Source organism: Cygnus atratus, chromosome 5 (genome assembly GCF_013377495.2).
Source record: "Cygnus atratus isolate AKBS03 ecotype Queensland, Australia chromosome 5, CAtr_DNAZoo_HiC_assembly, whole genome shotgun sequence".
Lineage (NCBI taxonomy): Eukaryota > Metazoa > Chordata > Aves > Anseriformes > Anatidae > Cygnus > Cygnus atratus.
Window position 1 is genome coordinate 54,494,728 of NC_066366.1, and position 141,604 is coordinate 54,636,331.

Consider the following 141,604-nt stretch of genomic DNA (forward strand, 5'->3'; position numbering starts at 1 on the left):
CAGCAAACCCTCACCTTCTCAGGTGCCGGCGTTTGCTTTGGCTCAGTAAATGCCAGCACGTCTCGATGGTGAGCAGTCACTCACCAAGCGCTCAGCTGTGAGCTGCACGCGCTTGCTTTGCCTGGACAAGCAGATAAAGCGTTACCTTTCTAGCTGCCGATGGGGTGATCAGAGCTCCTAAATTAGGTGTCCGGTGTGATTTTCCTTACGATTAGTTATTCTGAATTTCCTTCCGGGGAACGTTTGCTAGTGCTCATTTTAAGTGCTCCGTTCAGAGATCACTGTGCAGCGAGCTTGCTAGCTGGACCACTCATGGGAAGCTACCGCAAAGCAGCGCGCATTTGTGAACTGAGAATTTAAATTATTTCCTTTTTTTTCTCCACTATTTTCCAGATCTATAAGCATTATTTGTTTGTAGGTGTTAATGGTTTTAAATATGAGACCACGTGAATGGCTGTTGTCTGCTGCTTTTTAGGAATAACATTTGATTTCCTTCCTCCTCAGCGGCCCCTATTTTCTGCAGAGGGAACATACTGGCAATTTTTTGTCTTTTCCCCCCCACCCCCACCCCACGGGCATCCTGTGTCCTGGTCTGTGAATCAAGTATTTGTGGGTGGGAGGCTCTGCCCACGCACCCCTGCAGATGTGTGAATATTTGGAGAGAGAGCCTGTGCTCGATGGACACCAAAATCTGTGCAGAAGGTGCATTTGAGAACAAACCCATTGCTGGATAGCTTATGGAAGCTCCTGCTGCTCCTAGAGCCACCAGCAGAACAAGAGATGAGCAGGTTTGGAAGTGAGATTCAGATGAGCCCTCTGTGCTCATCTTTTGTGTGTAGTTCAGGATTTAAATGCACTGGGTCCTCTGGAGGAGGTTTCCGTCGGTGCACATTCAGAGGGAAGTTGCCTTGTGCCTGGGCTGGACCCTGCAGGTCCCTCCTGTCCCTGGCTCTGCACAAGTCTGGTGATGTATTTCACCCTGAATTTAAGCTATTTCTTACCCAAAACTGGCACACAACAGCATAATGTGAGCTCGTAAAGCCCTGAGGGACCCCCGTGGGGGCTGTTCTAGGGAGAGCTCATGGGGTTTACAAGCTTGGGGTTGCAGGCAGTGAGGGAGCTGGCACGAATGGTACAGCCACTCACCAGGTTCTTTGAGATGTGGACACATTTCTCTGATCATCACACCAGGTAATTTCACTCTTCACAACAGTTAAACGCAGCCTTATTTTTAACATCCTGTAAAATTATTAGAACTGCTACTGTTATTGTCAGCAAGGATGAAAAACCCTAAAAGGACGCCCCATACAAAATGGTGCTTGCAGGTTGCACCAGAGTATATGCTGTTAGGTTACATTTCTCCCCGTCCAGCATCCCTGCAGCCTGTTCGAGGCACTGTAAGTAAAACCTGAACTGCTGATAACCATTTTACATATGAAAACCTTGATTTTATTTGACAGCGTAAGACTTGAGGATAAAGTGGGGGGAAAAACACAAAAGAAAGTAGATTTTACTAGTGGAGTAAATGCGGCAGAGGCATTACAATTTCTGGGAGAGTGTAGGGAGCAGCATAAAAAGGCTGGGAGAGAAACAGCAGCTTAAATTTTGATTGTCTGTTTGGGGTGATAGTAAAGTCAAGAGTGCCGTTTCCAGCCTAAAATCCCTATATCCAATACTAAAGAGCATTAGAGCCTAAAAAAAAGGATTTGAATAAAAATGTCCGCAACTCCAGCTCATCACAAAATTAAAGGATCTGTTCCAGGAAACGCAGTATCTGCATGAAGAGACCCCCCTAGATCCATGCCTTTGAAGCTTAAGTTTTAATTCAGGATTTAAAAAAAAAAAAATGGTAAAAAGAAGTCGCAGGAGGCCCTGCTGCGGTCCAGCACGATGCCCTGGGCCGGATCCCGTGCTGCTCGCTGCCTGCAGGGCCCAGAGAGGGAAAGCTGCCCTGGTGGTGCTGTCGAGGCAGGAGGGATGCAGCTGTGCAAGAAAAGCGCTTACGGGGCACAGCTCACTCATTTAGGGCCCCCTAACATGGGACACAAGGAGAGAGCTGGTGGCTTTTACATCACACCATTACCTCCTAGCACAGACAGCAGCAGGGCTGCCTTCAGCTTTTGGTGAGGGGCTGCTGCTCGGCAGACCCAGGTTATGGTTTTTTCACCTTCATCCTCCCGTGCAGGATGTGTGTGCAGCCGCCGGATCGCTTCCATTGGCTCTGGAAAACATTTTGACGAAATTTCCCTTCAGATAAAGAACTCATTAAGTTCTCTGCTCCCCTGAGTCCCCGTGCTTCCCCATCCTCAGAGGCGCAACATTGAGCCTAATCACTGACTGGAACAACTGCGGCCTTTATTTTGGTGTAAAGCAACAAGCAAAAAGGGAAAAAAAAAAAAAAAAGGTCCCCTGTGTATGCAGCTGTAACGCTCGATTGTAGGAAAATGGAGGAGCCCACAACCGATTTCCAAACCTGCGTCTTCCTTTTTCCTGTAACCAGTGCGATATATAATTTACACAAGGCAAAAAAAACAAAAAACCAACAAACACACCTTACGAAGCTGAACGTTTTTTTCTTTCTGTTTAATTTGATTGCAAAAGGGCTGGAACTCCAGAAAGCCGAGATAAGAGCCCTGCCCATGCCTTGCTGCGGCGCGCACCGTACGGAGGATGGCGAGGCACGATAACGCTCGAGGTACGGCCACGAGGACTTGCTCGGGTCCCTCAAACAGTTATCGCCGAAGCTGTCTCGCCTCTTTCCTGTTTTGCAAAGGAAGAGCACGGCGAGGAGCCCCCGCCGCCACGGGGTGCAATCACAGCCTCAGTCACCGAGATACCTCCCCACACCCAGGGCTGCAGCAGCAAGCCAGCCGGTACTGTAAAAATTCCTGCCCGGGCGCTGTGGCGGCGTTGATTTTCGCGTCCCTGGAAGACACGCGGCGCGGTGACACGTCTCCTCTCTCAGCTGACTCACGGGCTGCTCCTCCGGGTCGGTCGCTGCGAGAGCTGGAAGCGCTCTGCCTCCGGGGGCTGAGACCTCTCGGCGTTACTTCTGGACTCGCCGCTCCCACCCTTTCTCCTCCGCAATCTCTGGAGGCTTCTCTTCTGCAATTTCTGGAGGCTTTGCCTCCACGGCGCTTATTAAAGAGCTTGTTCGTGGCAGGGAGGCTGGCGATGAAACTTGTATGTACAATTAAAAGCAAACTATCTTCTCTACTAATCCGGCCTTTAAGGCCCGAAGTAAACAACTGCATTTCAAGGGAACGCTGCTAAGGATGGAAAAGTCTGTCGGGTGTTAGTTTTGTTTTTTTTTTTAAGCACAAAACAAAATGTTTAACTGCCTAAAAGCTCTAAGCCCTGATTTGTTATGGGGAGATAACAGCTCCATTAATTAGATGATCAAAGATGACTTTATTAGTGAATTCTAGCATTGGACTGGCATGGCTCGTGCTTGTTTATGGGACAGGCGAACATCTTCTATTTGAGCATTTATACAGATTTTTTTCCGGTGAGTTATCTACCATAATTGCTGTAATTCCCTAATCCGGGTATTTGCATCAGTGCTATGTGCTGATTATGACCTGGTTCAGTGCATTTATCTGTGCTGATTTTCAGCAGCTCTTTGGGGAAAACAAAACAAAAAACAAACCCAAAGATGACATAAAACCAAGCAGGTCTCTTTCTAACGTGGACGTTCGCCACGTTTCAGACCTCCCTTCCCACCGCTGACCGGGGGCAGTCCACCTCCCGCTGCGCCTGCTTGCCCTGCTGTGAGCTGCCAGAGCTCACAGCCTAGGGATCGGAGAGAAACTAAAATCATTCCGTTCGTTCGCTGGGTTTCCAACACGCAGCGTGCGTGTTTATCTCAAGGCAGGTTAGACACCAATTAGCGCTGCTCACTAATGAGGGCATAATCAGCCAACCTTGCAACGCGGAGCGTGCAGAGCGACGTAGGAGCGGGAGGCTAAGTGCAGCTGACAGCTCATCGCTTCTCCTGGTGCTGCCCTGAACATCCTGCCAGCGCACGCCTTGCAGATAGCATTGCAAACGGCGAGGGGGGGCTCTTCAGAAGCGAGTTTTCTAGGAGGGACCCCGTGATGCTCAGGGTTGCAGCTTTTGGACCATTGACCACGTGCTGGCGGGCGTCAGCTGCTTCCCCCGCGAGACCTCCGCCGCTGGTTCCCCCCGACCTTGCCGCATTAGAAAATTGAATGTGAAACTTAAAAACGTTAAGAAAAGGGCTGAATGGACGTGTCTACGCCCACCCAACTGGCAGCTCGGGACTCGCAGAGCAGTGCCGGCCCGAAGTGGGGTGAGCGCTGGCTGGCTCGCCAGCGCTGCTCTGTCTGCGGGGACTGGATTTACTTGCTGTAAGGAGCCATCTAGTGAGGGTTTACTGCACATAAAATCAAAGGAATTTTTTTTTTTTTTTTTTTTTTTTTTACTGTTTCTAGGCAATACTGAAAGAAAATGTGAGTGAGCGGTGGTGGTTTCTTTTTCGCCCCCCCACTCTGTGGGCCTGCCCTCAGAACCGGGGAGAGCGAAAGCAAAGATGCGCGAGGCCTTGGCGTGGGTCCCTGTGGGGAACGGGGGGGGCACAGCAGGGGGCTGACCCCAGCACAGCGATAAAGGGGGCCATGTCCACGTGGTGTGCGCCTTTGTGCTCGTTTGGGGGGTTGTTCATTAAAGAGGAGTGAAGTTAAGCAGCTGAAAATGCTGGCTTAGAGCTGAGAGGGTCAGCGCACTGCAGAAATGGGAAGTTACTGCTCCCGGAGCATCAAAAGCACGGCTACGTTGCAAATCGACACTGTTGTGAATGCTGCAGCCTGCAGGGCATTGCAGAAGGCACTGGGCACACCGAGTTAGAGATGAAGCACTCAAGTTGCTCAGGAAGATGACAGCAGCTTTCCTACTGTTGGCAGCAAGGTTTGGCACTGGCCTCCAGCGAGCGTGCTGGCCCGCAGCATCCTCTGCACTGGGTGTACCAAAGTGGTCTCCAGGATGAAGAGGGGTCTCCCTGGGGGTGTGCGTGGGCTTTGTGCTGCAGTCTCCATCCTGACGCACACGGCAGAGCCTCCTCTTCCTCCTCCTCCCCCTCCTCCCCCTTCTCCTCCTCTTCCTCCTCCTTTTTCTCCTCCTCCTCCACCAGCCCCTTGCATCTTCTCAGGATGGCAGTTTCTGAGCCCGCAGGCAGTTCCACATCTGCTCTCCACAGGCGCATTTTTGGGTCCCTCGATGGCCCAGCTCGTGCCCTCCTGCCCCGGCTGCATGGAGAGAGGCGCTCGGTGCTGTAACACGCAACAAACAGGGCAGGGAGCGTTCATGGCTACGTTGCACATCGGGATAGGGAAACTAATCCGACTGCTATAAACAAGCCTTTACTCTACAAAACCCAGATGCCTTCGTGCACAAGAAAATGCTGTAAATTACGAATGTCTGTCATTTTACAGTAACTATTCCTTGCCTTTTCTTTTGGAAAATGCAAACAATGATTTTTTTACATATTTTTTTTTTTTACACCGAGAAAATCCCCATTTTTGGTAGGTGGAAAGTATTTGGCGATCTGAATGATTAACAGGTTTAATGTAATAGCTGAAACTGAAATGCAAAAAGCAAACAAGCCGAACAGAGAGAAATGGATTTGTTATAATGGTTTCATTACGGATTTTAAAAAGTTTGCTTTTTCTTGCAGTTTGTTGTCAGAAGGAATTGGCTGAATTCAGTCAAAATGGTTTGTTCTTTGTCTGTCTGTGGTCACCATAGCTACCATCTCAATCTGTTAACATATGTGGTATTATTTCGTTCCTTTCTCTTAAACCCCATTCACAGATGCTGTCAAGATTTCCCTTTGTACCTACGTGCCGGGGCCGTGCCGGGTTTGGCTCAGCGCCGCGTGAGGCACGGGGCTGGGCGCTGGGGTGGGAGCGGGCACGGGCCGGGGGCTGCGAGGAGCAGCGGGGCACGAGCTGCCAGCGGTGCTGCTGTTCCTGGAGAGGCTCTGCCGGGTCCTCAGCTGCCGTCGGTCGGCACAGACGCAGAAATTTTAGCAGAGCCGGTGTGCCGGCCGAGGGTCAGGGCCGGGGAAGTTGCTCGTCGCACGGGTGTTGGGTGAGGAGCCACGGGATGAAGGGAGGCACGGCTACGACGTTTAAACAAATAAACGATACGATTTTTTATGGAGTATGGATGTGTATCCGCTCTGCAACGTAAGTGATTGGAGTATTTAGCGAATATCAGATTATCCACGTTTCACGTTTTAATTGGCGCTGAATTGGGGGAAAAAAAAAAGTCAGTTTCCTCTATTGCTGAATGTGAAGATGACTGAGGCAGCTTCATTTTCTCTTCCAGCAGCCAAGCGGGCAGGTAAATGTAGTGATGTGAATTTGTATGTAGTACAGGTTATAGTGGGGCGGCCATAAGAGGAATTAGATAATCAGGAAAATACGTAATTTTCTTTCAAAGCTCTCACAGTAAGGAATAAAGTTAAGGTGAATCTGTCTTTTTTTTTTTTTTTTTTTTTTTTTTTTTTAGTATAAAAGCCTTTGTTTAAAGCTCTGTGGGTCTGATTTTTAGAGCACCCTGCCCTCTGGTTTCTTTTAGCTGGAGATTTGGGTGTTCAGCATTTCTCTGCAGCCACTAATGCCTGCAGAGTAGCTGGAGAAAGTGCGAGGGACATTATTGTAATGAGGGGATAATTCTGCTTCTCCTTCCTGCCTTTCAGCGCAGATGAAAGGGTGCCTGGGTGTCACGTTATGTGCACTGAAAAAGGGAATTCTGATTTCCTGGCCCTGGCTCCCCAGGGGCAGGGATGCTCTCCTACCCCAGCCCACAGCAGGCCACATCTGCGTTCCCAGTGTAAGGCCCGTTTTCCAGGACTCCTGGTTCAGCTGTAAAAATTCACTTATCATGCATGACTAGGAAACAAATTGTCAGAACAGACTATAACTGCTCTGAGAGGGCCATTAGTTCCTGGCGTATGAAAAACCCATTTTTAAAAAAAGTGAGTACTGTTCACATTTACACACCGGGCCGCGAGTGGGCCTTTGAAGACATGATAGCCTGCATGGAAACAGTCATGCCCGACATGGCTCTCGACACCACAGGCACTGTGACAGCAGGAACAGCTCCCTGTGCCTGGATATTAGCTCGGTATTAATCCAGAGCCATCCAGCACCCCCGAGCAGGTTTGGATCCACATATACTCCAGGTTTACACCGACGTAACTCAGAGGAGGAAGGCCGCAGGACAGAGGTTTGGCCCGGAGAGTGAGGGGTTGGTGCACCGCTTCTGGCGTCCCCAGAGAGGTGAGTCCCAGCAGGGCAGCTGCTGTGAGAGGCCACCGACAAGCTGTCCGTGGAGAAATGCCATCTGTCCCCTCAGCTGGGTGCCGGGATGGCGGCGGAGGCACAGCGCTCTTTGGTGCCTTCGGTGTTGGGTGAGGGAAACGCCTGGGGCAGATGGGATCGTGGCTCTTTTGTCTTCTTGTCATTTTAAGAGTACTAAGTCGTGGCATTTTCTAAAATTGTTTCTTTTAGTTGGTGATTAATCCCTCACTTGATGCCAAATTGAGGTTTCATTGATTTTTTTTTTTTCTTTTCCAGGTTTTCATGTGTTGAAGGTTTTCTTCAGACAAATAGCAGCGAGGAACCGACTTTGACTTCTTGCTCCTCCCCCTGAGATCACCAGCGTTTGAGATTACATGTGGATTAAGAGGAAGAGAAAGTATGAAATCAAAGGTTGGCACCGCAATCCCGATGGGTTGTGCTGTGCCGTAGGGGTGTGTTCGTGGAGACACCGGGCCTGAGACTTCTCATACTGGTTTCACAGCGAAGGGAATTTCCAGGAATTTTGGTGGAGTGATCCCTACGTACGTCAGAAGGATGTGAATAAGTTGATTTTCTCCACTCCCACATGCGTATGTGGACATACCAACCTCTAAGATTTTTCTCTCTCCTTTGTAAATTTGCTCGAACCTCTGACTACATGTTTGGAGACCAATTTCAGATGAATTTCTAACAGTTTCCTTTCCCGTGGGAATACCAGTGGTAAGAAACTGCTCCTGGGAAAAGCTTGTTCCATCACTCAAAAAAAAAAAAAAAGGGAAAAAAAAAAAGATTGATTTAAACACTGAAGTGCAAGGAATTGTGTTGTGAAACACTTTTAAAAATTAATATCTACTGTTAACCCCCTGGCTCTATTAACGTACAGCATCCAGTCTTTGTCCCATCAGGTCTTGTGACACAGAGCTCCCCAAATGGATTGTGTGGATTTCTTGTTCTAGATCTGTTAGAAAAACTGTTATTGTACTCCAGGTGACCCTGAAAACGATGGCAGCTGTCACCCACAACACTATCTCCCAGGGTTTAACCTGCACTGGCTGTTCTGCTGCTGAGATGACGGTGGAGAGAAATGAAAGAAATTTATAAAAAGAGAGTGAGCTCTTCCCAGACCAGCTTCGTGCTTGCTGCAATCATTCCTACGATAAAGCAGCTCCCAGATGGAAATCTTTTCCCCCTTGTTTTGCTAAGGAATGATGAATCTCTCCACAGCTTGCGTTTCCGTTCTGATATGGAAATTTTCTGCTTAGACACAGCACTGAGCGGGGCAGACCCACCAGCTATCCGGGGCTTTCTGCACCGATTTTGCTCCCTGATCCTCAGGGAGGGAAAGGAGGCCTGTCCTTCCATGGAATACAGGGCTTGCTTTCTGTGAGGAGGCACCAGCTATGTGTGTGTGTGTTAATGCTGCCGCAGCCTAACCCCTGTGTCACCCCCATCACTGCTGCCCCTTCCACTTTATCTTCTTCAGGCTGCTCAGGGGCGCAGGGTGGGGAGCGGAGAGGAGGTGCATTTCCAAAGCCTTAAGAAAATCAGCTTGCTTTTGGGCGTCGAGGGGGAGCAGGGCTGTGCAGCAGCCTGACATTTAATTAACGGAGAGATGCTCCCAGGGGAGCGGGGGGCAGCACAGGGTGGTGGGAAGGCCGTATGCCCCAGGAACCCGATCCCTGCTGGGGGGAAGCTCGCAGGGCACAGATGTGCGACTCCCGTTCCCTTGGTTTCGTAAGCTGTGAACCAGCTCTTAGTGCCGACACCGAAACAGGCTCGCGGGGGGTTGTGTTCACACCTCGCTGCGATGGACGGACGGACGGATGGACGGACAGACGGACGAAGGAAGGGGTGCTGTCTGCAGCTCTGCCCTCCACAACGCTGTGTGTTTGTCCTGGCCTCTGGCACTGCCAGTGCTCTGTGCAGGATTTCTCCCACCCTCTCCCTCCTCCCCAGTGCCGGCTCCTCGTGCCTTCTCTCTGGGGCCAGCCACTGCCAGCCCGGGACACCAGTCCTCTGCTGCGCCTCCCCCGCTCCCCAGACCCACCACGCAGCCCTTCTCCTGCCTCCCCCAGTGCCGCTGCCTCTCTGCACCCTCTCACTCCCACCACCGTCCTCCCCGCATTTTTTTCTGCTGGCCTCCCACTCGCTACAGGATATGAGCCATTCTCTCCAGTGGGGAATAAAAATTTGGATTATAATTTGCCTTTATTGCTCCTTCTCCAGAATCAGCTTTCAGGCTGCAAGGCTGCAAGGAAGAATTTTCAAGGGAGCGCAGGAGATTTAGGGACAGATTTTTAAGGTCTTTTAGTTACATTAAAATGAAATTAGATGCCCCTTGGGATTTTTCAACAGAAGTAGTTTTTTTTTGAAGTTTCCACATGATGTCTGTTTATGTCTTCAGGCATTTAAATGCCTCCAGAGATTTGGCTTTTGAACACCGAAGTCCCCTTGAAACCAAAGAGAGAGGGGCATGAACTCCTGTACATTTCTTCCAAATTCCAGCCAAAAATTGTCAAACTTGGAGCAAGAAGTTCTAGTGTAGGAGATTGTAAGCCTGATTTCTGCTCTGCTTTAGCACCGGGGAAAACAAACAAACGACCAACCCATAGCGTTGGCCGCATAAACATCTTGTTCAAAGGGTAATGTTTTCCTGATTAATAGCCTTTCAGTATTAAAAACTATCAGTCTCGAGGGTGATTAATTGTCCCTTCTGCTGTTAGTAACCAAATCTGTCTGTGTATACATACATATACAAACATCCATACTTACGGACACAGTCACGTAAGCACACATGCACACTCTCACGGGGGTAAGCATTTTCAGTGCCTCTCTTTTCAAGGAAAATACAACACGCAGGAGGTGAGAGCTGCTTTGTACAGCTCAGGCATGGGAACACATTTAGGTTTTGTAACCCTTTGTCGCAAGAACCGGCAGCGACATGGCTGTGCCGAGGGCAGTGCCGTCACGGCACAGACACCAGGCACTGAGCCGGGCAGGGCGGGCACGAAGAAAGAGGCAGCAGACACTGTGCTTTTCGCCTGGGGAGCGGTGCCTGCTCAGTTCTCAGGCATCCCCGCAGCATTGCCGCTTCAGCTCTACTGTACTTGTGGGACCGACAGGGTTAACAGCCACAAAAAAAAAATTCATTTAGAAGTTGGCAAGGAGAGAAACTTTCCCCTTGACAAAGATAACCAAATTTCGAGAAATTATTTAAAAAGACAGTCCTGCCTGTCCGACCTGTTCGGCTGCAGTAAACACACAGCAGCGACGCCGCCTTCAGAACGAAAAGACTTTTTTTTTCTCTCCCTTTTGCTTTGATATCTAAGCAGCTGGACGGATTAACCACTAAGTTACGGTTATGTCCAGAAGCCCCAGTCAAGCTCAGGGCCGAGGAAAAATGCCATTCTGGCGTTAGGTGACTCAGTCTGCGGCTGCTGGTACGTGAAACTCCTCCTCCCGATCCTACACGGCTTCATGAGCCTCGGCAGGACGCACGGTGCATGCAGTCACTTGCAGGAGCACGGCCTAAGGTATCTAAATGAAGTACCCGTGCAGGTCAACAAGACCCTGCGCCTACCAGGGTCTGTCTTAGCGCTCGGGGGGTTTCCTCCTCATCAGCCCCATCTTGCAGGACTTAAAAATAACAAAGTTTTAACATCAGATATCTCCGGAGCAAGTGGAGTGAGCTGGCGGAATTCACTTTGTTGCTTCAAACCTCGCTCTTTTGGCATTAGCAACGTTCAGGGGCTGCAAAAAGTGCATTCACTGTTGCTGCTGAAAAATAAAACACAATTCTGTATTTTGTGTACAGTCTCTGTGTACACGCTCGCCTACACTCAGTGCAGAGTTTTCTTTATGGCCAGAAAAGAATTTTTCAAAGTTTGCTTTCAGAACAACACTGAAATCTGCAACGCTGCCTTGGGACACTCGCTCGAAACTTTTCAGTTTTCAGGCTTTTAGACTAAGAAAGAAAACCAGCACCATTTTTAAGGAAGCAAAAACAAACACAAAAAGCTTTCTCAAGGCTTACGAACTAAAAGCTTGAGCAGCACCAGAGATGTTAAGTTCACAGCTCGTGTGTGTTTCTGCAGAAAGGTTTGAAAGAAGAAATAATATAAAATAAAATAAATGCCCTGCCAGGGCTGAAGACAGTGCTGGTGGCCTGGAACGATAGCTGTGACAGGTGCAAAGTAGCTGTGACGGTGACAGCCCCGAGACTTCCTGCTCTGGGGACATGCACATGCACACACACCTCTGCGCCCAAGCGAGAGGGGGCTTGTTCTGCCCTTCTCCTTCCTCGGCTGCTGCCGAGGAACAGGCAAGGCCCGGGCAGATCATGCCTCGTGGCCCAGCGATGGCTTTTGAGCAGGTGGCCTCTGTCACGGCGCTGCCGAGCAGAGGTGGGATGTGCAGAGTCCCCAGCACGCTGCCAGTGAGCGGCACGAGCAGGGCCAAAGCCTTAAGGAAGGCACACAGCATATGCACTGTTACTTGAACTGCTCAGAGGGCAGTGATATTACAAATGTTTCACGTGGCTGATTCGGATTTTAATCCTGAGGCCTCAGTGGTGAGAGCTATGAACAAAGGAGGAGGGAGAGGAAGTGAAGGAAAGCCAAAATTAGGCCCCGATTTGCAAAGCTGTGCGCACGTGTCTCGGTGCAAGGACAGCTGTGGTCGCAGGTTCAAGTTCAAGCTGAAGGCTCAGGTGTGCGCCAGCCTGGCTCTGGGGTGAGCTTTTTCCTCTCAGGGCCAGGACCGGGACAGCAAATTGAATACCCTTTTAACTCGAGCCCATTTTTAAATGAAAAGTTGGGTGTTACCTTCCTGCTGGGGAATTCTGGAGCAGAAATATCGGAGCACAGAGACTGGTAATGGATATTCTGCCGTGTTTGTGTTTTGGCCCATTATGAAAATGCATTCTGCACTAAGGAACCATTACGCTTCGCACTGGGAAACCTTTGCAGCTGTCAGGGCCGGGGTTTAAGAGCATCGCTAATCATTCTCCTGATCTGAAGTTGATACTTTTAGAGATTGTGCGGTCAAGAGATGCTGTCATAAAGTTTGGGTTTGCGTTGTGAGCTAGGAAAAGTTGCTTTCACGCAGTGTAAATCAACTTTTTTTTCGTATGAGGTGCAATAAACGCAGTGTAGATTTAACATTCACATACCCACGCAGGTGTACATGAAGGAAAGTGACCGTGTGTTTGTCGGTTTACGCGCACAACGCACGCTGAGCACAGAAGAGTAAGTAGATGCTGAGGTCGCTATACTTTAGGAAATTAACACATACTTTGGAAGGGACGGTGTACGGACTTGTTCTGTGGATGTCAACGGGGAGAATTAGCGAGGGCCCTCGGGTACCCCCGCCGAGGAGCAGCACGGCCGCCCTGAGGCAGGGGAAGGGGGCGGCGGGCCGGGAGCTCGGGCAGGGCGCTGCCCCCTGGCCCTGCGCGAACCGCGGGATTAAAATGGCAGAGGGAGGCGGGGAGGGGCCGGGACGGCCTGCCCGGCACGAGATAACCGCCGCTGCTCCAACTGCGGCTTTAGCTGCACTGACCAATAATAAATAAAGAAAGAAACAACCCCCCCACACCACTGCCCCCCCCCCCCCCCAGCAAGTTGGCCGGCCCCGGCACGGCGCCCGGCCCGCAGCCATCGGGCTTTGTTCTGCCCCCGGCCGGCCGGCCCCGAGCCCCCTGGCGGCTCTGCCCGCGGGGCAGCGCTCTCGCTTCCTCTTTTGTTCCGTTCCCTCGCGCAGGCTCCTTCCCCGGGTTTTATTTTTTTATTTTTTATTTTTTTTTTGTCAGCGCCGCCGCTCCACGTGGACGAGGCTCGGGGAGCGAGGCCTCCCTCAGGATCCCTCAGGACCCCGCCGGCCGCCCCCAGGCGAGCCCTCTACAGAAAAGTTGGCGCTGCCCGCCCTCGGGGCGCTCCCCCGGCCCCTCACAGGATTTCTCCCCGCCCCCGCGGAGCAGCGGCCGCCGCCGGCCGTCCGGAGGGGAGGGGAGCGCGGAGCACCCCGCTGCCCCCCCCTCACCGCCCGCCCGCCCAGTGCCCCTCAGCCCCGGGCAACGGGTGCTTTGTACCCGCTCCCATTCAAACCGCGCAGTAACCTTCCGCCGCGGGGGGGGGAGGGGGAAAAGTAGTCCCTGGCCACCCTCCCTCCCTCCCTCCCGGGGCTGAGTTCGCGGCCGGACCGCGGGAGAGGGAGCGGCGGGGCCGGGAGAGGGAGCGGCGGGGCCCCCTCCGCAACCGCCGCGAGGAGACGGAGAGCGAGAGGGGAGAGAGCCCCGCGAGCCCTCCGCCGCGGCGCTCCGCCTCCCCTCGGCTACCGACGGAAGCTCGAGGGGCCGGCCCCGCGATGGACGTGAGGCGGCGGCCAATGGGAGCGCGTCCCGCCCTCCCAAAATGCTGCCGCGGCCAATGGGAGCGCGGCGGGGGCGGGGCCGGGCGGCGGGGCCGAGCGGCGCAGGTTGAGCCGGGTCCCAGCGCAGGGCTGGGATGAGCAGCAAAGTTCGGGCAGAGCGCGCCGGGGGATGCAGCAGCGCCGCCGCCCGCCCCGGCCCCCGCCCGCCCGCCGCCGCCCGCCCCGCCCGCACCCCATCGGCGCCTCCGCGCCTCCCTCCGCCCCCCTCCCCCCCCCCGCTCAGTTTTTAAACTCCGCTCCGCGGCTCCCCCCCCCCCTCCCCTAAATGCCAGCCATGATCGAGAAGGGCCCGGAGGTGTCGGGGAAGCGGCGGGGCAGGGCTACCAACCCCGCTGCCGGCGGCGGCGGCGGCGGCGGCGGAGGGGGAGGCGGTAATAACGGGAATAACAAAAGTTTGGCCGCCGCCCCCAACGGGAACAGCAGCAGCAACTCCTGGGAGGAGGGCAGCTCGGGCTCCTCCAGCGATGAAGAGCACGGTGAGGCCGTGGGGGGGCGAGGGAGGGGGGGGGGGGAGCGGCGGGGGGGTGTCCCCCCCCCTCCCGGTAACGCTTCTCCCTCTGCCTCCCTCCCCAGCCGGCGGCGGCATGAGGGTCGGGCCGCAGTACCAGGCGGTGGTCCCCGACTTCGACCCCGGTGAGTCGTCGGGGCGAGGGGGAAGGCAGCTGGGGGCTTGCGGGGTGCTGCCTGGGGGGGGCTCGCTGGCCCCGCGGGGGCGGCGGCGTGCTCCGCTTCCTCCATTAATTAACACCTCCCCCCTCTCCGTGGTCTCTCTTTGCTAATGATGCCCCCCCCCCCCCCCCCCGAGTGCTTTAAGCCTTCCTCCGCCCCCCTCTCCGTCCTCAGGGCCAGCCTTAACCCCCCTTTCCCTTCCCCTTTCCCTTCCCCTTCCCCCCCCTTTCCCCCCCCCCCCCCCCCCCCCCCCCCCTCCGGAAAAAGCCCTAGCGCACACGGTGCATAAAGAAGTCTCGATGCTTTCCAGAGGGCGCTTTGCAGGCAGGAGGAACAGGGAAGCTGTGGGGCGAGAGGAGGCAGGAGATGGCAGTTGGCTCCTTTCTTTTTTTTTTTTTTTTCTCCCCCCCCCCCCCCCTTTTTTTTTCCCTCTCTTCTTCTTCTTCCCCTCCTCGTGCGTTCGTGGGCTCGGCCACCACGGGTGGGACTGGGGAAGATCAAGTTGTATAAATGCCTTTTTTTTAACCTATTTGAAAATGCCTCGGGTCTCTCTTTCTTTCTTTCTTTCTTTTCTTTTTTTTCTTTTTTTTTCTTTCTTCCTCCTCTTTTTCTCTCCGAGAAGCCGTTCGGCTTCCCCCCAAAATATTTCACATTCCAGCTATTCTGCTGCAGCTCTTTGTAAGCTAATTTAAAGTGGTATGGAAGCAAATTTTGAGCAAACAAAGGAATTGTGGCTGTACTGAAAGGCAGGTGCTCGAAGCACCGTGGTGTTGGTGTATCTCCGGGTATATCTGGGTACATAAAGACAGGCTGTTGACCTCCTTAGTTTGAAATGTAAGCGAATTTTTTGCATTGTTCCTTTGTAACTGTAGGTTAAGGCTAGCGAAAACCCTCCTCCTATCTGGAGATCTCGGCTTTTGGAGTTGTCTCTTGCCTAGCCCAAACTTAATTGAATTCTCTGTTCCTCTCTCTTAAAGAAAAAGAATGGTTTGGAGAGCCTCGGTGGCTCCTTATCGCATAACCCCGGCAGTAACTATTGTGTGGATTCAGGAGAAATGTTCCTCCTGGATCGTCCTCGTGCCTCGTGCTGCGTCCTAATACCGTGGGTGCCTCTTTATTATTATTTAACATACGTGTTTTTTTTTTTTAACTGTTACGGTCCCAGGAGGCGAACAGGATTTTTTTCTCTGAACTTCAATGTTAGTTGCGTTTATTCACCGAATGATTTTTCCCCACTCCTCCCTGCTCCCCCCCCCCCCCCCCCCCCCCCTTCACAAAACACGATACAAGGTCTTGGCACATGGGAGCTCCATTTCTTGGTGGACCAGGAGGAGGAGGAGGGGAGAAGGAAAAGTGTGGGGGAGCTCGTTTGTAGTTGGGAGCAGTTGACACTGTTTTTCAATCTGTAGGTCAAACGCAACGTGCCTGTAACGCACGGCGCGCATCGTGCTGGCTATTAGCCAGGTATCGCAACAATACTCGGGCTTTTCAGTCCCCCCTGTAAATTACACTCTTTTGTGCGATTCATTTCTCTAACATAATGGGGGGGGGGGGGGGGATACAGCGTGCCCTTTCCTCTCTATTATGTGCTCAGTTATACATTGTTCTGGTTTTAACTTATAGATGTACCGTGACCTATACAAAGGTTATTTCTTCATTCGCTATGTGTAGTGAAAGGGTGGGGGAAGTGCGTGATGTGGAGAAACAATTTTTTTTTTTTCTGAGTAATATATACCCTAACACAGCTCCAGCAGAGTGCACAGTGCAATAGCAAGCCTGCAAGTAGGTTCACTCGAAGTAACCGATCAGTTTTCTGATGACCTGAGTGGGCATTGGGTCTGTTCTTTGTATGTGTCCCTTTTAAAAAAATTTTCTTTTAAAGTATACTTCTTAGTTAGCAAGTTCACGGTGAACTTCTGTCTGCTCGTGTTGCTTTCCTGGCCTGTGGAATTAGCCAGGGATAATTTTGCAGTGCGACATTGTTCCCCAAAGGCAGTCCTAAAGTTAAATAACCATGGTGTGTTTATTTGGTGTGCCCCTTTTCTCTCCGCTTTTAGGAACGAAAACCCTAAATAGGTGTAATAGGCTGCACTGAGACCTTTTCAATGAAACTGTTAAGTTGTTTCATCCCACTGGTAATTTCAAAGTTAAATTGATGGAATAGTGTTAGCGGAGCGTGCAGACGCTGTATCTGGTTCTCAGTAGAAATTTTAGGGATTGTTTGACCAAAGGATCCTGAAGCGTGAAGGTTATTTGGTGTAGAGTCCGGGAGGCTTTCACCTTGAGATTAGGTGGCTGATAAAATGCAAAGGGCTCGTGCTGCTCTAGCTGTGTTTGAGGTGAAATATGGCATAGGCTAGGCCTTGTATGTTTTTTTTTTTAACTTAATGTTCAATTATAACTCTGGTTTGGCTGAGGTATATTTGTAATTGCTGACTCTTACATCAGCATTCTTACGTGGGTGTTCCTCCGTCCCCATACATGAGGGCAGAGAAAGCATTTAATTTTGTTTCACTTCTGAGCCACAAGCGAGCTGTAGCAAAGAGCAAGAAAACGAAGGAAGCTTTTCTCAAATCCGTGTCCATGAGACCAGGGGAGTAGGGAGAGGCAGAGTGGGATGCCAGTTTGGTCTCCACAAACATGTAAGCCAGACAGGAGCACAAAAGTAGGGGGCAGAAGGGCCTGCCAGCGGGCAGAGCTTCCTCAGCTCCCACCTAGGTGTGCGGAGGGCCGGGCCGGGCCTCTGGGAGCGTGGAGGAGGACAGGGAAGACGATCACGGGTTGCGTTTCTTTGTTGGGCCTAATTCCTAAAGCCCGAAAACGACAAGTTCCAGTTATGGGCTGAAGTATCTCGGGATGAGTTTCTGACACCCTTTGTGGCCAAAACCTGCTGTGGTGCGGTTCCTTGGGGGTGCTGCTGGCACTCACCCTCAGCGAACCCCTCGTGGCGGCAGGGCCGGAGCCGGCACCTATCCTTGCCACGGTCGGTGTGGCTGCCTCTCTTCTCTCCTGTCCCGATCCCCCTGCGTTCATCCCACTTCTGCTTTCTCTCAAAAGCGGTCACCCCTCTGCTGTCATCAGTGCGGGACTCACACCTCTGTTACTCTTGGTGTGGTCAGAGCAGTTGTACAGTGAAGACGAGGCTCGTGCAGAGGCAACGTTGTTATTTGACAAGCTGGTTTAACTAGGCAGGAGGCCAGGCAAACTTTGGGACAGAAAATCCTATTCCAGAGCTTGCTAGAATCGGTAAAACTTTCTCTTGAGCTGTGTTTCACTGTCTGGCCTTGATTTTGCAAACACATCGTGAACGTTTGCGATCACCTCTCCTGTGCCTTCCTCTCATTAGAGTTCAGAGTCAAGTGTTTGCCTGCCACCTGGATATCCTGTGCGTTAAACAAAGGCTCTTGTCACCAGGTCAGCGATTCTTGCTAGTTCTCTGAGACACTGGAGGTTTTGAGGAACTGAAAACTATTATGGTTCTTTTAATCCATACAAATGAAACCCACATGTCCTGTTAATGGAAAAACTCAGTGGCAGGAAACATTGCGTATCCTAAAGCTAAATAAAAAATCTTTCATATGGGGAAGCACTGGTATTTTACTTGACCATTTTACTTGTTGCTTATTAATTTATACTCCCTTACTGCTGGAATATTGAAAACTGGAGGAATAAAGCATTAATGAGCGCTCTCACGCAGTGAGTGAATTTAAATAAAGATTAAAGCATCCATAATTGTGAGGAGTGTTACGTCCCTCCCTGAAGGAAGTGATCTGTCCCAAATTGTGACATGCATTGGAAGGCAGATCAGCGCTTCTTTCTCCGTCACAGCACTACAGCTGTATATTCCCTCCTGCCCTGTGATGGCAGTTAAAATACAAGTCGCCTCCTGTACTTTTGGATATTGTTTATGTCAGTTATCTTCGGAAAGCAGCTTCTGGGGCTCTTTCCAGTGGAAACGTGACCGAAAGTGAGTTTCAGTTCAATAGTGTCCAGTTGTAGAGAGCCAAAGTTGAGCTGTGTGTAGGCTGACAGATGTCAGTGACTCGTTAGCAATGCTGATCTTGTCCCAGTTTTTTTATTAGTTGCCCTGTAACAGTCACAGTAAAAATGGTGGGAGGCGAGGCAATGCTCTGTAGTGCTTCCAGCTCTAGGAGCACAAAAGCTGACGGGAAGGTGCTCGCTGCCAGAACATCACCGACATCCTTGAGGATCTTGTTCTCTGGCCTCCGTTGTTAGCTGTGCTCGGTGTGCTCCTTGATATTTTCTGGCTTTCTTTCATGGCCAAGCCCGTGGTGGTGTCTCAGCGTTGCCAAAAATGGAAGCGGGAAAAAAAAAAGCCTCCGAACAAAAAAGCCACCTTTTCAACGTGGTCAGAAGCTGTCTGTGTATATGCTCGAGAAGGGCAGAGAAGCTCTCTGCTGCCTCTGGGCTGTAAGGCCTGGTGGGCAGGTGGGGGCTTTGCCTTGTGCCGTGGGAGGAGATGCCCGGGGGGAGCTGGGGTGTGCATCCATCCAGCTGCGGCTGTGAAAATGTGCCCACCGTCTGTCTGCTTAGGATCAAAGGTATGTAATGGACCAGCCCCGAGTGCCTGATGCCCTTGGAATAGCTGTGTTTCTTTGCTGGTTGTAAAGGCCGGATTTCGTTAGGTTGTGCCATCTTCAGCTACTTCTGGGGGTTCTCCAGAAAGGTGCAGCTGAGTGGTGGCTGCAGGAACAGCTATTGGCCCACACGATGGGGAGATGGGGACGGCGACTCTTCGACAAGGGGTTGTTAAAAGGCCCCTTACGACTTGCACTTGGCAAGCCCGACTCCCAGCCAGCTTGTTCTGTTTCTTTGCAAATAAAACTGTTAGTCCTGCTCCTAACAGTCTTGGTAGTTTGCAAATAGTCTGAGCACCCGGTGACTGGGAGAGAAAATGGTGTTTAGATAAGCGGGCTCATCAGAAAGAGAAGCAGGAAAAAAGTGTTCTCTTCAAGTGAGACGTTGGGATCTACGCCTGAGCAAGTGGATCTACACCTAAGCAAGTGGAAAAGTCACAGCCCAGCCCCTGTAACTGGAAATACTGGTATCCTGGAAGGCTATCTCATTTCCTCAAATGGCTTTGCCTTAAACACAGCAGGCAGGAACTCCCTTAGTGCAGCAGTGTGTTTGGGAAAGAAGGAAGAGCAATGAGGATGTTTGATCTAATCAGAAATACCAAACCATAATGTACTAATGCCCAATGTGTTTGGGCTGATAGAGGCCGCAGAGTTTCTTTATTAAACCTGTTGTGTCTTGGTCCTTTCACTGTCGTCTGCGGAGACTCGCTGTGTCCCCGGCAAGAGCGTTGTCCCACTTGGGTGCTGGGTGCATGCTTGGGAACGAGGTGTGGGGCTTTTGGAGGAGAGGGAGTGGGGAAAGAGGCATCGTCAATTCTAGAGAATGTGCTTAGGTTTTGGTCCATTTGGAGAAAAACGGGCGCGTGAAGTCCTCAAGTAGGAAGCTGTGCTTTTTTTTTTTGTTGTTGTTCTTAAGTCCAGCCTGGAGACAAAGGAGAAGAGGAGAAGAGAGCTCGAGTTGGAGAGTTTATTATCCCTATCCGTAGCACCCTAGCAGGAGCGCAGCTGCAGATTTGGTGCTGTACCTCTTACCTCTGAGCTGCTTGCCCGAGGGAGACAATTTTAAGCCTGCGTGGCTCTGTAGTTTGCTTTCACCCAGTCCTTGCTTGTCCTGTGGAAGGGATGCAGAGGCTGCTGGTGGTGAGCAGAGCTCCCGCTCTGCCTTATTCCAAGGTACGGTTTTGGAGCTTTCTTGTCATTCAAACAGGACGAGAAGGTCCTTCTCAAACCTGAATGCTGTAGTAAACAAACAAGTCTCTGGTGCAGCCAAAGCCTGTGGCTTCCTTCCCTGCCTGGCACACGCAGTGCTTGTGTGTGGAGGTAATAGCTGTCTCCTGCACTGACAAATGTATTAATGGCTGGACTGGAATTAATACTAGGTAGAGGGAACGCTTTGTTCTTCATAGCTGGTTCCTGCTGCTTAATGAGTTGCTCTTAAAACTCTTGTTTTCAGCCCTAGTTAGTTCTATGACTTGGCCAAGTGAAGGCTTAGAGCTCCCTGTGATTAGTCATTATAATTAGCTCGGAAATCTTTGCTTCTCTGATCAAGGTGCACTGTATAATGCGGCTTACAATGGGCTCTAGTCCTGCCACATACCTTCAGTGTGCTATAAATGACAATGCTTTGTTGGACATCCGCATGTATTTATTTAATTGTGTTGTAACATTAATAAACATCTTCAATAGGAGCTATAGGCAGGTAAATGTGAGCGATGTCTCCTCAGAAACTTGGTAGTTTGTGCTGGTGTCCGCTTCCCTCAGGTACAATTTCTGGTGGTGGCAAAGACTTGCCTTACCCCTTGCAAGTCTAAGGTAAGAGTGAGACTGGATTCCTGCAGTGACTCTAGAGACTGATCAGAGAAACAACTTTGTGGCAGCAGAAAGAGCCTGCTGCCTTCCTGGGAAGCTTGTACCTTTTTCTGCACTGGGTGACCTTGTCTTTAGAGGCTCTGGCGTGACTGTGTGACAGGATGAGCCATCTCTCGTTCTCAGTTGTTTAAGCTCAAAAGAACAGATTGAAATTCAGTTCTTGAAAATACCAAGTTGATTTGTAAACTAAGGATGATCTTAAATAATGCTTTTAAAAGGAATCTTAGATTAGGCTTCTCTCTCGAAGGTTCACAAGCTCTTAATTTAGAGCTCCACATGAAAGTTTGACTGCTCTGTACGTTTTGAAAGTGCAAGAGGATGCGCTACGTCCTAGCGAAGGCAGTGAAAGTGTTCCTCCAGCATGTTCTAGAACCAGGCTGCTTTTGTGCTCTTATTGCTATTTGTTTTGAAACGCACCAGGCTGATGTGACTGCTTTTAAGTATTGTAGGTCAAACTCGCTAAAATTGCTTCTCTTCAGGTTTTGAGACTAAACAAGCGTGTTTACCTTTCCAAGTATCTTCAGCAATCCGGCTCTGTGCAGCAGCTAGCTCTTTGAACTTCATAAAGGAAGTATCGGTAAATGTTGCCTCTCTGGGGGGAGGAGGCTGCAGCGGTGTGATAAAATTGCAAAAATCCCCTCTCAGGAGCAAAGCTTGCTCTATGCTTCCCCCTTCAGCCCCGGCTTTCTGCCGTGCAGGCCCCTCTGGGGGCACCAGCAGGGTTTCCCATGTGCTGTGTGCATGTGTGTAACCAGGTGTATTTCTAAAAAAAATGCTCCCCCTCCCCATCAGAGCAGGAAAAGCTTTTACGTCCTCAAAGTTATTTCAGCTTCCTTGCCATCTCCCTCATTTCTGTCCTCTTCACCTGGACGGATTTTGCAAATAAGAATAATTTGAGAGCGCCTACGGCTCGTAGCGTAGCTCTAATTAGAGGAGCCTGTCCGCACGGCTGTCCGTCACGGCTTTCCGGTGCTGCTGTCTGTAGGTATCTGTGATTGCCCATCACGGCGCCGTGTGCTCTTTTAGGCAGGTGTCTTGTCAGATTGGGCTGTGTCTTATACAGCGACTTTGATTTGAAAGTTGGGTATTGAAAATAATCGTCGGTGTGCGTGACCTTGGGTCGGTGTCCTTGCGGACTGGAAGCGCAACTTAACGAATGCGCAGTCCTGGCTTTGGCCTGGGGTCCAGAATGGCAACTACTACACGCAGACAGCCCTGACACAGGCATAATGCCCGGCCTCCCCCGTTAGCTGGTCCGTGGAGAGGACGCTGACACCTTTCAGCCCCGCGGAGGGACGGAGAATGGCTAGGGGCTGAGAAGAACCGCTGCGAAGTAGGAAACGGTCTCCCCTCTTGAACTGGAAAGCCAGGACTGGGAAAGTCTGCTTTATGTAACAGCATTGTTTTTGGAACAGCTCTTTGCTTACAGCTTGCACCGAAATAGGGAATTCTCTCTCTTCCCTGCGACTTTTCACCCTCTCTGGGGTTTAAGCTCGTCTGTTCTCGTTAATAGTGCCAGTTTGTGTTGGGGCAGGGCGAGGATGTTTCACTGTCCCCATTTTAATTGTTAAGCGCTATCTGTCCCATGTAGTAGACACCATTTACTAGTTGTATATTGTTCTGCAGTTGTGAGAAGCTAAAAGTGCCACATCTGTAACCCAAAGCTTTCTCGTGCTAAACACCACAAATAATGCGTGGATGCCACGTGCGGATTTCCTCCCTGGGCTGACGTCCCCCTGACCGCGGCAGGAGGCCGATCTTTGTGATTTTTTGGGGGGGAATAGCCAGGCAGGCGTGCCAGGTGTAGGGTTTGTGCTTTCTGGGTATTGTTTTCTGTCTGGGAATCTTCAAGATGTCCCTCGCGGGACCCTGCCGCTGCTCCCTGCAGCTGCCACGCGCCGCGCTCGGCAGTAGCCATGGGAACACAAGTGGGATGGCACAAGTTTAAAACTTCAACTTGTTGCTAGGCAGACCCGGCTCGATGTGGGGATTAAGTAGGCTTAGCAGCAACAAAAAACCCCTTCTGATATTCCACCTCGTGCACGGGGGGGGAGGCAGCTCGGCGCTCCCCAAATTGTGGGTCTTTGTCTTGAGGCGGGCAGAATGAAACCTGCGGTAAGGGTTCGCTGACAGCAGCCACCCTGGGGGCAACCCCTCCTGCACGGCTGAATAATGGCCACGGGGTTTGCTGAGGAAGAGGGAAGGGATCTGGAGTTCTAGCAGGTAGGTTTTAATCCACCCTTTCCTTAAGAAAACCAAAGCGCTGCAGAGGAAAGCAGCGTGCTCTCCGGTGCGGAGCTGCTGCACGGCTCACGGAGTCTAAAAGTTGGAGCCCGCGTTAAAATAGATCCCGCTGAAAGTGACATACGCTCTAAACAAAGGTCACGGGCTTAAAATATCACAAGGTCACTTCTAAACTCCGGCTGTAAAAACTTAAAATTACGACTGAGGCAAGGTAAACACCTCCCAAACCCGCAGCGCTGCTGCAGCCCGTGTTCTGCGCGGGACGGGCTGGCTCAGACCTTTCAGCTTGGGCAGCCTTGTGCTGATAACCCACCTTGTCCCAGGCTCGCGTTGTGGCGCTTCCTGTTCAGTAAACAAGGACAAGGCTGTTCCCTCGTCTTATTTGTGTAGCGGACGCCTGACAGGGGATGTACGGCAAATTGCAGGGTCCTGAAAGGAAGCAGAGAGCCGGGCTCGGAGGGGAGACGGGCCTCGTGTGCTCCTGCAGGGCCCAACTGCAGCGTGCCTTTGTCCCTGCAGCTCTTGGCTTCCTGCACCGCAGCAGTAGTCGGTTCTGCTCTGGCCGCTGGTTTAAATGGATCTTTTGGTTTTATAAACATTTGCTGTGCCGTGACTGTCGGTCCTGTTGGAATAAGGCCATTTACAGAGATGCTCCCAGTTACCACCTGCTCTTTTTCTTCCTTAGCAGAATCCACTCTTACCTAATTTAACCTCCCACAGCAACTGCTTTTAAGTCATTTTCTCTCATCGCACCGTGCCTCGCTGCTCTGCCTTTTCCCTCTGGCCACCCCCAACGCACTGCAGTCGTCCTTGCTCGTCCTTCCAGAAATTAGCTCCTTTTGGGGGGGGTGAAATCGGCTGCTTGGTTTGCCCCAAATATTTTTGTAGTCAGCTCTTGTGAAAGGTTTCTTTCCTTTAATATGCCCCAGCCTTTTTTTTCATTCCCGAGCTGCTGCTTGTGGTTCTCTCACTTTCCTTATAATTGATGTACAGCTTGTAGATCCTATCTGTCCACCTCGTTGTTAACCCAGCCCTGCTCCCTACTCCAATTTCTGCTCTCTGTGCTCCTAGGACCTCTTTCCCTGTGCTTCCTCAGTCCCACAGAGGCACCTTCTCTGTGCCTGAGCTGTTTCGTTGTTCTCTGAAGTTCCCTCTTGGGCTGGAAGAAAATGGTCATGATTTTTACTTTGTTGTAATTTTCCCCAGAAGAGCGGAAAATGCAGCAGGACTCCTCCCCTTAACAACCGATTTTACAACTCGCCTGCCTCTCTGGATGCGGTATCTGACTGCTTTTCAAGCATTTAAATAGTGGGGATACCTTTGCCTTTTGGGGCTCCTTTATCAAGGCTTTTTTTGTGTCCAAAGGATCCGTGCCGCAGCTTCTCCCCAGGGTGCTGCTCGAGCTTGTCGGCGCAAATGTTTCCCCGCCTTTAACCCGCACCCATCGTTTCGGTCAGTAGTTTCACTCCTTTTCTGAACTGCTGCTGCTGAGAAAATCTCAGGCAGGGCCAGGAGCCTCCAGCGGTCCCCGGGGCCGGGAGGCGGCGGTGCCCGAGCCGGCGGGGAGGAGACGGAGGGAGGGGAGGTCTCCTCGAGGTCTCCCCGGCTGGTCGGTGAGCAACGCTTGCCCTGGGGACGTGGGTGACCCCGTCCGAGAGCAGGGGGTTGTGGCACGGGACGGGCAAGTGCTCCGCAGTACTCCTTTCGTGACAGACTCGGTGTTGGGCTCCTCTTTGGGTGTTGCCGAGCTTGGTGCGGGGGGGGGAGAATACAGCTGGATCTCATCCGATGTTCTCAGTGCCTCCCCGCTCCTGCAAAGTTTTAGGCAAACATTGAATGACTTGGGGGAGAGGCTGGCTGGTGGGAGCTTGGTGGCGGAGGGAAGATTTTTCAGAGCTGTCCTCTGGCTTTCAGCCCGAGATCCGAGTTGCTTGGCAAATCGTTTCCTTCTGTGTGTGCTGGCTCTGGGGAGCGGGGCTGCGCTCCGGGAAACTGCTGCATTGTGCTCTAGCTCCTTCTGTGTTTCGGGGGGGTTTTTAGTCCTCGTGAGTCGGTTCTTAAGGTGTTTCCTCCTGCCACGGAGGAGAGGTGGTTTGGAGAGTGGGTGTATGGGATCAGTTCCCTTTTTTTGGGCAATTTCAGCTGAAGCTGTCCTGCACGCACGGATCCGACACCGTCCTTACAGCGCAAACAGGACAGGCACAAATCCAGCCATCCCGCCAACGTCCCGAAAACTGGCAAGGATATCTAGCTTGTAAAATCATGTATTTGGGTGAAAAACGACTTCTTCTGTTGGAGCAGAGGCGGTTGGAGCTGGTGCCGTGCTGTGTGTGCGCGCAGGTAGCGCGGGCGCAGCACCCGCGTGCTGCTCCGGGAGCAGGGGTGGGCAGCGCTGGCTCTGTCTGCCAACGCGAGGCTGGCTGCTGCTGGTTTGAGGGAACGGATGCGCGCCGAGAGCAGCTTTATAAATGTTGAAGCTGTTTAAAGCACGCGTGCAAGGAGTTACAGCAGGGAAATTGATGTCTTTTATTGTACTGCTCTTACTGTCCAGGTCTTAAGTCATTTTGGAGGATGGGGGAGAAACCAAGACAGCGCTTCTTGAACCCCTAATAAAAATATTTTCAGAGTTCATAAAAGTAAATAAATAAGGTGTCAGGGGAATTAGGCTTGGCAGCAGTCCTCGTTGCTCTGAAACTCGCTGGGAAGGGGACTGTTTCACATCATCTTACCTTGTGAAGAGGCTGTGGGGCCAGACGCTGGTCTCCTCTTGGAACCCAACGTCTCCATCCAGCTCAGGGGGTGGAATGCTGCCCTGCCTGGTTATCGCTCGCTCTGCGGTGGCTGCTGTAGTGCCCCGAGCAATACCTCCCGAGCGGAGCGAGTCCCTTTGTTGCAGCTCGAGACAAGGGAACTGCCGGCTGCAGTATGTTGCTTGCAAAATGATTTCGGTGTCTGCTGGGGAAGGGGGTAGAGGTAGGAGGAGATGTGATATGGGACCTCTGGGAAAGAGCTGGGTAGGAGAAAGCTTTCCGGCGACTATCTAGTGCCTGTATAAATAAAGGCAGCACATTTAATTCATGTTGCTAGAGCTTGGACAAAGCTTGGAGCAGGTGCTCACTCGGAGTTTGCTTAAGTTGGATAGACGCCTGCTGAAATGTTTATGAAACGTGAGAATAAAAGGAAAAAGGCTACATTTAACCTTTTTTTTTTTGATGATGCATTTTAAAAATAACTCGCGTTTCTAAAGCGAGAGCGGCATTTATAACCAGGGTTTGAAAAACTGACTTGGCACTTCGGAGCCACAGTGGGAGACACCTGCGCTGCTGCAGTGCACCCTGCAGCACGAAGGGATGAAATAAAATGGGTGGGTGCTGCTCGCGTACCGTGCTCTTGGTCGGCTGTTGCAGCGCGGTGCTCCTTGTGCGCTGGGTCTGCCGTAGCACTCGCTGCTGCTCAGTTCTTGCTCTTCCACCAGTAGAAACAAATCGGCTTGGTATCTGTATTTCGCTGCTGCTCAAGTGATTCTGAGCCTCCGGAGTAGGAAAGAACGAATCTAGTTTCTTAGCTGGGTTTTACCCACGTAGGACTGTGGCACGCGGTCGAGGCACCGGAGCTGCCTTCAGACTAAGGAAGACGCTGCTGCACTAACGTGCTAATTTTATACTCCAACTTGGCAGGTTGCCTTTGTAATCAAAGGGCTGGAAATTTTTCAGTTTGAACAAAATGTTCTAAGTAGCTGTTCTCTTGGTGGAAATGGATTTGATACGGGATGCTGCCTTCAGAAGAAATCCATCTTCCCGTATCTTTTTGGGCACGGCTATTCTAACTGGAATTCTCCTTCCTGACTAAGGGAGGCTAGAGTCGGGACCTGACTGAGACTTACCCTAAGTGAAGTTTCTTGAGCTGAGTCGTATCTCGTCAGTCTCTGCCCCTCTGATGGGAATGGAGAGGGGGATGTTTGCAGAAAGTACCTGGAAGTTTTAGGAACGATGGGTCTAATGAATTTAAACGGAATTATTCTATTCTGTTCTTTCCTCCCCGTTTGATTAGTAACTATTGTACAGCCTTGGTAGAGAGCAGCGTGGTCTTGTTTTAAGCGTTTGGTGTGTTCTGTCCCGGTGAGTTGTCCAGTACCTGGCACGTGGGGAATTATGCAGCTGGACTAAGTGTTTGCTTCTCATCAACAGTGTAAAAGCAATTAAAAACGTCTTTTGGTTCCCTTGGGGGTTTTGCCCTTTGTTTTAGAGAATCAATGAGCGTTGACTAGGGAACATATGTATCCAGGCTCTACTTTTTCACAAGCAAAATGTCCACGAGTGCAGAACAATCACAGAGCAATCACATTTTTAAAGTGGCTTGAAATGAAATGTTAACTCAAAGGCCATGTTATGTTACTAGAAAGCTTAAAACAAATGGCAGAATTGCTTTCAGGGTGTATGAAACTTTGGTCCTTCTGTTGCCTTTCTTTAAAGCAGCTTCCAGTGCTCCTGAATCTGTGTAGAATTTTAAATACACTATCTTTTAATAAGCCCAAAATTTCAACTTCTGTGAGACTATAATGAGAGCTGGCTGCTAAACTTTGCTGCTTTGAGTTCAAGATGAAACAAAACTCTGTGTGCCATATGTTAAAAGGACAAGCAGATTTGACAACAAGAATGTGTTTTATCTGCTTGCGTTTTGGCAAGGCTCTGTAGTCTTGGAGGGCAACTGTAAGGAGGGAGAAATGAGTGAAGGTGCGAGAAGGATGTGCGAGGTCAGCAGAGCTGGAAGCTGTGTCTTAAGAGGGGGCAAGAGGAAGAGAACCAGCAAAGAAGGGCTGAAAAGTGGCAGTGGAAAAACCTTCAAGATAAAAAAAAAAAAAAAAATCTCATGCTCTCAATGTCCTCTTCAAAAGGTATTTGGTGGTTGTTGTTGTTGTTTTATCATTTGATGGAATACATATGTAGTTGCCAGCTCAGGTGAATCCAAACCTGACATTCCTGCACTTCAGAGAATGTGGTCCTGAAATGAATTCCTGAGATCGGGAGAAATGAGCTGGGTGGTGCTGGAAGGGGAGCTGCGTTCAGCCCAGCATCTCGCTAGCCAGGGGCAGCTGTACCTGGAGGCCTCGCGCATCCGTGCCAAGCTGAGCTACCCCTTCTGTCTACAGCAGCTGTTCTCCCCTGTGTTAGGGGGTTAAGTACGTGGTTGGGTACCAACCATTTACTCTGCCTGCGTGCCTTCTGCCGGCCTGCAGCTCCTGGGGCCTCGAAGCCGAAACTCTTCCTGTAGCAGCTTCTCTTCTGCCTTGCCCAAGGGCAGCTTGTGGCAAGTCCTCAGCTGCGATTTCCTGTGGCCGTCAGCCAAGTGTGATGTCCTCGGAGTGTGCTGGTACTTGGTTTGGTGGAGCATGGTCAGCGCGGAGCTAACGCTGGCTTGCCATAAAGGTGGGGGGCATTGTTTTGAAGCCAGGCAGCCTAAATTCACCTCAGTGGATCTCCCCAGGTCTTGTCGCTTCTGCTCGGGCGAGTTGAACAGCACAGGTCCTGTTCTTCCATCTCTGCGCTTTTGTCCAGAGGAGTTCTTGGCCAACTATTTGTTTGGCTTACCGGATCCTTAGGGCTTTCTCCCCACCCCTAACCTCCCGTCTCTCCAGACTCCTTGCCTGTCCATACTTCGCAGCTGCTGCTTCATCCCCGAGCTGCACAAAGCTCCGTATCTCTTTCAGAGATGGAAATACCTCCGGGACCTGTGTGAGGCTGGGGTCAGGCCTTGCCTAACGGAGATCTCCCAGGTCATGCCAATTCCCGTGCCTTGTTCCATGCAGCAAATCAACCTCCTGCTCTGAAAACCAAGCGGCACAGCAGTCGCTTGTGTGCTGTGCCTGTGTGGTGCGTTCACTGCAGGACCCTCTGCTGCTCGGGGTTCTTGCTGACACTCAATTTGGCCAGCCGTGCCCAGGACGCTCCTCGTTAAGAGCAGGCACTTTGTGCTGGCATGTTGTGAGGCTCAAAATCCCTGTCCTCCGTGAAGCACGGTACAGTTGCAGGCTGTTATTTCACAGATGCATCCAGGTCACACAACGGTAGGGTGACAAAGATCTTGTTGTCAAAGCAGCTGTTTAAGTGGCTGTTTAGCTAGCGTTGTAGGGAACTATCTCCGTGCAACTGCAGCGGAGTGGGGTAGGAGCGCGGGCTCCCTTTGCAGGTGGTAGGAACGCTGCTCTGAACAGCATAAATGAAGCCTTTGGTTGCAGCCAAGCAGAGCTTGGTATGAAGTAATGGTCGTGGACAGACTCTGGAAAGAATCGGATCGGGGAAGCTGTCAGCACACCAGAAGTGGCCCTTCTGTGTGGGCGTCTGACTAACGGGCAGTGATGGGGGAGAGAGCGCGTAGGATGCTGGAGTTTCACGCTGGCGACTGAAGGGCTTGGGCATGTGTGACCACTGGAGGTGGCTTGTGAGGCTGGTTGATCGGTTCCTTCCAGTGCATAGAGATGTACTAAGGGGAGAAGGTGGGACGCTGGGTGTTTTGGGGAATCATTTGCTTCCCAGTTTTCAGTTGTTTGAGGCCTTGGACTATAAGAATATGAATTTGTGTTTGGATCAGGGAAAATGGACTCTCACCTGCGGCATTCATGGCTTTTGGTATTTCCATCATAGGGGAGCTTGGGATGTTCATGTGCCACAGGGAAGGAAGCCAGTGGTCATGTTTAGGGCAGGTCTTTTAGTGCCCAGTTAATCCAGGCACTAAGATGAGCAATTAGCACCTCTGCTCTGCGTGTGTGTTCTCCATAGCTAAGCCTTAATCAAGTTCGTGTGGTTCTCATTCTGTTAGCCCCCAGCTGGGTCAGCTCTCTTCAAGGCTTTGCAGGGTGTAGGCTGGACTTGAGTGAATGGCAAACCACTTGGGAGATGAACCTGCTTGATATGCAGGCGTGGTGGTATTTCTTTCCGTTGTGGTCCTTGTTCTGAAAAAGCACCTTCCAGTTGAATTTTGTTCTCCATACAGGGTAAAAGCAAGGCTTTTAAGAAGGGCAGGTAAGCTTGGGTTAGGTTACTTTGCCCTGTGGCGAAGCTCACTGACATCTGAAAGTAAGGCGGGGAGAGGAGAAAACTCTAAAAAGGGCCTGGTTTCATTAAGCAAAGTCACCTAAAATCTTGACATGTGAGAACCGTTTCCACTTGGCAGAGACTGTGACAGGTGTTTCACCATGGGAAACTCATTACTTGACTTCCAGCATGACCTTGGGCAGAAAGCTGAACCTTTTAGTTTGCTGTGCTTTATGTTAAAGCTAGCTGTGTTGTTCAGCATGGGGGCAAAAGTGGAGCGGGGAAGCGTGCGTCTATCTAGAAGCATTTTAGAGGAAACCAGCTAATGCTTTACGAGGCGGGGCTGGAATCCCCACCGTCTAATTTGGTGACGGGTACGTGGGGGGAGAGGAGACGGCAGGGTTTGTGGTCCGCCTTGTTAACGGGATCGATGTGCCTGAAGTCTCCTCCGACCACAGTGGATTCATTCACGTTCCGGAGGTAAAACGGGAAGAATTTTTCCATTGTAATCTATCTCGCATAAGTCAGAAGTGTTTCTGACTGCAGGATAACTAAGGAGCATTAGCTATTCCGCTGCGAATTCCTGCTGGAGACAGCGTGCCGTAGCCGCACTGCAAAGCGAAGCAGGTGCAGCTGGTGCTTGGCTTGCCTGGCCATCGCGGGGAGGAGCCTGCACGAGTGTGCTGGGAGCGGGGAAGGGAGAGATGTCTCTTCAGCAGGGAAGGCAGGAGCTAGATTTGCACTTTTCCCTTTCAGGCTGCTTGGAAGGAAGCAATATAGCAATATATAGCAGGTAATATAATAGCGTGTTGGGCTTGGACTGTGTCGTGCCAGACCTGTGCTGCGCCTTACCAGCAACGTTGACACGTCTCAGAGTTGAATCCCATCCCTCTGCTTGTAATGGAGCGATGAGGGACTGGAAAGCTTCCTAGTGTCCAGTGCGACTTGTGGAAGGGCACATTTCTCCAGGTTACCTCAGCTTCTAGTTCGTGGTGCTGCCTCTCTGCTTGCTCATGCATGAGAAACTGTTCCCCGGGGACCACTGAGGTAAGGAAGTCCTCCGCTCCGTGTCTGCTTTGTCCCGTGGTTCTGGAACGATGCTTCTGCGGGGGAAGCCTGGCGTGGTAGAGCAGCGGCAGCGCTGGAGCAGGGGGATTTTGCTGGCTTGGGATCCCTCTTCCACCTTAAACAGAGGGTTTGGAGGATGTGACTTGGCAGTTTCTCTTCCACACGTCTTTCTGCGACTGTTTCACCAGAGGGTTTCTGAGAATCTGGAGGCTTGTCCTCTGGAAATCGCGGAGGGGAACACAAAATATCTGAGAAAGTAAGGAAACTCTCGAGGTAGTGTGTTCTGGCGTGCGGGATTCAAGCACGTGCCTGAAGCCCAGAATTTCTCACCCTCAGAAGCCTCATCTACTGCTAAAGCTGCAGCAGCGAATGCCAAGCGATGCTGATCGGAGCGTGTTCGCTTCTCCTGGACTCCTCTCTAGCTGCCTGCCTAAGTAAACACCCTGTGCATCAGTCACACCGTGGTCTCATGCCTCTGAGCTAAACTGATTTTCCCCTGTGACGGTGTAAAACGAGGAAACGAATTCCAAACCTTTATTAAATGACAACTCTGGCAACGTCCCCTGCTGAGAGGTGCGAGGACAGCTGGTCTACGGAGACACCACAGCATTTGTCACTCTGCCACACGTAAGGGAGCCAGAGGGTGCCTGCAGCATCCATTGGAAGCCCTCGGTAACGGCAGCGTGTGGCTGATTCACTCCAGCCCCTCCGTGCAAGGTGTGTCCGTACTGTGTGCAGGTGCCCGCTGCTTGGAAATCCTAACAGACCTGTGCTCAGTCAGCTCTTGGAAGGGAGGGGGTAGAAGCAGGTCCTGAGTGTCTGCTGTGGTCTGTGGAAACCGCTGTCTGTCGGATGGTGGAATTATCCTCCTGTGCTCCGTTACAACAGAGCCTTAGGGCACCCTGAGGGGAACAGACTCTTTGGTTACTCTGACACAGAGGCAGAAGTTAGGGAGGCCTGTCTCAGGCATCCTGATGACCTGCTTTACCACGAAGAGATGCTATCTTGTGGGCTAGCAGAACGTGGTCCAGGGCTACGACCACGTATGTCTTCCTGTCGTTCACTGTGCACGTTAGGTAAGCGCACAAGTGAGCAGAGAGGAGGGTAGGAGGTCAGGGTAGCAGCAGGAACTTGTGCTGGGTCTCACCATTGAATTGCTGCTGTCCTAACGAGCATGCTGCGGGAAGGGCTTGCTGAGAGAAGGATAAAAACCAGCTCGGCACCCTGCTTGCTAGCCTGCACCCAGGTAACTTGGAAACATTTCGTTAAGGTGTGTTGCTAGCTGCACAGAAGAACCCATCTCTCAGGTGGATTGGTCTGTAGCGGTGCCTTGGTTATCCTAAGACTTTTTATAGGGTAAATCACACTAATATAAATCATCCAACTGCCATATCTAGGAACAAAAATCCACATTATTTTCTCCTGTAAACTTGCTGCTGACTGGTCACAATATGAACACCTTGGTGGGCTAAGAAGTAGGTGTGAGCCGTGTGGTGCTGGCTCGGCCTCTGCTCGGTGCCTGGCTGCCTGCAGCTTGGGTTGTCTCAGCACTGAAGTCTTGTGCTTTTAAGAGAATGATCTTTCTCAGTAATTGGTTCGGGGACTTGGAAGACAGAGGTGTGCAGCAGCACGTTGTGGCTGTAGTGCTGTGTGTAGGAGAGCAGAGCGATGTTACTGGTGTTCGGAGAGCAGTCCTCGAGGCCCATCATCAGGTACATCGTGACTTGCTCTGATCGAGGGCTTGCAGCATGGCTCTGCTGCTGGTTTGCAGAGCTCTTTCCTCGTGGCTTTATCAGTCATGGCTTTAGAAATAAATCTGGAATTTCTGCGTTGGCTGCGAACAGGCCTGTGATGTGCTGTTAGTTCAGCTTTGAGATGGAGGTGTGGGTCAGCTGCTGGCAGGCAGAGATCCCACGTGTGGCTACCGAAACCTGCCTTGCTACCAGCAAAACTTGCTGGGAGATGGTTTGCTTGAGCAGTACAAAGCACAGCTCTGCCAATAGAGCAGGGTACGTAGTGGGAACGCTCTGGGGATGGTTTTGTACTTAAGTGCTATGAAGTGAGTCTGTGAACTCCAGAGCATAACTGCCATGAACCAGAGCCCAGCTAGGTCAGTGGAACAAGACCCTTCAGGTCAGGGGACTGTAGGCTGGGCCTTACATTGCCACTTCTTTCTCTCCCAATTTCTCATGCGAAAGGATAGTGTTTTTCCCCCTCTCCCTTTTGTTTATATATAGCTGTGGGATTTAACCCACAGTTGTCTAATACTGTCACCTGTGATTCTCCAAAACTGTAAATTTGCAGCAGACTTGATTAAAGCTTAGCAATATGTTAAAATCTGCTTTCTCAGTAGTCCAGGACTTCTTATGATGAGAAGAATGAGATTTCTAGAATCTAAACGTCTTTGTTTAGATTTTCTTTTTAACAGCTATCTGTAGTGCTCTTTTTCAGGTGGCTCACCTGGTCCTGAGGTCAGACACATCTCAGAATCCCTTCTGCCAGGCTGCTTTGTAAGGCTCTGCCCTCGCTGTCCCCACTGCAGTGCCTGGTTGTAATAAACTGCTCTGGCACATGAAGGAAGGAGTAGGGAGGTAGGGGAGAAGCCTTGTATGCGAAAATGCAGAGGCATAGATAGCCTCCTGATTTGATGGCTAGTTGGTAACTATTTCTTAATTCACCAATTTCTTGCTTCATTTTTCTGTCTGTTAGTCTTTGAAATACATGTTCCTAGAAAAGCATAGGCATAGGTGCAGTTTCTTCTGATCTGAGGTCTAACAGAGATCGTTAGCTTCTCTAACTAACTTAGCCTCCTTTACTGCTTTTTGTTCCTGGGTTTTCCAGAAGATCTTGCTGACTTGCATCAAGACAGGAAGTCTGCAGTGCTGTAAATAACTGGGTGGTTCAGCTGGATTTTTTTTCATCCAACATTTTACCATCCACAGTTAAAATTCCTTTTAATGGCTTCACTTGTCCTGATCTAGGTCTAGACTGCCTCGTGACACGTCATAACCTATCAAATTGCGTTGCAGAGAAATATGTGGGATCCGAGGGAGGGCGGGATTGGTCCTGCCTTTCCTTTCTGCCGTGTTTTGGCAGTATTCCATGCAAAGGTGCCATATGTGGAGAAACTGCAGAATGTCAGAGCGTCCTTGTGCTCAGCCTGAAGGTTGCTGTCTGTCTTACCTGACTGAAGGAAAAGGCTTACTTAGTCTGGCAGCCTCAGAGGAGCAGCACACCAGATGGACACAGGATTTGGTGCTGGATTGACTCAGTCATACCAGTATAACCACAGAGCGGCCTCCTTCCACTGCGAGAGTGGACATAAAATGTGGTGTGACTGCCTTTCCCCCTGAGTAAGACAATTCAGTTTAACTTGCTCTCGTCTTCAATACCTGTACAGAGATTTGGATTACTTCATGACTGTCCCTGCTTGGGGTAGCAGCTGTAGGTAAGCTTACTGAGCTGCAGCGAAATCCCTGAGTGTAAGAACTTCAGGAACTCCTTCCTATAGCTCAGGTATCATCCCCTTGCCATGTCCTTTCAGTAGTTTGTTTTATGTTTAAGCTGTGTAGCGCAACTATAGCTACAGACCTGCAGAGGTGTAGAGTTCTCACTTGCTCTTTGTCTTTACTAAAAAGCTTTTCCTGTGTGACCTGAGCTAAGGTATGAATTTAATCTTCTGTACTTCAGGCTGTGTAACCATTATGGGGAAACTCCAGCCAGCTGTGAATGGCTTGCTTTCCCCCATCCTTTCTTCTCATTTCCCTGGGGTGTCCTATTTAGGAGGGGGTTTTGTGAAATCTTAACTGTTGTTTGGGAAGCTGTAGCCTTTCCTAGGTAGGCAAGGCATCTCATATACCACTAGAAACCTATCTGAGGCTGTGAACCTAAGGTCACCTTCCCTTCACGGTACTGCTGGAGTAAAAGGTTTCTGTCCCCTCAGGCCAGGAACCATCTTAAGGATATCTAGGTCACTGGGATGGCCTGTGTCTGAAGCAGAAGTGACACAGCTACCAAGACATTTGTCCAGGTAACTGGCCTGACACCGGTGTCTGCTCCCATTAGCACTGGAACTGGATGGGCAAGTTGTATTTGCTGCTGGTGTCTGCGCTGGAGAAGTTATGAAATAATTGAGGGTGTGACTGCAAGGCAGCTCTGCTGCCAAACACTATTTTTTTTTTCCTCCCCCTTCCTCAGAAGTGGCATTTTTTGCAGTTGAGTCTGCCGTGCAAGTTGTTCTTCAGCAGGTGTGGTGATCTGCCTGTGTTGGTAAGCTGTGAATACCTGGAGATAGATGTGGTAGATGGAAGCCTGTTGTCACCGTTACCTGCAGGAGGTAACTTTACTTGACCTTCTCAATTTTAAGCGCGCTGTGGTGAAAATACCCCCCAGGGTCTGCCTGTGCCTGGCTTGCGTGCATGTGGCAATGTTTTCTGCCATGGAGCCTGGGATGCTGTGCTGATGATCTTGTTTAGACTTTCAAGCACTCTGCGTGTGTGTCTGCAGAGTGGGTATTGTCTCGAGCTTGGGGGCAGGAGGAAAATCAAGGCACTGAGGTAAAATGACTTGTGTCCCCAGGGAACAAAACCTGGTTTCCTACAGAGCATCCCTGTTCCACGTGTAGCACTTCTGTGAATAGTTCTACAGAGTATCCCAAGTTCTTTTATTTCTTGTCTTTAGTTGCTTTCTGTGGTAGTCAGAAACAAATCCATTTTCACACAGCCTTTTCTTCAGAACTGCAGTGCATAAGCTTTATAGCAGATGATCTAAGCTTTTATTGTAACTGTGCTTAAGAGGAGAAGACATGGGGCTCTTGACTGTAAAGTAACTTAGCAAGGGTAAGGTCTTCATAAATCAGTAATGAAACACAGGGATTCTCCTTCCAAGGAACAGATCTTCAAGGTCTACAGGAAGAAAATAATTCCCTCTGTTTTTGTTCATTTTAATAAATTAAGAGGTGATTCTCCTACTAGATTTACTGCTGGTGCTGCCTCACCTTGAGTATTGTGTGCAGTTCTGGGCTCCACACTACAGAAAGGGTGTTAAGGTCCTTGAAAGTGTCCAGAGGAGGGCAACAAGCTGGTGAGAGGGCAGGAAGGCACGTCCTGTGAGGAGAGGCTGGGGACACTGGGGCTGTCTGGGCTGGAGAGGAGGAGGCCGAGAGGCGGCCTCACGGCTCTGCGCCTCCCTGAGGGGGGCACTGGTCCCTGCTCCTGGTCACCCATGGCAGGAGCGGCACCGAGCTGTGCTGGGGAGGTTCTGGCTGGGCATGAGGAAAAATGTTCACCACAAGAGCGGTCAGGTTCTGGAAGAGGCTGCCTGGAGAGGTGGTTGGTGCCCTGTGCCTGTCATTGCTCAAGCGGGCGTTCGGATAATGCCCTCAGTAACATGCCATGTATTTGGTTAGCCCTGAAGTGGTCAGGCAGTTGGACTAGATCTTTGAAGGTCCTTTCCAACGGAACCCTTCTATTCTAAGTGATTCTACGGGTGGATGTCTTGTGAATTCTGTGCTCAATGTCACAAGGTCGGCTAACTTACTAAACACCAGAAGTAAATGACACCTGTGACTAGTTCATAGATGGTAGCATTGTGTTTCAGGAAGGCCAGGAGGTTCTGTAGGGAAAGATGCGGTACGTGAAACAACACCTTCTCTCTGTGGAAAGGTCATGGATGTGATGTACTAAATGTAAGGACTCGGTGATAGGGGAAAAAGAGTAAGTTCTCAGTGCTTGGAATCACTTTACCCTCCTGAAGTCTAGTGTGGAAATAGCAGGAAAGATATTATTGAGATATATTTAGGATTAGAGGTGGAAAGCTTTAAAAGGAGATCACTACTGCAGTTATGTTGTTCAGAATGTTTTCTGTAATTAATGAATTCAAATCTTTGCTTTAAAAAAAACACAGCACAGTATATATGTTTTTTAATTACTGATAATGTTGGATCAGATTTCCATTTGTTCCTTGACGTTACTGTGTTACAATGAAGGCCATTTTTATGTAGACTGGGGTGTTGTACTTGTTTCTTTACGTTTGCATTATGACACTAGGTCTTTATGTACCATTTCAGAGCCCCAAGGATATGTAACCTTCTGTTTGAGTTAACAATATGGGTACTTTCTATTTCTGACACTCTTTTCCTCCCTCCTTTGTCTCATTTTAGAGGGATACCAACTGGCAACAAATGCACTTGTTACCTTACTGTGCTGTGACATTCTAATCTCACTTCTGAATAATGGCAACTGTACCTTGTATTAGAGTTTTATTTGAAAGCATATCTGATGAAACTTGATGTGCTTACTCATTTATGCACGATATTCCTCATTCCTAGGCTAGTAAATGAAGTCCATGTTCCTACAGCTGACTTGAGAAAAAAAAAAAAAAAATCTGGGAAAGGGCAGGTGGAAAGAAAAAAACAAATCCTATTCAATGGATGTCTCAAAGTTTCACAAAATGTCATACCTCTAGGTGATGCATAGGGCGAACAAGATTGATCATCTTTGTGCTCTGATGCAACAAGACAGGGCAGCGTCCAGCCGGTGAGAACAAAGGGCATGGCACAGGCCTTTTCCTTTGTCCTCTGCGTGTGTTGCCCTGTGCTCCCAAGGATTTGGATGGCTGGGGAGGTTCCCCTTCTAATTCACAAGTGGTGTTTTTAGAGGCACGGCAGTGCTGAGATTGGTATTATTGTAGGTGGCCTTGAAATCACCAGAATGAAGAAGAGGGATAAAAAGGGAAACTCCTCATGTTTTTTGAGCAGTGATAGAAGTGGTAGGGTTGTGTCATTACAAGTGAGTTTTCTATGGAAGGGCCAAGCTTATTTAGGGAAGCGAGGGCACTTATTTAGGGCTGTTATTGCTAGAATGGCAAACTTGGGGATGGTAATTGCTGCTTTAAAAAAAAAATATCCCTCTGTGGCATGAAATTGATGGTTCTGTAGGAATAGCAGAGGAAGGACTTCTGTCAAAAATCTGCTTTCCTAGCAGTGTTGGTAGTGCATCCTTGTCCTTTACATCTGGCTTGCAGAAGTTGCAAGCCAGATGTAAAGGAAGGTTCAGATGAAGAAGCCAGATGTTCAGGAAGGTTCACAGGGTAAAGGTAGGCGTGACCAGTCCTAAACTTGATGAAGGAACAGCAGCTGACCACCTAGAGGGTTTCTGACATAGCACTGTCGTGGTCTGGGTGACTCTGAGCACATGTGCATACAGCTTGTGTGTGTGGGGGGGGTCACAGTATTACTCTGTCAGGAGAAGGCTATAGGAGCCAAACAATTTTGTGTCTATGTACCACCGCCTGGTGTGTTCCCCATCCCTTTTGTCTTTTCCCCTGCCACTAGAGGGGAAATTCTTCCTTGCAGGTGGTGCAGTATAGCAAAGGCATGGTGCCCTTGCCTTACGTGAAGCTTTACTGCAGGGCCCTAGCTCAGCCTGCTGGCACATGGCCTCGTGTTTTGGGAATGGAGAGGCAACCTAGAAGCTGTTTGTGAAAGCTTCAGCTTTCCAGCAGCATCCCCCCCAGCAAAGAGGGGCCTGGAAGGAGCAGGGGTGGTATCCTGTTCCCACAGGCTGCTGGCTGGTTCTGCAGAAGGGCTTGGCTCTGGGCTGGGAAGTGGGGGAGGGAGGTTGCATCACCAGTGTCCGACGGGAACGAGTCTTCCAGCCCGTCCGACTCTGCAGGAAAAGCTATCCAAGGGCAGCGAGCAGGAGGTGTGGGAGCTGCGGTGCTCCGGTGTCACCTTTCCTAGAAACTGCTGCAGTTCTCTTACTGGAGGTAGCGCCGATACTTAGACGTTTTGTGAAGAGGGAGTGCTGTGTTCTTGGGGTGTTGCTGTAGTCAAGGGGGCAAGGGTTCTCAGAGAGCCCCCGTCTTGCTAGGCACTGCTTAATTACTGCTCCTTTTTCTTGTGCAGGAATAGCCTAAAACCTGCGCTCCCAGCATCTGTGCTAGTCTCATGTGACTCGTCTACATACTGACTGGGCAGTTGCATAAGGAGATTCTCGGGGGGGGGGGATCTTATCCATGTCTATAAATACATTGGGAGGGTGCAAAGAGGACAGAGCCAGGCCATTTTCTTTGGTGCATAGTGCCAGGACAAGAGGCACTGGGCACAAACCAGAGCACAAGAGGTTTCTGTCTGAACATCCAGCAGCATTGCTGTAATGTGCAGGTGATGGAGAGCTGGCACAGGTTGCCCACAGAGGTTGTGGACCTTTGGAGATCTTCAAAAACTGCCTGGATCATGGGCAGCCTGCTCTGGGTGGCCCTCGAGCAGGGGTTGGACCAAATGGCCTCCAGTGGTCCCTGCCAACCTCAGCCATTCTGTGGCTCTTTGAGGTGCTAAGGTTGTTGGGGGGGGACACGCTGGGGCTCTGGGCCTCATCCTTGAACTGCTGTTGGGCTGATGATGTCTTTGATGAACCTGTTTATTACACTGGTGGCTAAATTGTTGCCTCTTATAGAGGTGTGGGGAGGAACTGAGACTCTTGGAGGGGACCTCATTTGCAAGTTAAGACCAAACTCGGCAGGCAACAGGCATCTAAACTCTCCTGCATGTAAATTGATGCTTCTGGTTCAGCACAGCATCAGGTGCAATGGGATCATTTTGTTCGGTGAGCCTGGGATAGCTGCTAATGGGTGTGGAACATTTCTATCAGAAAGTGGATTTCTAAAGATTTTTGTGAGAAGCTTTCCTTTTCCTTTCTCTGTGGGGACATGGGGAAAAAAGGCCACGCAAAGTCAGGAGCTTGGCAGTCTGAAGTACTGTGCAAAAAGCTGGCTACAGGTCTGAGACTGTTAGGACTGTGGCTGGAGGCCATGTGAGTTGATCTGGCACGTGGTTTGCCATCCTGAACGCAGTGCTGGTACCCGTGATAATAGCTGACCTTGAAGAAATGAGCATAGAGTTCTTGGGGCTCATCAGGGATGTTTCTGTTCCCCTCCTTTGTGCAAAGGCCTTGCAAGAATAATTACTGGAGTTAAAGGGCTGAAGTTTGTAGATTCTGCTGGATATACGAAGATCTAGCATCCAGCTGTTGAGAAAGCCTAGGCTGCTGCGTTCATGCTGCATGACAGCTTTTGAAGGCAGGGTTTGTCTGGGACGTCAGAGTCCCGCTTACCTGCTGCTTCTGCATCTTGTGCAACGGCACGTGTCGCCTACAGTTCCTGCAGGAAGCCTCCACAGCTGGTGCAGAGCAGCGGGAGAGCTGTCTGCAGAAGTTTGGGAGGCTGGAGCAAGTCACAGTGCTGCGGCTGGATGCCCTAACGCGGGGGCTCTGTGTTGGCAAGAGTGCGGTGAGCCTGGAGCCCTGCTTGTGGTTAGGGCCAGCGCAGGCAGCCAGCGCCTGCTGTGGGCATCGCTTGGGTGAGATCCTGTGGACAGGTGGAATGAGAGGTTCTTGTCACTCTGCGCAGTACATACGTGCTGCAGAGACCTGTAGAAAAGAAGTTTAGTTGTCGTCTTTGATGAAACTGGTTTACTCTTAATTTTAAGTGGCTTTTTTTTTTTTAAATTGGTATCAGGCATCTTTTACAGGCTGTGAACTCTTCCTCATTTGTCCTGTGTTCAGGCTAGGTGTTAATGAACAGAAAAGTACCAAGAATCTCTGCCAGCATCACAAATGTCTGACTGCATATAAATAGTTTTATCATTAGAAAACTGGACTTTTCAGGGGATGGGGGGAGGTGAGACTGAGGGATTTTCTGGGGTTAGGAGGAGGAGTAGAAGAGAGAAACCTATGGAGTCAGCTTGCCCTGAATTACTTTGACACTCTTTCCTTTCGGCATGGATATAACTGAGCTTGTAGCAGGTACGTGAATTTGTATTTGAGTGGTGGCACAGAGCAGATGAGGACTCTGGCGAGACTTTCTAGTAATATGTAGGGTGGAATCTGCTGCAGCAGTACCTACAGGTCCTGGTCGCAGAGCAGCTCACGGCACTAAGAATGGCGATGGTTGGTCCCGGTGTCATGGTCCCCGTCCTTTTGCCTTAAAGAATGAACGACAAATTTCTCACAAAGTAGCTGCCTATGAAAATCCAGCTGTCAGGGAAAATCGTCTTTCCATAAGTGCAAAACTTTGTGCTGGGAGTGTTACGGAAAAGATGCAGGCCAGGACAGAAATGAAGGCGACGCAGCTTTTCTGGTGAGGAGGGTGCAGGTGTCTCGATGCTTGGCAAAGCCCCTCTCTGCGGGTAAATGGTGCAGATTCCCTGCCCTGCCTTGCCTTGTGTTCTTCGACAGTCTGCTTTCCTCTCTGGTGCCAGGGTGTCTCAGCTTTTCTCTGCTCCAGCCCACATCTACACCCGTGAGGCTGTTCTGTTCTCTAGGGAGCTCTGCACAGATTTCTTTTTTTTTTTTTTTTCTCCTTTGAAGGCCCCAGCAACCTTAGCATGGTTTAGCTTCTCAGTCTCTAATAACTCAGCTCGTCTAAATACTGTCCCTCCCCTGGGGCTCTCTGTCCTCTTTGTCCCTGTGTGTTTTGTTTCCCTTGCTGCCCTCTTCTTGTTGCTGCTCTTTTTTCCTTTATTTTTCTTCCGTTCCCCCTCCGCATAGATGCGTGTAACACCCCGTTAAGCGCTTTTCTACAAGCTGCGAGAGCTGAAGTTTGGGACTGAAGTGGCCCGGTGGCAGAACAAGAGAGGCTGCACGGGTCACTGCTGCTGAGGAGGTGACAGCGTGGAGAAGGTGCTCCGGAGTGGTCGGGGTGGCAGCGTCGGGTGGAGGAGCACGGGGACAGCGGCGTAATGCTGCCTGAAGTGGCTGGAGCTCGGCCCGGCGCCCTGAGGAGAGCTGCTGGTTGCTTTTAGGGAGTTACCCGGTGGTCATGGGGTAAACGTGATGAGCTCAGCAGTAACGTTTTGAATCCGTCCAGGATGGTGCGGGGCAGCACAATTGATGTATGAGGAGGCACAGCTGTATTCCTATCAGGCAGCTGCCGGGGGCTGGCCACTGCATTTTTCCATTATATAATTTGTGGGAAAGGAAACGAGACTTTAGGCTCTCGCAGCGGCAGGGACGCTCTGGCTGCTTTGCCTGAGATGATAGGTTTTGGAAGGCAGGAGAGGGGTTGTTTTGCCCTGAGCATGAATTAAATCTAAAAGGGATTTTTTCTTTTAAATCGGAGAAAACTGAAGAATTTTCAGCCTCAATAAAGAGGCATTTAAGTGCTGAATAGGATTTCAGGCCTCAGATTGGAAAGAGTAATGGCCCTGAACACGGTAAAATTACGTTAATTTTGTGGCTGGGTATCACTGTGAGCGAGGGAGGGACGTGCTGCGGGGCTGGCAAGTGCCGTGCGAGCTGAGCCACCCTCCCCTGCTCGGGCACCAGACCAGGCCCTGCCCTTGGCTCCCCACCAAACCCCCATTTTCTCTTTCCAGTGGGGTGTTGGCTCCCCCTTATTTGCCAGGCTGGCACTGGGTTGGTTTCTCCTCATGTGCCCAGCCTCCCCAGGCGCCTTTGTGCTCACTGGAGAGAAAGGCTTGCTCTGCCTTCCCCTGCTGCTGATGGCACGGCCTGCCCAGCCCTGATATTTGCCATGAGAGGCCTCGTGCGTGCAAACTTCTGTCCCCTTTGTGGAACGGGCTGTGCCTCCCGTGGTTACCTGCGGGTGGGTCTTGGCCGCCTTGCCTTTCCCTGGAGCAGGGCAGAAGGCCGCGTGCTTCCCTGTGCCGTGCTGCGAGGGTTACAGGCCTGTCAGCGCTCACCTTCTTGCTCACGTCCTAATTGATTTCTTTCTAAATATGCTGCGGCACGCAAATGCTGGCGCTGCACAAGGAGCGCTCGTAATCCCACAGCGGAGGCAGCTCAGGAAAATCCAACCTCTTGGCAGGGCTCTGCCCCTGCTCCTGGCCGCCGGTGGTCCTGCCGCTGCCTAGTGCCGACAGCCCTGGCTCTCCGAGGTTCGGCTCGCTGCTCCCGGGCATTTTTTGGGATCATGCGTGTTCAGCGTGAGGTGGGAGCAGGGGCAGAACACGGCACAGGGCGAGCACAGGGCGCTGCTTGCCGTGGAGGAGCAGCAATGAGTTAGGTGTTCAGGCGCTCTCCCAGCTATCAGCCCGCTTCGTGCTCTGAAGTTATTCATGCGGACGCGAGACAAACTAGTTCTGAGAGCCTTTTGAAGGCTGGGGGGAGGAGGAGAGGAGCCAGGGAACTCGTGTTGGATAGTCTGTTACTAAAAGTTGAACGTTAGGAACAAAATTACATGATCTGTCATGATTGCTAGCTGCGTTTTAAATATAGTGCTTACTACTTCTCCGAGCTTGGCAAAAACGGGGAAAAAAATCGACTCACTTGTGAAATATGTAGGAAAAATGTGATCCGATAGCTCTCAGGAGCTGCCTACGTCTGAAGGACACGTTAAATCTGACTTTGTTTTTGGGTATTAAGGTTATCCTTACAGCACCCAGCACGGTGAGCAGCCGGGCCCTGTGCAGGCAGCAGGAGAGGGACTGTCTGTGCCTTGGGGAGCTCGCGAGCTAATGAATACAGCAGTCATCTCCGAGGAGAACTGGAAGCAGATCGAGGTTTTAAAATCTGATTTGAAATATTAAATGTGTTATTTATGGGCTCCTATTTGATTTCAGCATTTCTGAGAGCGGGATGATGAGGAAGGATGACCCCATAGCTAGGGCTCCACCACAGGGCCCGGGAAACCTGGCTCGGCTCCTGTGAGCCTGGCGCTCAGCTACTTTTTGTGTTGATAAAAGCTCTTGTGTGCTGCTAGGGGTGCTGTGAGGATAAGGAGCTGGGAGACTGGCATGGAAGGGGGTGAGAGGAGGATATGTGACCGTCACAGATGTTTAAAAGTCGGATTTGTGTGGGTTAAACCGGGCATGCTCACAGCCTGTTGACTGCAGTTGCACGCCGCGCTGGTGCATGACTCAGATGGCTGGGTGGGATTTGATACATAAGTTGCTCTTACACTCAGGTTGGCCTGAGGAGAGGGGGTCTCCTTCTGGAGATGTCTGCATCATCAGAGCAAGTTGGTGCCTCCTTTTTAGAGGCTGCTATCTCTGCCCTTGCCAGCCGGGCTGCTCACATAATCTGTGCGAAGCCAGCTTCAGGTAAAATTGGCTGGGTTAGTGTAGGTGGTGTGCACTGCAGCTGAGTTGGCCGCTTTCCCTTGGGAGGGCTGCAGCGGTGCTTGTCCTCACCCCTGCCTGAGGTGGGCTGTGTTGGGAAGCTCATCCCTGCTGCTGCAGGGGCTGAACCACTGGAAACCCCAGCCCCAAGCAGCGGGGTAAATTCTTGGGTTTTCCATCTTCCCAGGCTCACCCTTTCGCCCTTCACCGTGAGCGTGCCGTCGCTGCAGGGAGTACCTCGTGGTTGAGCGAGGGGGCATCGGCCAGCCCGTGCCAAGGTCGGGTCTCCCCTGGGTGTGCTTTTGGGGCCTGATTCTGCTGCTCGTCGGGGTATCGGCTCCAGCAGGGAGGTGCCGTGATGCCTGCCTGGCTGTTCAGCCCCTGCGCACCACGCAGCTGGGTTGGGAAGCTGTGTGCCTGCCGCTGTAATGCGGTGGGATTGTCTGCTTGCTGCCTTCAAACGTGGTGGGGTTTGACCCAGCTTCAAGAGTACAATCATGTGAGAAATCTCTACTGCCTTTGAGCTGACTGTGCTTAGCTGTTGCTGACTGACTCAGTCTGCTGTGCAAAATGGTTCGGTATAGTTAGCGTACAGCAAAATGAAATTTCTCTCTAATTTGGCCTTTTGGGTGGATTTTTGTCCAGATGGAAACACCACTGTGTCCTGTCTGTGTGCCCTTCACAGTACTCTCTTGCCGAGCAGTGACACGTTCGTCCAGCAGCCTTAGTTCATAAGCCTTGGAGCATAGCTGGCTGTGACTTTTTTGTTGTTGTTTTTGGTTTTCTTGAACTTCTGGGCTGTCAGGTGGTGGGGAGAAGTGCCCCCGCCCCATACTCGCTGGGGTCCCGGTTCTACTTAGTCAGATTCATTCCTGGCCATCTTTTGGCAAGGCTTTTTGAGGCATGGTAGAAAAAATAAAAAATAAAAGTTACTTTAAGCAAGAATCTGCGTTTTTTAACACTGCTTTCTAGGCACTCGTTACTTTCGCTAATCAGTGTAAACTACCTCAAGAGGATGTTGTAGTTGAACTTTGGATGGATGGGAAGGGAAGAGGTGTCGCTAACATCGAAAAGTAATCTCTTTGTAAGAAAGTCAGTTAGGTGTTAGCAGTGGGCAATGGAAACAGGCCAGCTGGTCCTTAGTGTGTGGGAAAGACAAGTAAAATGCTGCCTGATTGGGGTGCAACGGGGCCTGGTCTGTGAGTAAGGAGAGGTTCGGGGTTTTCTGAAGCAGATGTAGTGAGAGCATCCCTTCTGAGCAGAGACAACAGCCCTGATTCCCTCTGCCCCATTTCCTTTCCTTCCTCTCATCCCCTAAAAGGTGCTGGGGAGCAGGAATTGCTTGGGTCTGTGGTCTGAATCCCTGCCGTGACAGGGAAGGGGGGAACCACAAGGTCTGCAAAACCTCTGTGGGCTCTTTGCTCCTCATATATCGTGTCTTTGGGGTTGGGGAAGAAGCCGTGGGAAGCCAGAGGTGTCCTGCAGCTGTAGAGGAGCCACCGTGTGCTTTTCACTGAATAAAGCAGCACTTGTGTGTTCTCCATTTCAAACAATGATTTTTTTTCTTGCTTATTTTTACTATTAACAACTGGATTGTCTTTTTGTCGGTGTGTGAAGACAGTCTGTGAAAGGGAGGAGTGGGTGACTGGGGGGCTGTGGATATTTACTTGGGGGGAGAATGGGCAACTTGTTCAGCCCAGTGATACCACAGCAATAAAAATGACAGGTGACACTTGTTATGTGCTAAGAAATATTGGGGTGGGGGAGAGAGGGTGGAACAGTCCTTAACTCTATGTATACAGTAGTGGTCTCTAAATTAGCTGTTGCATTTCCAGATAAAGATCTTGGGAGTCATAGTGGTTTTTTCATCAGCTCAATGGTAATAGTGAAAAGGCAAGTGTATTGTTAAAAGCTGTTATGAAAGCATCTGAGAACAAAACAGAACCTAATTATGGCATGTTTTATAAATTCTGTGGTGTACCCTCTTCTCGAACACTGTGTACAGTTCTGGTTGTGCCCCGTATCCATCCCTCCCCCATGCATACATGCTTCTCAGGGCTGTAAGATAACGAGATAAAGTACAGGAATTGTTCTTCTCTGTGCAAGAGAGAGGCAGCAAAGCCCAGACCATCTAGCCTGGAAAACAGATGACCAAGAGGAGCATGGCAGAGGGTCTGTAAAACAGTACGAGACATGGAGGAGGTGAGCAGGGCACAGTTATTCTCTGTTTCTCATAAGCCAGGAAATGGGGCCACCAAATGAAATGACTGGGTGGCAGCTTCAGAGCTGAGAAAGGAGTGTGTGCATGGGTTTTCTTTGTTCTTCTTCAGACAATAAACATATAATTAAATTGTAGCACTCTGCCACAGGATGTTGTAGATGCCAAAATTATAAATGGGTTCAAAAAGGATTAGACAATTTGATGGACTTTTTTTTTCCTCCTCCCATGAAGGGCCATTAAATCCAGTGATGCAGATACAGTGCCAGGCTCAGGAAGTCTCTGTGCTTGTCCTGCTCTCATATGTTATTCCTAAGTGCTGTCAGTGAATAATCCCGAGCAGCTCTTCTTGCAGTGGTGAGGGAACGTGGCAGAGGACCCCGCTTAATGGGGAGGAAGAGCTGAGGACTGGCCTCATAAAGGAATGGGAGGCCACGTGTGTGCAGAGCTTGTGTGTAGGAGTTGGTGATTGTCAAGGAATGGGGAGGCGGCAGAACTGCCTGTGGTGCAAAGAGGAAGACGTTTGCCTTATTTTTGCTTCCTCATCAGAAAACTGTTTGGCTTCAGACAGATTTGGCAGTGCCTAGGTGCTGGTTAGCAGCCTGAAACCTGGCACTTGAGGGAATTGTGCCATGTTATTGTTCCTTTTTTAAAGATTTCTTGTGGTGTATGTTTCTATACTCAGATCTTTCCTGCGTGCACGTAGGTCTGTCTGCATGGCTTGGTCACTGAATGTAAGTGGAAGGGAAACTGTGGAGGGAAGGAAGGAAATCTCTTGGTGGGCCAGCATTCAGGGAAACTGGGCAGCAAGCAGCAGCAGTTGTCTCACTCGGGTTGGAGTTTGGCTCTCAGAACTAATACCGTGTGTGCATTTACCTGTTTGTGACAAACGCTGAAATGGCTCTGTGGAGGTCCTGCATGGGTGCTCCCGGTGAATGGCGAGGGGGGCAGGTGAGCCTCGGGAGGCCTGCTTTTCTTTTTTGGTTGCGTGCTCGGGGTTGCTGTAGTCTACAGCTACCAGCCCTCCTCCTTTTTGAGAAGAAAAAGTGGATGTTGCAAATCTTTAAGAGGGAGGAGAAAACAAGCCTTTCGAAAACGTAATTTCATACTTCAAGTCTTTCTTTAAAGAAGCTCCCCCCCTTTCCCATTCCGGTACAAAACCCCAGCCATGTCTAGACAAAAGCCTGTTGTGATTAGCAGAGGTGTGATTCTTAATGCGGAGCGTGGGGGGGTGTATTCATGCTCTGATGTTATGTTAATGTGTTTCCTGCTCCTGCAGGGGCTGCAGGCCTTGTGCATGCAGAACTCCAGGCAAAGCCTGGATTGGAATCGCATGCATATAGAAGAATAATTTTACACACTCGAAGTATACATTGAAAGGCTGTTTGCTTGTATAGTTATTCAGGCTTCATCTATGGCTGCACATTGGTGCCACCTGCTTGCAGGAAAGAATGAGTGGACTTGTATTATTCAGGAAAAAAAAAATCAAGGCGAGGCCTCAACATCTGTTCTGGCTTTATTGTTCACTCTGGCCTGGGCTGTGGGCAAAATGTAGGCCACAGCTTTTGCTTTACTGCTGGCTCTTAAACTAAAATAGCGTCTCGGATCAGATATGTTTTTAAGAAAGTTTTTAAAAAAATAAAATCTGATGATGTGAAGTTCAGACTTGATATGGGTTGAACTTGATTACTCGAAAAAAGGGGAACTGTGTTGCTATCCGTGTTTTCTTCATTTTCTCTTCCAGCTCTCCTAATGGTAATAATTTTTATCGCTACAAAGTGACCTTTGTAATCATTGCTGGATGATTAATCTTTAACTGGGTAATTTTTAAAGCAATATTTTTCACACTGTCATAATGTACGATACCATGTTTTTTGTAGCACAGCACCTACAGTCATTCTGAAGCAATAAGGCCCTTTGGTCTGCACTTCCAGTGCTGCTGCTCTGTATGGAAACCCAAATAGTAGCCTTTGTTTCCTTAGGAGGATACAGAAATGCCCTCAGAGCTTTATTTGCATATAGATTACAGTGCCAGTCAGGTGTAGTCACGTATAGGAAGAGCTAAGCACTGCTTAATTCATAACTTTTAAATTAAAAAATGTTCCTTAAGTTGCAGGATTCCAGTTTAAAATATTCCCCTACGCTCAATGTTGCTATCGTGTGTACAAGGATGGTATTTCTGTGAGGTACCAGCTCCTAAATCTAGGCAATCCTCAGAAAGCACAAGCTCAAGGGGGTTGCAGGCATTTTCTGCTGACCTGGGAGAAGTCCCATGCCCAAGGAGGTGGAGATGGGCAGCAGGGCTCTCCCCACGGCTGTGAGCTGCTGCTTGAGACCCCAGCGGCAGCAGCAGGGAAGGAAGGCGGAGCAGCTTTTCTTCTAATTCTTAATTTTGTTTGAATTCTCCTGTGTCACATAGGTACCTCATTGTATTGCAGCTGTGCATGTACAATTATGCTATGAGCCTGAGTAATATCAGTGAGCCAGTAAGGAGGAGTTCAAGTTATGGGAGCCGGTGCCTCCCTTGTCTTATTTTGTTTAACAGTCATCGTGGGTACCGTAAGCAGGGGATTTTACCCTGTGCAATAAATATAAGGTCTGCATTGATAAAGAAAACGCAGGATTGGGAATGGAAGTACTTGTTTAATCTCACTTCATCAGAAGTAAATACATTTAGACCTGGTCCAAAACTGCTTTAAGCAGCATTTATAGCAGCTAAGTCATATGTCAGCTCCAGCTCTTCCCCAAACAATTAAAACATCTATTCACCTTTGTGTATTACGCAAGGCATGTTTTATGTAAAATGTTAAGGGTTACATATTAAAGGTAAGGGGTGTTTCTTAGGTTTCTTAATTTTTTTTTTAACCCTGCAAAATGTGATTTAAAGATGAATTAGTACCATTTATGGGAGGGCTCAGCAAGTGCTATTAGTAATGCAATAGCCTTTGCAGGTGGGAATTCTGCCATCCTGTACCTTGGGGATTTCAGTCTGTTGTGTAAACTTTAATAACTCTTAATGAAATACATTGCTTAGATCTGGAAACCTTTTCTTACCTGCTGCCTTGCAAAAGATCATTACCTGAAGATTTCCATTTACTGCTATGGGAAGTGCTTTTTGAAACTATGTTTATTTGTCCATGCTTGCCTTCTGAAGAAGATACAGCAGTGTGCATCTGTATCGAGCACCTGGCACTGGTCTGGGTTACCATTTGCTGCTTTAAGTAATGGAGGAACTTAACAGTGTCAGATTCCCACTCTTCGTGGTGCGTGTTGCAGTGCTGTCATGGTGGTGTGTTAGTCTGTTTGCCTCCTTTGAAAGTCAGAGGGCTCCAGTAGCTCTGAAATGCATTATGCAAACAGCAACAGCAAAAGAAAAAATAAAAAATTGCACCTGAGGCTGTTGAAAGGGTTATGGAGAAGGGCGAAGGCTGGGAATCCTCCCGGCAGAGCTTCATCCTGACTTGGGCAGGATGGAGCTGGGAGCAAGGTGTGTCTTGGCATCTGCAGGAGACTGGGATCATATCTCTGAAGGGTCAGGGTAGGTGCCAAAAACAAAGCGTAGCATGCTCTTAAGCGGCTCACAGCCACAGCTGGAGCATGCAGCATCCCTGGGCAGAGCTGTGAGACCAAGCAGCTCCCTCAAGTGCAGAAACTCAAGTGGGAGCTGGCACCGCTGCCTTGCGTGGAAGCAAAAGGTAGGCGACAGCGATGAGTGGTTCTTTCAGAGGCCTTGGCTCCCATGAGTTTATTCGGGCACGTTTCATCTCTGGGAGGGAGAAGAAAAGTAAAATGGGATGTGTCGGGCCAGAGCAGTGGGTCTGAGGTGGCCAAAGCTCCAGGTGTCCTCCCTGTCCTTCATGCTGCAATTGCACACACAGTCCTTCAGACAGCATAGAGCAGTGCCGTGGTGGAAGGAGGTCTCCTGCTGGTCCCCTTCCCTTCCTTGTCTCTTAGGGTATGCAGTATAAAACTAGGAATTAGTTGAGATAACCTTTTTTTTTTTAATTTGGATTAGGCTCCCCTGTTCTGGTTGGCAGCAGCGGGGTGAAGCTACGTGACAGCAGAGGCCCTGTCCACGTGAGCCTGCTGCTCCCTGCGCACCCGCTCTGCTGTTTGTCTGATCTCGCAGCCAGCTGATTTGATTTAATAACTCAGGGAAAACGCTGTTTGCTTTTTTTTTTTGCCAGGTTAGTTTTAGCGAAATGTGCTTGGCTTGGATGGACAAATGCCAGAGTCAACAGGAGGTGGGGGAGAGGCGGGGAGCGCGTGTCAGGAGAGCAGGGAGATGCTGGCTGAGCAGGCCCTCCTCTGCCTTCAGCAGCGGTGAGGTGTGAGATGGGCTCCAGCTGTGAAGTAAAAGTTTCACCCTTTGGCCTTTTGACTCAGTTTCTCCGAGGCTCTTGGTTCACCTCCCCGAATGGAGGTGCAGGTGGGATGAGGGAGTGGCGTTTTTACAGCTTTCCTGCTGTGTCCTGACTTCAGCTGCTCCATGGCTTGCTGAGACCGGGAGGGGTCAGACATGAAGAAGGTTCTGCGACCTGTGGAGGAGACTTAGTGCTTCTGACGCTGCTTAATGTTGTATCGGTGGCCTTTGGTAGCTTCTGTCTGGCGATGTGTCCACCTCCCTCTCCTAACAGGCGTCTTGGCTTCCCAGCACCCTGGCAGAGGTTGAGAGAGGCACGCTTCTTGCTCCTGGTCGTGCTTCGTTGGCAGACTTTCTGCAAGCGTGGTGGCTCGCAGCCTGCAGGGCACGCGCGTGTCGTTGCTCTCGCTTTGCTCTGGAGAGAGCCTGAACAAAGATCTGTGGTTTCGTGTCAGCACAAACGTATTCGTGATGACAAACTCCGCGGCACATTCAGCGCTGACCTTATTCATACAGTCCCGATTCTAGCACCAGTGCAGCATAAGTTTGTATAGAAAACAAAGTTGTGTTATCTGCAGGAAGCCCTTAAGATGCCAGATACGTGCGTATCTCATCAGGCTGCACATCAGACTGTGGGTGCTGCTCAGGGATTGTGGGGCCCAGTCCCTCTGCTGTGGAAGTACACGGTCTTGTTGACTTTGGCTCGAGGCTGTGTTTCTTGGTGTGAGGAGGAGGTCCTGACCTTGCAGGTAAATTGATACAGGGGGATTTGCAAGGGTGTTAGGTCTCGGTGCATTTAAGAAGTTCCTTGCAAGGAATTTGTACGTGTCACTTCTATCCTGTTTCTGCAGAGGGTCCTGGCAGGGCCAAACCTCTGCTCTCTGACTTGGAGTGAATGCAGCAGAACGTGCCTGTAGGAGGAAGGGAGGATTGTAAGAGGTTTTTTTTGAGTCTCTTGACTTTCACTTTCCTCTTTGTTCTTTGCCTTGTGTACGAGCTGGGATTGCTCAGGTGTGGGCTGACCTTAAGCTGGATTTACTTCTGAGGCTTTAAACTTTGTGTGGTGGTGGGAGAGCAGGACTGACATCTTCCTGTGTGCAAGTGAAAACTGGGCAGACATGCTTGGGAGTGAGGCTGTCCCTTCTGGTAGTCTTCACAGCAGGGTAGAGAGATGCTTTCAAGACTCAGAAGCAAGATAGATATTTTGTTTTAAATCAGCCCAATGTCATTTAGTGTCAGCTGCTGCTGGCTGAAACCTCCATCTTATGTTGTGTTGTTTTTTTTTTTTTTCATTTCTTTCTGTGCAGCAATCTTGCAACAGGTTTCTAAAAGCTGGGGAAGAGCTGTAGCTGCTTTGGGTGTGGGCTTCACGCCCTTGCCATGTGCTGCTCTCGCGCATGCCAGGCCTGTGCCTTGCCAGGGGCTGTGTGGGGAGCCCCCAGGGGTGGAGGACATCACCCGACAAGCAGAAGGGGGTTAATAACTCAAACAGCTGTGTTACCGAGCTGCACAACAGAGCGCCACGTTCCTATACACTGTGTGGTCAGCTGCATGCTGCTGTTGAGATGTGGCTGGTGGATATCATGTCGTGCATCATCTCTTCCCTTGTACCAGGTGAAATGTTAGTGGGCTTGTGCCATCAACCAGGGCTGTAAGTGGGACCAACTTTAAAAATGGCCTTTTCTTTACAAAGTGAGTTTTAACCTGGATCAAACCCCTCTTCTGGTTCAGCATATGGTTCATCAAACAGTTGTCTGTGCGGCTAAGGAAATGGGGTAGGAGCATGTTCTGGGGACAGCTCTGGAAAAGAGCCATGGTACTGTGCCTGGTCAGGGGGGCTGCCCATCTCTGCTAGGGTGAAGGCAGTGGGAACTTGCATCCCCTATGGGTTCTGGCACTGGAACAAAGGAGAGGAGGAAGGGTCTGTGATTCCTCTGAGCCGTGACTTTGGGACAAACAGGAGAGCCAGCAGTGGGGAAATGATTTTGAACTGTTTGCTCGTGTATCATCTCTGATAGGGAGCTAATGGGTACGGCAGAGACTTTACAAATACCTAGTGGGTAGTGTAGATGAAAGTGCAGGATTAACTGAAATGTCAGACAATCTTTCTGCCAATATACAGCTTCTTTAAACACAGGTTGCACTGGTTTAACTGCACTTGCTTAAATGAGTAAACCCCATTGATCCTAAATTGATGTTACCCTAAAAAGAGTAACCCTTGCCCTCCTTAAGTGGCTCTTTTAATGTAAAATATATAATGGATTAAATTAATGTAGCTTTTTAGCTTTGTCACTAAAGTGTAGAGTGTTTGAATTCACCCTGTTAACCTTTGTGCAGAAGCAGAGGATGGGGGAAGGAATTCCCCCATGTTGGTGGGCCTTGTGCTGTGTTTGGAAAGATATAGAAAAGGGATGTAATAATCACTCTGCAAAAGCTGTGCCATGCCCTATCCTCTCTCCTGATGGCTCTCGCTCTAAAATAACCATTTCAACACACTTCCGAATTCTGAGCAAGCTCTTAAGCTCTTCCTTGCTATGTCATGTAGCAAGGGTCCTGGTGCTGCTTGTATTTCAGGGGTCAGCACTGGGCTGCTAGGAGGAATAGGTGCTGGGTCTGCCTTGCTTGCAGGGGATGGAGGGCGAGGGTCTGTGGGCTTTGAGGGGTGATGGAGGGGAGGATATGGGGCTAAGTGATACGTGGTGCTAGGGAGGGAGTCCTAGCCTCTGGGGGTGTTTGCCCTCCGTGTTCTCTGATGTGTGTTGGCCTTTGTAGGTGCGTCTGTCCTTTGCAGAGTTCTGACTTAACCCTGGTGTGTGCCTCGTGCTGGCCTCTGCTGAGGAAGGAAGGCTGAGGGGCGTGCGCGGGCTCGGGCTGCTGCTGAGGCTGGTGGGAGGCGAGGGGAAGAAGCGGGGCTGTGGTACTTGGGCAGGAGGGGATCCTGCGGACAGCATGGCGCCTCGCGTTGGACTTGACGATGTTTGATGATTTGCAGAGAGTTCCTCTTCAAGTGAGGCCCAGCGGGAGGCTTATCCTGGCCAGAGGGAGGGAGTGGAAGGCTTGGACATGGGCAGCCCCTAACGTGAAGCACTCCCCTGGCAAAGGAGGTCAAGGAACGTGTTTCACCGGCCACCTTGATGCCATGAAGTCCCTCAATACCACCTTGCCCTGGTTGCCACCTCCCAGGCTTTGGGGATGGCTGTGACCTTTTTGTGTTACCTTCCCCTCAGGGAGCAGCCTGCTGAGGGGACAGCCGGGCTCCTCTGTGCCGTGTGTGGCAGCCTCCTGGCGTGTCAGGGAGCAGGCGCAGCCTGCTGTGCCGGGGGGAGACCCTTTCCCTTCTCCTGGATTAGGCGTTCTGGCCAGTTTAGTGAGCCAGGCTGATGGGTTGCCATGGTGTGAAGGCTTGCTGGCAGAATTTGGGCGCCAGACTCCTAAATGGGGATGGGTTTCTGTCGCGGGGAGGGGTGTGGGATTGGGGTTGGGAGGGTTTAGCTTCTGGAGGCCTGCCCGATGATTTCTGCCCTTGAGTATTTTTATGGGATGTGGAAGTGCTTTTCAATGTAATGCCAAGTGAGGAGAGAGCCTTCTTTCTGTATATTTCAGACCCTGCAATGAACTAAATAGCAGGACAGACCCTGCTGTAGGGAGAGTGAGGAGTGAAATTTGATAAGGAGGCTTAAAGCTGCCTTTTCCTTTGCATTTCTGACCTAGACTTGGTATGGGGCAAAAGTAAAAATTAATCCCAGAAGTATGAAGGTTTTTTTTTGGTAAAGTTCAAGAAATGTAATTATAAATTCAGACACCTTTTCTGTTCTATATATAGCCCCAGTCTCCACCCCCCATCTCTCGTCTTTTCTCACTCCTGTTTTTCTGCCTAGTGTAGAAAGTAATGATCGTGCACAGGGCACAGAATACCTTGGGTGTGCAGTTGCTACCCTTTTTACACAGCCTTTTCCTTTTTTTAAAATATTATCATGATGTTTGGATATTAATCCTAAGAAATCAGTGGTGAAAATAAGTTTTTTTGGCAAGGCTTGAGAAATAAGGTAGACTCTGGGTAACTGAAAGTAAAAATTTTAGTTCAGTGTAAATAAGCTATCGGCCTGTTTTTTTATGCATGCTATTTTTGCTATATATGCATGTTTTTGCTTTAAACTTGTTAAAGTATTTTTGTCATTTATCCCTAAATGTTATAAGCTGAGCAGATCTAGTGTTAAAAACAGTAATCAAACTGTGAGTGCTCATCGCATTGTAATTGTTGAACTTTCTGATCTGTTCAGAAGGCTGGGTGCTGGCAGGCTCCTGTTTCTGTCACAGCGGAGACAGAAGAGCAGATAATGTCCTGATTTCATACCCGTGCCACGAGAGAGGAGGGTCCTGGCATTGCGTTTTCCATCAGAAGATGCAGAACTTTCCTCACCTGTTGCGGTGTTTTTCAGCGCATCGTGAAATGGTGGTTGTCTGTCATTGTGTAGCACAGAAAGAATAGCGTCGTGTTGAAACGTTGCATAAAACTTCAGCGTTACGAAGTTCTGTAGTGGAAGTAGTACTGTAGGCACCCGTTCATAACAAGACCTGCAAGTTGCTCTTGGCCAGGGTGGGTGGTTGAGCTGGCTGGGCGTGCTGACTCAACAGGGCAAGTTTCTTTCTCTTCTCTTCTCCTCCTCCTCCTCTTCTGACTGCTCATCACCCAAGAACAGCAGATTCACGAGAACTTGTTGTTGAAACTTAACCTTTACCTTGAGGTTCCTCTTCAAAGTACGTGCAGCTGTGGTTCTTCACTTCAGACTTTCAGTGCTCTCATGCTCAACAAGTGTTAAGTTGGCTAAAAACGGACGTGTTTTCAGGAGCGTGGGTGTGCGCAGACAGTGGGCGTGATGCACGAGAGCTGCTCTGAATGGGTTGAGCAGAGGGCCTGATTCTGCTGTGGGACACCCAGTGTTCCTCTGGTGGGCGTGCGGATACACGGGGGATGGAGGCACAGCAGGGCTGTAGGGATGGATCTAGGAGAAGGCTCTAGGAAGTGAAATCTGGAAGGCTCATCCGTGTGCCTACCCTGAAGTTTTAATCTAAGTGCACAGTAAGGTCTCCTGACACTAAGGGCTTGGAGCCTGCTGCCTGAGCCTAACTCCTCCCTTTTTCATTTAACAGTGGCTGGAAGAAAAATAATCAAGTATGCTGGAAGAGAAACATTAATTAACTTTTAATTTAGATCTAACATATGCTTCTTAGTGCGCTGCATGAAAGAGTGAGTGTGCGGTATCTGTCATGTTATACAGGGGGTGACGCATTGAAAAAAAACACAAGGAAAAGCCTCAGGTCTGAATGAGAAGATCAGCTTTTGACTCTACAGATGGGTTTCATAGCTTGATTAAAAGCTGCAGATGTGTGATAAGTTACTTTTGTATACATTTTGCATCTGAAATGACTTTCTCTATAACTTGGATTGTATCTGCTTTCTCTTAAGCCAAACTTGCAAGACGAAGTCAGGAGAGAGAGAACCTCGGCATGCTGGTCTGGTCGCCTAATCAGAATCTCTCTGAAGCAAAATGTAAGTCTCTTCAAATTCTTCTTTCTCCACTTATCATAAGTGTATCACTTAAAGAATGTGAAGGTGCCACTTTCAGTAGAGAGGTTATGTCTGTGACCTTTTTATTATGCTTTGAAATTAATTTGAGCGTTGGAAAAAAAGAAAAGCCTACAAAGCAACCCTCCAAAAGAACTTTGTTCCCTTCAGGCAGTTGTTCAGTGTAGCAAATACACGGAAACAGGGAAAGCAGGAGAGAAGTGACACTTTTTTTCTTGGCATGAATTCTTTAAGATACTTACTCTCAGGCCTACATGATCTTGTTTGCTGGTGCTGTAGAAGATGACAGAAATAACTGCTGAGAGCAAAATGAAAAGTGTTTTAGAATTATGGGGTGGCAGAAATCTGTGGCAATTTGTAGTACCTTTTTCTGATAAAGCCACAAATAAAATTCACATCTGGAGCTCATGGAGGTTTAAATGCCAGAACAATTGCAGTGCCTTGGAATTCCACGTGAGGGCAATTACCAGCTCTGTGTGTGTATTTGGGAACAAGTCTCAGTGCTGTTGCCAGATGGCAGAACTAGTGTTTGAAAGGTTTGTCTAGCTACAGTTGTCCTCATGAATAAGTGGGACTCCTTGATTAAAGGACTGCTGTTTGAATGCAGTAACTAAAGCTAAACGTTTTTAGGGGAGGCAGCTGAAAGAGGCTATTTTTGATCTTATGCTTGTACCTTTTTTTCTTTCTGAATCTGGGACCAAGAATAAGAATCTTACATGCCTGTCCTCTGCAGATGTTTGTGGTGGCAGTATTAAATTGATAGACGGCTTTTCCCTAGGCCCAAGGGCTGAGATGCATCACAGCACCATTGTGAGGCCTCTGCTAATTAAGGCAGTTGAGGCTGCATAAACTGGCTCGGTCAAGAAGTGGCTGGGATCTGCCCTGGGGCATTTGGTCCACTGAGGAAGTTGCCCCTTAAGTTATAAAAGGATAATAGTACCATAATCTGCAGATAAAAAGGGCTTTGCAAGGATCATGTTTGCCTTCTCCCTTACCAGTGGTGTCTTGTCTGCTCTCTGCTGGCTATTGCATGCTGAACTAAGTAAGACCGATGAGCAGAGGGATACATTTGACAGTTACCTGCAGCTGGAAACCTGTGAAGGGGTATAAGAGCAAGAAACCGGTGCCTCCACCAGGAGGCAAAACTGCACGGGTCATCTGTGACACAGGATTCCTGTAGCTGCCTCTCAAGTCTGAGAGTCTTCTGAATCTCAGCTGTAATTTGAAACATTTAGTTTTTGTCTGGGTTTCTTAGAGACAGAGAGAGAATGGAGGAGGAAAAGAAAGGATTAGTGGAACTGAGTAAAATCTTCAACTCAGTATTGTGGTAATTGGCACAAAATATGCAAGTATATTACAGAGTAAAAAGGATATGATATCTGTTAAGATGTCATGAACCTAAGAAATGAAAAACGTAGTATGACTGATTTAAAAACTAGGTAGCAGTTGACTGTTGCTGGCACAGCAAAAGTTGGGGAAAACTTGTGAATGTGAGGGCAAGGAAAAATTTCTCATAAGACTTGATTAAAATTTTAGTAACAGCGTAGGCACATCAGTGATTTTACCTTTCAAAAAGATACAGGAAAAAAATGAATGAATATTTCATACAGTGTTTGGGGGAGAGAAGTATAATCCTCTTGTGCAATACGTGACATACAAATATCTCCCGGGCACCTAGCTGGGTGTGGGGATGTGGTTGTCAATCTGGTAGCAGCAAGCAGCCAAGGATCACTGGGAGAGGTGGCTGAGGGGGCCTGGGGTTTGGTAGGAACTCTCCAGCAGGTGGGGAGAGGGCAGCTCTGCAGGGAGGGAGAGAACAAGAACAAGGTAAGAGTGGACATTTCTTTGTCTTAGCTCAAATTGAGCTGACAATACCGAAGGAAGTATCAGTCATTCCTACCTCTGCCTGGCGTTAGCCAAAAATGAACTATGAAGAAGAAAGCACTGCAGTGCTCTGCAAAGTCTGTAGAGCATTCGGTGTATGGCATGCAAAGTTCCCTAATCTGCTTCGTGGTTTACGAAGAAGGAGCATCAGGGGAAAGGAAGTCTCTTCAGCTGTTCTGGTGTTCACTTACCAGTCTTGGCATTTGCTGACGGAGAACGCTAATTAAATGGGGTCTGTGAGAATGCCTAATAGGACTGATGATCCACACTTCCATCAACGATATGGGGTTGATACGGGATTGCTGTGGAGAGAAACTGAGGGTAAGCCGTAGGTTGACAAGATGGTAAATAAAGCGAACACTGCCGCTAGTCTTACAGAATGCTTTGGGTCTTTTTCCTAGCTTGGACTGATGCCAGCGTAGTGGGTTCTTAATGACCTGACTGCAGAGTTACAAGTCTCAGCGCTGAAAGCTCTGGCCTTACCTTCTTTATCAAGACTGATATTTGGAAAGAAGTAGCTTGGAGTGCAATTCTAGGGGCACAGTGGGCAGGTAATTTGGCAAGGGCTTCCCAACGTCGTGCTTGGCCCCGAAGGGTGATGTGGGATAAAGAATGAGGTGGTAACTGGAGTGGTTTGCTGCCTCCGAATCCTGCAGCATTCAGGAAAAAAAAAAACGCCAGAATAGCGGCTTTAGTATGGAAAATGTGAGAAAAGAATGGAGAATGGGAGCTACTGAAATGTTTTGAAAACTGAAGACGAAGCAAACTCCATCTGTTCAGTTTACTGAGTAGAGACTGAAAGGGGACTGTTGAATTTTCTCAAAGGAGAATTTTGACATAGTAAAAGATGTATATAATGTAAATAAAGGGCTGCAGGAAAAGTCCACAGAGACTGAAATAAAATTCCTGAGTGTGTTTTTTAATTTTTTTGATTGACTATTGGAAGTTATCCAGGGAAGTGAAGGATTCCCTATTTCTTGATGCCTTTTTAAACCATGGGTTTTTGTGATGTGTGTTATCCTGGGAGGGGGAAATCATTGGCCATATAAAGTAGGAATGGAAGGAGTTGGGGTCTCCAGAAAGTTGGCATAGCCCCTTGGTCTGTAAATGCTGTGAATCCTAGCTAGGATTTCATCCATCCTATTCTTGTGGTAAGAGTCTTAGGGCTTTGCTGTGTTCCTGGGGCTCCGTGTGAAGGTGGAAGTTACCGCAGCACACGCTAGTGATGGCTCAGAGCTGGTGGGTCCCACGAGCAGAGCAGTTCTGTGGAATCAGTGCGGCCTCCTGGGATCCACCTCCAGGACCCAAGTGCCACAGAAAGCTGCGAGCAGCCCTGCGACAGTGCCCGGAGCTGCGCGTGCTGATGTCTGGCGGAGGTGCGTGTCTGCGGGTCCTCTGCAGGCTGCTGGAACGAGCCCTGGAAGGACCGGCGAGTCTGCCCTGACAGCCTGGTGGGGGAACCCGCGTGCCTGCTGCTCCAGGCTCGTGCAGGTGGTTACGGGTTGTCTGCGTCCCGTGTGCTGGCACGTTGGAGGAATTGATTGCCTGGATGCCACGAAATAATGGATATGGTAGAGAAGATTTAAAAAGAGGAAAAAAAAAACAACAACAAAAACACACACAGACAAAAGTATCTGTTGGCACATTGCTCACTTTCTTATCCTGGGCCTTGTTAACCATTAATCCTGTACAAACTGCTTACTGCCCTGCCCCGTATTGATCCCAAAGCCGAACGCTGCCAGCGTGGTCCTTATCTACTGTTGGGCTCCTCTTTCAGGGAGTATAACAGTTGCCAGAGGGGGGTCAGGAACAGCTCGGTGGGAGACGGGCATCCGCTCTCTTTGCCTGGCATGTGGGAGGTGGGGAAGGAGAGGCAGAGAGTGAAAAATGCATTGTAATGATGCTGTGGAGATCCTGCACAGGAGTTAGCTGGGCCAGCATGAAGCTATTTATACCGCAGCAGCGTCTATCGCTGTGCCAAGTGCTCCAATGGGTGGGACCATAAAAATGGCACTGGGTTGGTTTGGAAATAAGCAAGTGCTGGCATGCTGCAGCTGCCCAGGAGGAAGGGATGGAAACCGGGCAGGAGAGTAGGATGTGATGAGTGCTTTTATGCATCTGTAGTTCAAAGGTGAGCTACGAGAGGAGAAAGCTGTATTGTTTAGCTTGTGATAAGCTCTGTTTTGAAAGCCATTTGTCTGCTCTCTTCCTGACAGCACACACGTGCCCTGGATGTGAGGTTTGGTTCCTCACCGTTATCGGGACGTGGGGATGTTTTGGTGGGTGTCCCCCGTGGACTTGCGGCTTCTGGGTGGTGCTGAAGAGGCGGCCCTGTCCCCAGCACCCCTGGGAGGGCAGGTCACGGCTGCCAGCTGGGTCCCCTGCTCTTGTGTTCGACCCGATGGCAGAGCAGTGCCCCAGCTTCGGGCGCTCCCCAGCCCTCCCTCTGTTACCCTGCTTGCGGGACTGCCCCCGCCTCTCCTTGTGCCCGCTTCAGCGTGCCTGGGGAGACCGCAGCCAGCCCCCTTTTCCCCGGGCAGGACGGTGGATGTGCCCGGGGCACCTGGGGACGGAGGCATGCCGGTCGCACGGAGCAGCAGGTGCTCCAGCACCCTCGCCGTGCGCCCGGCCAAACCCCTGGCTGGGGACAAAAGGGGCTGGGGGGGGTCCCGAAACGTGCTGCAAAACCCGATCCTGGGAAGGCGGCAGCGTGCCAGCTGAGGCTCTGATGGAGAAAGAAGTGCTGGTTGCTATGGTTACTGGGGATGTTAACCCTGTGGGGTGCGTTTTGGCGAGGGGAGGGACCTGTCCCCGCTCAACAGCGGTGCCCCAGCCCTGGGAGCGCCGAGTCGGCCTCTGGGAGCTCAAAGCCTGGGTCCTGCCAGAGGCTGTGAGCGTGTGCTGGTTGTTAGCCTGCCAGCCACTGCCTCGTGGGTGAGAGAGTTTTGGTAACCATCCTCAGGTGCCACGGAGAGGTGGATCCCCAGATTTCGGAGGGCTGGCTGCTTCTAAGTGACTAGAGGCTGTCTCGAGCTGTGGTTCGAGGGTTAATCTTTGCATAGAACAGGCTGTGGTTATTCTTCCCTTTCTCCTTTAAAAGGATGTGACACGAGCTTGAAAATCACCTTGATCTGGATTTTCTAACCTAAACTGACAGAATAGAGGACAGGAAGATATTCGTCTTCTCAGGGTGCTGAGCATGGCTTTGAGAAGGCTCGACATGCTCTGTGTTGAGTTTCTGTTTTCAGTGGGTAGCCGAGCCAAATGGCTCTAAGAAGGGCTTCTGCTTCCACGTATCCTTTCACCCTCGGCTCAGTTATTTTGGCCTGTGAATTCTGTGTGGACATACGACTCCATTAACTGCCATCATCAGTTCTCATTTTCCTCATTTCCTTGGGGCACAGGGTGCGCTAGCAATAAATAAATGTGAGCGGAAAACCACAAATGGGAGAGACGAGACCGGGGAAAGCGATCTTAAAATTTCCCCTTTAAAAATGAAGTCTCTGTTTAACAGGATGCGTTTGAAATGGGATTAATGCTTCAGAGGTACCCAGGAACCAGCGCAGCCCTGTGCCCCCTGCAGCAACAAAGAGGAGGATGGAGTCCCGTGTGTGTTCAGCAGCAGCAAAGCTGCTTTGTCCCTCCTCTCCAACATGCTGCAAGCAAGGTCTTTGAAATAGCTGGAACTGTGGTTTTGATGATTTCCCCCCTTCCCTCCAATCCCCCTTGCTGGAGGGTTACGACCCAGTGATCTGGTTTATAATGCAGCCCCGCGGAAGGTTGCGTTGGCACGGAGAGCGCAGCCCCCTTGGCTCCGGGGTGGGAGAGTGGGAGCAGCTCAGGCTCTGCCACCAGAGAGAAAAGTGGCGTTGAACTCTGAGCCGAGCTTAGGCTTTTTTATTTGGGGCTGGCTGAGTGCGGCGGGAGGTTTTGTAAGATGGAGCGTGTGTATTGTGCTTTTTTTTTTTTGTTTGGGGTTTTTCTTCTTGTTTGTGTCTGAGGGTTTTTGTTAGTGTTTTTTTCCCCCTTTTGTTTTGAGAATAAGAAAAATGTTAGCCTTAAAAATAGCTGCCCGGTAGATCCAAAGCTTCCAGGTCTCTGAGGGGTGGACTTCAGGGGTTATAATTCTTGCCTGCAGCTAGATGCTCACCTTTTCTTGCTTCCAGGGAAGACAGAAAGGAAACAAAACAAAAACCCTACAAACAACCCCCTGCAAAAAAAAAAAAAAGGCAAAAAAAGGGCAAAAAACACTTCTGATCTTTCTATTTGTATGTGTTCCTTCCATTCCTTCCCTAGAAATACCAATTTGGCTGTCCCAGTGACAGCGAAAAGGATTAATGGAAGAGCAGAATTGGGTTTGTTTATTCCTAATCCAAATTTCATATTATGCAGCGAACCTGGCAGCTGTGAAGCTTGGATGCAAATACCATAGCTGAAGAATACAAGTCCATGAATCCAGAAATGAGATAACTGGTGTTTAATTTAGGATTCTGCTCGAGTGTAGCTATAGAAATAATAATGGCCACTTCTACCAGAAGCTGCAGTTGCTGCACTTAAGAAAATGCTCAAATATGAAGGTAGGCAGCATTTCATTTCAGCTGAGGCAACTTTTGGTGCTTAAAGTGTCGATATTACCAACAGCAAAACAAGATAGGCTTCAAAGGCTCTGGGTGTATCCCAGAAAATGGCTGGGTTGCCTCAAACTTAGCTGCAGTTCCCCCTTTGTTTGTCAGCTGCTGTGCTCGTTGCTGTTGCAATGCCGTGTGGAAATCTCAGAGCAGCTCTTTCATCATTATTACTGCAGGTTGATATTTCTGGATCCTGGATGCATATTTAAATGAAGATGAGGCTTTAACCCTTTCACAGCAGTGGTTTGTATTAGAGCCGGGAAAGCAATTTAATTCGAAAGGACTGGTGTGCGCGCGTGTGTTTGGGGTGCATTTCACCCAAGGTACAGTGGACTTTTTCAAACAATAAAGAAAAAAATAAAACCCCAAATTCCCCAAAACCCCCCAAAAAAGAGAAATGTGTTGGAGAGTATCCAGGAAAAGGGCGTCTTATCTAAGGTAGCTGTGTAATCCCGGAGGAATTTTTGCTGCTGTGCTGGGAGGGGGGGGGGGGCAGTCACCAGTTTCTTCATGTGCCTTGTTCTCTCCTGCCACCTGTTTGTTCCTCTTTTTCACTGCAGTAAGAAACAGGCCTCCAAACGTGTCGAGATGACCCAGTTTGAAAATGCCAGCTGCCACCGCGGTTGCGACTGCAGGGACTGAACCAGAGCTGGCACTGGGAAGAAATGCGTGTTTTGTTTTTTTTTTTTTCTAAGAGAAGTTTAGAGACGAGATGACGTGGATGTAATGGAGTGATGATAGCGCTGTTAAGAGTCACCCTGGCAGCAAGCCTTGATCTGAAATGCATTTGGGAGCAGTCCTAGCCAGCCTGATAGGCGCTGTGTAAGCTGTAGGACCAGTGTAACAAGAACTAGCAGGCTGCAGCTACGCCGTGCTGCTCGGGCCCAGCCCTGGGCCGGGCCGAGCGTGCTCCAGTCCTGCCGGCTTTAGTGGGAATGGCAGGCTCTGAGCCTTTCAGGGTAGGTCTTTTTTTCCTGACCTCGTGTCTCTTACTGTAGCTTTGAGGGAAGAGTAAGAAGGGTCAGGATCTGGAAGGGAACTGTTTTGTCCTGGAGCAGGCCGGTCAGCGAAAGCACCAACAGGAGGACGTTTACAGGGGTGCGATGGGAGCTGTGTGCAGGCAGGGAGGAGCTCTTGTGGGATGCGTCTTTCGCTGAGGAATGCTTGAGGACGTCACGGGCATAAGTTTGCTGTGATGAATTCATCCTGCTGCTGAGTGTGACCTTTACAGAGGTGCTAGTGCAGGAGGCAGAGCAGCCAGACTTTCTCAAGAACATGTGCCAGAGCTTCCCTCTCCATAATGTTTGTTCTAGCATTCTTTGCTCTAATTAGGAACCACTCCTGCTAATTATTTTTCCTGTACTCTTATTTTTGCCCTCCGCATTCAAGTTATTTTCCAATCATATGCTTCTCATGCACTTTCACATGATGGTAAGGGTAGTTATGAATTTCCTAGCACGGCAAGCATCGGAAGTAATAAATAATAACTTGAGTAAGGACTGGGCTTCTAAATCCTGGCTAAAAGCAGTGACCACATACCATGTTTTCATGTTGTCTGGGGTACCAGGAATTCCGCTTTGACTTAACCTGCGGCAGGCACTTGTTTGTTGCCTTAGTTCATGGCCTGCCATGTTGAGTGAGGAAGCAGCTGCTTTAGTCCAGCAGCTGACCTGTTCCTGCAGCGAGCAAGGATAGGAATTTCGAGAGATTGGGGCAGACAGCTGGGGGTTAGAGCCACAGCCACCCTCGAGGTAAGTCGTTCCCTTTAGGTTACGCAGTCCCCTGTGCGTTGGATGTGTTTGTCTCGTCTCTGTTCTGCTTCCTTCCAACTTGCTTGCACGCAGGGGATAATGGAGCCTTTCCAAGCAAGTTTGAGATGTAAATTTTGATTCTCAGCGACCTGGTGCCGTAGTGCAAAGAGTGCTGCTGTCAAAAGGTCCTTCCCTTCTCAGAACGGGCCAGTCCCAAACATCTCAAAATGGGTTTTTAACTGCATGTGTAGAAGGAACAAAAGCATCTCAGAAGTACTTCAGAAAATACAATGAAGATTAGTTCACGTCCAACATCAAGCTGCCTTCACTTAGTCCCTATCCCTTTTCATCTAGTTTCACAGCTTCTTATTCACTCGAGTGCAGAGGTCTTCTGGGTAGCTGAGAACCAGTATCTGCTCCAGACTTTTTTCGTTCATCTAGCTGTGCTTGGAAGTGAGGGAGGCCAGCAGCAACCACCAAACCCCCACATTAAACCAAGAAGCCTTGCTTTTGTGACTAACCCCCTCGCCGTCCCGGAGCAGAGGCTTCTCCTGCTCCAGCTGCCGCAGAGCTGGAGGCTGGTGGCCGCGCCTGGAGGTCTCTGCCCTGCCCGAGCAGCTCCACGCTCTCAGCACATCGCTGCCTTCCAGCAGCCGTGGGCAGCTCCGCAGCGTGACTCCGGCTTCTTTCCCCTCGCTGTCTGCTGGCCTGCCCGATGCGTCCTATCCACCCGAGTGACATTCTTCAAGGAGGTGGCTAAGGGACAAATTGTTCATTTCTCTGGCTTTTGTATGCATTATGAAGGGGGTCAGCATGACTCCTACTCTCGCGATGGGTTTTATTATCAGTAACAGTAATAACGAGCTGTAATTTAGCCCGATGGCTATTCTGCTCCCACACACCCCTTCTGTGCGTGTGCCCTCATGCTGCACAAAAGCCCTGGGTCGTGGCGTAGCGGAATTACCCGTGCTGTTTAAGAAGCTTGGCTCTGATACGGTGCTTTTATTAGTTCGTCTTCCTAGCACAGTGGGCAACGTAACAGTTCTGGGTTTGGACAAGAGCCTTCAAAATCTTGTTGAGGGTGGGAAATGAACCCTGTGGAAGGTTTCATCCTCTTTAGAGGGCTTTGTGTCTGGGTGTTCACTGGCAGCGTCTGAGGCTGGTTGACAGCAGGCTGCTTGGTCTGGCCTTTGAGTAGTCTGCTGACCCAGAGTGGCTGCTCCGTGTTAGGTTTTCTGGTAGGTTTTCATTTGCTTTTGCGTATGAGGTCGCTTCTTTCTTGAATTACTTTATTCACTTGTTCAGAAAGCTGTGTTTTCATGCAGCTGGTATAATACAAAACAAATTTCAGCATATACAGCATGACATGTGGATGAGGAGTTGAGAGATGTTTCTAGGTACGAGACCTAGGATGAACCTTGCATGAGACTGCTAGTCTGAGTCTGTTTCCCCACACTGGCTCCGTTGTTAGTGTGTCAAACTTTTTTTTTCCGTAGTAGTGAATGAAGAAAGGCTGAGAGAGCTGGGGCTGTTCAGCCTGGAGAAGAGAAGGCTCTGGGGAGACCTCATTGCAGCTTTTCAGTACTTAAAGGGGGCTTATAAAAAAGGTAGAGAGCAACTTTTTGCTCAATGACAGGACAATGGGGAATGGCTTTCAACTAAAAGAGGGGGGATTTAGATTAGAGGTTAGGAGGAAATTCTTCACTCAGAGGGTGGTGAGGCCCTGGCACAGGCTGCCCAGAGAAGCTGTGGATGCCCCATCCCTGGAGGTGTTCAAGGCCAGGCTGGATGGGGCTTTGGGCAACCTGGGCTGGTGGGAGGTGTCCCTGCCCGTGGCAGGGGGTTGGAACTGGGTGATCCTTAAGGTCCCTTCCAACCTGAGCCATTCTATGAATCTGTGGCTTTTGGAAATGATGCATGGAATCAGATATTCTTTAGGAGTGCAAAAAGTAGTAATTTCCATAATAAAATCTGCGTGAGGGAGGCTTCTTCTAATCCAAGGTAATGTCTCTTGCATTGAACCACCTGATCAAATAATTTTTTAAATCTTCTACCCGTTGTGACAAGTACATTGATAATGTTGCTACTTGCATTGCTTGGGCGTGTTCCTGCCTTGAAGTATGTAATCTGAGGCTGTAGCTTCTCTGCAGAGTTAACTCAAGCCATGGTCTGATAGCGGGGTACGTCTGGCTTTGGGACTCCTTGCACCGAATTGGGAGCACTGTACTGAATCGTGCAAAGAACTGCTCGGCTGTAAACCTGCTCTTGTTAGGCATGTGCTGTATTCGTTTACCCCATGTTCACTTTCTTATCTGCGTCTTGGAAGGTCACAGGTGGGATTGAGTATTCCCTCCCTGCCAGCAGGTACCGTGTGCTGCTTTATGTTCTTACATGGGATCCCAACCCTCTAGATCATTACATTTGATGCAGTCAAGTGCCTCTCTGATTTAGGGTCAGATTTGCACTGCTGGATGATCCATCTTTGTTCAGATCCCATATCCTCGTAGGTTAGTGGTCTGAGTGGCTCTGCCTGTTTGGTGCTGGGTCCCAAAGGTGCAGATTCCCCTGGGCTGTCAGATCTCCCCCATCCTTCTCCGCTGTGGCACATACGAGGCACCCGGGGCTCTCTGCAGGTACAGGTGTGCCACCCCTCCAGGAAAGCAGCATTGATGCCGGGGCAGAGCGAATCTCTAGCTGGAGCTTAAATGCATTGCCCGTGCAAGAAGCGGTCTTTTCTCCCCGGAGTCCTCTGTGCGCGTCCTTACGGTGTGTATCCACGTGGCCTCTGAGGCACACGTCAGCGAGGGAGGCTTCCCTTCCCTTCCTCCTGGCAGGCCTCGCCACCAGCCCCACTCCCCGTGCTGAAAGCCCAGCCCAGCCTTTCTCCTCCTGATGCGACGGCACCAGCTGAGGGCGCAACTTCAGGCACCAGCCTGTGTTGGCAAAAGCTTTAAGGGAAACGCGCATACTACTAGCAAAAGGCCTTTCCTGGTAAACAGCTTAAGATGGTTCTGACGAGCTACAGAAGCCGTGCTGGATGTGTCAGTACACCCGCGTCTGCGGTACAGCTTTCTTGCTGATGCAGCAGAATCTGAAGGCAGGGGGGTCAGGTCTTGAACCATCACTGGAGCTTCGACTTTGGACTTACCTTCAGATGCAGGCAATGCAAAGGGAAGGATTAAGGAAGAGATGGGAAATAGCCGCTTTTGTTTGCTAGCGTGTTTCACTTTGAGAAATAAAACCGTCAGCAGGCACAAGGGCTGCTTGCAGGGGTCAGATCTCACAGCAGCGGGGCACTCCATTTCATCCCTTCGTTCTGCTACCTGAGGCTGCAGCTCCCTGGCTCCAGGTGTGGCTGGCAGCGACTTTCCTCATCGGTGCTGGTTTCCATCCAGCCAAGCCTGTTCCCGCCTGCCTGCTCATCCCTGCCCTCGTGCTGTGCTGGGGTAAGGAGCAAGCTCCACTTTTGGCTGGGCCAGTCTAAAGGCTCGCTGAAATTAGGAGGACAGGCCCTGCCATTCAGACCTGGCCTTCCTCAGGGTGCCTGGGGGTGAGGGACGCTTACCGTGGCCCCGCTGCCAAAGGAGGACGAGGTGATGGTCAAGTGGAGTCTGAGCTATGGGGAGGTAGGTGGGTGGGAGCTGAGGCCTCCTGTGTGGTCGCTTGGCTCGAGGTACCCTGCCCCTGCTGCAGGGTATTTTGTCTTGCTCCTGATCATGGTAACTTCCCCAGCTGAGGTCAGTTTTTCTTTGCCTTGAAGCTGCATCCAGACTTCAGCCTCACCTGCTGTAGATACAGTGGAGTTAAGGCCCAAATCTTCACATGCCTTTAACTCATGAAGTGTTGAAGTAGCCTTTGTGTCTCTCTAGTGCTCTCTCTTCCTAGAATCAGTCTGAAAGGAGGCCACGTACCTGCCCAGGTGAGTGCAGCAAGGGCTGTAAAACATGGCTGTGCCCTGGCTCTCCATCCCTCTCCTGCCTGTGGCACGCTGCCTCTTGCCAAGGAGAGGAAATAGTTTTTCCAAGGCATAACAGCCTTTTCAGTAGATGGGTTTTGTTTGCTTTTGTACGTGATTCCACCCAGAAAAAGTGGTCAGGCCCGTCCCGCTTCGGTCTCTGCCTGCTCCCCACCGCCTCCTGTTGCTGCTCACTTGAGCGAGGCGCTTTGTTGTCTGAGCTTGGCACTTCTCGTGGCTTCCTCTCCTGTGCTGGGGCCACGAGGTGGCAGGATTGTTCCACCGACGCGGCGAGACGGCAATGCAGCTGCTCATTTATTTCTACACCGAGGTGGAAACTGTGGCGAGTTGTTTGTGTACTGTCATAACAGTGTTTTGAAAATTGGAAGGATTTCACATGTATATGTCTAATCCCCGCTCTTTATTTTCTTTATATAACATTGATTTGTTCTGGGTCTCGACGACTTCTGTTCCGAAGGGAGAAGGGAGAGGAGGGGGAGATGGAGAGCCACATCCGAAATTCCTCACAGGTTCCAGCATTGATCAAACCCCGTGAAGCACATTACTGAGGCTGCGAAGGCTGCTGCTTTTGTCCTTATTTCACCCTGTTCTGTCAGGGTATTGCATCACGTAATATGCAAAGTGTTCAGAGCTCCTGCAGTACCCCAGTAATAGGGGTGAACTGAGGTTGCAGCAACAGCTCTACCTCTGCATTCCCGGTGCGTTCCGTAGGCTTTAGCGCTCCTGCCTCTGCTGCAAACCCTCCGCGGGGTCACTGAGTCCACCAAGCACGACGTGATACCTGTGGGGTCTGTAAGAAGCAAACCGGGGCTGGGGTGTGGGGGGAGTTCTCCCAAAAGACCCACTTGGAGAGAGCATTTCATCTGATCGAATGGTGATGAGGGGCGGCATTGCTTTCAGGCGTTTCTCTTCTCGGAGCTCTCCCACCCCCCATCCCCAAATTAATGCTCCTGTTTTACATCTCTGAATTCACTGCTCGAAGATGCGGGACTGAAAATCAGCAATGCAGTTGTTTGCTCGTGTCAGCCAAGAGGGTCCCCTTCCCTTTGCCTCTAGTGAGGAATTCTTGCGGAAAGGCAGCTAGCAGAAGAAAAGGCTGTGAGAGAGAGAGACGGCTGGAAACAAGACCACAGCGTTCAGGGGGCTGATGGCACCATTTTGGTCAGAAACTCCTCTTTCTAGATGGCAGAGGAGAAGCACTTTGCTCTGCTCCCTTTCCCGTTCCCCTACATCTCCCTTCTCTGTTTGTGTTAATGCTACACTCGGGGTCCTTCGGTCATCTTTTGTAGATCTCCCTCCCTGTGTTAGAGAGAGGTGCTTTTTGAAAGCATCTGAGCACCCTGTGCTCCTCTTTGCTGGTGAGTACGTATGTGTGGCTCTGTTCCCTTCGTGTCCCCACCTTTTATCCTCCTCCTGCCTTCCTGCACACGACTGCCTGTAGGACGGAGCTGTTTGGGTTAGCGCTCACTCCACCCTGGGCAGGGGGTGTGCGGGGGGGTCCTGCTCTTCCCCGCACAGCTAAAAAGCATGCAAGAGAAGCAATGTAGCCGAACTGGTAAAGAAACGAACCAGTTTGTGCTTCTGTTCTGTCCCTCCTCCCGCATCTGGTTTCTAGTAGCAACAAGAGCCTCCACAGGAGCAGAGCATCTCCTGTGTCACACGACTGTCTCTGCTCAAGTGTTGTCGTTCTGGCCCGGTCTGCGCAGAAATCTTTCCAGCGCTGAGTTGGGTGGGAGGGGAGGATGTCCTCAGCTCCCCTGTTCAGCTGAAGTTGTGCTGGCAGAGGGACGTGCGGTGGCCCAGCTTATGCTGGGGCTGCTTTGCTGTCCTCCCTCTTCTGGAAAGCAGCTCAGAGCTGGGCTGGCAAACCGTCTTGTCTGGTGTAAGCAGGGCTCTGCCCCAGGTTCCTCTGGCTCCGAACTCCGATGTCTAAACAGATCGCTGGGTTACACGCCGAGCGTGACTGAACGCCACTGAAATGCAGCGGAGCAGAATTTCACGTGCCCGCTGCCCTGGGCTCGCTGGAAGTGCGTGGGGAAGGCAGAGATGGAAGGGAGCGCTTATTTATCTGGTGTGGCATGTGAAGCATTAAGCTTGTGGCAATTCCAGGCTCTGCTGGTATGGCGGGCGAAAGGGATCCTGTGACTCAGCTGGTGCCCTGCTCTTTCTTGCTCAGTTCGTGTGGAGGGGGATGGTAAAGAAGGGAGTGCTCGAGGAGCTGTCAGACCTCTCAGATGGTGCAAGCACCGAAGTGAGCAAGCCACAACGAGCCAAGAAACGACAGGCACAGTGGGCCAGGTCAGCTTGTTCCCTGCCTGTGTACAAGAGTACAGCACGGACTCCTTGTCCTTTCTTCTGCAAACACTTCTAGGGGATAGAAAGAGCTTTCCTTTGCTTGTGGTTGGTTTACTGCCTTATTGTCTCTTCTCTTCCTCTGCTGCAGCAGCGAGGTACAACACGGAGGTGTTAGATCCCCACCATGCCAACAAAGGCATCCTGTCTCCTTTCATGGTGCCGATTGCTGGTAGTAGACTATTTGGTTCTGTGGTGTTCTGACTTAATTCAAGAAAAACCTCACTGGTGTGGGGGATCCTTGCTAATGTTCTTAGGATCTTAGGATTAGGAGAGAAAAGGGAGGGAAGAAGTATGCTTTCATTGCCTATGGTATCTGGCATAAGAAATGTAATATGCTGGAGAGCAGAATGATCTCATCTCTTCTCTGTATATATTAAAGGATAAGATGCTGAAGTCAAATCAGGAACCGCAGATTTTTCTACAGTGAAGTGAGCGAGTTAATGCAGCAGTACTTAGCATTCAAGGGCTTAATTCAGCCTTGGACTTCAGAGAATACAACTCCTTTCCCTCCTCCCTTCCTTCACCTCCCCCTTAGACAAAATTTATCACACTGCATGTGGAATACCTGGCCTAAGGAAGCCAAGAGCACTTAGCTGAAGTACTGGGAAATGCCATACTTAGGATTTCCTGGCAGCCTCTGCTTTTGCTATGCTTATAAAGTCTGGGAGCATCAGAAGTTGCACATCTGCCCACATCCTACTGATCTTCCCTTCCTCATTTCTTCCCTTCCTTGTTCAGCGTGAGGAGGGAAGGGATGGTGTGTGAAGAAGAGGCCGTTCCCTTTGCTGTCCCCACGTGGTCCTCCTGGATTGTGTTATCTCCTCGAGCTGTGGTTCTGTGACCTTTTTTGTTTTCCTGTGGCAAGGCTGGTTTCAGAGGTTCCTGCCTTGCTGAAACCATCAGGATGTTCAATTCGGCAATGCAGCAATTTCAGCCTAAGAAGCCTCTGTCATCGTCCTGTCACCTCCACCATCTGTGCAACTCTTCTGCTATGTTTGCATAACGCGAGAAAAGGCTGTTAGCAAGAAGGGAGGGTTTTTATCCCAGTCCAGCACGGTCCTTAGAAACGATTTGCTGACTTGGAGAGACAGATGCATTTTTCCTGCGGGGCTGCAAACGAGTGGCTGCGGCTCCACCTTTCCTCAGAGGGCTAATAAAACTTAGTGAACCCATCCCGAACGTGGTCCAACAAACAGGCTCGTCAGTCTTTGGGAGTGCCCGTTGTGTGCAGGTGGGTGGGGAGAGCAAGTGGGAGATTGGAGAGCAAGAACTCCATGGGGTGTCCTTGCCGACGTGCGGCTGCGCCCGCATCCAGTACACGCTCTTCTCCTGCCACGACATGCGGCTGTGTTAATGTTGTCACAGGCTTCTCCATGGCACTTAACAAAATAAAGGTGTTGCAAAAAGAAATTGTGTGAAAATGAGTTAATGCATCTTGCCAAATGAAGGATGGGCATTGATATCAAATGCCGTGTTGCCTAGTAAGACGGGGTGTCTACTTTACCTAGGTTTCATTTGTTTCTGATGATGACAAGCTGAAATCAAGAGGCTGGTGCTCTCCTGCTGTGCCTTTTCTCATCTGTCCTCTCTGTTTTGCCCAGTAACTTCTGAGCTCACTGCTCAGTTTGCTCAGTTGAAGTCAGAATCGAGGAGTGTCCTGCCATGAAGAGGAGGCTTTAAGAAACGCCATGTTGTTAGACACCAGCGAGTCACTGCGGGTTCTCGTAGAACAAAAGGCATGGGAGCAGCACATGTGAGAGCTGAAGTTAATCATGAGGCACAAACCGTGGGAAATGTGGCTTCCTCAGCTGCAGTGCTCACAGAACCGTTTCCTTCCTTAGTTGCTGTGCGTGCTCTCCACGTCATTGTTGGATGATCAGCGCAGGAATTTGGTTGCATCCCTCCGCAAGTGTGTGCGGAGAAGGAGGTGGGGAATGACTTCTGAGCTCATTGCTAAGTGGCTTGTCTTGAAGTTCAATATTTGTACACCAGTGAGAACTCTGGCCATGTGTATTTATTCGAAGCCTTCCAGGTGCTTTGCGCATCAGGAATCCTACAGACAACCAATGCTTCCAGCATCCTCTGCTCCGTCAAGTGAAGTGGGAGTCTCACTTTTAGCTTGTTTTTCAAGGGTATTATCATTATGGTGTATCTAATGATGACCAAGTGCAAGGACACGGGTTTTGGAAGATCAGCACTGACTTAGATCCAGTTGCAGTTGGATGTAATGTGAGCTCGGTCACTCATACTGGAAGAAACGTTTGGGATTTAGTTTTGTCTATACAAAATACAAATCCACAGGGCATCTTCATGTTATAAAGGTTAAAAAAAAAACTTGCAGGGGCCTGGTATGTAGAGGTCGGGTTTGGTCCAAGATGAGAATTGCTGAGGCATAGGGACTGAAAAATTTGCCAAGATATCTGCAGTGATTGTGTAATGCTAGGATTCTGGCAGTATTGGAAGGGTATGGATCGTGTTTGGGGTGTTTTGTTCTTAAGAAAACAGCTGCTGTGGGGTGGGGGGGTTAAAAGGAAAAAAAAAAGAGTTGAGACTCATATCTCTGCAGTTCTGGAGAACAAGATTGGTAACTTGATATTAGAAGAAGATATTAGAAACTTTCAGAGAGTAAATGAGAGCAGATCATGGGAGAAATGCTTGTGCTTTTAACTCAAAAATACCTGTTTTGAAATATTATATGTTGTGTTTCAGAAGTACTGAAACTGGCTTGGATATCATGCATCAATTAAGGTTGTTAAGGACAATATGTAGTAGTTTGCCTGTTTTTCGTTTGTTTCCTTCCTTTCTTGAATGGTTGGCAACAGCAGCTCTTTATGTGAGTTCTGTGTGGAGGATACAAAGACCATGGCTGAAGTCAGAGCTGCAGGACTGTGTTTTAGCTTGGGAAGGGAAGAAGAGATGAGATAATTGTATGAAATGCCCTTATGCCTTCTCTTTGTTTTTCAGTGGACGAATACATTGCCATTGCTAAAGAGAAGCATGGATACAATATGGAGCAGGTAACAATCTTTTGAATGCTTACTTTATGTAAAAAGTTGTTTTCAGCAGGTATTAAAACTTGGCTTAAAGTGACTGTCTGCAAGTTCTTCTTCCCTTTTTTTTTTTTTTTAACTGTCTGTTTTCTTCTGTTTACTTCTCCCCAAACTGGCTGTTCCTAATGGTAACCCATGCTCTGGGATTATAGAGTTCACCTTGAATTTTACATAGAGTCAAAAGAAGAAAACAAAAACAACGTCATAGTTTCTAGAAGAGTTTGACCACAAGTATTATGTGTCCTAAGGTGACCACCTGGTGAACGCTTTCGGAACCCCTAAACAATATTAAAAAGACCAATGACGTGTGTTTGGACTGCTGCCTGCTTGTGTTGCAGTTTCCGGTTGACTGCTCCACAGCTGCTTCATGGATCTCTTGGATTATTAATGAGCTATTGAACCATCACGTTCTTTTGAGACAAAGCAATATCCAGGGCTACACACCTTAAGACTGTGTTGCAGATGATTTTGCCATTCATAAATGAGCTCTTCAGGTGTCTGTGCAGTACCAGTAGACAACTTCACCAGCTGTCCCTGAGGTTAGCCACTGCCTTTAGCTTAGGGACTGAAATCCTGTTTCAAGGTGCAGACCTCTCCTTTACTCCACTTGGTCTAGGATTGTGTACTAATCTTCCCTGTATTAACTAACATTGATTTCAACACTTGCCTAGGGAGATGAGTAGCGACTGGGGAAATTTTTCTGAACTCTCTCTAGAGTTTCCTTATGCACTAATACTTGCCCGGAAAGGTAAGGCGGGGAATCTCATGACTTACTGTATTGGCAAATTACATACTGTAATCTCTACAAAGGGATTCTAAGAAAGCTTGAAAATTTATGAATTTGTTCATAGGCTTTTGCCTATTACCATAGAAGTCTGTGATTTGGTCAGGCAGGGGGTTTATTTAAATGATTCTGCTGTCTTTGAGTCAGGCTTTCAGTGGTTGATATTCATCCTCAAAAAGACTTCTTGTGGGACGTGAACATTAAAATCGAAATAGCCAGCAAAAGTTTCTGAAAACTCAGGATGATCAGAGTTAATATTTGTAGTTTCTAAGAGCAGAAAATGCCAATAAAAAGAACAAAAAAGCACTGAAAGGCTGCATACTTCAATCCAAATGAAATCCTGGATGGCTCACTTCAACTGAGATAGGTATATCCAAGTACTGGAAATTGTGGGTAATGTTTGCTAAAAGAGTAATAAAAGCTCAGGATAATAAAAGCCAGTTTCGTTGTTTCAGTGGAGAAATATTTGGAGAGTGTAGACTGATCCAGAAGAACGATGAAAATGAAGCTTGTGATTTTTAGACAAACCGAATTCTTGTAGTTTGGAAAACTTTATTTGGCTAACAGCCTTGTGTTCATTTTAATGTTGGAAATAGATACCTCCCACCCTTTCCTCATAGCGCCTCCTTCCCATCTGCCTTCCCCCTGCCCACCCCTCCTCTGGGTACAGAAGTAGAAGTTTTGGGACTCTCCAAACCAGGGCATGGTAGCTAAAAATGTCCCTCCTTCTAAAAGCTTTTCCACTTCTTCTCCAGCACTCTCATGTAATGCTCTGGAGATGAACATGTGTCCCAGGTCCTTTGGGATTTCCTAGACAACCAAGCTAGGCAGTTCTAGGAAATAACTGGAAAGGATCTGCCTTGTACCGTGGCTTGTGTTACCAAGGGACGCTTTCTCTTCAGCAGGTACCATGAGTGTCACTGTTGGCTGGGTAGCTTTGGAAGAGCCCATACGGCACCCCTGGAAGCCAGTCAGGACGAGCTTTAGGATTTGGCCACTTTAGGATTTGGCTCTGCTGGCTGACGTAGGCCTTGCCCACGCATGCACTCCCAGACAGCCAGTCTCCTGTGCAGGTTGCCTGGCTAACAGCCGTAACACGGATTGCTGTTGTGCCACCCGTGCCCGCCTGCCGTGGCAGTGAGGACGAGCGGCGAGCTGTCTGGCAGGCCGGCTGGGTCAAGCACCGGCCCTCCAGCTGGCCGCGTCCTCGCCAGCATGGCTCCCGTGTCACTGTCCCTTCTCCCTGCTTGTTAGTGGCCAGGCGCCACGCTGCTGGCTCTGCTGCTGGCAGACGGCTGCCGGAGGGCTCGGGGCTGTGCCCAAGGGAGTCCCCTCAGTCTCGCCAGCTCGAGGCAGGCAAAGGGCAGGCTCTGGCAGGGCAAGCCCGCTTGGGCTGGTGTTGGCAAACTGCAGCAGGCAGTCGCGCTGAGGTGTAGAGGTTATGGGCTTTTGGGAGCGCTACAGCGGGTTGGCTGTGTGCTGTGCTCTCCTGCCAGCCTGGATCAGATGTCCTGGGACAAATAACGCTGGCAAAGCTGTGCGCTCATGTGTACGAGGGCAGAGAGCCCTCCTTGGGCAGAACAGGGGTGAAGGAGGAGTATATAAGAGCTTCTCAGTGCTTTGCAGGTGTCATCTGTTTATAATAAGCCATCATCTTAGATGGTTTTTGTTGTTGTTTTTAAATGGATCTATTCCTTTTTTACAGCAATAAGGAAGAGCTTTTTTTTTTTTGACCCTTTGCTTTGTGGAAACAGCTATCCCCTTGGCCCTGCCGTAGCGGTGTTTAGCACCAAAATGGCTCCTTCCATGTCTTCCCCTTGTTTTCTCACAGGGATATTTGGTATAGCATATACCTGAAGCTGGAAGGGATGACAGGAGAGAAAGCTTGGTCCTTCACGACTGCAGAATAGTTTCTTTGGCTTCACGCTTTCCAGAGTGGACGGAGATAACTGGGTGTGTGGCTTCTGGGCCACCTCTAGTGACTGGGCCGTGCCCAAGCCTTTCTTGTTCTGCGTCTTGGCAAAGGGACTTTTGAACCAGGGGAGAGAGGGTGCTTAGGCGCCACTGAAAGGCCAGCAGGGTCAGGGCAAGATCTTGGATAAGGCTAATGCCCGTAGTCCTGCCCCGTGCAGATCTCAGTGAAGCAAGAACACAAAGGGGAACTGCTTTTTTGCATAGCGAAGCACGGTGGGGAAACCCCAAACTCAGAGGGATTTTGTAGCTCTGAGTGGACAGGATGAAACTACTAGACGAGGGTAACCGAGGCTGCGAAACCCAAACTGAGTTTGCATATGCTGAGCGGGTTCCTCTGATGTTTTACTCAGCATGTTAGGTGTTGTTTTCACTTTGCAGCTCTTGTGAAAGGCTGGTTTCTAGCTCTGCAGAGTCAGGCCTTCCTAAAATGACTCGCGGTGGTCACCGGCACGCCAGATGTAGTGATGTGTCATAACACATCACCCTCGGGAGAGGGGTGGCTTTGAGTGAGTGTCTGGGGACAGGCGGGAGGAGGACCGTTTGCAGGTGCTGAAGCGCAGCGCACGCACTTCGCCTGTGGAACTGGAAACCGGAGACTGCCACAGCGAAACGAGATGTAGTTGAGGGGAACAAATGAGCAGCCCCTAAAACGAGTGAGGTTTGTTCCTCCTTTTGGCCGGGGACGTCTCGGCAGCTAGTCAAAGCTGTGCGCACCCTTTGCCCCTTCCTTCTCCTGGTTCTTCCCCCGCCCTCTCGCCTTTTCTTGCCCTCCCCCTCAAAAAAAGCCCCTAAACACCCAAAGGGAACCCCAGCCAACTAAACTGTCCTCCTGACTGCACGGGAAACGATGGGAGGTCAGGAAACTTCTTGTCAGTGCTAAAGTCCAGTCTGGTTTGTAGGTAGTCTTCCAAGGCTCTGCTTACCTGTCCTGTGCATATCACGATTCGTAAAGTAGGAATCACCTCTTTGATTTTCTTCTCCCCTTTCTCTGTTGGTACTCCCTTCTTACTTTGCTACCTCCGTGGTTTGTGTGAATTCCAGTAGTTCCTCAAAACCTGGCAGGGTGTGGGGTCAAACTCCAGGTTTCTGGCACACAGAAGTGTCTGATGGAGCAGGGAATTAAAAATTATGGTCAGCGTGTTGCCTGAGAAAAATGCTGTAGCTCTCCCTTTGCACGCATATAATAATACAACTTGTGATTACAGTTGTCCCTGTGGTGTCCTTGTTGTTTCTAGGCTCTCGGGATGCTGTTTTGGCACAAGCACAACATCGAGAAGTCTCTGGCAGATCTGCCAAACTTTACTCCATTCCCAGATGAGTGGACAGTGGAAGACAAGGTCTTGTTTGAACAGGCCTTCAGTTTCCATGGGAAAACCTTTCACAGGATCCAGCAGATGGTAAGTGGTGTCAGAGGAGTGAAAAAGCAGAACAGGCAGTTGGATGATCTCCTGTGCTGATCGTGCTGAACTGCTGTCTAATGCTTTTGAGAGAAAACAGGCCAAAGGGGATGTTGGAGGAAAAATAATACTGTGACTAGATAAAAACAACATTGCTTCTGGAGTCTCTGCAGAAGTGTTTTCTTGAAGTGCTTTACCAGCTCAGGATAAACTTTGACTGTGCAATTTTTATTGGCTGGAAATTATGGTTTTCAGTCCCCTGTGTGCCATGGTAGTGTTTGTCTCAGTTGGAGTTCAGGCATGGTCTGTACACACGTGCCCACCCACACACTGAGTAAAGATTATCTCTGTGCAAAGTTGATTTCCTTTCTTGCAACCTGCTTTTTAGGAATTCATTTTATTTGAGTATGAAGTCTGTGTTTAATGTGATTTGGGACTGTCAGTGGATGCCGTGGTGGAGGTTTATATATCATTTCAAGTATTCAGTCCTTTGCTTTCAATTGCTAGCTATATTTTTAAAACTAAGATTGAAAACTTCAAGGGTAGACTTCTGCCTGAAAGGGAATCGCTGGGGTATGTGTGGGATAAGGGAGCAGGATGTTAAAAAGCTGACTTCAAGCAAAAGGTAATGAGAGATCCTTTTTGAAATATGGAGAGGGTGGGATGTAGATGTTGTTTATTAATTAAATCTTGAGTCTTTCTTTGACTAGCTTGTCACCAGGGTGGGAACCAGACTTTGTTCTCTCTCCTTCAACCATGGTTGTGACTTTCTGAAGGAAGTTGTAGTTTGTTCAGCCTCTTTAAAGCACACCTGAAGGTCTGTGTTGCTGATCCTGCTGAAAAGGGAAAGGCAACCTGCCTCACAAGCATGACGGAAAGATGCAAGGTCCCTTTCCAAAAAGGTGGCAGGAAGAGGCTTGCTCTCCTCATGTCCTCCTTGAATGTACCTTCACTGATGTTCATTTGTTCTTGCAGTCCTGTGGGCTCCAGCTGCCTTAGTTCAGGTGACAAGGGTGTCCACATACTGTGGCAGCTGATACAGACAGTCTGGAGAGTTGGGGACTCCTGAAGAGTGAAGCAGTTTTCTTCTTTATTCCTCTCTTCTAACATGGAGGGAGGGAGTATCCTGGTGAGGGAAAAAAAGAAAGAGGAATGTGAAGGCCTTCCTGCTGCTTGGTTAACCACCAAAGCAATAAATAAATAAATAGAAATAAAAAATCACCCTTCAGTTTATGTGCAGCAACATGATTCTGTCCCTGAGTGAAGTGCATTCCAATACAGGGAAGCCAAGCTCATACACTGTTCCTGGGTAATGATTTTTTTTTTTTTTTACTGTTTCTCCCAGAAAAACTATCCTGCATGAAAGGAATTAAATGGCACAAAGCTTTGTGTTTAGCAGGGGACAGGAACCGGGGAGCGGGTTAGCTGTTAGTTTATATCTGTTGGCCCATTAGCACCGTTGCGGCTTGGAACAGAGGGAAAGTCACTGAAGTCAGAGAATGAAAAGTGAGTCGCGTTACTTACCGGAGCTGATTCTGATGTTTTGGCACTCGCAGCGTGGGCTTATAGCCAAGCTGATGTTTGTCACAAACAGCCTTGTCCCTGGGTTTGTTCTGTGGAACTCTGTAATCTCAACGTACCAGCCTGCTGCATGGCTGCTGGCAACCCAACACCAAAGTAGCTCACTGAGGAGGCACAGTCCATGTTCTGCCAGAGCAGGTGGAGCTATGCCTGTGTGCAATTGTGGACCAGCGTGGTAGTTCTGGTGGGATCCACTGTTAGGACCTGAAGTCAATCTGCAGTCTGAGAACCAGCTAATTGCAAGTGAAGACTTCAGCTCTAGTACCTGAGTAAGAGAGGTCTGGCTGATGCTCAGTTTTGTTTTCCTCCCCAGCCATCCTGCCCTCCAAGCTGAATCAGACTTTTATCTAAAACCTGTTTCATTCAGCAAAAGGCTGGTCTTTCACCTTGTGGAAGTCCTGTGTAAGAATATGCATGCTGAATACCTCAGAAGTAGAGAACTAGGCTTAATGTAGCTTTACTCTTTCCTGAGGCAGACTTTATTCTCATAGCTACAGGGCATCATAGTTAGTGTAAGAGGACAAAAAAAAATCTGACTTGTGGTTTTCCGATATCCTCAGTTAACCATACAATGATGTTTCACCTTTTGAAAGCATCTTTTGTTGAGATCTCTGAATAGATTTCATCATGTGAATGGTGTGAATAGGCCTTTTTAACCTGACATCAAAGATATGTTTGGGATGTAGCCTGCAATTCAGCAATTCCTACATTTGCTTACACATGCTTGTGTTGGCTTTTAAAACTGTTTGCTCACTTTCAAGGATCCATTTTGGATTTGTTCTTGCTATGTTCCTCTTTTCTGAAGGGAACCAGCTACCTGGCTGGTCAGCGGTGGCTTGCTGAGACGCTCTTTATAGATTTTTATGTCCCAAATGGTAGGCATTAACCTGAAACAGTCCCCTACAGATTTCTTTTCTTTCTTCCTTTCTTTCTTTTTTTGAAAGGCTGCAGAACTGCCTCGCTTAAAATTTTCAGAGAATTTGAAGTAGAGAATCAGATGTTCCTTGACAAAAACCAAACCAATTGTGGGTGAACTCCTGGGGTTACTTTACATATAAGCATATAAAAGGATACATGTTTAATTTACAGCTTCCTGACAAATCAATAGCCAGCCTGGTGAAATTTTACTACTCCTGGAAGAAGACAAGGACTAAAACTAGCGTGATGGACCGTCATGCTCGTAAACAAAAAAGGGAACGTGAGGAAAGGTAGGTTTGCAAGCAGAAAGGCTGTGTATTGATGCACACTGATTTCCTTAGACTACCTCAGACATTGCTGTTAGTTGGTAAGAAACTAGGTGTAGGAATTTCCCCCCGGATGTTTCCTGGTACCACTCCTTCCTTCCCCACCCCTTCTTCCCTGCTGTGCATGTTTTGCTTTGCTCAAAGCCAAAAGGAATCTGGCAGCAATTAACTGTGCGCCTTTCTCCAACACTGGGCAATTCCTGATTGCCCTGTAGTGCAGTGGTCACCATCCCAGCACTCTAGGTACTTTTTTTCTCTGATACTGCTTGAGGGTGGAGAAAATGAAATTAAAACTGATGTTTACAAGCTGTTTGGCACTGTTGCCAGCAGAGCCAGAAAAGCTGATGAGCAGCACAATAAAAGGAAGTCATAAAACAGCTAGAAATCTGCCTTTATTTCCTCTATGCAATGCTCAGTAGAACGAGAACACGCACCTGTTGGGGCACAGGCTCCAGTGCAGCACCTCTCAGCCTATGCATGTGCACCCACACCCCCTTTCCCCTGCCTTTCACGTGGAAAACTCTTACCAGTGTAAGGCTTTCAGGCCAAGCTCTGTTTCCTGAGAAAAATGAAGTTAGACCGGGAAGAGGGGAGCTTAGGGTGACGCCTCTGACAGCGGTGTCCCAAGGAGCTGGTTGTGTTAAGATCCAGGTGGTGGTGGTGGTCAGGAGGTCACCAGATTCTGCAGACGAGCCTGACTCCTGCTTGTGCAGCTTTGCCTGCGCATTGGACCCCCCTGGATGTGTGCCCTTGAAGAAGGTGGGTCAGCCAGTGGCCGTGTGTATTGCTAGAAATACCTGCGCAGTTAGAGCTGCCACTCGGTGACTTTGCCTAATTCTGGAGCTCAGCTCCAGGGCCTCAGAAATGCTGTGGCCTTGGGTGCATGGAAGAAAAGCCATCCCTCTGAACAGCAGCAAGTGCATCTGCTTGATGTGGGTGCCTTCTCAACCTGCGGTAAAAAGCAGTTTACATCTTTGCAACCCAACTTGCCTAATCGTGAGGTGTATGCATGGCTTTGGAAGACTCCTAACCACACTGGGCAATGTTCTGCAAAGGCTTTTCCCTCAAAGGAGTCGCTGCTGTAGTGCTTCCCAGAGAGCCATGTGCTGGCTCCAGCACTGTATGATGAGCCCTGTTTGGGAAGGGGGAAGAGATGCATATTGCCGGAGTTGAGATGTATCACACCAATGACTCACTCAACCTCTCCCATCTTCTCACTAGATCAACAATACTTGTTTAACAGGCAGGGCCAGGGAGAATACTACCAGCCAACTCGTTCAGTAGTTGGTTGGCTTTCTCTGACCTGGCTTTCTCTTTCTCATTCTGTTCTTCTCTGCAAAGGTTGTCTTGATTTTTTTTTTCCTTCCCATCCTGCTTGTTTTTTTTCTTTTTCCTAGTAACTTATAAGAGAAAATCTCTTATAAGGAGTGTGTGTTTGTCTAGTACTGTGTAGTCAAGGATCTTTTTAATACTATCTCTTTTTTTTTTTTTTCCTGTGCTCATATATGACAGTACTGCAGTTTGGAAATGTACCTCTCTGGTAACATATATCTGTTTATTGGATGAAGCAGCACCTCTGACCAAGAGGTGACTGAGAAAGAACTGTATGGGCTGCCATGTGCTGTAATTTTGCAGCCTTTGAAGAAGGCAGCTGGACTGGAAATGCATAATTTGGTTTACATTTACAGCAAGCTCAGCACCAGGCCTTCAGCTTGATGCTAGTCTCCCCCTTCTTCCCCTCCCCTATGTAAAATAGTCAAACCTCTATGCTCCCAAAGGATTTTTCAGCTCAGCCACGTGGAGTGTGGAAATAAAGCTGGGTGAAGTGGGGATGCCTGAGCTTTGATGATGTGCTGTGCCACTGGGTGCTGGCAAAATTTCAAGTGTTCTTCAGTTAGTCGTGATCTATGTCCAAAACTGCAAAAATGAGTGAGTAGGTTTTGATCTAGCTCATGTCTAGAGAACTTGCTGGAATATGAGTGAACTGCAAGTGAAGCAAAGCCTGTGGAGGTTTGGCTTTTGTGGAAAGGCTGACAGTTGAAGCCAGGTGAGAATACAACCCCATGTCCAGCAGAGCTGCCTTAAGAGAAGAGGCAGCTGGAGGTATCTCACTCAAGTACTGCGGTATTTCTTCTGCAGCTAGGCAGGGAAATTCCCTAACCTCTCAGGTTGTCACAGAAATAGCTCCCAGTGCATTTGGGACCAGGTTTTCAGTAGCCCTTCTGAGCTGTATGCAAGGAGCCATTTGTATGCAGCTCTCAGGGAGGTGCTTGAGAGCTTTATTCCTTGGAATCATGATTGTACAAACTAAATACTTTACAAACTAAATACCTCGTGGGTCAGCTGGTGGCTTGGGAGAGCGGGAACAGCTTGTGCGAGTGACTGCCCTTGTGGTGGTGGACACCAGCTCGAGTCACCCAGCAGTTTGTTCCTTAGGTGACATCTGCGCAGCAGCGTGGAGACAGCCGTGAGCTAAGTCTGAAATTAGCACCCACCTTACCTGCTGCACCCACCGAGCCTGCTGTCCCCTGCTCCCCTGGGGACAAGTTCAGGCTGCTCCCAGCATCCAGGTGCTGAGCACGGCTCCTGCCTGGGTTCCTCTGCCCTGCCTCGCGCTGTGTTGCTGTGACATACCTGTTCCAGCTGAAGTTCCTCATCCAGGCTGTGAAGTTTGACATGACAGAATAGGTTTATTTTTCTTATATAGTAATTCGAACAAGACTTTGATTAGATCAGCTTTTTTCTTCAGTTTCTGGGCATCATCCCAAATGGTGCAATTAACTTCAGTTGTGTACAGTACAAAAATTCTAAATGGTGAAAATATATTCAATTTAATGTCTGATTAAAATTCCAATGAAGCCAAACTGGCCAGGTGTGCCAAGGTCACTTTCAGTATGGCCCCAATTTTATGCCTATTATTATTATTCTGTAACTGATGCCTCTTCTTCTTTTACAGGGGAGAATGAAATGTCAGATTGTGACTGAGAAAAAACATTTTTATGCTTGTTCTTGAGGGAGTTCATCTTGTGCATATCTTTTTTGCTAAATGTTAGAATTGTATGAAATCTGTATTAGAGCTACTTGCTGTAATTCTTTGTCTGCATTTGTCTAAAGTTGTAATGCTCAGTGTTCAATGTTCTTTGAAAGATAACTTATGTAATCAATTTCATGTGTCTTGCCTTCATCTGAGCAGACTTCCATTGTCTAAATACACTGATGTCTTTCTTTAAAGAGATGGTCTCTAGTATCCTTATAATTAAGAATTACTTGACTTAAAAACAAGTAAGTAGGGAAGAGAAATAACACTACGGACCCCCCAAGAAAAACATCCTGGTGGAAAAAGAGAAAGGAAAGCTGTTGGACTTGCTGTTGCATCCATGCATTTTTAGTATGCTATTTATAGAGAAACAGAGCCTCGCAAAGTAATACAGTGCTGTTTGCTTTTGTCTTCCAGTGAGGATGAAATGGAGGAAGCAAATGGAAATAACCCTATTGATATTGAAGTTGAACAAAATAAGGAGAGCAAAAAGGAGGTATAATTCTTTTCTTACTACTGTACAAATGAAAGTGTTTACTTACTACTTGATGTAGAAGCTGACAGTATCTAATTTTCTTTATTTGTGCTTTGTATGGCTGTCATACAAGAAAAGAATTGTCTTCAGAATTATTCTTAGATAAAGACAAGTATAGACAAATAAGGATGGAGCTGGAAAAATTCTAGACTTTACCATCACATGCTGGTGTACTATGTGAACATGTAGAGCCTTTGACTCAGGGTTGGCTGTGTTAGCTTGAACCACCTCAGTGATGGTTGAAGTCAAGCTAACTGCGTGCTGAGAATGGAGTAGAAGCACTTAAGTCCCTCCTTGGATGGCCTGGTGGAAGGGAAGTAAGTCCTTTGACCTGTTTTGGGTAGACTGGCAGGAGTGAGTTTATCTGCAGCATAGACTTTAAGGTCAATTCTTGATCTGCTGAAGGCCTCAGCAGTAGTTATGAGGATTTCAGTGACACCAGGATTGCAACTACAGTGGTGCATGGTAAGGGAGTAATCTTGTGTGGCCAGTTTTTATCTGTCAGAGGGGCCTTAGCCTGTCATGTGCAGAATATTTTACCTACTTAAAGCATAATATTTGAAGTGAGGTGCAAGTACTTCATTTTAAATAGGCGTGCAGTTCTGGATGGAAATAGAGCCACGCAAATATAACAGACACTTCTGAAAACCATTAAACCACCTGTGATGCCTAACTGGAAAGTGTATACTTTTATTTTCACGTGTGTAACTTGTCTGATTATCTGTTACTAAACAAGAATCTTGCAATTCAGCAGTAGTATGGGTTGTATATGTGCGCGGTACAGGAAGATGTTCACCCTAAGGCCTTCTCTCCTTGAAGTAGCTCCCTCTCCTGATTTCTCACAGCCTGCTTGCTCTCAGGGATGACAGTCATCATCATCTGATTTTATTTTTAATTTTTTTAAAAGGCTATATATAGGGAAAAACACCAGAATTATTTAAAACTGATTGCACAACAGGCAAAAGCAAGGGCCTAGAGCATTTTTTTTGTCAGTTGCTGTCAGTGAGATTAATTCCTCTAATAAATTATTTTGAAGGGAAAAATAACTGAAAAATCACAGTATTCTGGTCTGTTCTCCACCCATGCCAGAGTGCTCTCTGTAGACTTCCCAGAAAAGCCTAGCTGTTACTTTCACTGAAGAAGCCGGCATCTCCAGTGACTTCCTAGGAGCAGGGTGCATGTCAAGCCACTCGCATACACTCTCACAAGAAGCTGAGTTCTTGAAAGCCTCAGCGACACCCAAATGTGAAGGATTCTCGCTTGGCTAAGCTGCAGCTGCATGCTGCAGCTGCCTAGTAAATCTTGTGAATAATCAATACTATCATCTAATTTCCCATTTTTTTTAATAAAAACAAATCAAGTTAGGATTTCTTCCTAAGTTTTCTGAAAGCTTGCATCTGTAAAGAGACCTTTCAGTCCCTTTTATTACTGCTTCCTTCCCTCCCGTGCTGGCGTGCTGTGAACTCGGTATACAGAGGGAACAGTAGTTCTTTGCCAGCTTAGCTGCCTCTGTTTTAAGGCCGAAAGCAAGCAGATGGCAGACAGCTACCATCAATACATCTTTTTTTTTGCAGAAAATCTTGCACGGGAGGTGACTGCCCTCCCTTCTGTACTAGCACAGGGCACGGTGTGCTCTCACCCGTCCGAAAGGTCACCTGAACTCGCCAGGCGCGTGCAGCCACGCTGTGGATGCAACAGCAGGCGGCCTTCTGGGGGCTCTTCTGGACAGTGATTGTTCTGCTGGGCAAAATGAAGCTGACAACCTGCTTAGCCTGCTCAGAGCTAATTTGATTTCGCAGTACTCGAGCCTGGGGCTGATTGAAAATGCCTCAGGAGAGCAGGTATCCAGGAAGGGGGTCTGTTCCTGACGGTTGTGGTTGTTTCAACCACTTGGTCAGCGATGCACCACTAGCCCAGGACTTTTACCGTAAAGAACCTCTCTGTCCCAACCCCACAGAGATGGTTTTTCCAGCTCTAAGATGTGTCAGTTACTTTATGAGTTGTCGAGTAATACTGGGATTTCTCAGAGTATCTGAAATCTCTCATCTGTGTTTCCTCTTTTGGGGATCATTGGAGGGGGAATCTTCCCTTTTCTTAGCACTTTCAGTGCTAGTGCAACTGTTCAGGTTTCCTCAGATACTGACTCCATAAGAGCTTTTTGACATCTCTCTTCCTGAGGCAGTTCCTGGAAACGCCTCTCATTTCTGCCCATGCTCTTACATGGATTGAGCTTGGTCTTTGTTTTTAAACCATGAAATCTCAGGAAACCTTGTTTATATTAAGCAGGATTGTATCACTGAAGTGTTCTGGGTGGCAGCGGCACTATCTGAATAAATAGAGGAGCGTTACTAAATCCTTGCATCTCAGTTCTGTTTTTCATGAGTTGATTTAATTCTACAGGAATGTGTGGCCAGGAAAGCAAGTTTCCAAGATAGGGTAGATTTTTGAATTTTCACAGCCTGTGCAATATCACTGGGGCTTAGAAGCATTTGGAGCTGTCAAAAACCATTCTGCTGGAGGTCTGGATTCTTGTCCACAGCGCAGAAGAGCTTCGCATTCTTTGAACTGTGTAAAACAATCATTTGAAACTTGCTTCCATTTTTACTTAACGTTTGAGGCTTCTGGGATATTTCCACTGCAGGTATTGCCTGTTGGTCACCCTGCAGCTTGAACTAGTTGAGAGGCATTACTGCACGATCCTGTGAAATTCTGTATGCAGATGAAATATGAATAGATCTGAAACATCTAACCATGCTGAATAATTTACCTGGCTCAGTCATCAAAGTGCTTGCTTCTGAAGCAGAGTGCAGAGCTTACCTCACTTGTTTGTAGCTCAGCCAGCCCGGTTTCTCCTGCTCCCCATTCTCCACTGCAAAAAAAAAAAAGAAATCTGTTATCTGTCCTGCAAAAAACAATAGTTATTTCTTGCTCCTGGGCTTGCCTTCGGCGTTGTGTCTCATGGAGTTCTTTGTGCTGGAAGAGGCAAGAAAAAAGTTGAGAAGAGCCAGTTGTCCGCTTTACTGCTCCAGTGCGGCTCTGGCCATTGAGCCTATGGAGAGGGTGCAAGCTGTTATCTGCCAGCAGCTGCACTGGGCTTCTCCAGTCTCTGGGAGGCAGAGCCAAGTGCTTACGTGGAGCTTTGTGCAACTTCATGTGGGTTTTAGTGCTTGCTAATGAGCAAATGCCGCAGACTGGGCAGAAACTGCATGTAGCTGCAAATTAGGAGGGGAACAATAGTGCGAAGTGAAGCCAATGTTTTAAAGCTGGCAGTGATCAAGTAGAGGACTTCAGAGTGCGGCCTCCCCTCCCTCCTTTCTCTCTCCAACCACTTCTTCTGTTCTGTGTTCTGGGCAATATTCCAGCCGTGGGATAATAAATCTTGGGTATGTGTTGCTTATTGAAAGTAACTTCTGGAAGAGGTGGTTTTGGTATTAGAGAATCAAATGTGCTCTTGAAAGGACCTATGGTATAGTGTCTTAGCTAACATACCTGTTAGCGGTGTGTGCCTAATTCTTTGCTTTAGACAGAAGGCATAAAAATTAGTGGTGTGCGAAATACTCCCTTTTCCAAAAGTGTTTCAAATTTTGTGGTCAAACTGCATCAGTTTAATGGAACAGTTATATATCAGTGCTGTGCAGGAAAACTTGGCTTCCAAGATGCCGTATAATGATCGAAGAGTTGCTTTGTAGTCACCTTGCTCTTCATCCTTAGCCTTTGAATAAGTTTGGTTTATCCCTTTTTGTCTGACGTGCAGAAAAACAAATCTCTGCAAACTCTTCTAGCTGTGTTCTTCTGTCTCCAGACTCCACTTTTTCTTCTGGTGCTCAGTTAAACCAATTTGTTGAGACCTGATGTTGAAAGCAGGAAGGGAGGTTTTGGAGTGTTTGCAAATAACGAGGATATTCAACTGACTGAAAATTAGGCTTCTGTTCCCAAAATGAGAATGGGTGAAGGAGGCAAGAAGTATGTCCTGGAAATGTTGAAAGCTGCCTAGGAGAAAGGACAGATTTGTATAAAAGTGTCTGTATGACATGCCGCTTAAAGCACAAACAATTATTTCAGATTGCAAGCTACTCCTTTTCATTCTCCAAGCTTTGAGGATGACCGAAAACGAACAACTAAAACACCTACCTAATCTGAGAGCATAAATCCTGGTTTGAAAATGGCTGAGGAATCTAGAATCAGATTTTGTGATCACTTCAGGGCTCTTGAAAACAGCATCCACAGCTTGCCTTAATGTTTCTTTGGTCACTTAAAACGTTGCATTGTGTTTTGTAAAATGGCTGCTATTTCTCAGGTGCCACCTGCTGAAATCGTTCCTCAGGTGAAGAAGGAGAAGCACAGTACACAGGCCAAGAACAGAGCAAAGAGGAAACCTCCCAAAGGAATGTTCCTCTCTCAAGAAGATGTGGAGGCTGTTTCTGCCAATGCGACAGCTGCTACCACTGTACTCAGACAACTGGATATGGAATTAGTCTCAATCAAGCGACAGGTACGGATGAGAGAGTGCAAGAATAACTGCTCTTTTTGGTGGCAGTGTCTGTCACGTCTGCAAAATTCCCAGGAACTTGTAGCTAGATGGTGGTGATGCACATCATTATGTGGCTTAATTGACAAGCTGCTAGCCTGTGCTATAAATGAATGCAGCCCTGCGCTTTCTTCTTTTATGCTTTAGTTTTGTGGGCAGCATACTTTGTACCTAAAGTGAAGCAAGGGAAGGAAAATCCACAGCACTGACCTGAAAGAAGTTTTGTTGGCTCTCAGAGTTTCTTGCAGTTCAGAGTTCCTTGTGTTTTAACTATGAACTTCCTTCAGGTATCACTGGATTCAGGAGTTTCTGATTTCAATCTGCAATTTCCTTCGCCTTTTCCTACGGTACTTGTGGAACAGCCAGACTTTTTTTCTTCTTTCCTATAAAGGCATCTTACAAACTTTATGTACCTTTTGTTTGTCTGATGGGTCTCCCTTTTAAATGGTTATGGATAAATGTTACAGACAAATGTTTTTCAAATATCTATTAGTAAAGACAGGTTTGCTACATGACTCTGTTTCCTAGATGAGAACATTTTCAGTATTTTTTAAAGCAGAGATCTGGCTCAAGCTCTTTATTAAACTTAATAGAATTGGTATTTTGGCCTGAAGCTTTCTTGGCACTCTGGGAGAAGCAGAGCTCTCTAGCAGTCTTTGATTCATTACTTGCTGTGAACAGGGCTTTCGTTTTATACTGGGCTTTATACAGACCTGGAAGTTGGAGCAGTTCTTCCTCCAAATAAGTTGCGGATAGGATAGAATAAAGTAAAGGGGGTCTCCCAATGTGCCAGTTGCTCCTACATTCCTTTATTCCAATACAATAAAATTTTTTTAAAAAGAAAAGTGCTGAGGAGAAGTGGGATGCTGAACTTGTACGATTTCCACTACGGCTGCTGGAAGGTTTGTCAAAGGTCTCTATCCTTGTTAAAGGGATGACACTTTCTTTTCAGATTCAGAATATTAAACAGACAAACAGCGCTCTCAAAGAAAAACTTGAAGGTGGGATAGAACAATACAGACTTCCAGAGGTAGGATCATTTTCTGACCCTTGTTTGTTGTGGAGATAAAAGCTAATCTGTATTCATAAACCAGAGCTATTGATCTTCCCAGTAGACTAGGGCTGGTGCTATATTAGTTGTCAGTATGAATCAAGACTATTACCATGTTCACTGTTGCTGCATAACGGGGATGGGAGGCAAGAAGAAAGTTTAAAAAAAAAAAAAAAAAAAAGGCTTAACATGCGAAAATGGTTTCTAGCAGAAGCACTGGTATCCCAGATAAACCATGTTTTTCAGAGTTGTGTCCATATGCCCCTGTGAGAGGTGGTGGTTCTAGATACTGAGAAATGTAGGAGAGATGTTAGTGGCCTGTCCTTCTCTTGGCACTCGGTGCTTTTGTTATTGTTCTTCCAACTCTGGCACCTCGTGCTGGAAATAATTTGACCAAGATTACAGAAGGTGTCTGTGATAAAGACAAGTAGGTGCTTCTGAAGAGTTTGTGGCTCTTGGTTATCTGCCCAGACCATTCCCTCTCTTACTGTATTGCCCAGCGAGTCACAGGCGCCGCGTGTGTCACAGTTAACTGAACGGGTGCAGTTCTTTTTGAAAACATCTTGCTACTAAACTGAATGATAGCTTGACTAACAGTTAATTACTCGTGGTTTTGTGAGGTTTTTTTTTTTATGAACTTGGGTACAAGTGAAAGCTGTTGCTTATGTTAATGGTAGTTACCAAATTTTTTTGACCTCTAGGTTGTTCAGAAATTTAATGCACGTTGGACCACAGATGAGCAGCTTCTTGCTGTGCAAGGTATGGCACTACAAGTCTGTTTGTACTTCAGGAGGTTATGATCAAAATTCTATTACGTTTCAGAGCTGTGTTTCACTTCGGCAACTAATGAAGGGTTTTGATGTTGCTGTTTATTAATGCCTAAAGAACAGATCTGAACAAGGAAACAATTCTCAACCCTTCCCCCAGCAATGTAAATTGTACCATATGAGTACTTGCACATGATCTCTTCTTGTCCAAGCTTTCTGAAAGTGAAACTCCACTGGGGAGACTGCTTTGCTATTTGCCTGTGCAATTTCTCAAGTAATACAGGCATATTTACACAGGTCTTCTAGATTTCGTTCTGCTCTTCTTTGCTACACCTGCAATTCCTTTTCTTCTCCAGGGCTAGTCTTAATTTTGTCTCATGGAGAATTTAGACTTTTTCATGCTGGTTTAATCAGAGAAAGGCTTGAAACCTGGACAGAAGTTCAGCTTTGGATCCTCATGCTGTGACTTGAGCCTAATTTGTGGTCTTTGTGGAAATAACACTTTACTTTTGTTTTTCTTGTTGCTTTTAGCAATCAGGAAATATGGCCGAGACTTTCAGGCAATCTCTGATGTGATTGGAAACAAATCTGTGGTGCAAGTGAAAAACTTTTTTGTAAATTACCGACGTCGTTTCAACATAGATGAAGTTCTACAGGAGTGGGAGGCAGAGCACGGCAAAGAGGAGACAAATGGAACCAATAGCCAGAAGCCTGTAAAATCCCCCGATAATTCCACTAAAATGTCCGAAGAGGAAGATGAGGTAAATCACACTTAAGTCATGTAAAGTTCCCAATCTGAGCTCAGTTCATATATATAATATTATATATTTCACATATATGTAATATTATATATTTAATATATAATATCTATATTTAAAAGTGTATGTGTGTGCACAAGTATCTTCAATCAGTCGGTTTTTACTTCTAAACAAAATAAAATATATCTGAGCATATTTCACTGTATCTGGACATTCCAATCCCAGTATTGTTTTTGGGGAATTCTAGACATCTATAGAAGTGGAAAGAGAACACTTAATTTTGCAGCCCTCTGATGATATTGGTATCTCAGCAGCAGCAGCAGCATGTGGACGATTTAATGATTACTGCTGAAACCTGATAGGTATTTATATCATTTGGATGTTTTCCCTGCACTCAGTTCTCCGAGCTGTTCAAGGTTTGGCTTTGTGAGACCTTACAGTCTTCCGAGGCAAAGGTCTTTCTTTCATTTTCATCATGGAGTGGTTTCACTTGAGGGAAGGGAAGAAAGCTATAAACAAGGGAAGTGTGTGATACTATTTGCTCTGGAATTACCTGGAGGCAAAATTTCCTTGAATTTACAGCAGTTTCTGTGAAGACACATTCTAGAAACAATCTTTTTCTTGCTCTCCTTGATAGAAGCTCACCAAGGTAACACTTCTCCAAAGGCAGCGTGTGCTTAAAGTTAATCAAGAGACTACAGAGTATCGAAATATGAAAGTTCGTTATAAAAATGTGTTATTAACACTTTCTTTCAGAAGAAAAACCCCACTAGAGGTTTGTATGTAAAAATGTCAGATACAGGGCTCCTTTGTGGCTAATTTTACATGACAGCTTAACACAAAAGCTGCATCTTCTCAAATGCAAATGCAGTTACCAGTGTAAGATGAATTTTGGTCTGTTGTGCATGGACTAAAGACTTTCTCCATGTGCTGCATATGTTTTTCTAAGTTGCCTTGATTGTGGTTGGTTCACTTGTACGTTGCCTGTTGTTCAGACGTTCAAAGAGCAGAACTTGATTGCTTCACAAATCCCAGTAATGTGTTCTCTGAAGCTACTTACACTTGGGGGCTAGGTCTAAGGGTACGACAGATAAACAAAACTGAACTCAAAAAACTTGCATTCTTAGGTTGTGAGTGAAATTGTTGCATTCCTACGGAGTTGGGAGGTGGAGCAAAGAATTGTACTCTTGTACGTAGCCATCTTTGAAAAACAAGTGGCTGATGTCACTGCCTTTTCCTGCGACCAGCACAAGTGCAGCACTAAATGCAGGACTTTTCTTCTCTGAGCCCTTAGAGATTGCCTGGCTTTAAACGCAACCTTAACCTCAAACGACAGCAAGGTCTGGTGAAACGACTGGTGGAATAGGAGTCATGGTCCCCAGACTAGTAAGGGAAAGTGCCTGGGCTGGAGCCAAGCAAGTGCAGTACAGTAAGGGGTGAGGACAGAGCTTGTCTGCACCAGGCTGATGCTGGGGGGAGCCAGGCAGGGTGGCAGTGAGCTGCCAGCAGTGACATGCTGCCTATGCCTTATGCTAGCAGCACGTGGCTTGTGGTTCTCGATGCAGCCTATTCTGGACAGTAGGAACTGGTGTGTCGTGGCTGGGAGGAGGAAGGTGCTGGCAGCACGGTGGGAATTTCAGCTACCCAGCCTGCACCTTTTTACAACGATGCGAGAGGAATGGGCACAAGGTTGTCCCGCAATGGAGATCTAATGGACCGCAAGCTCTCTGAGCAAATCAGGCATAAATATTGCTTCTCAAGAGTGGCTGTGAATGTGGAGATCCTGCCATCAGAGCTACTGTGAGCACGGTGCTGCAAGGAGCTGGGTAACGGGGGCCTGGGTGGTTCTGGAGGCAAAGAGAAATGGGACCTGTAAGCGATCTCCTTGGGCTAGGAGGGATGTTCCTGGTCCCTCCTGAGCAGTATGGTGCAGCTGCAGCCTGCTCTTGAAAGCAGTCCCTCAGGTGTTCTCTCCTGTGGCTTGCCTTGTCTGCCTGGCCACCAGCTTAACAAAAGCTTCATCAGTCCTCCGACTTCTCTGGGCTTTCCCCTTGAATGTGTTTTCACAGCAATTTACCCCCCCACCTTTGAAGCTGTTGGGGGAGATTGCTGATTATAAAGCAGCCTCAGCTCTGGTCTTAATTCTTGTTCTACCAACAAAACCTGGTATGGCTCAGAATAAGGGAGGCTGCTGGGATTCTCCCCATAAGCCAGGGTTCGGCTGTCTCGTTGCTTTCAGTACCTTGAATCTGGGGTAAAGTCTGGAGATGCAAGAAAGCCTACGTGTATTCATTTTTTAAAACTAAATGTTTTCTTTTTTTTTCCCCTCCCTCTTCCTTCCAGGCTACTTCTGTTCTTGATGTCAGATATGCATCTGCTTCGTGAGAAGGTGCTGTAGCCTAGAACAATTTGTGTTGACTACTGTGTTATCCAGGATATCAGGTATTAGCAAACCTCAGACAGCCATCTGCATCATATCTGTGGACAAGCAGCTATTACCAAAAAAAGGCAAACGCTTCCAGTCCTGTGCTACATCTGCCTTAATCTCCCCTCATTCCTCCATACTGCCTCCACTTTCTTTCAAAAGCACCCAGGTAGCTCAGCTCTCCATTTCATCAACGTCCTGCTTAAGCATGAGGATTTCTAGAACCAGTAACACCTGTCTGTAATTTTGACCAACCTGCAAAACAAGGAGCTCCTTAGCAGGCCCCACAGTAACTCTACATGTTAGGAGTTCTTATAATACTTGGTCCGTAGGGTGTAAGTACGTACTGCTGCATGGCCTTGTGGTCTCCGCTTCCTGTGTATTCTTAAGATGACACTATTGTTAGTGAGCTTTCTATAAAGGAGAGGCCTGTGCACATGCCAGTGGTGTCAGGTTTGTTCTGAAATGACAGGGCATGTTAACATGCGATCTTGAACAACGCAAAGTGATAGGAAATTCTATTGCTAAGGTTTGGTCAGTCCAAGGTTGTAAATGTAACTCATTACACTTCTGGTTTGTGCAATTCTTTCCACTGTATTTGTGTGTTCCTGCTTCATAGAAAGCTCCCTAACTGAGCATTTTTATTCCTTTATATTTTAATGGCTTTTATTTAGTGCAAAAGGGAATACGTAACCTGAAACTGTTTGATACGCTGTTTAACCCCTGGCATTCAGCATTTGCATTGTAACTTGTTAAATGAGTGCTACACAACTTTCTTTTTCCTGATCCTCTGTGGGATTAAGTCAAAGCAACTTTCTCTGGTGCCTCTCCTTTTTGGAATATGTGCCTTTTTACATTTGGCTACCATAGGTCACTTTCTGTCCCAGTGTCTCATTCCTCTTCAGAGCGCTGTTAGCCAAAGACATCAAACTACTTCTCCCAGTGGAAGCCTGGGCAAGGGTTGGAGCATGAAATTCAACCTTAAAGTAGTTTTTGGTCTCTTGGAAGTTCAATGGAGAAGAACCGGGTTAATTTCACTGGCCATTTAAACCCCTCTGAAGCACACATTGCTTTCATGTTCTGAACCAAAATATGCAATTTAAAATCTAAGAGGTGCTTTTCCAAATACTTGGTGCATGCAGCTTTCAGATCCCCAGCCCTCTGCTCAGATCCGTTCTGTGGCCTGTCCAGCTGGCTTGAACTGGAGCTGTTCTTGGAAGTCCTGCACTAGGACTTTGCACCTTGAACAGGGTGGTTGACTGCTGAGCAGACAGTATTTAGTGAAGCTAGAAGCAGCAGTATTACTCTTTGCCTGATGGGAAGCTGCAAGATAACACTAGTCACAAAGCATTTAAAAATGGTTAATTTAATGATGTGGTAAGAAACCAACAGGTGTCTTTGCAGATGGAGAAAAGGACCTTCTTTGTCCTTCTTCCTCTACAGAGGATTTGAGCCAGGGTGGCACACAGCAGCGTGCAGCACCAGCCTCTTTTAACACAACCTGAAATGAGCTCGCCCGCGTCCTGACCTGCAGCTGAGGTGCTGCAGCTCAGAGGCTAGCTCCGAACTTGGTGCTGATGTTTGAGCTGCTGGGCCGTGCTGTGGTGTGTGCCATGGTGGCTCCGTCCTCTGACCCTAAACCAGCTAGGTTAATGTCAGAGAGCTGTGATGGCACCTCCGTCTCTGCGGACACAACCCAAGAAAAGGCAGGGGAGGTTCCCTCAGTTACTGCCGAGGTTACATCTCCCTTGTGTGGGGAAGGTGATTCAACATCAGAAATCAAGCTGTGACACACAGGCAAAGGAGCAGATGAGCATTTCTTAGGGCAAGCTACAGTGTTTAGCCCAGAAGGGGCCTATTTCAGCCGCTCCTGCGGCTATTTCTGAGCAGCTTCATTCTGGTAGCTCCAGAGAGATCCTTTGAGGTGATGAGGGGATAGAAGGGAGCTATTCCCTGTCCTCTGTTGGAGACCTGTAGTCGCTTAAGGTGACCCAAGTTTGTGGCAGCATCTCTACAGCTGTCTGTGTGAAATGGCAGCTCTGAGGGTGGACCTGCATGCGTTCCTTCAGCCCTGCGCCAGCTGGAGCTGGGAGGCTCCTGTGGGAGAGGACACTAGTCATTAGCCAGTGTGAATCAGGATTAAGGCCGGGCAAATAGCACTGCGAATTCGGCTGGCAGTTCTGGTGGAAAGAAATGCCGCTCATTAGGAATACTCCAGCATTAAACTTCTCGCTGGTAGGACCATGCCAGTGGGAGAGAAGTGCGTAAACTTGCATCCCAGCTGGTGAAATTCATCAGGTAGGGCTTCTGCTGGCGAGTTAGTTACCTGTGAGGACTTCTCATCGGTTTTTGCCCTCAAATCTGTCCATCTTACGATCAGAAAAGTTGTGTTTTGGCTTCATCCCCAAGGGGTAGGGGGAAACATGTATAATTCATGATATTAGGAAGAAAAAAGTTGTTAAATTACTTCTCAGTTGACAGCTATCTTATTGTAGTCGATACATACAATATAATAGCACTGTATTTTAAACGTTTAGTTTTTTACGTTCTCTTTAACTATGTTTTTAAATGCAATGAAATCATCTTAGCTTTTGAAAGTTTAAATGGTTTGGTCTTGTTTAGGTGAAGACCCTCTTTTTCTTTTTTAAATGGATCAAGCATTAGATACATCAACTGGTTGCATTCTGATTAGAAGGGTCCACAAAGATAACTGCGTAAAATAGAATATTCACTTAAAATTTTGTTTCTTAAACTATCAATGTGAATGTCATAATTATATATATTTTGTGGAAAATGGGAAATTATTTCTCCTAAGTATAAGTTATTGTGCAAAATATGGTATCGTTAAAGAAAATGATAGTTTAAGTTTTAGTTTTTAGAAATCTTAAAGATATAAAAGTGTATTGCATATGCATAAACAAATTTCATTTGTTCTATTTAATTTTTATGTAGTTGTGTAAAGTGCTAGGTAGCTTCTTTTTTCGCTTATCCATTAAAACAACCTTGTTACTTGAATATTCGTGTTTAACTGGTTTGAAACAGTGATCAACTTTTGTAATATAATCTTATAACCAAGGGAAAAAAAATACATGCCTCAGTTGTGCTTAACAATATAGCAACAATGTACAATCAGATGCTTAAGACCATAGTAGCCATAACTGGTAGTGCAGCCACAATGGTTGTCTTGATATATTTAATACCAATGGGGATAACGAAATCTTAATATATTTTTACAAGTTTGCAACCAGGAAGACCCCATAAATATTCACTAGAACACTTTTTTAATAGTTACAATAAGAGTAAAACTCTTAATCTCTTAAAGCAATGTCCTGACAAACATTTTTCTTTCCTGTACAAAGACATCTGAAACATTATGTATTAAAATATGCTCATTGTCACTTTAAATTTCAGTTTTTATTATCTAAATCGCTAAAATGCTGTTGGTATTCTTGCACACCAAATATGAGCCAAACAGTGCATTACACTAACTTGATCACTGGGTTTGTGAACATAAATCCCCAAGTCAGTGAAGCGCAAAAATGTCCTAAGAGATTTTTTTCTGATAACGCATTTTTTCAAATCTGTATAAAATTATGCATACCCCATTCAATGATGAATGGCCTGATACTTACTCTTTAAAAAAATTTAAAATAAAATCATTTTATGAGCTCCAGCTTGTCTTCAGCAAGTCAAAATCTAGTGATCTTGTGCAATGCCCCTAAAGCAAATACTTTCTGCCACTCCCTGGATTAATGCAGCTTTTCCTGTTGATAGTAAAGCACAATTGCAGTGGAAGTTACAGTTCAGAAGATGGAAGGTCAGTATAGTCTATGCATGTTGTATAATAATGAGTGTTTACATTCATATTCTCCTAAAATAAAATTTATACTGGAGTGTATAGTATTCCATTATGTAGATTTTATCAATTTTGTTAACTGCTTATAGATTGCTTAAAAGAAGTTTTTTCAAGATTTTAAAAGATGTATAAGGTTAAGTTTGCAAATATAATGGAAATGCTGTATAGCTTTTGAAGTGATAAAATACTCGTTGGGATTTTAAAGAAAGTATGTTGTAATAATGCTGTTGTAAGTAATATTTTAAATGTCTTTTTTGCCTGTTTTCTATTATTCAGCACACTTACTGTGATGAATGTTCATAGCATTATAAAACTGCTTAGCCAATGAAAAGTAACATTTGGTTTTGAATTATTTTACTGTATGAGGAATTATAGTGGGGTAAATTCCTTTGTGAAATTCTACATAATTCATTTTTCTATGATTTCCAATGTTTGCTGACATCAAATAAAATTTTTTCAAGCCATTGATGTAATAAAATATGTAGTAAAACGTTATTGATGTAAAATACTGTTCTGAAATGTGATCGATCACCTACCTCTCAAATTTTGGTCACGAGAGCCACCAGTGGGGGGCTTGCCCCTTCCGTATCGCACGGTGGGCATGGCGCTGCTGGAGCAGCGGTCGCCTGTCGCTGCAGAGCCCCAGCTTGGGGAAACTCGCTCAGAGCTTTGTAGGGCCGGGGTGCCTAGAGCAGTCTGCTGCCCGAGGGCACTGGTCACGCTGGTGGCCCTGGAGAGACCCGTGCTGCTCCTTTTCTGCCCGTGCGGTGTATTCCTTCCCCAGGTTGTGCTGGCAGCGCTGCTGCGAGGCAGCTCCGGAGCTTGGGGAGCGCTGGGACCGGTCCTGGCTCGGCGCTTCCAGCCCAGAGCCAGAGCCTGGCCCGTAGGGTGTTGATGGAGACGACCTGGCTGCCTGTCACTGCCGTAGTGAGTACAGACTGGCTGCGGCGTACTGGGGGCTAGCCACCCGGCTATACAATTTAACAAATTGCCATCTTTGGCTGCAACGAAAGAAATGCGTTTGAAATACACAGCAAAAACGGAATCGTACCCTTCAAGCCTAGCAGTGTGTGGATGTCGCTACCCCGCATGCTCCAAATGGCAGGAAACTTTGCACTGGGGTTGTACCTTGGGATTTTCCGAGGTAATATTTGCTGTCTTCCCATGCTGGATGCAACAAAGCAGTACATGCAGAAGAAGCCAGGACACTATAGGGCAGTTAAAGGAAACTGCTTTGTGTTGTCCTGTTGCATTCAACAGGTAGGTTGCCAGCAGTGCTCTGTGGGCTTTTTGGGTATTGGTATGTGGCAAATGGTTTGCTTGCGTGTTAAATCCGGCAGAACTAATACTGCAAGTTACTGTGGTGCTTTCCAATGCTAGTAATGTATGGAGGGCAGCAATTAGTCATGCCTTCATATACTGAAAAACTGGGAGGGTAGGGAAACATAGGGAGTGTTTTCTTGGGGGTGTTTTACTGCAAAAAATCTTTGTAATTTTCCTGGTGGTAGAGACTGCAGTACCAGGACAGTAAGGGAGTAATCGGCTTCTTTAGCAGAGCTGTCTGACTTGGATCTTTCAGCCCTTAGCCCCCAAAACCAGCCACCTCTTCCTGTCCACACATTTCCCCCCCAGCCCCAAGCAAAAGCAAGTGAAACAAAGGAACTTTAAGGAGGGAAGAAGCCTGGGACTCCCTGTGCCCAAATGTTTACCTGAGAAATCTCCTGGAGAGTCTGGGAAGCAAAGGTAAAGCAGTGGTGGTGCTCCCATTTTTGAGAGCATAGGGGCTACGTTTCTACCTAGTGACGGTATGTGTTTGTAAGTGGAGGTGCAGTGTTGAATTAATGCTGAACGGAATTAAAAATGTTTTATTTAATGCTGTATTTAGTACTCCTGATAGCCTGTTTCCTATATAAATAACTAGGTACCTAGGCTTCCACTGTTGAAGTCTTAAGGCATCAGCTATTGTGGTTTAGACTTGAGGGTATAAATTTAATTAAGGTTTAGACCCCAGCTGAGAAGGGGAATGTAGGTATATGGGCAAACCTCCGTTTCCAAAGCACGTGTGTGTCCTCCAGGCCCTTCCCATCTCTGCAAGCTGTGAGTATGAGCAGCGCCAAGAGCTTTCTCCCGTAGCACCAGAGCTGCCACACAAGGTATAATATATAAGCTAGAGAGGCTGAACTTGAAGAGTGCAGTGATGGTGCTGTGGTGTGCTGAGATCTTAATCTAATGCCCAAACGCCAGCTTTTTGAAATAAAACAGTATAAGCGTGGTTTTCATTCCATACGCTAAGTTTAAGTGTGTAAAATAGAGCATCATGTTAGAGAGAAAACTGGGTGCCAAATGTCATCTCGTGCTCTGGCTCATTTACCAAATTCTTTGAACCAGTAAGAAATGTAACTTCTGGTCTTCCTTTTAATAAATAGTAAACAATGTGTGCTTTTAAAAACAAAACAAAACAAACAAACAAAAAAAAAACAACAAAAAAACCAAAGGTGTGCTGACAGGTAGGAGAATTGTTTGCTGAAAAAGGGAGGGAATTGCTATGAAATATTAAGGGAACTACTATCATTGAGAAAGGAAAGTCTTGAGGTCAGTAACATGGAGGAGGTCTGAAGTTTCATCAAAAAAGGAGAAATTACTTGGAAGTTTCCCCTATTCAAAAAGAGAAAGTTCGCTTGCAAGTTTGCATAACACAGCCTAAAATATGGCAACAAAGAGCAAGGACTGGAAAGATTGCTCAGCCAAGAAGTTTACATGGTGAAGATCAGGCAATGGGAGTAGGAAGACAACTGACAAATGTCATGCTGACTGGTGTTTGTTTTCTACCAGTGATGACCGAGGGAGGCAGCAATCTACTCAAATTTTGGATGGATGTTTTGCTGTAGTTTTCTCTAAGGCAGTCTGGAAGAGGAGGTGTGTGAGATAATGGAAATGAAATGCATGCGTGGGAACTGGGGGAAACTTCTGTGCATCTGCACACTTCGGGGAAGCAGATATAATGTGTCTGAAACCTAGCATGTGAAGACCTGAATAAGCCTTTAGAATGGAGGATGATACTATAAAACTGATAAGAGTGCGGTGATATCTAAAAGAAAAAGATGAATAGAAGATCCAGGCAGCTGCAGACTTCCTGATATTACCTTGTGTGTGCAAGGTTTAGAATATCTCCTGATTGAAAGGAGACTAAGGAGGATTAATAAAATAGAAGAGTGTACACAGTGGGTTTGGCAGAGAGACTTGTGCCAGACTAGTCAGTCACGAGGCGTGGGATTCATCGGTGGGTATGGTTATCGCTGCCTGAGCTGGTCGCCCAGAATCCCTTAGAGAGAAATAAGCTTTCTTAGGGTGTAATTAATTTAATCCTAAATTATATGTTGAAAACTGATCTAGTGTATTACACCCTGAAAGCGCTCATTTCTCTCCTTTGATTACACAGAGCCTAAGGCTCTGCCTCAGATGTGGAAGCTGGGCACGAGCCGCAGTAGTGCCGTGGCGTGCGCTAACCCCAGGAGGGACAACGATGCGACGAAGACCCCTGTGTGGCAGCGTTACGCGTTGTATTTCCAGCTAGACGAAACGTTAGTGGTGTTGTACTGACAGTTTGAAAAGCTGCTCTGGTGTATTGTGTATGATCTGGGTTCATCCTCTTGAAGATGGATCAGCCTGAACAGAAGGAAGCGGCGGCGGTGTGTGGGTTTGCTTTGCTCAGGCAAGTGGGACAAGGGCTGGGGGTTGTGCCCCTTCCCTGGAAATGGCACCCCTGAGGTCGCCACTTAAGACAGCCTTGGTGGGAGGAAAACTATGGTGGATTTTAGTCTGCTTGTAACCTTGGTGAGATGATTTTTCCTGATTGGGGTTCAAATCTCTCCACCAATGCTCAGTTCTGCAAGCACATGAAGAAGGTACTGTGGTTACCGAGCTGAGCTCCGTTTTGCAGAAGACTCTTCCCAACTCTACGCTCCTAGGTACAGAAGAGCACTGGGTAAGATGCCATTTGCCATTTGGGTCCACCCTTTCTGCTGGCTGGTTTTCCTCTGGTGGGACTGTAGTGGCGTTGAACCTTAGAGATTTGTGTGTTGGTAGGGCCACAACCTATGGTGTGAGGGTGCTCCAGGAGGCAGGCCTTCATTGGGAGCCTTTCCCTGTTTTGGGAGCTGCTGGGTCCACGACTGTGCTCGGCGTGCAGCCCATGGGATGGAGATAAATGCCTTGGGGACAAGGAGACTAAGAGAAAGGAGCCTTTGGCCAAGCAAAAATTACGTAGTGGCACCCTGGTCTGGATTTTGCACTTGCTGCTCTGGGTGGAGGAACTGCTTTGGGGAAGCCTTGCCTTGCTCCAGTTGCCTTGCTCTGCCTTGGACTGCAGCCTGCAGCAGCTGGGCTGCTTGCCATTGGGATGCAGCAGCTCTGGGGCCTCACTGCTGGTGCAGGGAGGGCTTGGGAAGGGCGTTCGCAGGAACATCAGCAAGCCTTGTGACTGCTGCTACAGATCTCTGCTACTCTGGGGTTTGTGCTGTTTGTGCCAGTGGTTGTTTTGTTTGTTTGTTTGTTTGTTTGTTTATTCTTCTCCATCTTCCTTTGCATAAGATGAAATAGATCCATTATAGGAAGGATTGGCTTGGAGGAATCCATTTCGTTTAATTTCAGTAGTTACTGGATGTCGAGCTTACCCAAACTGCAGCCTGGCGCGTCCCATAGTCTTGTCTATCTCCATCACTTCTGAATTTCTTATCCTACTTTCCTGTAGGAAGGGTCCCTACTCCTGTCCTGTGCTATTTCCTCCTGAAGGAGGATTAAATCTGCATCCTGCCCCAAGATAGACTGGGAAGTCTGGGCTAGAGCTGGAAGCTTCTACAGTTTCTAAACAAATGTCCTCAGGGGGGTCCCAAATTTTAGTTGCTTGCTGAAATATGCCTTTGATAACAGAACTGGCTTTCCTGTGACTTGGTACCTCATAAGAACTCTAGAAATATCCCTGTACTGGGAGAAGAAAATCATTGGCCTCAATTGCTGTTCTTTTGGGCCCTGTGTCCCATTTCTCTTGAAGAAACAGTTCAGGTCGGTACTGCCAAAATTCACTTATGATGAAAATGTTATTCTTACCTATTTAATATCATTTTTGGCCTTTCCAATGCAACTATAGGGACAACTTTTCTGATGTCAAAGTAACTTTACACCTCTGATCAGTATGCTGTGCTGTTAATGTTCTGCCTTTTAAAAAATAAAAAAAAAATAAAAAATTAAAACCAAGTATCTTCGTCATGCTGTTATTAATGTAACCGAGGGGGAAAAAAAAGCAGTTAATTAAATGTTCTTCTTTAAGCTAATTTCCTTTTGTTGCACGGCTAGCTCTCTCTCCTCCTTGCACAATCAAGTCTCACTGGTACAAATATTCCTAGAAGATACCTTTTAAGTTTAATCAAATTCTCCTTTAAAAGTGTTTGTACAAAGATCCCGCTTCCCACAACTAATCATGCAAGGCCCTAGGTGCAGTGATGCCGTCCTCTGGAAGCAAACAATACCCATGCCTGTGCTCCACCACAAACAGACTCTTGGTTTGACTTTCAATGAGTGACCCAGAACCACAGGGGGATTTAGCAGCAGAAAAATAATTTGAGAGAGTTGTGATATGGACATAAGGAAGATAAACTAGTCAGGCAATTTGTTACAAACACTGCCTTTAGCTCTGGGCACGGATGGATGGCTTCTCTTCCTCCAGGAGGAACTCCTGTTTTATTTCTGTCCAGTGTTAGCAATGAGTGCTGGGATCTGCCCACGGCTCCAGATTTGCAGTTCCGAATCCGGTGTAAAGAAAAAAGAAGCATAATAAATAACTATGAACTGCCTTGTATCTTCAGTGTCCTCACACGTGTACTGCCTAGTGACTCCGTAATGTGAAATTCACTCCATCCTCTTCTGCCAGACTCTCTGGATGCACAGAGAATCTCCTAAAATAAGAAGAGAAAAAATTTTATATAAATTAATTCATGACCCCTAACTTCTCCTGGATTTCCCAAGGTATTTTCTGTATTAATGCTTTAAATTTGGAAGTCTCCCCACACTAGGATCATGCTGCTTATAGGCATTAAATAGCACAGAGCGTGATTCAAGCCTTTTTAGGTGCTTTTCCATAGTCTGCAGTGAGAGTGGGACCAGGTGGACAGTAAATAACTTCATAACTTCAGAGTAAATGCAGTTTTAAGTGATTACCCACCAGTCCCTCATTAGTGTCTGGGACTGAGCAGAAACTTGACAAGGAAGGATGTGCCTTGCTAACAGAGCAATGCGTCAGCACACTGTGAGAAGCAGCAAGATTTCAGCAATGCTTGATCAACTAGGGAGAGCATCTGGCACCTCTGAACTGCTCGTGTTTGTTGGCTGGGGAACCTTTCCGAGGACTTTGAGGAGGGCAATGTGTTGCATTCAGGAAACTCTTTCCTTTTTATTTTGTGCATTGGAGGTGGTCAAAGTAAAAATCAAAGCTGGATCAAACTGGTGATTCCCAAGAGTTTGAGTAGTGAACTATGTTAGCAAGGAGGTAGTGCCTTCAAACCTGCACACGGTCCAGTTTTCTTTCTGTAATGCTTTTGTTTTGCGTTGGTATGAAAAGAAAAAGTAATCTGCAAAATGAAGTAAAGAGTGTTGATACTATTTTTGTTGCTGCTTTCACATTCGAAGGTTGCCTAGAAGGTAGTGGAGTCATTTCTGTTTTCCTTGCAAAGGTGTATTTGTTGTTTTCATTTAGTAACTCCTTCTCGTTTTTCCTTCCTCCTGGGACAGAGAGGTCACAGTGCTGTGTAGATGAAAGCTGAGTAATTGAGATGGTTTTAAATGTCTTTACACTTTACTAAAAAGTTTAATGTTTACTTAATGCCCCGTAAACACTCAGGAGAATAAGCCTTTGTTTAAAAATTCAGAACCTAGTAAAGGCTTCAAGCAACTGCTGTTCGCTTGGGGGGACTGAAAGCACTGCTGAGAGTCATTAACATGCTCGTGGAGGAGGAGCAAACTATAATTTCTGCTAATTTCTGCCAGAACTAAGCTGATGTTAACTCACCTGTGAACACAGGGTAGAGAGCGGTAATGCCAGCGTGAAAGCAGACTGGAAGTATTAGGATGTGTCCTTCCTATGGATATTAAAGAAGTCCTAATATAATGCCCAGGTAGGGCTTGGTTTTCGTCTGTTGGAGAAAAAAACATAATGTTGCACAGTTGTAGAGGAGCAATTACATGTATAAGGGAGAAAGTGTTTCCCAATAGCTGTGATACATGGCTACCAAAAGCTCTGAGAGTGCCATTTTAGGCAGTGCATGCAAATAAAGTGTCATACAAGAGATTTGGAACATATGCTTAGTAACAAAGGATTGCTTTTGACCTGTGTAGAATAAGCCCTATGAAAACTCAGTGCTGGTGGGAAGGAGGTTGACCTGAGGAGCTGCGTGTGGTTGTGTGCCTGGCCCTGCTGGGGGAACATTGCAGAAGCTGAGGTCGAGTGTTTGAACATCAGGCTAGAGGGCTGAGTCCTTGGCTGGGTGCAAGAAACTTCTGGAGAGAGACGTCCGTGTGGGCCTACTCCTGGAGGCCTACGTTTCCTGCTGCCAGAAGGGTCTTGCCCTCGGCACTGGCTTGCTCCTTGGCACTGATGGTGTTTGTAGCAGATTTTCTGAAAGCTCCTAACCAGGGATAACCAAAGCACAGAAGAAAATCCTCAGATAACTGAGGATTACTGCTAACATAACTGTTCGCTCTGCCTCGGTCCCACCTCTAGGCCCGTTCCTGCGTGAACAATTTGGCCTGTTTTCCAGGCTGGCTCTGGCTGCATGTCACAAGATCCATTTTTCATGATAAACTTTATGGCAGGTTGTTTTCTTAATATAGCTGGAGCTTTGGAGAATGCTGTCCAAATTTCTTTAGCCTGTGACTATTTTGTTTCTAAATGAGTTGTTTTGTCGATGGACCCCAAGGGCTGCTTGCCTGGGTGGCTCTAGCTTGGTCTGTTTTATTTTTCATATACTAATTATTCCTATGAGATTCGGTTTGTGATTTCTGTTCAGCTGTTTAGGTGTCTCAGTTGTGAAGACAAAGTAACATGTCATTTAAGTAAATTAGTATGTGAAAATTGTGTGTCCTCAAGTGCTTGATTAATGCGTGCAGAAGTCTTTGGAAGCCACGTGTTTGTAGCTGGAAGCTGGGCAGTGTGTGCTGCTGTCTTAAATATTACCTGCAGCAGAAGCTTGGGAATAAATCATAGACCCTCCGGGAGGAAGGGGCATGGATGTGTGCTCTCATTTCCTCTCTTCTACCCCAAATAAGAAAAAGGTATTTCGTGTGCTAAGCCTGATGCAAGTCCAGAGTCCTCCAGCCATTTGAAGATACTGAAATCAGTGTCTTAAATTAAATTAAAGCATCCATCTCTTGTCTGGTTGTGAAGCTGAGGTTTCAGGAGGGTGATGGCAGGAATGGAGAGGTGTTGGAGGAAAGTGGTGTGAGTTTTTTGCATGTGGAAAGGATGCATGCGGTGTATGTTACCCTGTGGGAGTAGAGAGGAGTCCAGAGCTGGAAGGACTTCTGTGGGAGACAGCTTCTGGCCACAGAAGGTGGACAGGTGCTGCGGTAGCCCGGGCTGTGACAAGGCCAGAAATTAGCTCTTGACAAAGGAAGTCCTGGAAATGAGGCGGCGAAGGGAATTAATCGTTAGCAGAGCCGAGTGACAGATGTGTCACATCCTTTATTGCTGCGAAACTGAGTTCGGAAGTCTTTCCACGCAAACTGTTCCTTAACAGTTTGTGTTCAGTGCAGGATTGCCAGGTGGCACTTCCAGCCTGTGTTTAGCCAGAACTGGTAAAGCTCTGAGGGGAAGACGCTGGGAAAGGTGTTCCCTATGGCTCCTGAAAGCTATTAATCTTGTCAGATGACAGCCCAAGTAATATGTAGCCCAACAGCTTGGGAAATGCTTGAATAAATTATGAATCACAAATGATTTATTTGGGGGGTTTCTCTGAAGAAAAATCTAGATGGCTGTAATTTGAGGGGGAGGCATAATCTGTGCTGGAAAGCATGAAGGACCCACACCTGTAGTGATAAATGATCAAGTGGGATGAATTCATGCAGGTTTTGAAGGCCGGCAAGGCCCATACCGATGATTTGTGTGGATTATCCCGCCTATTTCCACTCAGGCTTTAATAGCCCTAATCCACCCCAGAATCTGCCCCACAGCTTCTGCACGGTGACCCCTTCCTGACCCTCAGCTGGCCGTGCTCACAGCTCTCCTGGGGCTCCTCGGGGACTCCAGGTCTTTCTGGTGTCTCTGTCCCGTGTTCCTCCAGTGCCTCCGGGGAAAGGTTTTAAAACTGCAGCTGCTTTCTGATTTACTGTGGTGATTTCCATGCGTCTGACTTCAGGTGGGCCTCCACAGCTGTCAGGGGCAGCAGCAGCCCCAAACGTCCTCCCACAAAGCACGCACGTGTGTGTTCACGTGTCCCTCATGTTGTGCCAGGTGAGATGGTTCCGCCGGGTCTGGCAGTTCTGGTATCTAGCTTGAGGGCCTCATCGGGCCTTCTGAACCAAGCGGTGCTCTTTTCTTCAGGAGGTGATGTCTCAGAGGACAAACCATCTATGTAGGCAATGGCAGGAGCTTGCCTTAATTACCCCTTTCTCCCCTTTCCTCTCCCACACACTTCAGCAGTTCCTGTTGGGTAAAGAATACCAATTTATTCGTAATGACTTCTGCTTGATGTGACTGTTTCCCTGGCCTTCATCATATCTCTGTGCTTCCAGAACATCAGCTCTGTCACACCTGTAATTTATTTTTTGAGCTGTAGCTCTTGGAAAGGTGCCCAGGCTTGACTTCAAGCAACAATGAATTCACAAGGTCCCTAAGCAAGTTGCTTCAATAGTAAGTTACCTTTGCTGCCTTAATTTGCCCAGCATCTTTTTTTTTTTTTTTTTTCCTACTTGGTATCTCTCACTGCATCTCCTTCTGCTAGGCTAAAGGCTTTTATCAGGCACTTCTTCCCAGCCAGGTACTTATAGGTGAGGAGCTGGCTGCATCATAGCCTCACTTGGGATAGACTGAGTAGCACGGGTTGTCTCCTCTTCTCATGAAAAATCAAACTTTATAAAATTGAAATCACTCCTGTCACCCTCCACTCAGAACCGTGGTGTTTGGTATTGGTTAGCAGGTGGTGCTGAGTCTCCCTTCACCCCTGTTTCCTGGGATAAATTGTCTGATAGTTGCGTTATTGGATATGTTCCTGGTTTATAGCTACACTGAAGATGCTTTGGAAGCCAGAGAGCCCTTTTAGCATGATCTTATTTACAAGGCGTTTCTCTTAGAAAACTGATTTCCTTTCTTTTTGTCTGTCCTTGCGTGTTGGCCGCAGCTTGCAAGGGAAATAAATGTATGTGTGTGGCTGCTCTGCCTGTTGGAGGAACCTGGCAAGAGCCCATCTCCCAGCATGGTGGAGGATACTGAGTGCAGACAGTGATTAAATGTTTGTCTAGCAAGCAGAGCAGTGTGTTAAGCTGCCTGGAGGAAAAGCAGGCTTGTGGGACTGGAGCTAAGCTCATTCATTTTCTGATCCCTGAACTAATCTAACTGAAAAAATGAAATACAAAATGAGAGCAATTCTGCAGTCGCTGCAACTATGCCTCTAATTGGCAAAGTCCAGAGGAGAGGCTTCAGGTGTTAAAAGCACGTCCCTAAGGCACATTGTGGCTTGCCGTCAAGGCCTGAGGGGGGGGCACTGGGATCTGGAGGCAAAACCGGTCCCTGGGGCAGGGAAGGGGGCTTTGGCTGCCGGGGCAGGAGAGGGGGCTCCCGTAAACCATGTCCCTTCACGAGGATGCTGGAGGTGATGGGGAGCACGACAGACCAGGTGTGCTGGTCTCCTTCTGCAGCATTTTCCCGATATTGCCTCTCAGTCAGAGGCACTGCTGTCGGGCTGCTGTTCCCCGCAGCGCTCCTCTGCACCGTGCTTTTGCCGCCGTAAGGAGCGATGGGGAAATCATCCGCTGGCAGCGCACCGAGGTGGCTCATCAGTATGCCAGGCAGGTTGGCTTCAGCCTTTAACTTCTCCTCCACCTCCTCTTCCCCCCTTTATCTCCCATGCCCACCTGTTGCAGTTTGATCCAAAAAAAAGGGGGGGATCCGGTGCTGCCTGTGAGCACGGTGCCTGGGAAAACCGAGCACCGATCCCTGCTGCAGCTCCTGCGAGCAAATACTGAGCACGGCGAGGGATTATTGATAAGAGCCCTGCATAGACTTGTTGGGCAGGAAATGCCAGGCACAGAAAGGAGAGCCTCGTACAAAGCTGAGGACACTCGTCAGTACGTAGTAACTGTAGAAACCGACAGAGCAAAAATAAACACGTTATAGCAGCATTGCTAAATTGCTCATAAACCTTTACCCCGACAGCACGGCCTGTTTTGTTCCAACTCAACCCAAGTGCAATCGGCTGAAATGGGAAAAAGGGCACTGGGTGCTCAGTGCCAGTCGGAGGTGGCTGACGGCTGAACCCTCGTGAAGGTGAGCTTCTAGCTGGGGATGACAGCATTCGCATCTCATCTCCTGGAGGATCACTTTGCACCTCAGTTGATGAAAGCATCTCCAGAGTCTGAAATAATTGGAAAGCTCTGGAATCTATAAAGGAGGCTAAAGGAACAATAAATGAAACTACTGAAATCGCCCCCCGTTAGCACTGACATGAAAGCGCGGGCAGCGCTTCAGTCGGTTGGTTAGGAGTAATCATTATGTAGATGCTCGATTCTGACCGAGTGGGATTTATTGGAGTCAGCCTGCTGCCATCCATGAGCAACAGACAGAAATTACGTTCTGCACTGGGAGAGAAATTTGCAAACCCTGGTACAAAATGAGTAATAAGGGTAAATCAATTTGAGATGCACTGTGCTTATTCTGGGAACAGCAGAATGTGCAGCACAGCATTTAGCTCAATTGGTAGTGTTAGATAAAATGCTACATTTCATACGCAGACATTTACTGGTATTTCCTTTATTTTTAGAACTACACTTGGCTTTTATAATCACACTTCATTTTGGTGCTGCAACAGGATTATTGGGAAGAGGACCAGCGGCACGGATGCTGGGTTTCTTCTTGAGCGCCGTCACCGTGTTTCTGCAGGTCTTGGCAGTGATTAGGGCCTGAAGTCCCTGTGATTTACAGCGATCCGAGGGCGAGGCATGCTGCCCATGTCCCCCACCATGTCCTCATGCTGTGCCGCGGGCTCTGTCCCCAGCCTTTGAGCAGTGCCTTCAGGAGCGTGTCCCCTCTCAGGGCACGTCCCCAGGCCACTGCGCTCTGCAGAGGATGAATAAAAATGATCATGGCTTTTTTTTTCTCCCCCCCTCTAACAGAGAACTGTAATTAAATGTCCCTTTCCTTAATGGCTCCTATGGTAATTTGAGACAACTTATTAAAGGCTCAATTACTGCTGGTACTGTACAGCACTGCCTAAGCATGCCCAGCACCCTGAGCAAGGTCAGGGGCTGCGTTGGGAGATGCTGCGCTGATGTACATCAGGATGCGGCTCCTGCCTTAATGACCTTGTTCTCAGCACAGGGTTGGTGTCTGTGAGCCCCTGAAGGAGGCCTTTTTTTAGAAATCTTCCCTGAAAAACAGGAACAAGAAGAATACCATATTTCTCTGTGATTGCTTTTAAAGAGAAATGGTAAGTCACTGGAAATGTTACACAGACCTTTGTCAGTCCATGCTCGGGCATGTTGATGTGATGGACCAAAGGGGAACCAGCTTTATTCAGTAAAACAGTGTTGCTCAGTAGGAAATTTCCTACATGAAAATCTACCTGAGTAAGGGCAATACAGAGATGAAGTGTCAACATGAAGTTTCAGCTGAGCAAAGGAAAATATATTACAGCAGTGAGGAGAAAATGAAAAGAAATTCAGCTTGCTTTACATGTATGCTTCGCTAGGACTTCTACCATTCAGTCAGGCTTCCTCTTATTTAAAAAAAAAAAAATACAGTCAGTTAAAAATCAAACTGTCCCATATGTATGAGTTCAAGGGACCAGGCTGTTTTTCTAAATGTTTACTTCATGCACTTACACTAATTGAAATGCTAGTTATATTGAATGAGTCTTTAAAAAAGCCCTGGCCTCACTATATCCTAGCAAATGTCATGGGAAAGGGACATTTAATTATAGCCTGCTTCAGGAAAGAAAAAAAAAATCAAGCTTAAATTAATACTAATGTCTGTTTGAAAAATATAATAAATGTTAGACTAGGTGAGGAAGCATGAACAATCACCCAAAGCTTTGCAGGATACTGCTGCCTGCAAATTCATGGAAAATTAAAACCCATTAGCATCTCAAGCGCTTTGTCCGCGGACCGGTTTTAGCAGAAGCCGTGGCAATTCCCGGGGGCCACCGAGGAGGCAGAAGGTAGGTTCCTATCCCACCATGGGAGCTGGGGCCTCGTGCAGCCGCCGTGGGGGTGGATGCTGGGCTGGGAGCCAGCAGCATCCCCGTGGGTCTCCAGGAGTCGTGGGAAGGGGGACCCAGGGGTCTCACAGCCTGGAGAAGGGTGAGGCTGCAGGATGCACGTGGCTCCTGGCTGCCTGTGATGTATGGGGCACAAATCCCATCACTACCTGGCTGGATGTAACGCTTGGATGTAGCAAATTGATAAATATTCTTGCCAGCTGAGGAAAGGCATCTTCTACTTGTCTCTGGCTGCAAGCACTGGTTATTCCCAGAAGTGCTCTGTCTGGAGTGCTCTGGGACTCCACGTTTTGGCCCTGGTGTCTCACAGGGTCATTTGGAAGGAAGAACTTGAGCAGCACTGCAAAAGCAAAGCAGCAGGACCTGCTCGTGCTCAGAGCTGGCCTTGCTCCTGTGTGTCCCAAGCATCTCTGCACCCACCCCAGGTCCCCCTCACCGCTGTTACTCTGCAGTGAGCTCAGCCCCAGCAGGTTTGGGTCTGCATCGTGGATGAACAGAGTGCCACCTCCCCTTGCTCTGAGGGATCTTGAAAGGTTTTCTGTTTCTTTTACAGGAGAGCTTTCCTATGGCAGCCCTTCGTAAGCATGAGGAACGTGGAACTGCCTCCCTGCACGTAGAAAAAACGCCTTGTTACATGCTTGTATGCAGCCCTGGGACTGTGAGCATCGCTTCCCACGAGGTGGATGAGCAGGAGAACCCAGGCAGAGCCAAATTGCCTCAGACTCTAAGGAATTCCTTCACTATCCCCCCTCCCTGCCCCCAACAAACAAAAAAAAAACACAACCAACCAACCAACAAAATCACTTAAACTCGTAACAATCAAGCTGTGGTTTGTTAGCGGCTGTTTCCCTAGTTGTTATGCTGTGACTGACTGACAGACTTTTAAACAGGAGACCACATGGTTACTGGTTTTTGATCTTTCATAATGTTATTTTTGGATTCTAAGACCGATGATCCGAAATCAATATCTGTTTTCCCAGCATAAAAAGGACTGTGTCAGCCTTGGACTGTGAATCTGGCTTCCTCCAGTATGTTCAGAAACATTAGTTCAGTCTTCTTAAAAAATTCTGCCTCTCTCATTTTACTTTAGAAGTATTGCTTTCTCTATTGCCTTCACCCACTATTGGGAATCATGCTTTTATTTTTTTTTATTTTTTCTGCCCTTCTTTAGTTCTGTTTCTCTCTCTCTCTTTTTTTTTTTCTTTGCAAGTTCCTATCCTATGATGGAAGTTTGTGTTCAGTAAGGTAAGATGAATCCCACCCTGTTTCTGCATGCTGATAGCCAACCAGCTGATGTTGCAGGTATCTGCTTTGTAAAGACTCACTTTTTAGCCAATGCAGAAAAACACCCACCTGTAGGATGTGAGTCATTAAAATATCTCCTCCTAAGTGAGACCTAAGCTAGGTGTCTAACCTAGCCCAGATGCACAGCATGCTGGAGGTGTTGGCTCCTCTCCCTTACCCTCCGAGAGCTCCCAGACAGGTGCTGCAGATGCAGGTTCCGCACTGGAGATGTGAAAGTCTGGGAGATGAACTCAAACTGAGCTGAGCTCAGCATGTTTTCAGCCCTGAAATAGGAAGCTGTTGCTTGAAACAAACTCTTCAACATTCTGTTTTCCTCTGACATCTAGCTTGCCGATATCTGCAACAGAAATCATTTTCCTACTGCAATATCTGAGTCACTTGTCCAGCAATGGCCACAATTACATTTTCTTTTCAACCCCTTTATTGAAACTTCAGATAATCCACCCTCACATGACTGCTCCATTTATAAGATGTCTTCACATTTATGCTGACGTTTCCGTCACTGGTTGCTGTGGCTTTCCAAGAAATCCCCACCAGCCATTCTTCTCCTTAGCTGCTGTGGCTTGTCTTTGCACTGGGCTGCTGAAGCCAGGTTTCTAAAGGTACTTTCTGGTGGTTTCTGTGGCTCCTCACGATGTTCTTGATCATCAACTGGTCCACAGACAGAGTGCTCGAGCTGCTAACGGGTTTTAATTTTCCATTAATCTTTTCTTTGGTCTTGCAGTTCTGGCTTTGGCTCTCTGTTCCAGTGGGATTTGCTGACTCGTCCCACCGTGCCACAGCGTGGTTGTGTGTGCAGGGCTTGCTGTCGTCGTCTGCAGCAGCAGTGAATTCTTGCTGCTCTTCTCAGGCTGACATCAAATCAGGCCTTTTTAGCAGGCTCTTTTCCAGCTTTGTGTCTCTGACAGCCCTTGCAATCTAGCCTTAAACTAAGCATTTTGCTAGGCTGTGGGTTTGATATAAATCTGCTATTTCAGACCTTGGCAGCTTCTGTCTTCATATGAAACTGATAGCCATCTATTTATTTATTTATTTTTTGTAAGACTGCAGTGTTCTGCTGTTTCTTTTCTAGTGTAGTCTAATAATCAGCTTGTTCTTCTGACTTAGCTGTAGACTATTGAGCAAAACTAATCTTTTTGACTGTGAAAAATTTTATTTATTTTAAAGCCACGCTTTGCTTGTCTTCATTTGGAGTACATCTTCATAAAAATAAAATCTTGCATGAGCCTTTTTGATGGCGTTTCTGGTGCTAGGCACCTCACTGTCTCACATTTCCAAATTCTCACAGCCAAGAGACAAGTGTTATAATCCTTTATTTAATTTCAAATCTTGTTTCTCCTTCACCTTTTCTGTTTTATCCACTTGGGCTTCCTTGGGTTCTTAAAGCTTTGCGTGTTGGTGGCTAACTTTCGTGCAATAAAGGTAAAAGATTTATTTATTTATTTATTTATTCATTTATTAGGAAAAGCAGCAATTTCAGTAAGTTCTGTTGCCTTGGTCTTGTCTGCATCCAGCATGCACTGGAGATGTAAATCCTGCCTGCAAACCTGGTGTGGCTTTCCTCCAGTCCCGAAATGCATCGTGCTGGGAAGGGAGACTGGGTTGGGGCATCCAGAGACATTTGGGTGCTTTAGAGGACCACGCGGTTTTGCTTGACTCAAGCACTCGAGACCTGACCCTGCCTTTCCAGACCGACAGGTACACTGTTTGTTTTGTTTTGTTTTGTTGTTTGTTTGTTTTTTTTTCCAGTGCCCCCTTTTTTTTTTGGCAAACCTGTTCTTAGCCGGCCTACTGGAAACAACAGACCTTGCAATGCCGTTACATGGTTTGCTTCCTAGATGATTTCTGTGAGCTGCCCTGATGGGAATACAATGATTCAAGCCTGCAGCTGTATCCTCTGGTATACAAAATCCTGAAATGACAAATTAAGCTTTCAAAAATGGGCACAGTGTAATTCCAAACACACTGCAGAGTGTTTTGTGTACATGCTGTTCCTCTGTCTGATCACCCATCATGGCTTATGAGTCTTTCTTCCCCTCCCCTATTATGTGCAGTGAAAAAATGGATTATTCTGGGCGTTTGAACAGATATTTCCAGCCCTCCTAATCCACGGGCAAGAGATGCTGTAATATTTATTGGTCTGTCAATAAGGATGCCTGGAGAGAAAAAAGGAGGTCCTAAATACAGACATGGGAAATAAACGTATGTATAAATATATATATAATTTTTATATTTTTTATTTTTTGTGTGTGTTATACATATACACGTATCAGAGAAGGGAAATGTAGTGCCACATGACAATATTCTGCAAAAATTAGCAAAGGGGAAACAAAGTGGTGTGTCCATTGCCTAGAAGCCAGCTGCCACGTCAAAAGCAAGCACTATCTTCTGAAACCTCCCCAAAACTCTAAATCAACTTCTGAGCTGAGCCAATACAAAAGGGGCACCTCTGCAATTTATTTCTAAATTTATTTGTATTAAAAAAAAAAAAAGGAAAAAAAACCAACAAACATACATGCCCAAACCTTGAAAATTCTCCATCCATCTCTGGTTTGTTTCAGTGGCAATCCTATCTAATTTTTCTGTAGAATTCCCTGGTGTCAGACTGTTTTCCTGATGCATTTTCCTTGGGCTGGAAATGTTTTGCATTTCCTTTCTCCCCTGCTCCTCGAACTTGGAGGAAGCACTTCTTGGAGGCTGTCTTCCCCCCGTCCGTGACTAATTGTTTCACATCCTGGAAAACGTACGGGGAGGCGGCAGGTAAGGCAAAAGCAATAATTTGTTGCTATATGACCAAGATGAGGCTGCAGATGCATGAAGCTGTGAAGCATTCCCTCACATTTACCAGCAACAGATCTGGATTTGTTGGTGGCTGTGTGTTGGGGTGATGCCTGCTCTTGTGGTGTGTTAGCAGCCTGGGTAAGGTGAGGAGTTTCCAGGGGCTGTGGTGAGCCAGTAAAGTGGATTATCTGGAGAAGGCTGTTCTCTGCTGCTGCAGGCTTCTGCTTGTGGTGTCCAGCACTCACCTCACGCACACAGCTCACACCCTTTTGGACTAGTGGGGAAAAAAATCTTTGAAAGGAAATAGAGGTATGGCGATTTGGGACCGACCTCGGAGGGGGCGCTGATGCTCTTTCCCTGAGCAAAGCACAGCTCCCAGTCCAGTGCTGGGCATGGAACAGGGAGCAAGGCAAAAGGAAGGGCATGTCTCCTGCCCCTGCCACCCTCCTGGCCCTGCAGTCCCCAGTGCAGATCTCCCTGCCACGCTTTCAAGCTGGGTTTCTGCACCAGGTCCCAGGGTGAACGTGATTGCTGAGCTTCCTTCACTTGGTGGTGGTGAGCAATTGAGCAAACAGTGTTTCAGCATGGGGAAACAAAAAATGAGGACGTATCTTGCAAGGGGTGGTTAGGTGTCATGCTGTGTCCCCATCTTCACTTGCATGGTGTTGTAAGAGCATCTCAGGCTGCAGTGAGCACAAAGCTTCGGGTCTAGGCTTGTAAATTGAACTATTCCTTGGAATTTGGACATCCTAAGTTCAAATTTCCCCCAGGGCAGATGATCGCCCAGTGATATCCCTCTGACTAGAGGGAGGAGGGGGCAGCCATCAGAGCAGTGGCATCACCCCTGTCCCTGGCTAGTTGCCCTGCACAGAGGAGACCCCAGCACAACCGCAGCCAGAATGCTGTCAGCTGTGACTTGAGGTGCAGCCAGATGTGTCAGTTACTATTAGCAATGAGAAACTTCATGACCTGGACCCGGTGCTTGCTTCACAGGTTCCCGGCACACCCGTGTTAGCAGCAGGCAGCAAGGTTTCTGCTTTACCAGCTCCTGGACAACTTGGCAATCTGCAGGTCTGTCTCCTGCCAAACTATGATCTACAGCTTATCACAATGTATGCGGTACTGCGTGCTGCTGGCTGGATCTGGCCTTTAAAGGCAATGTGAAATGGGTATTTCAAAGGAACTCCCATTGTTCAGCCAACACAGCCCAGCTCCTTCAGGTACAGAGAGTGGGTGTGCAATGTGAAGGAGTGCTGGGACTGGGTGCCTGGGTTGTCATCACGGAGACCATTCTGTGCAAATAAGTGACAGCTCTGCATCTGCTCAGATTGAGGGCGACATCACCAAGCACTCGTTGCTCATTTGGGTTCTTCAGATACTGCCTGCAGTGTAAGAGAAAGCAGACAGTAGGTAGAAAAAGAAAATCCGATTCTTATTATCCATGAGCTTGAAATGCATAATAGAGATACTGATCCACCCCGCCTTCCGTAACTGTACACAATTTTAGCTAAACCATTGTTTATTTCTGTGTCTGTAGAGTATCGGTAACTCCTGGAGTGCTCTTTCCCTCTGTGTACATAATGTAAGTTGCAAGTGATTTTATGAGAGGCAGCCTGTTAGTGAAATGCTAAACCAGCGCTCCAGCTGAGTACGTTTCATTTGGGTGTCTTTTGCTTCTCTGTTCTGGACTGGCAGCCAACTGTGACTCAGGTTCCAGATAAGACGCTAAACAGAAGCAGCTATTGTAAGCAGCCACCCCTCTGCCCGCTCTGCACTCTCATGGTAGTTTTAGGAGCAGATGGCCCAAAGATATGCATTTAATAACCACAGACATTAGGGTGCGTGGTCCAAGGAACCCTACTCTTTGGCCAGGCTGCAGTCCCTGTCTGCTATTGCTGTCCAAACCCCTGGAAGTCATTGTGTGTGTCTTTAACCTGAGCAGCCGTGCTGCTGGGTTGGGTGCCACCCTGTATAACTCACAGGTAGGGATCAACCCAAGCAGCCAAATTCATAGCCATAACTACAGGAGATCGTTACGGGTCCTTGGTTTTGAAGCAGCTATGCTGTGAACTTCTGAAGGGAAACTTCAGTTCTGCCCTGTCTAACCAGGCAACGCAGGCAACACTTAGTTTTTTTTCATCCTGATGATGGTATATGATTGTTTTCTTTCATAGAAGCTTTACGTCCTCCTTTATACAGAGGTAGTAACCAGAAATCAAAAAAAATACGCGTAGCAAAACGTGGCAGAGCTGTTCTCTGCTGGGATTTGGGTGGTGATGTGAATTGGTGAGGCAAGGAGATGCCAAGAAGAGCAGGAGTAAAGGGCTCTTGCAGTGGCAGAGGTGAAGTTCAAGAGGCCACGGAGAGCACCAGTGGTGGGAGAGAGCAGGGAAGTGTCCTGGGCAGGAGGAGGTAGCTCAGGAGGGCTGTGACACTACTCAGGGAGCACCACCTGGTATTGAAAAAGTGAAGGGCCAAAGAGGAGGCAGGTAAAGTTACCTGAGGACAGAAAAACAGCCACCCTGCTCCCCTATTTTTGATGAAGGGGAACAATGTGTGTGCTGAAGCCCTGCCGTTTGGAAGGCAGCATGTTATGTTTAAGACCAGAGGTAACTTCATTAGAGTTGTTATATTTAGTCAGTCCTGTAAAGACTCATATTTCTATGGAATACCACATAGAAACTGTTACTATGTACAACACAGTAGAAAATGTGCTTTCTATCCCACAGAGCTCACAATTTGCCTCTGCAAATTAACTTTGCTGACAAAGGTTAAATGGCAAAAGGTAGAATATTTGAATGCGTGAATTATCAAATACATGGGTGGTAAACTCAGGGGAGAAGGTCTGGCTGGGAGACCACATCTCCTGTGCTTATGTGATCATACTTCTGACGTGGTGGAGGTTTGCATGGGCACCAAGGAGCAGAGCTGGTCTGGGGCCCTGCAAAGGACATCAGTTTTATGTAGAAGAGGGGGGAGTGGAGAGATGGCCTCTTGAGGCCCTCAGCCTCAGCCATCCTGGTGTCTCAAAGCCCTCTGTGGCATTCAGAGCCTTGTTCAGCTGGGTGGGGGTGTATGCTGCCCTGCTGCTCCTTCTGCTCCCTCCTTCTGCTCGGGGACACACCTGGTGCATTGACGCCCTCTTGTAGAGCTCCAAGAGCTTTCCCTAAACCCCCGAAATGCCAAGGAGGCAGCAATAGGCTAGCCCAGGGCATGCAGGAGGGCCGGAGGGTTAATTGTGAGAAAGTGTGCCTTTACAAGTGGCACCGAAACTCGCCTCTGCTCCCTGGGGAGGGCCTGCAGCTGCTGCTTCCCCTCAGAGCCACGTGTGCCTGCCGGGGGCCTCCACCCAGCCCCCAGCCCTCAGTCCCCAAAGGGGGACCCTGGTGGGACCCAAGGGATGATCTTGGGGCTGGGGCAGAGCCAGCCTGCACTAACTTGTGCTTGCCGTTGACCTGTGTGTTAGCCAGGAGTGATTAATTTGGAAAGAGTGTGCTGTGAGGCAGCAGCTGTCCATCCACATGGATGTGAAACGCATGCTCTGCGGCAGAGGGCAGAGCCTGGAGGGCAGCTCCCCCCCTCAGGCTCATCCCACCCCAGGGAAAGGAGCTTGCTGAGAGAAACCACGAGCCTTTTGGAGCAGGGGGTGCTCTGGGCAGTGTCCAGGGCCGGGGCTGGGGTGGACATTGGCTCCCCACAGGTGTTTTGGGACTATGAGGTGCCTCAGGCTTCTCGCAGCAAGCGAGGGCTGAGGAACTTCCTTGGGCCATGAGCCTTCCTCGCGTCTCCTCTCGCCAGGGAGCATGCTGTGGGCTGCTTGCTCTTCTTACAGAGCAACCAGCCTGGCCTGGAGAAGCACCAGACAGCTGTGAGCTGCAGCAGCGCCGGCATCTTCTCACTGGAGGAAGGCTGGCCCGGTTCCTCTGCCTTTCGTCATTTTGGGAAGATCAGGCAGGCCGTGCGTCTCCCCACCGCATCGCCGTCAGCACTGATGGGCTTGTGGGGGGAGATTTGCGACCTGGGGAGTGATTTCTGGGGAAAGGAGACGGTGCTTTAGCTAGGCAAAGATTGCCTCTGTCCAAGGCAGGAGCATGCCAAAGGAGGCCTTGCTGCAGTTTCAGCAGCAATGTGCTGCTTGGTCCAGGCAGTCTCAGAGGGTGGATGGGGAGGAGCTGTTCAGGGTGTCAAGTGATGGCAATGAGATAGATAAGAAATACTGCAGGGAAATGATTAACCTCAGCTGTAAATACTCTGTTAAATCACCATAAACTGGATGCAGTCATAGCTTAAGATGCTGGAAACAAATGGTCATTTGTTCAAATGCTGAGCAGGGCTCCCAAACCACAATTAACATAGAATGCTCTACCTCAAAGAGCCAGGGCTGCATCCTATTGCTCTTCTGTTCAGAGCGATATCATAGCACTGGAATGTGCTTCAACAACTTTTTAGCCTCTGACCGTAATAAAGCACAGTCATTTTCCATGTGTTTTTGAAAGAAGTGGCTGTGTTGTCAGCAGCAGGGTCTGAACCCCGTGGAGGGAAATTCCTGTGGGGATAGCCTGACTGTGAGCAAGAGAGGCTCAGGACTTGTTGCTGGAAGGAAGGGTTTTGGAGAACGGGCTGCACCTTGTGTTTAATCTGGGCCCTCCTGTTGTAGGGGAATGTGAATCCTAATGACAGGTGAGGCAGAGGAGGAAAGCGGGGTTAGGGGAGGCTCAAGGGCTTTAGCTTGTGTAGATGGAGCTGTGTGCCCCGTGCCAGAGCAGCAGCAGGACATTAAGCTGTCACTGGTGATACGCGTATCCAGCAGTGGGAGATGCCAGAGATTTCTTAGCCAGTAACCTCAAGTCTGGATGACTGATTTCTTTCCCTCTCTCAAAAATGTCTCTTTTTTCAAGGCTCCATTAAAATCAATCAGGTTTTGATCAGTGGTGCCTGGAACATGCTACGGACCAGCAATGCTCCACCTGCTTTACCTTAATGCTTGGAGTTTTCCATTTCCCTGCTGTGGCTGTGTGGTCACCTACCTGGTAATTAGGATGTGCATCTTCAAACAAAAAGCCTTTCTTTCCTTCTGTATATTTATCTGCTCCACAAATAGATTTGCATAGCATTAGAGTGGGATGACCACTTGACGTATTTTCTATTGAGAAGCACCATTTCTGAGAGGAAAACGGTTCAATTTATTTCCAGCAAGGATCTGAATGCACCCAGATTTGAGTAGGTCTTGATTTATGTGTGCCTGCACTTGGTTAGCTGGCAGCCCAGGGCTTTACGTGGAAAAAAGCCTCATCCTGAAAATGATTGTTTTAATTTCATTCTCACACTAAAGGTAGAGGATATTAGAAACCGAAGTCTTAATGGATCACGATAAAATATGGAATAACAACTACCCATTACATTCGTTATTGTCTCTTTCTTCTGTAAATCAATATAATTGAATTTCTCCTAACTTCTCCAGTATTGCATGTAGCCGTGTGCAATCACAGGGGACATTGCACAAAGATGAATAAGCACAACACCGTTTTAAATGAGAAAAGCACGCAGTAGCCTTTATGTGAGATTTGTTTTGCAGCATGCTCACGTCCTCTTGAGCCGTTCTGGCTCTGTCCTAGGGGGACGACTCCTTTCCCTGCAGCAGCTGGGACTTTCTGCATTATTTAGAGGTAAAACATGAACTTCTATCTGCCAGGATTGTCTGAGTCTCGGTATTTGATGAGACCCTCTACTGAGGGTGTCAGTGAATTGGCCCCCAACTTGTTTGTGCTAGTTTCTGCTTCGCTTTCTCCAGCTGTGTCAGGCTTCTCACCTGACTATTCATTTCTTTTCCTTTACCCAAGATTATTGTTTTCCTTTCCCCTTGGGACCTTTCAAAGATCGGTCAGAACTGATTGGACCTGCCCAATCAGTTATTTTTTTACAAAGAGGGAAACTGAGGCACAGAGAGAGAAGGGGGTCTTGTATAGGATCACTTGGAGGCAAAGGTGGTGCTTGAAGCAGAGACATTGTTTCCCAAGGTCTGTGCTCTCAGCTCTGGGTTGCTGATTGCTCAGATGCCTTTTACCAACATTTGTGCTGGTCTGGAGGGCGAGGAAGTGCAACATGTCTCCTCCAGGTTGCTGAAAGCACCTGGTACAGGATGGGGCTGCCCCTTCTATCCAGGGGGCAAGCCAGGTTTTGTGCTCTGCTACACACAATTGTAACTGCACAAAAGCTCCTGAGGGACCCCATGAAAAAGCAAATGAATGAATCGTGCATGCTGGAAATTCCCCAAACAGGGTCTAAAGCTATAAGCTGAAGTGCTATCATTTAGCTCTCATGAGCATCTTCACAGAAAAACTGCTGGTCTTCTGCTGCTCCTGCCTGCAAAGGCTGCTAACGCAGAGCTCACTTCTCCTCCGGTGAACCCTTTGCAATGATTTCTTCTTACCAGGACAGCACACCTCCCCCTCAAACAACAGCAGCCAGGGGCTGAGCTAGCTTCTGAGCCTAAGCTAGTCTTAACTGCCACGCAGGACAAATCTCCTCAGATTCGGAGTGCCTCCCTCCAGCATTATAAACCGCTCAGATCATCTCTGACGTTGTTGCTTGTAGCCGAGGCTCATCTTTAATCACAGCAGTGATGAAGAGAGGACCTCTGAACTGGGTGAGCACTGCTCAGGTGGGCAGGATGGTGCCCTGGCTGAGCCTGTGGCCCATGGCTCCTCTGCCATGGGGTGGCTGGGCTGGGGAGCCGGCACCGTGGGAGAAGCAGCTGTCCCTTTGGGGATGCACCAGTAAAAGGCAGCTTTGCAGAGCACTGGCTGAGGATCCTGAGGCTGGTCAGGCTGTATTCACTCTGGTTCTTGGGGGGTTAACCACACTCCTGGGACACATCCCCCAGCAAACCTCCTGCATGAGTGACCGGTGATGCCGGCGCCTCCAGATGCTGCTGTGCATCGAAATGGGCACATCTGCCAGCTGGAGGCGATTACACGCAGCGCCCCGCAGAGAGGGGCTTCAGAAGGGCTTTGCTTACTGGATGCAAGGGCAGGGGCTGCAGTTTGCTCTCCTGACTCACCGCGAAGCCAGCCAGTGTACTTATCAATCGTTAACCTCCTCCCCCACCACCAAGAAACCCCCTAAAATCCCAAACCACCATAAAAATGTGTTGGCAGAATCCAAGTGAGACATGCAGGGAGATGTGGAAAACAAGATCTTGTTTTCAAAATAGATTAATGATGGGTTTGGTGCCGGGGAGTCTGCTCCTCCCACCCCCCCCTTAGAAAAGCATTATGGGCAGGTCTGCAGTCCGGCACTATAACTTCCTAAAAAATAAATAAAAGACTAGCTAATAATAACAGCGCCGCTACTATTACTGCTAATAGCCCACTTCTGGCTGGCAGTGTCTGTGCTTTTATGAGTCTGCTCTGAATGAGAGGAGACAGAGAATGTGGAGGTCACAAGCCCAATTAAGTGGGCTCCACCCTGGCAGGGGCAGCAGCATTTGCTGATGGGAACTAATGGAGAGGTTAAACTGATGCCCCGCCAGGTCCTAATGCGGTCCGTGCCGCTCAGAGCGTGAGCTAATTTGACAAACCAGAGGCTTTTCCCTTGCACCTAGCTTGAGGCCAGGCTCTGGCCTCGCCTCGGTGCTGGCAGAGCTGTGCTAGCTGGAGGTGTGATGAGAAGCAATAGGTGCCTGACAGATTTGCGTTGGAAAAAAAAAAAAAACACCACAAAACCTTGGATGTACCCCAAGCAGTTTTTTCCCTACTAGGGCTTGTTTGGGGCAAGGGGAGCAGAGGAGAGATTAGGAACATTTAGCTGGCAGAATTTCAGTCTGGCAGATAAACAGTGTCTGCACCCAGGCTGCTTTCCCGGGGTCTACGTCCAGTTGTTCTGGTAAAACCCCACCAGCGCAGCGCCTGCAAAACGTTCCAGGCTGCCCCGGCCATGTTTTGCTCTGCAGCACGATCTGCCTGGGCGCAGCGCAAGCTCTGCTCGTGTGGATTGACGCTGCACCGTGGAGCAAAGGGCTCGGGCTGCATTTCCCGGGCAGGCAGGGCAGAGCAGGGCAGAGCAGGGCTCCGGGACCGCAAGCAGTCACATGCTGCTGCTGCTGCAGGGCTGGAGGAGAATCGGTAACGCTTGCTGCAGGATTCCCACACCCTTGCAGCAGAGACCGGCACCGCACCCCGGGGGCCTCTGATTCAGCTCTTTCTCCCCTTGGTCTAGCTTGCCAGCAGTACGTTTCTATCAGGTATTATGGACTATAAAGTGATTTTCCTAAAAGCTGCTATTGGGAACAATTTGCCCCTACCCAGTGCTATTATTTAATGAAATCAATACACAATGTTGTTACGTGTTATGTTGTTTGTAAGCTATAAGCTTTCAAGCTAGGAATTGTGTCAACACTATTCAAAGCCTTTTGAATTCACCATCCCTGCCAACTTATATGTTGATTGTGGTGTTTTGCCCAAATAGTATCAGCTTGCTAAACCACGGGAAGAAGCTTAGGTATGTTAACAAGGAGGACAAGAGTCCGCCTTCAGCATTTACCTGCGTGTCAACGGCGATGTGGCTGCGTACACTTTGTTTTTCGCTGCCTCAGTTTGCTTGCATGCACGTGTAGCTGTAGCACAGCCTCCTCTCAGGCACTGTCAGACTGCACCACGCACTGCTTGCTACAACGAAAAGCAAGGCACAAGATTGCAGAGGCACTGGAAATTGCACTCGGGCTGTGCCGAGTGTCCCTGCGTGCTCCGCTGTGCCCGAGCACGGCACCCGGTGCTGGGGCAGTGTCAGGGTGCCCTCGCCCCTCGCACCCACCCGTGCCACTGCAGCGAGGCGTGCGAGAGGGCTAGGGCACGGCTGCTGCCAAACCAGGCGTGCAGCTTCCCCTTTCTGAGATATTTGTTAAACAGTAATTTTGCAGTCGCGTTAGCACACGGCTCGCTATTGAGCTGCTCTTCTTCTTCATGGGGGGAAGGTGGGGGGGAAGCGAGCTTTGCTTAATAACGCTATCGATTAAACGGTCCCAACTCATCCATGAAGTTCACTGCTCATTACGGTGAGCAGGCTGCAGCAATGTTTTTTGGCTGTTTGCTGCTTCCAGCAGCGCTCCGCAGATGAAACAGCAGCACTGCAGCTACCACAGACAAAACGCTATCTCGCTGTTGTTTTTTTTTTTAATTTATTTTCCATGAAGACCATTCAAGCCGTTTCCCTTTGAAACAAAAGCTTTGCAGTGAGAACCGTGGCGATGCTGTCGGGTTACGTGCTCAGTGAGGTCAGGAGTGAATGAGCGAGTTACTGAACTGACTCGCAGCATACGGCCCTCGTCTCCTGCAGGTCCTTTGTGTTTGTTTACACCGGGTTTTGGCTGGATCCTCAGGAGGAGCTAGCAGCACATCCCTCCCCTTCCCAGGCAGACCTGAAGCTGTGTGTGTAAGCGGTGCTGGGAGAAAGTGGGGATGGAGAAGGGGGGCACAGGAGGCAGACCCCTTTAGAGGTGCAGTGCCCTGTGCTTCTGTTTTCCAGCTTAGTTCCACTGGTCGGAGCAGGGGCTTTTTACCCCTTCTCTTGCCAAAAAATAGCTGTGCTGGCAGAGGTCCCAGTGCTGATGCAGTTGTATCACTTGCAAAGGATTTTGCTGGCATGGTTTGCTCTCTCAAGAGCCAGCCTGAGATCTCCAGCCGAAGGACGTTGCGATGAGCTGCGTTTCCGCATGGGTGTTTGCTGGGAGATGTTGCCTGTAGCTGGGGAAGGTGGGGATAATCAGAAGGGAAAAATATCCTTTTTACAACATTAACCAACCACAATGCTTTTCTGTTGCCAGAAAAATGAAGAAACAAACCACAGGATTTAGGGGTGCTGCACCGCATGCTTTTTGAACCCCTGCAGCTACTGTGGGAGCCAGACAGGCACAAGAGGAGAAAGGAAGTTTTTATCTTTGTGAGGATGGCTAAGCCACAAAGACTAAGGGCTGGGTCAGAGGAGGCCCCGGAGGTCCCGTGGCAGAAGTTTGAAGCCTCATTGCCCCTATCTGATCACCCCAGTCCTCGCTGGACGTTACTGCCCGCATAGCCACAGAGGGGAGTCCCCCTCTCAGCTGCCCCAGCTCAGAGCACAGCTGACAGCTGAAATGTCAGGCCTCAAATGTGGTCTAGAGAAAGTAGCCCATTACTGGGAGACGTTTTTTTGGTCTTGGTTTCTTCTTGAGCAATGAATGTACCAGTCCTTGTGATCCTGGTCTTGCAACCCTACCCCTGTTACGAAAGCTTACCTCTTTATTTCACTGTGAGAACAGTCCCTGGCGTTAGTGGGCCAGTGGGGAGAAAATAGCAACGGGCACCTACCCATTCGAGGTATGTGACAAGCACACATTTTGCCATGGCAAACACAGTTCCATGGCACAGGTCCTGCTGCTGCCTGTCCCCTACCCTCCATTTCTACCACTGCTTGGACGGGGAAGAGGCAGCAACTCATCTTTGCTGGGGTGTCTGGGAAGACTGCAGGCTCACTCTCAAGTGATGTCCAGAGAAAGTTTGTTTATTTTGCTGAGCGGAGTACTACCTGTTTTCTTTTATTGCACTTGTCTGTTTTACTGTATGAAGGTCCAAGGTAGGGCCTCACAATATTGTGGCTCAGGGTTTTCAAAGAGACTCAGGTCTGGTCAAAGCACGAGTGCAGGACAGCCTCTCCAATGTCTGGTGATGAAAATGATGACAGCATGGTAGAGATGGGTGATTACAGGCTGCAATTTCCTTCTTGCATTTCAGGAGGAGGATGTGTGTGAGAGCTTGAGACACGCTTTGTGCCAATGTACCAGGATACCTTAGAGTTGTGCTCAAAGACCATTAAGAGAGAGCATGTGCTGCCCCTGCAAACCAGCGTTGGCACTGACACCGTTCGCCTGGAGGTGCTCTGGAGGTATTCCAGGACGTGAGCAGTGCACACCGAGGCTCCTGCAGACACTCACACTGCTGGCACCACCGGGGCATGCCTCTGGGGCGAACTGGCTTGGCAGAGGTGTAGCAGGATCAGCTGGTTACTGAGTCATGGAGGTGAGGGCTGGGCAGGGATTTCTGAAAATTTGCCTGCCTGCCCTCAGTGATACCAACCGCACTACTACCCCTGGCACCAGTGGTGTAGGACAGTCTTTTCCTCATGGCCAGATGATCACAGGAAGTTCCAAGCTCCTCTGTTACTGGTGTCATGAAACAACGCGTGCGAAACTCTCTGGACTCTGAGCTCTCCGTGGACTTTAGATACAATTTCTGACCTGGTTCAGCCATCAGTGTACGGCAGACAAAGGAGACAGGGGCCAAGTGTGTGTCCTTTAGAGCCTGGAGGAATTGCTTAGCAAACAAGCAACGGATGAAGTATTGTGGAAGCACCATCTCTAGGCTCTTGGCAACAAAGAGAAGGTGAAGGAGAAGTGAGCAGCTCTTCCCCAAAGGTCTCAGGGAGCCACAGGAAAGGGCTAAATTGTGAGGGTGCTGGTAGGGGCAGTCCTCTTGGCATGGGCTCTTACCACACCACAGGGATTGACCCAACCAAGAGGGATGAATTCCTTTTTAGATGCTGAAATCTAAAACAAAACACAATCAAAAATGAGGGTCTTCTGTATACAGGAACTTTAAAGTAGGAAAAAAGATCTCAGTTCAGAAAACAAAACAAACCTAGACACAAGTCTCCAGGTGGAAGTTACAACAGAAAATGTTCTCGTTTACTAACATTCATAGCAGAATTCACTTTACAACAGTGTAATGTCATAGCACCTACTACATTGATACAAACGACATATTTTAGACAAAAATAAAACTTGCAGTCTGAATTTTATTTTAAGTTCATCCTTTGTCTTCATGGTATTTATATATATATATTATGTCATCCCCTGCTTTCCTTAACAGAATTAGGAAAAAAAAAATTCTTGATAGCAGAGGGAGGTGCATGTATGTTCCTAATATGAGAAAACCTCATTGCTTAAAGATGAAGAAAGTGCTGACCCCCAATGCAAACTGTTGGCTTTTGCTAATGCTAAAAGGATGCTACCCACTTCAGTAACACACTACTTTTACTCAAAGTAATTAAAGTATCTCTATTTTTTCTAGTGTATTCACACGGTAATTTTGAGGATATGTTCTGTATAATCAGTTTTACCGTTATTTTCCTGTAAAATAGGCTATTTTGTTTCCCTTGCAGTTCTTGGCTCTATTCTAGAGTGAAAGGGAAGCTCAGAATGCAACTGAAATTATGCTTCCACAAAAGCATTCAGTGTGGAGAGAAGAGTCAGGTGTAATATGTGAAGTTGCTCATACTTTCTAACACTTTCTTAATATCAGGCTGAAAATGTCCCATGAAATTCACAGTCATCTTAAAATAGAAAGGAAAAAACTTCACAGTGTGAAGATTTTCTTGCCTTTGTTCAGATTTTTGGTTAGGTCAGAGAACGCATATTTGCACTATTCATGCTAATTATTCTCCCTGAAACAAAGCCCTCACAAAGCGATGTTGGAATTTTTTTTTCTTTGGGCCAGCTTTTGTGGTGAGCATTGTGTTTGCCTCTGCAGCACATTTTTTCCATTTGTTTTCATGCGCATTCATAACTCCTGCAAAAAAATAGCTTTTGAAGGATAACATAAGACAAAGTCTTAGTATTTTTCATGGTACAAGTAGTATGCACAGCTCAGCCAATGATGTAGTCCTGTGGCTCTAAAGGCATTTTTTGTGGCGTTGTGTTATCCCACTTAGATAATTACGTAGGCACTAGTGATCACCACTTTTAAGTAGTCAATAAAGTAAGGTGAAAACTTGAATTATCTTTGTTTTCACACATTTTGGGATGCTGACAGAAAACTCAAGCAGTAATGTGAAGAGAAGTGTGCATTTAAGCTTCAAGAGTGTAACATCAGTTGGGTGTGATGGATCCCACGGAAGGGGTTATGAGACCAGATCTTGTTCTCATGCATTAGATGGCGCTGGCCCATATACTCCTGTTCCAACAGAAAATGATAGGGTTGATTTAGATAAGAGAGCACTATGTGGTCTGAGCTCTGACATTACACCTGACATCGCTGTACATGCACGTGGCCGAGCAGACCCTCGGGATAAGGAAGACACAACTCTACGAGGCACAACTGCACATATCCACCAGGAGCGTCGAGATGGGGTGAATTCAGTCCCACTGAAGCTGGTGGGAGTTTTATCATCAGCTTCAGTGTATTTTATTCTGACTCTCTGGTTCTTTGGCTCCAAAACACACATTTTTATCTCTCGAGCAAAAAGAGAGTTCCTGCAGCTGTCAGTAGTAATAAGTCTCTTCAAGTCAGTCACTGGGGAACAACTTCACTCATTTGTACACACAAAGCCGGTGTAATGCAGGATGTCAGAAAGCGACAGTGGCCAGCACCTGCAGGCACACTGAAAAAGTCAATTCTCATTGACTCTGGAGAGATAGTTCCATATTGACTTCCAAAGAGTATTCCCTGCATGAGAACGGTGGGGTTTGGAAAATGCTGGAGCGAGGTAAAAGAAAGTGCAATTATAGCTGCTGATCGTAGATGAGGAATGTCTGTCGGGATCCCCCTTCCTTCCCTCTCCAACCCAGAGGAGTTGCTTGGACTGGAGAGCAACCAGCACGTGGAAAATGAAATGGGTTTAAACCTCAAGTATGTCTTAAAGGCGGCCAGCTGTAACACTTCCTAGGGAGATGACGCTACTTCTGTTCTGAAACAAGAAAGGTGAACCTTTATTTCTTTTTCTTTTTCTTTCCTTTTTTTTTTTTTTTTTGAAACAATTGAGTGTGGTGGATTTATTAGAAAATGAAGCCCAGACTTTTATACTTTTATTCTGCATTTTTGAATGGTAACTGAACTAATGTTGCTGGCAGTGACAGAGCTGCTACTGAGTCAAAAGAGACAGCAGAGGTTCCTGTGCTTGCCAGCACAGATCCCCCTGGGCTGAGTCTGGCTTGGTAAAAAGTTTTCCATATGGTCCCATATATCCATATCTATATATTGAGAGAGAGATGCTCACATGTGTGCATATACATATATGTAAGCAAGAGGTTTTTTTTTAAATGAAAAGCTAAAGTTGAGAAAATAAACCATCCTGTCACAGCCCAAAGGGCTCTGCTCATTTAAAAATGTTTTCTTTCAAAATATTTGTATTATTTAAGGCAGTATTGTCTATGAGGTCAAGATTCACAAGTACTGTCCCAATAGACTGCATATGTTAGCCATGTGGAATGGGATGGACGGTGAGGTTAAGTTATCAGAAATATCAAGAGTAAGCTACATTAGCATCGTGTCAGTTATCTGAAAAGTACATTGAGTTTTGTGCTGGGTTCACAGTCTGGTGAAGAGTTGCACCAGTATATTTTGCCTGCTGGTATGAAGTGAAAACCTGCTCCTCTGTCCGTATTTTGAATGTGGGACAGAAAGAGCTCTGGGAGTGTTACTTGTCAATAGGGATGAATTTGGGCCTCAGAATCGGGATTTTTTTTTCTTTTTTTTTTCTAGCAGCTGATGTAGGAGGGAAGAGGAAACTAGTTTGCTGGCTTTGTGCACTTGGGCCCATTTACACATACTAATTAAAGTGATGATAGTTTGAAGGTAGCATTAGGATCATCTGTTAGTCAGACTTTGAGTTAATTAACCAGCCAGCCTGCTCACACTGTGAGGGGCTCATGTATGATCATGAGTCACCCACTCGGGTAACTGATATTTGTTTATTTTTAGGCAGACTACGAGGCACCCAGACGCCACGGCAATGGGTTCCAGATCAGTACTTTAAATGTATGAAATATATGGGTGATTTGGACCTTGCAGTTGAGAGGAGCGTCTGCTTGCTCACAACTGCTCCTATTGTAGATGATGAGGTCAGGCTCATCACATGAAGACAAATTCCTTATCCTAAGTATAGTTAAGGCTCATTCCTGAAATATATATAAAGCATTATTTTGGGATGGATCTGTGTGTGCTCTTGCGGCACTTGATTGGCCCTATATTCATGAGTCAAAAAGTTGGTCCTTATCAGTGTAAGAGTATAAATATGTATGGCATCACATTAATGGTTCTAAATTTGTGTTATGTCTTTGTCCTTTACTCTTGAAGTGTGGTGCTGCTGAGTCCATGAAAGCATGAGAGGTTGGCAAAAGCGGGGCTCAGAAGGCTCGGTGGGATTTGGGAATGGGCTTGGGGGGTCTCTGGGATTGTCGAAACAAGTTCCCTGTCTTTGTGGGTGATCACATTATATAATCCCTTTAATGAATGCATCATGCTCCATTTCACACCAAATTCAGCTTCTGTCCCTTGCTGCTTCAGAACCGCACCTCTCACTTCCCCCTTAAATGTATTCACGGCCACTTCAGACCCATTTGTTCTTGTGCCAGTGCTGACTCTGCTTCAGCAGCTTTTGTTAGAGGGCATGTTCCAATTTGTTTCATCAGGAGCAGGAGGAGAATTGTTCTTGTCCACATTTTTGTATGGGGAATTTGAAAACTGAAGGGAGGCTTTGTCTAGATGGGAGTCAGTGCCTCCCCCTCAAACTGACTAGAGTAATTTTCTTTGTTTCTCCTTCCTTTCTTCAATTTTTGCATCCTCAGTCCTTTCCCCTATGTCACCTTTCTCCCACTGGTCTCTAGCTTTGTTTCCCTTGGCATCTAGCACGTGCATTCCCTGTCACTTCTGCCCCCATTTGTCTCCACCATCGCTTTGATGCCCAGGCCTCCTGGAGACCAGCTCCTTCACCCCTCTCAGCTCAGGTCAGGCTCCCTCACCTCCTGGCTGGGCTCTGCTCCATCCAGGGACAGGCCCAGCTTTACAGAGGTGCCTGAGGACTTCTACTGCAGGTAGCTTGGGCCAGTGTTCAACCCTCAACAGGGGCAAGATGTCACCCAGAGCATCTTTTCTCCGTTTTAGTGGAAACACTGAGCTCTCAGCCCTTGAGCCCTTACTTGTTTCTCCTTTCAGGGTCTCCCCGGTGCTGTCGTGGTGCCTCTCTCAGGGGAGGCCTCACGCTGCTGCAGGTGGGCAATGAGGAACATGTGGGAGAGGGGGCTGAGGGACAACCCCTGGGATAAGGCAGGGGGTTCCATTGCTTGTTATTTGCTTGTGGTGCCAAGGGAGGTTTAGGTTGGATATTAGGAAGATCTTCTTTACTGAAAGGGTTGTTAGGTATTGGAATGGGCTGCCCTGGGAAGTGGTTGAGTCACCATCCCTGGAGGTCTTTAAAAGACGTTTAGATGTAGAGCTTAGTGATATGGTTTAGTGGAGGACTTGTTAGTGTTAGGTCAGAGATTGAACTCGGTGATCTTGGAGGTCTCTTCCAACCTAGATGATTCTGTGATTCTGTGATTTGCTTTCCTTTTTTTTTTTTTTTTCTTTTGGGGGGGGTGTTGAGGGGAAGTATGGGGTGGCGGGTCATAAATGTCATTGATTCCCTTGCAGAAGTGGCTTTGGGCTGTGGAGAGTGATGGGAAGAGAGACAGCCGTTGTTAAATACAGTCCTGGTAGCTTGGTCATATTTCTGGATGTCTTGCGTCCCATATATTTAATTTAGCTGTGACTGTGAAATACAGAACACTATTTAAACCATGTAAATAAATCATTTATTTATTCTTACTCTGTGGCCTAGTACATAGAAAGAAAATGTACTGGGAGTAAAGTATCTTTTTGGAAAAGTGACATTGTTGTAAGAATGCATTAAGCAGAAAGTTGATTTAATTCAGAATTCCCCTTTTGTGGATTTATCTTAATATTTTATTTTTAATGTTGTGGTGTTTGGGTTTCTTTTCGATGTATTTTGTTAAGCCACCATTTAATGGGCATTGACTTTATCTCATCACTACAAAGCTGATTTCTGCATTTTCTCATATTTGTTTTAGTATTGCAATTACAGAATCACAGTCTTTCTGTCAGTTTCCAGACCAAAACCCCCATGTTTTCATTTTCCTGAGATGGAATCTTTTAAGATTTTCTTTGAAATTCTTTTGCTGAATGCATTTCATATTTGGTCACTTCTGCAATGAAATATTTATGAGCTTTCATTGTAATAGTTTCCAGTGCAATAGTACTGCAGCATGAGTCCCATGATTCTGGCAAATGCAGTGAGGTTTTTGCATGGACTCTTTCTATATATCGTGGTTATGGTGCGATCTGGCAAACAATTTTTGACAAATAAGGTGAAATTAAAGATGGACCCCTTGTGCATTGGCTCCAGAGTTTAACGAGTTTGGCCTCTGAGACAACTTCTCACAGCAGTTTCATCCCAGTTGGTGCTGGCAGGGAGGGGACAGTATTTAGGAGGTTTAGTACTGGGTGATCAGAAAGGGATTTTCTGCCAGCCATGGAGGCCTGGCAACAGCAGCGTGATGGGGGAAGTTTTTCTGCATGCCTTCTGGCACTTGGCTCAAGCCAATAGCACAGATCTCTTGCTATTGCAAACATTCAATTAAATCACCACTGTATTTAATAAACAATTTAAAAATATCAGTTGTAGCAAAACAAACATGGAGATGACAGAATCAGCTTTGTTTTTAGAGGTGGCAGAGAACAGAATGTCCTTTTCTTGGAAATGCTACGCTTCCAAGAGGAAAGCTGCTCCTTCGCAGCATGCGCGTCTCAGCTTCTCGAGACGTTGTTTCCAAAATCTCAGGCAGCCCTGGACCATTGAAAACTGTGTGCCAATATTTGTAGGAGCATGTGCTGCCTAGCTCTCCCTGGGATTTTGGTTCTGTCTCTCGTCCAAATAAAAATCAGTCTTGCAAGTCTTGCGTATAAGGGCTAACAAGATTTGGTAAGAACCTAGGAAATCAGTAATTATAGAGAAAAAAAGTGTTTTTCCAACTTAGAAGTTGCTGTCCATTTTGAAAAACAAAACAAAACAAAGCAAACAAACAAAAAACAGAGTTTGTCTTGAAATCTCTTATTTTTCAACAACAAGAAGGACATCACCATGCCTTCCACCCAGACAGCTGCAGCCAAGGGCTGGATTTGGCTGACTAATGTGTGAGAAAGGGAGACTGGCCTCCCATTGCAGGTCTCAGGTTGTGCTGAGGTTTGGCTTGTTTGAAAACATGCCAATGACCTCTTATTTAATAAGAGAAGTAACCGACCCTCACTTCAATATCCAGAACACCCTGAATACACCACGGTAGTAAATTTCCAAAGTAACCTTCCAAAGTTAAGCTGGAGACAAATCCTCCCTAGTGTTGGTGTCCTAATATATGCAAACTCCTCAAAGAATTGCCTGATTTTTGTTCTTTTCAGGCCAACATGCATTTCTTGAAGGCTTCCTCGTGGATTGTCCTGTTGCCCACATTGCGTGATCACCCATCAGGTGTTGAGGAGGCGCAGAGGTGCTGTCTGTCCTCATTTGTTGGTGTGCTGGTAGAGGTGCTGGTGCAAGGAGAGAAGCTTACAGCGGTGATCCTGAGGGGCTCATCACTATGTATCATGGGTGCAGCAGTTCTGGAAAGATGCTGTATTCCCAACGGGTGTTACAACAGTAGAGATTACTGGATGCCTCGCTGTACTGGTTTTTGCTCCTTTGTCCCTTCTACATCTGGATCTAGCAGCTCTCTCTGAGGTACAGATTTCCTCTGCTGGAGTCATCCTCCAGGAAAGCTTTACAGTCCTTTTGCCTTGGCTTAGGTGCTAAACACCTTGTGGCCTGGGAGAGTCCTGAGGCCTTTACCCCTGTAAGGTAGAGCTGATCCTCCTGAAGGGTCTGGATAATTAGATGAATGAGATGGCCTTTCACAGGACCTTTCTTCTGTCATCATACTCCTCAAAGAGATTCTCCAAGTGATGGGAATGGGACTAAGGGCTGCCTGAGGGGATGGAGGCAAAGAGACTCAAAACGGGTATTTCCATGGAAGGGCAAGAAATGGCACCGAGGACTAAAAAAGACTGGTGTCCTTCTGTGAGTGTTTGCAGCTAAACTCCCAGTATCACACGTCATCTGTGGGGCTCGGGGGGAACCTAGAGAAACCAGAACACTTCAGCTTCTGGAGAAGTCATGTAACTCTTGGCTCCATACCTTTAAAAATGCATTCAAAAGTATATTAAAATATTAACTTCCATTCCAGTAATGTTTAATTTCTGTGAAGGATTACTGGGTTTGTTCTTCGGCCAGCATGCTCTTTGTCTACCTATGTTCCTCAGCATTAACACTCCCTCAGCTCCCAAGGCTTCTCTTGAAGCAACACCCGGGTTTTTCAAAAAGATGACAGCCCCAAAGCAAAAGCAAAGACCAAACCAATTCAGAGCATCAAAGTTTATGGGGGGTGGAGGTAAAAATCTATTTAGTTTTTTAAGTTTTGTTGGAATAAAATTAAGATGCAGACTCCTGCCAGCAGCCTCCTCAGTTTTCAGCAGCCTGGTCAGGGTCTGAACAGGGCCCTCCTGCCAAACCAGAGAGATGTTTATATCCTCCTCCCTTCCTGGCAAGTAGAGGGAGCAGAGGCAAGAGAAAATGAAAAATCAAATCTCTTCGCTGGGACCTGGGCAAATAGCTGGCTCTCTGGTGTCTCCAAGTTCTTTCTGTTTAATAAAACACAGCAGAGCAGGCTTTCTCAGGAGGCTCTCTTTGCTTCATTCAGTACTTCAGGGCCAACATTTTAACAACTCATTTTTTCTCACATTTGTACTTTTACAATATGTTTCTGCTGGCATGACTCAGGTGGGACTGGCCACGGTAAGAAACAGGGAGAGGAGAATTAACAACTGGGATCCTCAGCCTGTCACATAACAACTGAATAAGAAAATGACACAGAAATATGTATCCCCCATAGGCAGCAGATGGTTCCTCAGGTGCTGCTACCCACTTTGCAGAGGAAGCACACAAACAGCGAGTGGCAGATCTGCACTGGGTAAGTGGGAAACCACGATCCTGAAAATCTCTCCTGAGCTAAAACCTAGCCAAAAGACCACCTTGGCTTTCAAACTGAGAATTTGCTGGACACCTGATGTTTCCGTGTGTGTGGAGGTGCTCCAGCCTTAGAGTTGAAAATGTGATGCTAAGACCGTGCCCGTGCTCTTCCCTCAGGGACACCTGTGTGATGTGTGCCCTGGAAGCGACAGCAGGATCCAACCCCCCTGCAAGAGGATCCAACCCAACAGCCATGCCCTGGCAGCTGTGTTCTCCTTGATTCCAGGTGAGGGAATGTGAACTTGGCAGAGCCTGTGAGCATTCCCAGGGGACAACCTCGCTCTGCAGTGCCTCTCCTGTGCTCCCTTGGTTTGGGCCAAGGCTCTGATCTGGTTTATGAGGGGCTCTGAGGCTCCTCAGACCCTTTCCAGGGGCTGTGCTGCCTGCTCTGGGTGGCCCTGCTTGAGCAGGGGTTGGACCAGGTGGCCTCCAGAGGGCCCTGTCAACCTCCACCACTCAGTGGTGGGGCTGGTTTCTCTCTTGTGTGAGCATCCAGACCACTGTGCTGCAGGGCACGGAGAGAGCTGCGCTGCAGTGGGGTGCTGCAGGAAACACAGAAGTGCCCTTTTCTGAACGTGGAGGTGGGAAAGGCTGGGGTAGCACTGCAGTGCTGGGCAGGGGATGCAGCAGCCTTCTTCTTGAAGCCCCTTCCCTTTGTAGCGGATGGGAGGATGTGCAGGAGTTCCTTTGCAGTCTGCTGTGTTAACTTTAAGCAGGTTTTGGTTTAATAAAGCAGGGTAGAGGTGCAGAAAGCAATACCTTTAAAGTATCTGGGGTAATACAAGGTTCAACTCAGTGCATCATGTACTATTTTTTTAAAAGATGAAAGTAATAAAAAATTAAAAATAAATGGAATAGATTGGAGCAGAAGACCTATTGTCACAGGGTTCACAGCTGAGGGGTTCGCTAAATTTGAGTGTGGCAAACTGAAAGGTCGTTAATACAGGATAAAATGATGGGAGAGTGGGTTTTCTGCCCATCTGGGGTCTGCAGCAGGCACAAGGTGAGGAGGACAGACTGCTGAGGAGGTTCTTGCTATTTGGGCTGGCCTGCCCAGGCTCTTCTCAAACCCCAGCATCCACTGAGTTATTGATGGGTTTCTTCCACCTGCTTCTGGAAAAATGATTTAGGCAGGGAAATTGAGGTAAAGGAATTGGCTGAAATCTTAATTTCCACCAGGGTGGGCTTATACGTATTATTTTCTTTTTCCCTCTGCTTATTTCTTCCTCTCTCCTCTGTCTCCTCGTGCCCCTGTTTCAAAGTCTGGACCAGCCAGACCCATGACTGTATTTTTGTTACAGTGCTGTGAGGGTGCTCAGAGAGGCTGAGCTGTGCCCTGAACGGCTGAAAACTGGAACAAATCATCTCAAAGGAAATGATAAGACTGCGTGCTGTGCCCTTTCTTTCACAATGAGATGGAGAGGAAGAGTCGGCGCCAAAACAGATGCTGTGTTTTCTGTCTCCGCAGCTCTTCCCTCTCTCTCTCCCTCTCCCTCCATTTGTGTGCTCTTGTCTTTTTTCCTCTGGAGGAACAAAAGAAAACAATGTCTGCTCTGGCCCATTTAAAATAACCTTTTCCCTTTTCGCCAAAGCGGACAGTTGTTGTCACCTCCAGTACCTTATAACAGCCAGCCAAAGAGTGGTTTTCCCCGATATTAGGTCATTCTGTAAGCAGGAAAAATAATGAAGCCTGTTTCTCTGCAGATCTTTGTTCCTATCACGTAAAGGGCAGTATTGACTTTTAAGTGAATTATACTCAGGTCTTCTGTTATCTCTGCATAAAGCATAAATGATACTGTGCTCTTCCATGTTCTTCGGCTGTCCTGCCTCCCTGGCCTCTCCAGCGCTTTTCTGCTGCCTTCAGCTGGCTGGCTTTCTTCCTTCTTTCCATCATCCCTGAACTTCATGTCTTCCCTGTTTTTCTGCTGCTCCAGGCTTCTCTTGAGATTGTCTTGTCATTTCCTCCTCCTCTTTAACCCATCCCTTCCCCTACCATGAGCGTTCTTCTCTTTGGGGGCCTCACGAGCTGTGCTTGTGGCAGTGGGGAACGGGAGGGCTGTGCTCAAGCAGCAGCAGCCCCCTGTGCAAGGGGAGCACCAGGGGAAGGGGGAGACTCCTCGCCCCACGCCCCCATAGCGGGTGCTCTCTCAGGGTCTCGCATCTCCCCATTAGCCACAGCAGACTCTCCAGAACTGGCCGTGCTCCAGAGATGGGACCCACCAACTCCTCCACCGCTGGCCATTTACCAGCTGACCATACTCCACTAGGGAACCTCTTTTTTCTGCTGGCTGCCATTTCACTATGGGGACTACAGCTCGTTCATGCAGCTCCTGACAGCTCGGGGCTCACCTCGGCTCTTTGCACAGGGGTGGGACAGCCAATGTGACTCTGGTACTAGGGACCACACAGCACAGCCGCTGAAGGCAGAAGAATTGGGCTACAGCTGCTCCTCGCTGGCTTTCACTCAGTCCTTTCTGCACTCCCTCATTGCCCGCTAGCTCCTATCATGCATTTTTAATTGATTAATTCTTCATCCTTATACTAAGGTCGCACGTTCGTGGCAGTCATTGTCAGCACCCCGTGTTCATCTAATGTAAAGCTATATTTAGACATTTCCAGGATGACATGTCCCCTAATGTCCAATCTCCTTTTCTGGCTCATGGAAGTCAGACTTCAGACCTTTAGAGCAGGGTTTGGGCAGTCCTTGCCTGGACCGTGAGCCATGCCACTCAGAAGTTTATCATTCACAGCCGCATGGCTGCAGCCACAGAGCTACACGAGAAGTTTCCTTTTTTTTCCCCCTGTGTTCTTGGCATCGCATTAACCTTCCCTCATCCCTTTACCACCTTCCTTGGGCATGCTGTCTGCACGCAGCTGGGAGGGCTCCTGTGCTCGGCATTTACCACGGTGGCACTGGGTGGCTGTTTTGTGTAGCACCCTGTGCATGCCCACCAAAGCACTCCACTTCCCCAAGCACTCCTCTTCCCCTTCTTCCTGACAACATTCCTCACACACAGTATTTTAAAGCTAAGTGATATTCTAAAAACTGGGTGACGGGAGAAAAAGCACCAGAGGTCAACTTGGGAAGGTTCAAACCACACTCTGCTTCCTGGCCACTGGCTTTTATAAATCCTGTAAGAATTTAATTATCTCGGAAGAGCTCTACTTTCTCTATTAAATTCTCTTGAGATTGGCTGATGGGGGAAAGAAGATGGTGGGGAGAGGCATGCATTGCCCGGTTGATCTCATAAGCCTCATTTCTATAGGAAATTGGGATAAAAGGTAATTGGAAATGGAATAAGCAATGTTAAAAATAACAGCCTAACTTGATCCTTTGCGTCTCAGATGCTTTTAATATTTTCTTTCTCTTTCGATACATTAAGGCAAACACACAAGCCTGAGATGCTGTCTGAAGCCTCGGACTTCATTTAACAAGTTGGAGTTGAGTTAGCACCTTCGAGCCTCTGGGGTTGTGTCTTGCATCAGAAAGAACACAGCTCGTTGTCATTCCTGAACTCTGCTCCTCTCAGCCGCTGTGCTAGGTGATGCGAGGTGACACGTGGAGGAAAACAGGATCTCTTCCAGAATATGTGAAAAGGTGGGTTTGACATCAGATTAAATCAATAAGGGGAAGATGGATGAGCAGTTATTACCTGTATTTATAGAGGAGTCTGTAGTAAGAGAAGGGAAAGTTTACCTTAGGACATTTGTTCGCCTCCCTTTTGTTGTACAGCTGCTTGTCAGTCAGCTCTTTGGCTGCCACAGTTGGAAGTGTGTGCTTCAAGGTGAACCACTGCTTATTTTGGTTTGCCTTAAAATGTTGCTTGGCAAACTGAAGTAGTTCAGGAGATGATTGATGAGCAATGAGACAAGCACGCAGCAGGGACAGGCTGGACAGCTGAGATGACTTCAGCCCCGGTCCAGAGCTGATCCTTTCATTTAAAGGGCAGGGTTGGGTTGAAGGGAAAAAGGATGCTAAGGAAGAAAAGATGAATGAGGGAGAGAGAGAGACGGTTTCAACGGCTGCGAGACAGGCTGTGATATGGTAGTCACCATAGTGATAACGAGGGAGGGAGGCAGAAGACAGGGCAAAAACAAAGTCAGTCGATAGTAAAAACATTCCAGGTTCAAAAGGCAGTCTGCTGGCTTGGCGTGTGTCTGCAGATCGTGAGGACTGGGCAGGCACCAGCTGGCTTCTCCACACCTTTCTGCCGCTATTGGATTTCGTTTGCTGAAGGCAAATTTAAAATTATTCTTTGGACCATCATGTAACACAGACAACAATATTTTAGCTAAAGGATATTCCCTTTAGGAACAACTGGCTCTTGGCTAAGCCTGACTAATTTTGTGGTAAGATTGATAAGAGAAAAAATCCCTATCCTACAAGTTATTGGAAAAGTATATTTTTTACCTTTTTTGTAAATGACTCCTTCCTGTCTTTTACTAGTGCCTTCAAATTGTTAGTACATTTATTCCCTGTGAAGGGAGGACTGTCCTACAGCTGTGGTCCTAAGAACACAGAGATACACACCAGCCACAGAACCCACGGGTCTGTGTTAGCTCCCTTGGTGCCCCGGCACATGCAGATGGCAAGGGAGCGTCGGGAGGGGATCCACAAACACCAGTACGCTGAAGTGCCGCTTACCTAAAGCAGTCCAAAGGAGGCCCTGGAAAGAGGAGACATCCTTAGATGCACACTATCACTTCAGAAGAGGCTGCAGCAATTTAGGACTTGATCGTCTTTTCAACTGTTTGCCATGTCTCTCCCCAAGATCACTGTTGTCACCGCAATGCGGTTCATCCACTCCAGAGCAAAGCCAGACCAGGTGGGTTTTGCACTGAAGCAGATGAGCTACATCATGAACAACTCTGCCAGCTCTGCTAGGGGAAAGCAGTGGTTTTCAAACCAGGAGAAGTAGCAGAAGGGCAAAGAGCTAGTTCCTTACGCTGCCACAGACACATTTTCAAGAGACCATCTACCTAAAGCCCCTGATCTGCCCCTCTGATCTGCCCCTTCCCATGGCATAGACATCTCACTGCATGTCACCAGGCAGTGCCTTTCTCCATCTGAAATTCAAACTGGAGCCAGATGTCTGAAACTTGGCTCTGTTGCATTAGTCTTTCTGTTGTTGTTTCTGCTGTTTCTGTGTCAGCTGCTGGAGATGAGACAAGAGACAGGGGTTAGAGCACTTGACAAAGAGATCCATTCACCTACTGCCCATCAGCGGAGCATCCAGGCGTAGCTGCAACTATGCTGGAAGAGAGGACCCCGCAAACCTTTTGAAGCTTTTCTCTGCTGCATGAAATAATTAGAGATCCTTGAGGGAGGGGAAAAGGATAGAGGAGAAGGTGTGAGGAAAAATTCTGTTCCAGAGATTGCAGCACCTACCTCTGAGTCCCAGCATCCCAGTCTATCCCTAATAATTTATCTAGTCAGTCTTGTTTTGTCTTTGTCCCCTCCAAACTGTATTCCAGACTGCAGCATTTCTGTGAACTGTGGGAAAAGAGACACATAAGCTTAGAGAAAAAAACAGTCTTACACAAGTTATTACTGGAATACACCAAGGACATAAACATTTGACACTGATGTATTAAGTGTGTTATTGCTATCACTGAAGGCTTCATGATATGCCATATTTTCTCTGACCCTTTTACTTGCAAGTTGTGTCTTTTCCTAAAGCTTCATAGTAAAATCATCTTTTTTTTTTTTTTTTCTTCTTTTTTTCTTGGTTGAGAAATGAGGTGAATTTTAGATTTCCAAACCTGTTATCCTTGATCTACTTCAGTGAGGAAAGGCCTTCAACCATGCCACAAGAAAAGTGGTGATTTTTGCCTGGTTCTTTAAGGGTACAGGATGGACTGAGCCCCTGGATTTACCAAATCATTCCATTGTATATCTTCACTTCCAATAAATATCCTCACTAGACAACTCCTCCTATTTCATTTGGGTTGTAAAAACAAGTCTAGGAGCCTCCAGGAGTGATGGTGTCAAGCCTAACGAGCTCCCTTCCTTTGATTTCTTAAGCAGAGAGGAGCACATGTTAACATTCTTAATTCTTG

At 47.9% G+C, this 141,604-nt stretch overlaps 1 protein-coding gene across 1 annotated transcript; it reads left to right on the forward strand.

The window, feature by feature from the left end:
• Nucleotides 1-13,807: 13,807 nt before the first annotated feature.
• On the forward strand, nucleotides 13,808-99,668 carry RCOR1 (REST corepressor 1). Its single transcript, XM_035551196.2, has 12 exons — nucleotides 13,808-14,230; nucleotides 14,328-14,387; nucleotides 56,360-56,443; nucleotides 74,038-74,090; nucleotides 78,117-78,278; nucleotides 80,949-81,067; nucleotides 84,558-84,636; nucleotides 88,973-89,167; nucleotides 90,156-90,233; nucleotides 90,956-91,013; nucleotides 91,553-91,782; nucleotides 94,123-99,668. The coding sequence occupies exons 1-12, from the start codon at nucleotides 14,020-14,022 to the stop codon at nucleotides 94,162-94,164; spliced, it is 1,371 nt and encodes a 456-aa protein (XP_035407089.1). The 5' UTR covers nucleotides 13,808-14,019; the 3' UTR covers nucleotides 94,165-99,668.
• The last annotated feature ends 41,936 nt before the right edge of the window (nucleotides 99,669-141,604 follow it).

What these genes read in the sequence shown, in the direction of transcription:
- RCOR1 (XM_035551196.2), top strand. Translation starts at nt 14,020, where the DNA reads ATGCCAGCCATGATCGAGAAGGGCCCGGAGGTGTCGGGGAAGCGGCGG. An exon ending in TTCACAGGATCCAGCAGATG is followed by an intron (nt 78,279 to 80,948) that starts GTAAGTGGTGTC and finishes TTTAATTTACAG; the next exon opens with CTTCCTGACAAATCAATAGC. An exon ending in ATAAGGAGAGCAAAAAGGAG is followed by an intron (nt 84,637 to 88,972) that starts GTATAATTCTTT and finishes GCTATTTCTCAG; the next exon opens with GTGCCACCTGCTGAAATCGT.